The following is a 144,179-nucleotide window of genomic DNA, read 5'->3' as shown; positions in this document are numbered from 1 at the left end:
CCATAGTTGGCCCATTCACGAAATTCGCTTATGCGCCATTGCACAGCCGACCAAAGCCCGACTTTTAACGAACCTTGGTTCGAGGTTGGCCCTATGTTTTTTAGGTCGGCCGTATACAATGGCCCGACATCGGGTGAACGAAGTTGGGCCGGGTAAGGCCATTGTCAATCGCCAGGCTTGGCCCAACCATTTTCGTGTAGGTTGGGCCAGCTATTTTTAGGTCGGAAGCTGACGTTGGCCCGATTCCACACCGACGTTGTTTTCCCCCTTGGGATGGGCACCGCGAAGGGGTGCAATGGGGGCCATTGCCCCTCCTCCTCCCGCTGGCCGGGTTGACTTTTGTGCTAGAGTCACTGTACCCGGGGGAAGAGCCGCTTCGCTCATTCGCCGAGGCGCGTCACGTGGTCCCCTTTCCTCCTCTTTGTTTCCAACTTCCCGGCGGGTCTACGGGGAACGCAATAGCTGTGACGCATGTGCGTGTACGCTCGTGTGACGCTCTTGCGTTTTTGTACGTGAAATGGATCCAAGAGAGCTGAGGAACTACGAACAACCATGCCTGAATGTTGTGCAGCAACGGGACAGAGAAACGGGCAAGCCTTTTTCTGCATTCCGACGGGTAAAAGTGACGGGATGCGTCGAACGGCACAGAATCGGCCGGAAAACGCCTTTGCACACTGTATTGAATAACAGTTAAACTGTGCGAAGAACAGCCTGGCGTATCAAAGTAGTGCTTCTCGGATCTTCCCATTGCGTTCTCTGTTCTGCGGTGCTCACAAAACGCCACTCTCAGGACCACTTCACACGCGACGACTTCGAGGACAAGGAGAATCGATAGGAAGAAGCTGAAGTGGACGGCAGTCCGTAGCATTTTTGCATACCGGACACCTATCAGGCTGAGGAAAGCTCCTATCCCCCGTTCTTCGCACGCAGAGTTCTCCTAGGAGTCACCAAAAGACTTGCACACTGAAGTTGATGACACCCTAGTATAGGATCAAGGGGAAGTGGAGGAAGGTAATGCGTCGAAATACATGTAGATATTCACCTTATCAGGTACTCTTATGAAAACTATGTATTCAGAAATATTGAGCTGTAATTATGAGTGAATCAACTTTGCCGAGGAAGACAACACCGTCACAAATTTCTGTGAACAGAGCATCGAGGATATATGTACAGGACAAACCTGCAGACAAGCCATGAGATGGTTCCTTCGACAAGATCGTATTCTTAAAAGGAACGAGCAAAGGCTGAGACGGAATGTAGTGACCTGAAGCTCTCGATCTACTCCTCATGGAAGATCAACTGCTTGCATTGGAGAGGGGGACTGGAAGAACAATCCACAGCACTTTAAATGCGCATGAAAAAGCGTTGGCATGCGCATAGCCATTGAACGTGGGAAATAGAAATTTAATTGCGAAAAGATGATAATAAAACTGGTGGAGGTTATTTATGTCAATCTAAAGCTGCACAGGCGAGCACTATAGTTTTATTTCCACAAAACAAGTGAACTAAAAGGGGGAACAAAATGCTCTACGTAGCACAAACGAGACTGGACGATGCCTTACAACGGCGAACACGCGCCAAATAATTCGTCTCTTAGCTACATAATACAATAAATGATACTGTAGAGACGCTTGTGCCCTCTTCATTAAGTATTAGCCGAGTCCCACCACAGGAAGTCACAAAAGTTCTGGTGCACAGCCGCGAAATCAACGCCATGTAACACTGAACTACAGCTATCCTCTCCGCGGCGGCTTGGAAGCAATATGGCTGCCGGAGCAGACGACGCGGAGCGATTGCGGTACTCTTCCCCCGGTACAGTGACTCTATTTTGTGCATGACAACTATGCCCTCTGTCAAAATTCCCTCTGAGGGTACAGCGCGTGTGCAACCATGTATATGTACACATATTGCGGGCTTTCACGGCTTGTTCTAGTCAAAATGTGATCGAAGTAGATCTATTGTTTGTGATAAATTTGTTACGGTTAGACTTTTTTGTCTTCAAATAAAAAGTGGAACCTTTTTAGGATGTGGTTTCGACTGTAGTCTAAACCACTGATCTCTATAGTAATAGGCTGGATAGCGGATTGAGGGTGCAACCGTACGGTCACCGGCCGCCATCTTGGGAAGCTCAAAACATTGCCATTCGCGACTACACCTGCATATTCTGCATGCGCCTTTGCGTAACATTTTTATCGTGTCATGCCCGCCTGCTGTGGCTATGGATGTACTGCCCGTACTGGCAAGGCACCGGGAACGACATTTCACAAGTAAGTGACGTAGTTCTATAAATATATGTGATTTATTAGTCCACGAGCGGGGCGACAAAACGTAGCCGTTGAGCATGTGCGCGGAACTTTGTGACTCGTACTTCAAGATCTAAACGTTAAACTTTAAGGAGTACTTTATCTGGATAGAGTCATTGTGATAGTACAGACTTCATGCAGTTCTCTGCATGGTCTCAGCACGCAGCAGGTGTTGAAGCGCACTTGTCAGGTGTGGGATCTACCATTGAGTTTGGCGATGACGGTATCGCCCAATTGCTTGCCTGGATCAGCCTTGTCATCCCTGCCGCAATTCATGGCATAAATGGTTTAACGCAGGTTCCCTCACAGCCGCCCGGACCTTTTAAAAAAGTGGGTGGTAAACGTCAGGCGAAATGACTGGACGCCGTCGAAGACATCAGTGGTCTGCAGCAAACATTTTGAAGACAGCTGCTTCGACAGAACGGGGCAGATCGTTCGTTTGAGGCCTGACGCTGTGCCCACCAAGTTCGACTTCCCAGAGCACCTCCAAAAAGTAATAATGCATGCATCATATGTAGAGGCTGGATTTATATGCACTAAAAGCTGGTTGAACAGGCATGAAAAATTCATTACACTTGCTCGATATATGCACCTCTAGCAATGCACTTGCATGCATTTAAAACATTTAACAAATTTGGTGGGGCAACAGTATCTTACATTAAGTAGTGTACAAAAAGCATGCATGGTTGAAAGTATGTATTTGCATGAAAATCTGGCCTCTATGAATCATGCTCCCTAGTTAAGAGTTTCAAGCGATGGTTGCTGACTAGAATCAGTATTGCATGAAGGGTACCTTATGCAGCAGCTAGTCCAATATACAAATACACTCCTGAATTATGCATTCACATGCAGTTAAAAGCCACTTCATATTGCATAGGACAATACTAAGATGCATGAAAATTTGTATTGCAAATTTGCATTTGAAAAAGGTACTGCATGAAAATTTTGCCCAACATAACTCATTTGTGAGATATACTAGCACACCAGCCACACATCTTTTTGGTACGTTCCAGAATGTTTACTCAGACAATAAATAATTTTTCAACCTCAAACGTCTACTCTTTATTCTCCCTGCTTAGGATAACTGACGAACACAAACATTTTGCAATATCTGCCCTTACATTTTCACACAGACCGTGCAACCAAGGAGGGTCTTCCCAATTATATGCAATGTGGAGTCGGAGGAAGTCAACGAGGTTGCACAGCCAGGGACGTCATCACAACCGGCTACACGACCACATGACCCTGCCGCAGACCACAGCTATGTGGTACGAGACAGTCCACGCACACTCAAGCGAAAGGCCAACGTAACACTTGAGGCTCTAGAAAGAGTGAAGAAAAAGTTAAAGTGCACACGTGAAAAAGCTACAAGATTGCAAAAGAAGGTGCTCACTGTGGAAGGCATAATGGGTGACCTTCGGGACGAATCTCTTGTGTCAGCACAGTGCAGTGACATGCTCCGTTGCTCGCTCTCCGATGTACAGCTTGATCTCGTGCTGCGTACAATGAAAAATAAGGGAGGTAAAGTAAGCAGGGAAAAGTACCCAGAGACACTTCGCCGCTTTGCACTCACCCTGCAGTTCTATTCAGCCAAGGCATATGAGTATGTCAGGCGTACTTTGAACATGGCACTACCTCATCAATCAACAATGAGGACATGGTACAGCTCCATCCATGGTGAACCAGGATTTACGCAGGAGGCATTTGATGCTCTTCAAGCAAAGGTAGATGAGCAGCAGAAGCTTTCGAAGCGTGTCCTGTGTTCCCTCATGCTTGATGAGATGAGTATCAAGAAGCAGATACAGTTTACAGGACATTCATTCCAAGGCTTTGTAGACCTTGGCACAGGAGTCAACGACGACAGCCAGGAGCCAGCGACGCAAGCTCTTGTGTTCATCGTGGTTGCAATGGATGGCAGTTGGAAAGTGCCATGTGCATACTTTCTTATCAGCAGCCTTAGTGGAGAGGAAAAGGCTAACCTAGTCAGCCTCTGCCTTCAGAAGTTGCACGACACTGGTGCCCTCATAGCAACGATTGTCAGTGACGGTTTAGGCTCTAACCTCACGATGTTTCAGGAGCTTGGCGCCAACATGAGAATCCCTAATATCAGACCGTGGTTCCAGCACCCTTCTGATGCTTCATGGAGGGTCCATGTCATCCTGGACGCTTGCCATATGCTGAAACTCATCCGAAACGCATTGGCTACCATGGACACGTTACAGGATGGCGATGGGAAGATGATCAAGTGGAGCTACCTTGTGTGCCTACACAAGCAGCAGAAATCCGAGGGTCTTCGTGCAGGCAACAAGCTCAAGGCAGCGCACATTGACTGGACAAGTCAAAAAATGAAAGTCAACCTTGCAGCTCAGACAATAAGTTCGAGTGTCGCCGACGCCTTGGAATTCTGTGATAAGGACCTGCACATTCCGATGTTTAAAGAGTGCGAGGCAACGGTGACATTCTTGAGAAAGTTTGACCGCCTCTTTGACATAATGAACTCCCGCAACCCATTGGCTAAGAACTTCAAGGCTCCATTACGGCACGCAACCAGACACCTCTGGATGACATTTTTTTGCTGAGATGCGTGGGTACATCGCTGGTCTGAAAGACTGCAGTGGGAGGCCACTCCTAGAGTCCCCACGCAAAACAGGATTCTTGGGCTTTCTTGTGAACATGTCAAGCCTCGAGAGCCTTTGTGAATGCCTACTGTCAGGTGACACTCCTCTCCTGAAATACCTACTCACATACAAGCTCTCGCAAGACCACCTCGAGCTGTTTTTCTGTGCATTCCGTGGCCGAGGTGGGTGGTCAAACAATCCAACAGCAGGGCACTTCATATCATCAACATCACTGCTGCCCACCATCTTCCCCGGTTTGCAACAACATATGTTCGAATGCAGCCCAAATGATTACCCAGCCCAAACCATGTGATCCGTCTTATCAAAGAAGTTTCCCAGTGCTACAGCAGGATCAGACCGTACCACCTTGCCAAGGAATATACAGAGAAGGTGACAGCCAGGCCTCATCTGCGAAAGAAATTGTCAAGGTTGATCGTATTCAACAACCAGTAATGCACACTACTCACTTACCTGATTGACTGCTCCAAACTTACTTTTGCAACTGGACTTGTGATACTTCAATGTTGGAGCTTTCACCACAAGACCTTGCTACTTAGCCTTTTTATGACTAATTCACTCTACCTCTAGTCATTTTGAACTGTCTTTACCGTCATTTCCCTCCCCAGTGCACATATTTCTAGTCAATATGTTTTTACCGTCATACAGCCTTTATATCACATACTTAATCTCATTCTAGTCCTTTGGAAGTGCTTTAGTGCCGTTCGACATTTTGTGTGATGACTAGTAATATCTAAACTTCATGTGCAAAGCATATTAGGTGGTTTCATAAACAAACGTTCCAAACATTGCTGAATGCCAAGAGTCAATTCTGAGAATACTGCTCCCTGGCATTCCACACCCCGGAGCAGAAAGGAAATGGGAGAAACACGAGAAGCAACATGCTGCACACGCTGACGGACGACAAAGGAAACGTAACACAACAAATAAAACACCACACAAAACCAGCAAATCACATAATCGTAGTTCAAAGTGCAAGATTGGAACGACGCGCGCTCACACGAGTACAAAATAGACAGGAAATAACAGGTATGTGACGGGATTTCACACAAAAAACGTAAGGAACCCAATCACGAGGGATTTCTGCAGCGATCCCCGGCAAAATTTTAGCGAAGCAGCAAGGGAAGCGCTCACAAGCAGCAAAACTAGTCACAGCTTACATGCATTCCTATGGGCTGTAATCGCTCTTTTGAGCACCGCAATATGGCGGCCGGTTGTCGTACCCTTTCCCGCGATACCCTCACCCATCCGCTATCCAGCCTTTATACATAGAGATCAGTGGTCTAAACAGTATACACCTCGCAGGCCACCAGTGCTTGCGTACGCTTGTGGACGGCTCACGTGTTTACGCCCTCGCGCCGCTCACGCCGCCGGTGGGAAAACCGGGAGACTGTTTTCCACAAGCGTTTACCGGGAGGAATGCACCTCCACCCGATTGGACATTGTGTATGACGTCATGTTCAAACCTCATTGGAGAAAATCGCCGGCAGCGTCGTCTGCTGCATGGTCCGCTGTCTGTCTAGCTCCACGTCCCGCTTGTTTGTGTGATTGGTGTATGAACCACGTTGTTTCAGGATTGTGTCGAAGTTTTCCAGTGTAGGAGCGGGGAAAAGGGTGCTCAAGTCGCAAAAGTCATGCAGGATAGGGAGTCACTGCTTCGCTTCGATGGATGACCACGAGAGGAAGGAACCACTGGCGCACGAGTGAAGATGCGGGAACAGCACACAAGACATAGTGTTGACCCACACCGTTTTCAGCTGTCACCCAACGAAAAAGCAAGGACTGCAGGTTGGTGTGCTGCAGTGATAGAGTGTATTTCATATTATAAAACAACACGTAGGGTCTGACTCTGACCATTCAGCCGATGCCACCCTGTCCATCAACAATTAATTCCTGCGAATAACGATAATTTATTGTGAGACGGTGGAGAATAACGTGTGCTTATTCCTGTACCCTTTTTGAGTGCACACTGTTTAGTCGCATGTGTAAACACATGTGATGTAAACTTCATATCAAAGAAATAGTAAGGTGTGGGAGGCTGAAGAATACTTTATAATAGATTTACACTTTTGATTGCAAGCAACCTGCTGGACAAAGGCCAATGATGGCTGGACAAAATTACCAACGATGCCCAAACGTGTCAGTAGCGTCCCATTTCACCCCGAATTGTGGGTTCAAAGATAGCACCCAATCCTTGTCCCCCAAATGCTGGAAAGTTTTAAATTTCCTGAGGAAAGCTTTAAAGGAGTACAGAGGGCCATCCCAAAAATTTTCAGATTAAGACGTCTGATGAAAGTGTGTATGTCATTATACCGAATAGCGCGAAAGGTTTTGATGTGTGCAATTTGTTTCCCAGAGAAAAACTCACATAAACATAGCTCCGCGCGTTCACCCTTAAGTCGCCACTCCAGCTATAACGAGGATGAGGAGGTATGATGCCACGTCACCGATGACGGTATAATGAGAACTCATTCTGGTTCGCCGGTCAGTGGGGATCAGCGCCTTGCCCCTTTGCCGCCGTAAACCTGTTTTGCCAGTTCTCGCAGAGAAATGGGGATAGAAGGAGCGGCCGAAGCATTACCGAGCAAGGAGAAAGGCTTTATTCAGAACCCCGAACAGCCGAGTAGCAGACGACAGCGGAGTAGAAGACAACATTTCTCTAGGCCAATCAGCGAGCGTTCTCCTTATAGCGTCAGCGCGAGGTTCCAGGCAGATCACAGGCTGGTACTGCTCTTCACCGCCGTTGCGCACGGTCGCATTTTGCGGCGTATTTTAAATTAAATTTCTGCGATAATTATGACTCCGTGGTGTAAATTACTTCGCATGGTGCATCTTACTTGCCTACTTAACAATTTTATAGGAAGAAAACTGGTTGTTAAAAATGACTTCTGTGCTACTTTAACACCAAATCTTTCCAAAGCATTCAAAAAGGGTACAGGAATAAACACACGTCATTGTCCATCGTCTCAGAATAAATTATCGTTATTCGCACGAATTAATTGTTGATGGACAGGGTGGCATCGGGTATAACCTAAATGGTTAGACCATTTTATAATATGAAATACAATCACTCATACAATCAATCAATCTGTCACTGTAGCACACCGTACCTGCAATCCTTGCATTTTCGTTGGATGACAGCTGAAAACAGTGTGGGTCAACACTATGTCTTGTGTGCTGTTCCTGCACCTTCACTCGTGCTTCCTTCCTCTCGTGTTACACCCATCGAAGCGAAGCAGTGACTGACCCTATCCTGCATGACTTTTGCAACTCGAGCATCATTTTCCCCGTTCCCTTCCCCTGACTGTAAGCGGTTCTCTTACAAAGGGCTGCTCCAGTCAGGGAAAACAAAATTAGAAAAATTGGCCTAAGTCTTTTCGATCAAACTTGATAAAAAGATATGCGCAAAGACGAGAGCACTGGCCGTCACGGTGCCGACATGGATCAAAGGCTACCGAAAGGAGACTGCCATACCATGTACCTGGTCCAGTAATTTGATGTAACTTCAATTTTCCTAATAAACTTTCTTCCTGATTTCCTAATAAACAGGCTGTCAGTAATGGCATGTGTATTCCGCTGCAGTGATTTATCCAGACTGCCCTACCCCCAAACGTTTGGAGACATCCCTTAACTTTTCCCCAGTTTAAATGCCAGGCAGAGTGACAGCTGAGCCTCAAGAGGACATTGAAATACCCTTGAATTTTTGTTCCCAAATTTCGTGGGAACCATGATAATTATGACTGCCCCCCCCCCCAAAAAAAAACACATTTTTTTTTGCAACATCCTCCATGCTCGGTATTCTTGATATAGCACTTCTGCGTTATCTGTTATCTGTTTATACACGTATTAAATATCTTACTATGTTGGTAATTATTGATGAAAGGCGCTCTATCTATTGCATAGCTATCTCAGGCACTTGAGGCCTTGGTATTTGTCCTTTCTATGTGTTCCAGCCTCAGTACATCAATTCTCATCTGGTAATTATGTTTTCGAATGAAAATAGGTGAATGTGATAACAACAGTTGTACAAGTTTACTTAATGGAAGGGATGACCGGCTCTACCGCCGCCGGTCAAAGTGGCATCAGCGCACAGGTCTACTCCGTGGCCGAATTTTATATTGTGATTATGGCGGCATTTCAACTATACTATACGTAAATCTAGGTCGGATTCCGCATTGTCTTGGTACACACCGCAATATGAGGTAAACAGCTTTGCAGCTTATTTTCGCTTCCGTCGTCCTTTCTCCTGCTGCCATGTCCCGTACTGCTAGAATCTCCCACTGCGAAAATCTTATCATTTCTTGTCGTTTCATTACTGCTGGTGTGAAACAGGTCCCGCGATGTGCCTTTGCCTGAGGCCCCGGACGCTCCTAGCACCGGCCCTGCTTATGCTGTATTTTCTCCCGGTGGGGAGGGGGGGGGGATATGTGTATTCAGAAAAAAAGGAAGGGAAGGTATTCTCCCGGATTTGTGAACAGAGTAACGACGACAATTCTTTTTTTCTTTTTGTTATGCGTTGACATGGGTTGGCTATTTTCTGAATATGTTTTCGCGGGAGACAAGTTTGTCATCTGGCAACCCTGCTTGTGAGGAGCATTTGCGCGGGCCGATATCGTTTAGCAGGTAAGCAGTTTTCGCTTTCCAGGAACGCACTTTTGGAAGTGGGGTTTCACTGGTATAGAGTTTCTACGACGATACTATAGGTTATTCTGACTGGGCAGCACAGTTACTGTGGCCGCACTATGTTACATCAGCTGAAATCTTGACAAGAAAAACACCGCGCTGTGAAGTGTGTGTGTCTCGAAAGCATCTATGTGTGTACCGAAAGCGAAACTTTTGAGGACATCTATGTCGCACACATCAAATACGCGAAAGCACCTGACACAAGGTAATTTGAGTCATTTTATATTTGTTTGGTTTTGTTTGCCTCTGATATGGAGTAATAGCGTAGAATACCGAAACTATGCGGATGCGTGAACCTGCGTTTGTAGCCAACTGTACGGTCATAATATGATTCTCTTTTTGCCACGCATTACATGCACGGAGATGCATCCATCTATTCAAGTGAGTATTTGATCGTAACAAAGCAAACGGGAAAACGTAGTGTGGACGTGAAACTTCCAGTGCTCTCCTTTAAAATTATGTTTGGGAACACAGCCTAGCAGATATTGCTCCCGGTAATCTGGTTGACGAGTCTCACAGTGAGAACGGAAGTTCTACGTTGTCCAAAAGGTTTTGTGTTCACGCACCGACCATTTCACAGCTGTCGTGGCGCAAGCCTACGGCGGTAGCCGAGGAGAAAACTCGTATAATTTCTTCTTTGAGAATCTATTTACCGTTATTGTATCTGAAGATACTGGAAAAACTGCAGTGCAAGTTCAGACAATAAGTTGTGACCTCACGTGTTTATTTGTATGGATAAAACGGACGCACGATATAGATTTCAGTGACGAAGCTATGTGTGTGCAAAGAGGACAAAAGGAATACAAGACTCCAGCCTCAGAACATCAGTTCTTTCAAATACAAGACTCAGTCAAACACATGATATTACAAATGTCTGGAGTCAGAGAAATACACGTATATAGCCTTCGCTAGCAAGTCCTTATTTTGTGAGGCGTCAAAAAACCATCCTCTCGACGTATCACAGGTGTTTTGACCGTACAGATGCGAGTGGCTGTTCTCCTTCCGCACTGTCAGATACATTATAAATACGGTGGTTGTGCAGTTTGTCTCCATTCTCCGCTCGCACCCCAGAAAGGTTCCACATTATTTGCACTTGGAAAATTAGCCCTTCTAATTACGGCGGTCGCTACGCAAGCTACGGTTCCACTTGAGCATGCATGAGTGCGGGCGGCGTGGTATCACGTCGGATACTTCCAAGACCGCCACTGGCGGCGCTGTCGCGGTGGAGCAGCGCCCCCCCTTTAGGTGTCGCACGGTCCCTATATACTGTCATTCTTATTATTATTTATGTGTTCATTCATTCGTGATAGCATTAGGTTGATTCCCATGGGCACCGCGAAGGGGTGCAATGAGGCCATTGCCCCTCCTCCTCCCGCTGGCCGGGTTGACTTTTGTGCATGACAACTATGCCCTCTGGAAAAATTCCCTCTGAGGGTACAGCGCGTGTGCAACCATGTTACTGTGCACAGATAACGGGCTTTCACGGCTTGTTCTAGTCAAAATGTGATCGAAGTAGATCTATTGTTTGTGATAAATAAATTGTTTGTGTGTCCTCAAAACCGAGCTTAACTCTGATCTTAGTTTTATATCGACTCCACTCTTGGGCTTAAAACTGATAGGTTGACGAGCGGCGGCACTATTTTCCAGAAAGCGAGGGGATGCCTGTGTAGCAGATACGCCAGCATATCCACAAGGCTTGCATCGCCCATGTCATCACAGGTTGATAGGTTCCGTATTGTGGCACAGGTACATCAACTATAAAATCCTAGTGCAAGGCAGACTTCCATTCTCGGTTGTTGGACAACCGTACTTCTAGGTGGATTATCACTATGTGAAACCCGAAGTTCAAGACAGATTGGATAGAAAAGGCAGAAGACGATGGAAGGCGAAAGCAGCCGTGGCGTCAGCTTCGTGTCTTCCCTGTATTGTTGGTTGCTGCATTCAACAATATGGCAGACACTGTCCTGGGAATTTCTTCAATCGGGGAAGAAGAGTTTGCAAAGTACGTTTCTATCTTTGTATTTATTGATGCCCTCAAGGCAAGCATTACAGAGGTGAGTGGCCCTGCTAGAAATGGTCTCATTGAAGATTTCGCAAAAAGCTCATTGAATTCAATTGCACGCCTTTCAGACAAACACAATTAAAAAATCCACTGAAATTCCAATTCCCAATAGACGATTTGGAACAAATATTATATTGGACACAACTGGTTTTTTAATTGGTCCAATTGGGGTCCAATTCGCGTCACATTGAATAGCACCCATGCACACTCATTGGAGGTCAGTCTTGCGTCACATTGAGCCAGTGTGCTGCAATAAGGAATTTCCCACTGAAATCACCCTGATATTCTCGCTGTCAATGCATATTTTTAATGTGTAGTAACATTCAATGCCGTTGCTCCTTGTGAAAGTTGCTTTGAAGAATGTTTTGAAGAAGAATGTTTTGTCTTTGAAGAATGAGTTTTGGCTGCAAAAAGGAAATACACTCGGTGTGCTTTCTTCGTGAAAATTTATTGTGAACATAACAATACAGTAGGTGTGAAAATATGACAAATAGCAAGACACAAAAACAAAGTTATTTCAAATGATTTGCACATGTGTGAGTATTCATGGAACTAAGGATTGCTCGCAAGAAACCACACAAAACAATAAATCGCAGAAACAAATACTCGATTCAGCACTTACGTGTCTTTGAAGGCGTTCCGTTCATCACCAGCACACACTACCGCAATCCATGGAGGTTTGTTCTCGCAACTTCCAAACAACGAACAGCGCACAATGCCAAGGGGAAAAAATTACTTGAAGCACTGAGCTCTTCGATGAACATGTTCTTCTGTGTCTTGTACGCCTGCTGCCTCTTGATTTACCATCTAGTCTGCCTTTCTTGAGCGAAAATTAACGCCATATCCAACTTAGGCGAGACTGCGTTCCCACGAGGTCGTGATAGTCACATCGCGACAAAGACTCCTTTGCCAGCCGCCCCGTACAAGCTCAACCTACACGAAATACCATTTCAGAAACACTTCACATAATATTTCAAATACCATTTCAAAAGATGTCGTTATAATGTCAGAAGGCACCAAAACATATTACATACCGTTTCACACAGCGCGGTTGGTAACAGTATCACTAAAACACTGCACTTCGTCTTGCTATCTTTCCGTCAGCGCTCATAATGCCTGCAGTGGTAACAGCGAACAAAGCACAGGAATGTCTTCCACTTCTACGTACCTTAAAACGGCAAAAATCGTAAAGACAAAGCGCGCATTGATGCAGATGCGCGACCGTCGTCCTCACACTTCGACGTTTCATAAGAGACTGACTATTCCTCTGGCGGCTGGGGGACGCTTCCACTTCTGTGCAGTGCAATATTTTATGAATTGCAAAACAATAGCTTCAAGTGGGAGGTGCAACAGTAGGTTATACCACGGCGCCTGTACCTTTGAGGACATATTCAAAAACATTTGAAATCACGCGAACTATTTTGGAGCGTGAATGGCGAAACATGTGCTATGGTGCCGAAAAGGTATCATCTCATTCCTTCAGTTGGGAATGATCGTGTCTCATTCGTTCACATTGGGTCAATTCATTCAATTGGCTTCGTATTCCTTGTATTCGTGGAGTAGCTCATTAAATCAATTGGAAGTCATTTTTCTCATTGATACTCATTAGACCAATTCCTTTAATTGGTCCCTTATTTCCTGTGTGCGGCCTTCGCCACACAACGTGGTGGAACACGTTGTCGCGAAGGTCGCTCCCCTGCAAAACTCCCAATTCCCTCAATGCGAAATACTCCTCTTATGCACATTGAATGAATTGGCCGTCTGATTTCACATTGAATCTCATTGTAACTGCGGGAGAATTCATTGAGATCAAGCCTTTTACTTCCAGCAGCGGGTGATAATGTTTAAAAAATTGCCAGGGTTAATAATGTAGAAGCGACGATGGTAAGTGGTTCCACTCCCTACTTGTTTTTGTCAAATGAATGGACAATTTCAGGAAATCCCAGCGCTCCTTGCACAGGTGTTGCATTGTGGGAGATTACTTTCATGAGGAGTAGTAATAATAATAATATTCTATTTTGTCAACATAAGTTTACAATACAGCATAGATTGAGAAGTTACCCGTCAAAAAGAACTCGTTACGAGTTAAGTTACCGTGTGAAAAATGTAACTAAGTTAATAACGAAGTTCTTCAGCCTGAAATGTAACTCGCAGTTACTGAGTTACTTAAAAAAAGAATGAGTTACTTCCAAGTTACTTCGGACACAAAATAGCATTACGCAGGTGCAACGCGCGTGAGCAGTTGAGTTAGACCTTGAGCCGCCTGAGGAGGAGTGCAAAACCCTTGGATCGTTTTCATTTATGTCCAACAATAGACCTCTCCCTGTCATAGCGTGCGACAGAGCCACAAATTTGGTACAGTTCAACTACGCTCGAAGCTAGAGGTGAACAAGGTCGCGCCGTAACGGCCGAAAGCCATGGTCTTGAGGGGATTACGATGGTCCCTGAAAGGGGTCCTACTTTTCTTTCAATGGGTGGCAGCGAACAAGTGCCCGTTCATGGAACCCAGCCCTCTCCTTCCGATTTGTGTTGGTTTCAGTCTGCCTACCAACGTCATGATGACGTTTCTCTGGTAGAGGTCTACTCGAACGCTTTGCATCTTACTCCCTGTGGACGCACAATCATTCAGCTTCGTTTCAATGGCTACGGTTGATAGTTTCTGAATAAAATACTGTCATTGATTGCCATGAAGGAACCGGAGAGAAAGTAAGAAACTATGTGGACGTGAGTGAAAAGAGAATTAAAAGTAACTTGGAACTTAAGTTACTTTGGCAAAGTTACCTGAAAAAGAAGTGAATTCCTGTGAATGTTCCTCTCACAAAAGTACCGAGTTAAGTTACAAGTTACCAAAAAAAAGGAACTTAGTTGCAGTAACGAGTTACCTCGAACTCTGCAATACAGTACCACCTGCTTAGGGTAGCACAGAGGTCATTTTTAACAGCCAGTTTTCTTTCTGTAAAACTGTTAAGTAGGCCAGTAAAATACACCATGAGAAGTAATTCAACTCCCGAAGTCATAATAATTGCAGAAATTCCATTAAAAGTGTACTGCAGAAAGCAATCGTGTGCAACGGTGGTGGAGAGCAGTACTATCCTGTGACGTTGCGGTGACACTACACCGTCTACACTAGCTCTGTGGTTCAGAGCATCATCTGCTAGTCTGCCGTTCCGGGCTCTGAAGAAGCATTGCGGACAGGGAGACTCCCACAGGACGATGAAATTCTCCATGCCCACGGTCACTCTCTCAATTCCCGATATCCCTTTTCCTGCCGATACTAAATTCAATTCTGATCCTAAATGCAGTTGAAAAGTGTATTGTATTTTGTATTCATATAAACTGCTAAACTTAATATTCCTTCTCTCTCTCTCTCACTAATATATATATATATACGGGGTGTTTGCTCTAACGTGTCCCAAAAATTTTATTTAAAGCGAACTATAAAGGAGAAACGAGCACTACTTTTCACCTACTTGACTAAAAAACTAGGGCTGTGCGTGTAGCAAAATTTTCAAGTTTGAGTCGAGCACTACCGAATCACAGTTTTGAGTATCGAATCGAGTTCGAGTAGTTGGCGTTCCATTAAATGATAGGTAATGTGTAGAAGCAGGAAGATAGATATAAAATTTCAAGCTGCTTTAGCGCTGCTTTTTGGCCCACTTCCCCTTAAAAATGTTCTTTTGTGCAACAGTTCACAACAAAAAATGAAATGAATGAAGATTATAAGAGCTTTATAAAAACAATGTGCCACCTAAGGACAACATTGCTGATAAAAGAGAGAGGACGCTGACAAGCTGGTGCATACTTGAAGAAGGAGGAACCAGAGACACGGAGGAGATTGGGACGGACACAACAATTCTCAAAATCGTTGTGAGAGAATTATTGTGTCCGTCCCAGTCTCCTCCGTGTGTCTGGTTCCTCCTTCTTCAAGACAACATTGCTACAGGAATATTGCACCCTAAAAGATTTACAACTTATGGGTAGGAAAACTGGTCTTTCTACAAGGTGTGATTTAACACTCTCCTTACAGCCGCAAAAAGGGCCATTTTTGGGTGGTTTGACAAATATATTTTTTTGTGGGTCACAGTATCACTTCAAAATATGTTGCTATATAGGAAAATGTAGCCAAATCAATGCCCCCATCGAATGATGTAAGTTACATAAACAAAGCTATCCAAGTACTTCCAAAATTGATTTTGGGACACCCGAAAATTGGTGCAAACAGCAGAAACCCTCATGAATATACGCCTGTATCTTGAAGAAAAATATAAATCTAAAATATACAAAATGTGGCAATCTTTGTCAGAAATAATATCAGAAAATACTAACCCTCTGGATGAAGTATTTCATGCATTGTAGAAAATAACGTGAACACCGCATGTTGTTCATGTAACCGTGTGACAGAGTTCATTGAAGGAGTAACACGGATATTAACATCCTAATTTCCACTGAAAACATTAGTTTCAGTCTCAACTTTCCTGTTGTACCACATATTGCTATTTCACCACTCTTCCATTCCTCCCGGTTAGTTTTAAGACAGGAAGAATAGCAATAGTGTAAGCTATACATGCCCACACATGCAGGACAAAAAAATAAATAAAAAAAGTGATTGTCTAACACCTTCAGAGTTGTTATTTGCATTGTAATGAACGAAATGGAATCAAAATATGCTTAAAACGGGAGTATTGCGCATATGCGAAAGAGGTCTGCCGCGGGAACGCGCCGCCGCAGCCAAGATGGAATCTCCACACTGCCTCCTTGGCGGAGGGTCAACTTTGTAAATTGCTGCCACAAAGAAAAGATAAAAGTGAAAATGGAACTCATTATGTAGTGTTTACAGTGTCCAACAAATGTGACCACTTGTCCAAATCTACTTTCGGGACCGAGTAGCGCCACTCATAAAACGTCGATCACTGGTGATCGACTCTCTATGGGCGTGGTAAGGAAGCATTCATACTGGAAATATTCGTAACATAGTCCTACACATGGCTTCCAGCCCTATTCGGTTGTGTGCAGATGCACATTCTTCACTCTTGTCAGACATCTCTGAGTTTTATGAGCTAGTAGAACCGGTACAGACTCTCCCGCCAAAGAAACAAAACTACGAAATGCATCCTCCCATGTCTGATACTCTTCCGCTCGGGCGACGCCTCCATGGCCAGCAGTAGCCAGTTGAAGCCGGTTTGCCATTCATACTCATTCATACACTACTCAGTCTGTAGCCAAGTCAAGGTTAGCCGAAGCTAATAGTGAAAACAGGATGGCGGAATTGTGACTGCGCCAAATGCGTGTTTCCAAATGGTGGACTCGTTGTGACAGGTAATATCTTACATGTGATGGATTTTAATGTGGAACTAACACGAGCTCGAAACGATATTGAGTACTCGAAAGTAGACGAGTCATCATTTGTCGAGTCGAGTATGAGATCGACTCAACTCGAACTGGAAATTTTGAGTACTCGCACAGCCCTATAAAAAACAGGTTCTACTAGTGAAGCAGTACCTGCGTCTTACTCAAGTAGCAGAAAAGTACCACTTGCTTTTCTTTTATTACTGGCTTTAAATATAATTTCTGGACACGTATACACAGCATGTTTTTTTATTGATGGTTGTTTATCTATCACATCGAGTTGAATCGTACCAGCAGCGGCTATTTGTTGTTTCCGACCATGGTCTCGATCACGTAAGAGCAGAAGGGTGAAAACCACTGCAGGTGCAGTATCCCGACCGTGTTTTCTTGAATTTGACATTCGCAGAGTGTACTCAAACCGTCGAAACTCGTTGAACAAAAATAATGTCATGAATGGAGTTGAAGCTATGCTCCAACATGCCCATGGATTTACCAAGACGGGGCTTGCCAGTAACAACAAGAAGAGATCGAAAGTGACCATGTTGCTCCGAAAATTACTCCAAATTATTTGTTGAGTGTGGCATCACTGCTTAGCGTAACATTATATTTTCTTATTTATCAGTACCAAAATTTCTCTGGCCCTGTCTTTGATCTACTCTATTATACTAAATAGACCTCTCCCTGTTTGTAAACAAATGACGTCATAGAGTTCGACAGTGCCACCAATTTGGTAGAGTTGAACTACTCTTGAAGCTAGGGGGCAAAGAAGGCCCCGCCCGAAAGCCACAGTCTTGAGGGGATTACGATGGTTCCTGAATGGGATGCGACCTTGAGTCCTATTTTTCTTTTAATAGGAGGCAGCGAACAAGTGCCCATTCGTAGAACCCAGCCATCCACTTCTGATTTGTTTCGGTTTCTGTCTGTCTACCAATGTCATGATGTTTCTCTGGTAGAGGTTTATAGGTTCAAAATCCCATTACTCTGTATAGCCACTTCATTGTTGAGGAAGGAAGAATAGTCCATGTTTCGTTTTTCACTTACTTTGAGACCTTGTGGACAATGGGTTGAGCTAGGAGAATCAGAAACAGTTTGGAGACCATAAACACAGTTCAAAGCAGAGCTAAGCACCCTGGGATTTTCTGAAGTCGTTTATTCAAGAATGCATCTGTCCTGCAATGTGGAATGCCTAGTTTGTGTCGATGGTCAATACGAGGTATGTCCTATGATGTCATCAGAAGACTGTCTTAATGTTGAATTGTGAAAGTTATAGACTGGAAAATAGTTTGCATGGTGCCTTCTGTTAGGTCGTCGTTAGTCGAACGTCATCTCGAAAACGATTTATTAACAGATTAAACTAGATTACAATAGATGAAAGTTTCATGCATGCTGCCTCCCATCTTCCTGGCGATGATGATCATGACGATGTCTTCGTCGATGGCGCTTCTCCTCCTCGCCTCCCGACCCGCACCTAGCGCCGGTTAACACGTCCCACCGTGCGAGATTGCGTCCTCGCGATCATCGACAAAATAGTCTGCCATCCAGCGTGGGGGTCGCCGGGGACGTCTCGGTCGTGCTGTGTTAAGAATTTCCTCGGTGTCGGTGCCAACGTCCAGGATTGGTTGGTCTGAATATGACTTCAGTTGTGTAGATATCGCCAGTGTCTTTTGCTTTGCACCCTCCGGCGGCGTCTTTTCTATTTCGTACGCGCCGTGGTTGATTTTGGTTATCTTGTAGGGTCCGTCAAAGGCAGGCGAAAGTTTGCCTTCGCGAATATGCGTACGGTACAAAACATTGTCACCAAGTGCAATAGTTGGCTCACGGTGCCTTCGGTCGATAGTTTTCTTCATTTGGGCTAGGTACTCTGTGAGGCTTGCGCGTGCCGCTTCTCTCCTCTCTGTGATATTTTCATCGCGGGCTTCTGCATCGGTTTCGAGCTCGTTGTCGATGGGGTATCTAGGAGAAAAATTGAAGAGAATTTCAAATGGAGTGATCTGGAGGCCTGCGTGTAGTAGGTTGTTCACTTGGAACGTTGTTCTTCGCAGGTAGTCGCTCCAATTGTGGATGTCTCCATTGACGTTCTTTCGTAGAATGTGCAAAATTTTGCTATTGGCACGTTCCACGAGCCCATTGGTTTCTGGTGCATACGGGACTGTCAGTACTCGTCTGATGTGTCGGTCTTCAAAATATTCTTGCGCTGCTTGTGATGTTAGTACCTTGTCATTATCACTGATGATCACTTCTGGTGTTCCAAAAGTCTGCAGGATGTCGTCCTCGATGAATCGTAACAAGTGTTCTGTGGACTTGTCTCTGACGGCCCTTGTGATTATAAATCTCGTTGCCAGGTCTACTGCGGTGATGAAATACTTATTTTCATCATTGGAGTTGATTGGTCCCACGTGGTCTATTGCGATTGCCTGGAATGGTACGTCTGGTGGTTCCCTTGGTAGCAGTCTTCATGGCTGCACGCCAGTTGGTGTGTTGTATTGCTGGCATTGATCACAGCCCTTGACGTATGCAGTGACGTCACGTGACATTCCTGTCCAATAGTATCGTCTTTTGATTCTGGAGATAGTGCGCTGAGCGTCTCCATGACCGCCGTTGTCGTGGTAGCACTGTAACACTGCTTCTTTGAGAGATGATGGAATCACCATCTGTAGGACCTCTTTCCCATTGAGCGTGGTAACATACATTAAAGTTCCGTTTTTAAGCTTGTAGTCCTTGTGGCTCTCTTCGTCTCCTTCGAGCGCAGTCATGATCTGTTTCAGATCTTTGTCATTTCGCTGTGCTGTGTTGATGCGAGAGTCTTCAGCTCGTATCACACACACATGTTGGACTTTGGTGGGGATGCGTGAAAGACCGTCGGCCATTACATTATTCTTCCCAGGCATGTGTCGTAGTGTGAAGTTGTATGTCGAAAGGTCTAGCATTATGCGAGCGAATCGTCTGTTCGGATCCTTTTTGGACATTATGTGGCTGACTGCCCAGTTGTCTGTGAAGATGTCGAAAGTAGTCAGGCCTTGTAGATAGTGGTGGAACCGCTCTGTGATGGCCCAGTGAACTGCTATTGCTTCAAGTTCTGTTGAATGTTTATGCTGGTCGGCATGAGGTACCTTCTTACTTGCATACTCAACGACTCTTTCGTCAGATCCGTGGAGTTGAGTTAGGACTGCTCCAAATGCTGACTGCGATGCGTCCACGTACACCTTTGTTTGCAAGTCTGGGCTAAAGTTGGCTAGTATAGGTGCTTCCGTTAATTTTTCCTTAAGCGTGTCCATTGCTGTTTGGCGCTCGGGATTCCATGTCAGTGGTGTGTCATTTTTTGTCAAATCGGTTAGGGGTTTAGCGATCCTGGCGAATCCCTTGATGTACTTCCTGTAATGCGACACAAATCCAAGGAATGAGCGCAGGTCCTTCTTGGTTCGTGGTACATCATAGTTGTTTACGGCTGCTGTTCGTGCTGGGTCGATGGCAATACCATCTTGTGACAGAATCAGTCCCAAAAAGGGTATGCTCTTTGACATAAATATGCATTTGTTGATGTCGATGCGCAGTCCAATATTGAGGATGCTCTTGAGCGTGCGGTCAAGTAATTTGACATGGTCTCTGGTGTTGCTGGTGAAAATACACACGTCGTCCATATAGACAGCAACGTGTCCCGTTTCGACGAGTTCTCGTAGTCCCTCATTCATTATGTTTTGCATGGTGGCAGGTGCTGTTGTTAGCCCAAAAGGCATTCGTAGTGGTTCATAGTGTCCGCTTTCTGTCACGAATGCAGCTTTGTGAATGTCGGTCTCTTTGATAGGTACATTAAGAAATGCTTTTTTGATGTCAAGCTTGCTGAAGAACTGTGCTCCAGATGTCTTTCTCAGGATGGAGTCTATTCGCGGCATGGGGTATGCTCGTTGAACGGTCTTGGCATTCAGAAATCTGTAGTCGATACAGAGTCTCTTTGGTGTAGAGTCATGATGTGGGTGATCTACAACGATCACCGGTGAGGCGTAACTAGATGTTGAGTGACGGATGATTCCTCTGCGCAACCAGTCATTGATTTCCTTCTCGATGAATTGTCTGTTGGTTTCCGTTGCGCTGTATGGTTGCATTCGTACTGGCTTGTCGTCGTTTAGCTCAATTTCGTGTTGAACCGTGGTGCACTGACCCAAATCGTCGTCAGGTTTCGTGAAGACTGATGAGTTTCTTCTGAGCACGTCTTTCATAGCTTCAAACTGCTCAGTTGTAGCGTTGGAGGCATTTTTGAGGTGCGTCACGAGGTGTTCAGCCTCATTTGGTGTCGGAAGTTGTCGAGAGTCTTGCTTGAGTTTGATGCTGCCGGGTGACATGGATACTGTTCCGCATGACATATACATATGGGGCAGAGTCTCATCGTTTGTTGTGGGTACTCCTGGTGGTCTTTTGAGGTCTTCTATCAGATTTGTATGTACAACTGCCGGTGCCACTGACTCTTTTTTCGTGAAGTCTGCCTTTGGTATCCACTCAACACTGAAGCTGTTCTCATTGCAGCGTTCAACATAGTCGAAGGGGATTGCCTTTCTCCAATCGAGTCCGATGATTACAGAGTGCGGTATTTCCCGGCTCACACAAGCTTGGACAGTGGCTGTAGCGCATCCTATTGAAATGAGCGCTTGAGTGACTCCTAGGGGCTGGCTCGTGTTTCCAAATGGTCCTCGCAGCACAGTTTCGTTATCCGGGACGATGTGGAAGCTGTGGCAAGAGGCGAAGTCTTCGGATAGGAGAGTTGTAGCAGAGCCTGTGTCCCACATCACTTCTGTTGCAATGCCGTTGACTGTTGCTGGCAGGACAATGACATACTGTCTACTGCTTGGGTGTGCAGTCACAACCTTGTTAACATGCTTCTCTGAGGTGATATGTTTCGGGGGTTTGGTGCGATCGGTGCGTTGTTGCCATCGTCTTGTTGCCGCGGCCTTTTGTTCTGGCGTTCGTGTGTCTGGCTGGTCACACTGTCGGGCTCGGTGTCCAGTCTTGAGACATCTTGCGCATGTGTCTGACAGTGATGGCCAGTAGTTAACTACATGTAGTTAAACTACTAGTTAAACTACCTAATTGTAGTTAAAAAGTAGTTATCAACTACTTGCAGAAATGTAGTGGCAACTACTAGTTAAACTACTATTTTAAGTAGTTAACTACAGTAGTTAGGTTACTGAAGGCGCCAACTACTTCCGATTTTGCCGTAACGTTTACGGCACGATTGTGCTTCCGACTTTTACCTCGAGCTACTTGTTTGATGAGAACGGAGGTGCAGAGCAGTTGTGTCGTTCACTTTTAATGCTTTAAAACAGGTTGCTTGAAAAACAATGTTTAAAACTCTGTTCGAAATATCAGCAGCTTCTGTCCTGAGGCAACTCCCTTCCTAATGTTTAAAACAAGTTGTTGAACGTACACCATAGCTGATCTGTTCTGTTTCCCACCACTGTCCTACCGCACATGCTTTATCTGTTTCTTTTTTTGTTTTTGTTTTTTTGTAATGTCCGCAGTTTGATTCCAAAGCGTAAGGATTTGTGTAGTTTGTTGCAATCCTGTGAATGTGACCCTGTTGCACTTACTGAAAATTGGTTATCGCCAGATATAAGAGACAGTGAGCTGTTACCAGAGTGTCCTGGCTTTACCTTCTATCGCTGTGATCGCTAAATAGACGAGGAGGTGGTGTTTGACTCGTCGTTAAAAACTGTTTTAAATCATATGCTGTTCATTATACATTTCCTATCGAAGTAACGTGGGTATTGATTGACTGCGTCACGTGTAGATTAGTAGTTGGTGCGACTTCAACTACCCCTAAATTAATTGGAGATCCACCTCAGCCTCTGGCAGTGAAGAACGTTCTTTCATTTGGTGTCATGTGTTCATCAGGTGGTTCATGAACCCACCCGTGTAACTCCCACCTCGTCAAACATCCTAGACCTAATCCTCACTAACGACTCAGATATAGTAGGTTATGTATTTTCTCCATGCGCCTTGAGTGATCACAAGGTACTACACTTTACAATATCTGTCCCCAGCGTGCCCCGTCGTTCCTCATGCAAACGCATAAGATTATACGATAAGGGTAACTACGACCAAATAAATTCTGAATTATCCAATTACTTGGCTAACTTTCTCGCTAATTTTGAAGTACGGACAGTCGAGGAAAACTGGTATTTATACAAATCCAAGATTAATGCACTTATTGAAGCCTATATACCCTCCATTATCATCAAGACACATTGTCATGCCCCATGGTACAATCATGAAATCAAACTGCTCGAACGTAAAAAGAAACGTCTGTACAGGCTTGCTAAGCGCTGTAAGTCTGCATCATCACTGCTAAATTATCAAGAGTGCGCCCGGAAATAAAAATCATTGATGACTTCTTCAAAACGCATGTTCTATAGCGAGGGCCTCGTTAACCTCTTGAAGCACAACCCCAAAGCATTCTACAAAGCTATAAACCCAAAATCTCCATCGGCAAACATCCAAGTGAAAGATATTGATGGTAATTTTGTTAGAGATAACCAATGTTCTCTTATCTTCAATAACGCATTTGCAAGCGTGTTCACCAACGACGACACAACTCCCCCTGCCGCGCCTCCCACATCCATCTTCAATAGCATGTCACCGATAGCGATATCTCCTGCTGGCATTGAAAAGATTATCTCTTCCATCAAGGTTTCCTCCTCTGCTGGTTTCGATGGAATAAACAGCAAAATTCTTAAAAACACAAAGGCTTACTCGAGCAGATTTCTTGCTGCAATATTCCAACAATCACTTAATAGTTCATAGATTGGTAGAAATCCAGCGAACCGGTACAGATGTAGGAAGGGAGTTGCCTCAGGACAGAAGCCGCCGATATTCCGAACAGAGACTGTTCTTCTTCAGGGCACCGTCCTCATCATTGGCATGGTTTAAAGGGACAATTCGCATGAACCTTTAAACACGTCACACCTAACCCTTTATATACCATGCCAATGATGAGGACGGTGTCCAGAAAAAGAACAGTCTCTGTTCGAAATATCGGCGGCTTCTCTCCTGAGGCAACTCCCTTCCTACTTAATAGTTCTGCCAGAAGACTGGCGTCGGGGAATGATAATACCAGTGCATAAAAGTGGTGTCACTCATTCACCGTTGAACTATAGACCAATCTCCGTTACCAGCGTCCCCTGCAAAATCATGGAACACATTATATATTCGCAGGTAATCAACTTCCCAGAGTCAAATGCTTACTTTTCCCCTGCCAGCATGGCTTCCATAAACATTTCTCAAAACTAGCTGGTTTTATCCACGACCTCCACTCAAATATGGACAGTTCTACTCAAACAGATGCCGTGTTCCTGGACTTTGCTAAAGCCTTTGATTCTGTACCACAAGCTAGATTAATGGTTAAACTCTCACAACTAGGCCTTGATGCACATGTTCTCTCCTCGAGTCATATGTTCTTAACTGACCGCCTCCAGTCCACTTTCGTGAACAACCATTCCTCGTCCTTTTGTCACGTATCATCTGGTGTCCCCCAGGGTATGGCCTTTGGGGTATGTGAATAAATAAATAAATAATGCTTGTCTAGTGAAGCCTCATTTGCTGTGAAATAATTCTGCAATTTAGTTTATCGCGTAGGCACAAAGGGAATTTCGCCGCAAGCTTTATATTTGACGATCGTAGCAATGGCTTGAGCCAAAGTTTATCATTGCTTGTGATTCATATTTAGGTGTCCAAGAACACTACAAGGGATTGGTGTTGATGGACAACGTTATGTAGTTATAGATGTAGTTAAACTACATTGCAGTAGTTAAAGAAGTAGTTTTAACTACTCCCCTGAAAAGTAGTTGAACTACTAGTTAAACTACTCAATCGCAAAGTAGTTAGTAGTTATAGTTAAACTACTGTAGAAGTAGTTAGTGGCCATCACTGGTGTCTGATGGTATTTTCCCAAGTTTAAGTTGTCTCGGGAACTTGCGGTGCTTGTGGGCTTTTGTGGCTCGGTACCGTATTTGGCGTTTGTTGTTGGAATCGGGGTGCCCCGTTTTGCACGGCAGTGCTCTTGTTGTGACCTCGGTTGTACTGCCCTTGTCTCTCGATCTGGCTTGCATACTGCAGGAACTCACTTAAAGTTCCTTGGCGTAGATCGTAGTAAGCGGCAAGAATCGGTTTCTCTGCTACATTTGACACACCTTGTATTAGCCAGTCGACGATGTCTTCGTTGGACAGATCGTAGTGCCCTCTTCGGATAAGTTCCAAACGAGAGTACATGTAGTCCACTATTGATTCATTCTGCTGCTGTCTTCTATTGTTAACTTGTGCAATCCATTGACAGAATAGGAGAGGCCTGTCAAATTCGTTCTCCAGGGCTGCCACCCATTCGTCCCACTTTTTGTGAGCAATGCCGTCTGTCTTCTGCCACTCCATTGCGCGTCCTCGCAGTCGTGTAATTGCAGCACTCAATGTTGCGGCCTCACTCCATGATGATAAGTCGCGCATGGATTCCACCGCCGCAATCCACTCTTGTAGGTTGTTGTCCGTTCCGTCATACGTGGGTAATGTCGACGTCAAGTCGGGTCCTGTCGTCACGTGGACGGGCCCAGCCTGTCTTTCGAGAACGTGCGCTATCATTGACATTGTGGTGGCTAACATACTGGCAATGTCGGAGTCTGTGTACATTCCTTGTTGAGGTGATGGTGAAGCTGCGGCCTGGGACATAATCGTTTGGGGCTTGGTCTCGCCTTCATTGTCATTCGTGCCGTGTCGTGGGCTTTCAGGCTCCTCTTGCTTCGTGTCGCTTGATATGTCCATTTTCCTTTGTCTTTTTCTCGTGATGCCCGATGACTATAGGACGAGCACGTTTGTCTTGACGAACTGGCTCATACGTGCACCTCGTGGTGATGGCTCTCGGGGTGTCCTCTCATTTTGGTGGTTTTCGATGCTCTATTTGATGACGTGATTGCTTCGTGGTCGTTTTCCTCGTCGCCATGTTAGGTCGTCGTTAGTCGAACGTCATCTCGAAAACGATTTATTAACAGATTAAACTAGATTACAATAGATGAACGTTTCATGCATGCTGCCTCCCATCTTCCTGGCGATGATGATCATGACGATGTCTTCGTCGATGGCGCTTCTCCTCCTCGCCTCCCGACCCGCACCTAGCGCCGGCTAACACTTCTCAACCCTAGAACCAGAGACTTCATATTTCAAGGCTGTATGAGCCCTTGAACTTGGAGCCATCCAAGAAAACCCTTGAATTTTGGGAGTATTTCTTCACTCTTTCATTTAGCGAACAAGACCACAGGTTAAACTGTCTCCTCCATCTGCTTCCTAAGCTAGGCATTCTGTGTAAATGTGTTCACCCACAAGACCAAATATTGCTCCCCTGTCTTGCAACACTGGGTTCTCCGTGCATACCTGGTTTCTTGTCAGTGTTGTCTGGCAACCATTCGCACAAACATCGTCTGCGTCCACGTGTTCACCATGCGCTTTTTGTTTCGTGCTACTGCACCTTGTTGAGAGCTGTCACATTGCCGTAAAGTGTGCGTATGAAAGTTAAAGTGCATGTTAAAAGTAAGCTAAGAAAAACCAGCTTAAAAAAACTGCTAAGATGGATAGAAAGCGTTGTAACAGTTACTTGGCTTTTATATTTTGTGCTAATTATTTCTAGAATAATGTTATCTGCGTAGCTGTAGCAGTAGAGTGCACACAACACAGTTCTGCGCCAAGTGATGCTTCTCTAAAAAATGCCCGTAGGTCCTTGAAAACCATTGGGAAATTTCCCAAATGTCTGTATGAACCCTGTGTCCTGCCGATCTTATGACATATAGAGAATGGCTCCAATGATAATGTAGATTTCATTAATGTGACACATGTGGTTCAGCTGTAGTTGGATAATATGAAGGGAGTGGCAAGGTTTTCAAGTTTGTTGATTAGCACTGAAATGTCTGGGCCCCAGTCAGACGAACCACAATTTTATTTTGAGATGATGGATGGCGGGTTTTATCCCCAGGGACAGACAGACAGATCATGTATGCTCTAGTCTTGGCCAGAATAGTGCTTTGTGAAGTGGATGGGGGCCATGTAAAAATCTCTTTTAATGTGTTCATGTGTTCAGTTGACGTTGTTAATGATGTGCTGAATGTGCATTTTCCAGGTAAAGTCAGGTGTTAGTGATGCACCTAAGTAGCTTTATGTGGTAACAGTTTTAAGACATGTATTGTTCGTCGAGTATGAGTATAGAGTGATGGGTCTGTGAGATTTCCACAAATGTTTGCATGTGTTAAGGTCCACTTCCGTGCTCCATTGCTGACATGAAATACTAGCAGAGCTGTGCAAGTTACTCATGAAACATAATTTGGTTACAGGTACAGTTTGATGACTCTGAAAGTAACTAAGCTACTGGGAAACTTACTGTAAGTGAAATATAATTGAGTTACGTACTTCAACTCTACAAGTGATCAGACCACATGTAAAGCTTGTTCACAGACGGTTACACGTAATGCATTTATTGAGAAACTTTTCTGAAGCAGTTCAGCTAAGAAATAGCTTCATTGTTAATGACTTACCATGAGGTGTTTCACAGATTTGCTGTGCTCTGCATGGACATTCTCGAACCTTTTGTCTTCAGTAAACAGAGCTTACTGTTCACTTCGATGTTCCTTCCTGATCTTTGAGCTGGCTTAAAAAAAACTGTCTAATATGTCACTGCAGCAATATAGGACGTTCTTGATTCTTGTGATGATGCAGAGGCCTTTATGGCATTAGACCACACATTCGTAAAACCGTTCGTGAAAGTGTGTTTGCAAAACACCGGGACACATGTGATCATCTCCATGGCGTCTGAGACACAGTCTGACTATTGATGGCTTGGCTTAGAAATAAACAGTATCTCTGTTCTATGTTGCCAGCATGCCTAACAGAATGTTCCGTCTCACAATGTTCTGTCTCACAATGTTATATTTTGCACAGAATGAAGCTTTTGCATTCTAGGGAAGATAGTGTAACTGGAAAAGTAACTGTTCTTTGAGTACGTTCTTGAATACGTGTTGTGTCTAATCCATGAGACGGTGCGTAGCAGCAGAACATACTTTTATTCTGCTCATACCGAGAGCTCGACCCGGCAGCAGCATGAGTGAGGCACAGCCAACCAAAAGACACGCACACAGCAAAGCAGGCAGCTTATCTACCTTCTGCGCGGGGGCGTGGCCCATAACATACCGGTGCTAACCTTGACGACATATTGGCGACGAGCTGGACGTACGACCCACCATCTCCGGAAAGAATTCTCAGGGCAGTACAGTAACAACTTCGAGGGATATGGCAACACGCATTGCTCAAGTAGGTTTCCTAGAGTCTTTTGATGAGTCTACTAGTGACTGGACAGCGTATGAAGAAAGACTTCAGTCCTATTTGAATGTCAACCGCATTGAGGATGACCACAAGGTAGACGCCGTCGTTAGTATTATCGGGCCAAAAACATACGCACTTTTGAAGTCTCTCACAAGCCCGGACGTTCCTACAAAAAAGACTTTTAAAGAGATACTGCAGTTACTGCAGGAACACTACGCCCCGAAGCCTTCTATCATTGGTGAGCGAGCGAAATTCCACCGACGTACTCAGCTAGACGGCGAAAGCATTAAGGATTTTGCTGCAGCGTTACGGAAGCTTGCTGAAACTTGTAATTTCGGCGCACTTTTGGACGAGTCCCTGAGGGACAGGTTTGTTTGCGGGCTACAGCGTGTGGAAATTCAAAGGGTCTTATTTACGGAAGACAAGAACCTAACATTTCAGAAGGCAATTGATAAGGCGCAAGCATTAGAAAGCGCGGCCCGTAATGCCACAGCTACGCATGCCAAAGAAGATAGTACGGAAGGACTGCTTAAGATGAAAGAATTTAATCAACCGGGAAAACTGTGTTTAAGGTGCGCATCCACCAAACACGCATCGCAAGCGTGCCCGTTCTTATCGGCAGTCTGTTTCCATTGTAAGAAGAAAGGCCATATCTCACGAGCTTGTAGGTTGAGAACGAGTACCCACGGCAGAGGCACAGGGAAGCGCACAACAAGGTCGATGCAAACGTTATCGGTGCGACTGCAGGAAGTCAAGGTCGGCGGACGCACGCCGTTGTTTGTTGAAGTGCAAATTAATGGGATACCCCTACGAATGGAGTTGGATACCGGCGCAGCGGTGTCTGTTGTTTCATGCAAAGATTTTCAAGACCTGTTTCCTGCGCAGGCTCTCAGATCTACAGTTCTCAAGCTTAGGACATACACGGGACAGCTGATGATCCCGAAGGGCGTCGTGGATGCCCAAGTAAAGTACAACAAGCAAGTAGCAACAGTTCCTCTCTACGTGGTCAACCAGCATGGACCGCCTCTTCTGGGAAGAGAGTGGTTGCAGCACCTCCTACTAGATTGACCAGCGATTTGTGGCATCAAAGAACTCCGCAACTGTGGAACTCTCGAGTGCACGGACCGTCAGCTGGACCTCGGTACTCTCCTGGAGAAGTACAAGGCCATTTTTAACGACGAGCTCGGAACCATTAGAGGTGAGAAAGCACGCCTGTTCTTGAAAGAAGGTAGTCGCCCGCGGTTTGTGAAGGCTCGTAGTGTACCCGTTGCGTTGCTGCCAGCTGTTGAAAATGAGTTGACGAAGCTGGAAGAATTGGGAATCATCGCCGCGACAACCACTAGTGAGTTCGCTACCCCGTTAGTGCCAGTGGTGAAGAAAAATGGAACAATTAGACTGTGCGGTGATTACAAGACAACGATTAATCCGCAGCTCGACATTGACCGTTACCCCCTACCCAGGGTAGACGAATTGCTCGTAACGATGGCTGGAGGACAGAAGTTTTCAAAAATCGATCTCCGTAGGGCGTATCAGCAGGTGGAAGTGTGCGAGGATTCCAAGAAATATTTAACGCTCAGTACGCACAAGGGTCTCTATCAAATGAACCGTCTTCCGTTCGGCATAGCGTCGGCACCGGGAATTTTTCAGCGCATTATGGACAACATATTGAAGGACTTGCCGAAGGTGTCGTGTTTTCTTGATGACATTTTGGTCACGGGCGCCTCATCAGATGAACATCTGGCTAATCTTGAAGCAGTGTTAAAAAGACTGAACGAACACGGTGTACGCGTGAAGCGTGAGAAGTGTGAATTTTTCAAAGACAGTCTGCAATATCTGGGTCATGTGATAAGTGCAGAAGGAGTACACACATCGCCGCTGAAAGTCAAAGCAATTGTGGACGCCCCGGAACCGAAGGATAAGCATCAGCTACGATCCCTTCTAGGACTCGTAAACTACTACGTAAAGTTCGTTCCGAAACTGGCGACCATTGCTTTTCCATTAAACAGACTTTTGTGCGACGACGTTAGCTGGCGCTGGGATAAAGCATGTGAGAACGCCTTCACGAAGATTAAGGAGCTCATCACACAGGCACCGGTCCTAGTGCATTATGACCCGCGATTACCCTTGCAACTGGCGGCTGACGCGTCTGCTTATGGAGTGGGTGCGGTTCTTTCGCACACGTTAACGGACGGAACAGTGCGCCCTATAGCCTACGCATCACGAACTCTTACGCAGGCGGAACAAGGATATCCGCAACTTGAGCGCGAAGCGCTTGCGCTCATTTTCGCCGTGAAGAGATTTCACTATTATCTCTACGGGAGAGAGTTCACGCAAATAACAGACCACAAACCCTTGCAAACAATACAGTAGAATCTCGATGATACGAATCTCACGGGGTCGCGGAAAAAATTCGTATCATCCGAAATTCGTATCAAACGAACTAAACCAAAATAAAAACTGAGGCAAGAAGATAGATAGTGACTGTTCATTTTCCGTTACTGTCAATGAAAGAGGTCGGTTGTAACGCTTTTGCGTCTCCGTTTTTGGCCAATGCTGCCCAAATACGCGAGATGATTCAAAAGACGTAGCACGTTCTTTTCACCCACGAGTCGCGCGGCAGTGTTCTAAAGCGAGCTTCTCCTAAAGCACGCAGGCGTTAGGTGAAGCCGACTTGCGGAATGGTGACGCGTAATGTTGCCATAAGTTGTCCTGATATGTTCCCTCCACGTGTTCTGGTGTTCTGGTCGCTGTTTTCTGTCAGAGCGATGTCACACAGCTTCGCGGTTTATTGCGAGGGGGATAAAAAGGTCAAAACATAAGAGATAAGGTGATAAGGTTCCGGGCCGTTCAATCCCTTTGATCTTATCTCCACCACCACCACCAAAAGGAAAGTCATTGCATGATGTAAGGGAGTTCGTGGTGAGGATCGCCTTCCTTTTTCGAAAGACGCAGCAGCATGACTCGCGCGCTCTCGCGTCACGGGGGGGAACGACCTCTGTCGCATCCTCGGCTGATTCGTATCATCCGTAAAGGCAAGATAACGCGTTCGTATCATCCGAACTCTAATACATGGGAAGAATAGGCATTCCGGCCGGGACCGGAGAAGAATTCGTATCATCCCGAAATTCGTATCATCCGTGATCGTATCATCGAGATTCTACTGTACTTGGACCGAAGACTGGCATTCCAGCTATTGCAGCAGCGAGGTTACAACGATGGGCAGTTTTTCTTTCCGCATATACATACGTGTTACAGTACAAGCAAGGAAGAAGTAACGTAGAAGCGGATTTCTTGTCAAGATTGCCGTTAAACTGCGATGAGCCAGCAGAAGAAGCGGATGTTGAAATGTTTTACGCATTGCGTCTTGAAACGATGCCCATCAGAAGCAGAGATGTGGCTAGGGAAACGGACCGCGACCCGACGTTGTGTCGCGTCCGTGAGCTAATTCTCCTGGGATGGCCAGCCTGTGTTACAGACCCAGTTTTAAAGCCTTACTTTAACAGAAGAAATGAACTGACTGTGCACGAGGGCTGCATCATGTATGGGATGAGGGTGGTGATACCGCCGAAGTTGCAAGCGTCCATCTTCGACGAGCTACATGACGGCCATCAGGGGATAGTCAGAACCAAAGAGCTAGCCCGAAGTTACGCGTGGTGGCCTACCATAGACTCTGACATAGCGTTAAAAGTGTCCGCATGTCTTGAGTGTCAACAAGTGCAACACACTCCGCCGAGAGCCCCGCTTCACCCGTGGTCTTGGCCAACAGCCCCATGGCGAAGACTTCACGCGGACTTCGCAGGACCCTTTAGAGGGCGCATGTTTTTCGTTATTGTAGACGCCCATTCGAAGTGGCCTGAGGTTTTTGTTATGCAGAAAACAACTGCTGAGTGTACCATTGACAAGTTGCATAACCTGTTCTGCAGATTCGGCATTCCGGATTCGTTTGTTACTGATAATGGTCAACCCTTTGTTTCTCGGGAATTTAAAGACTTTTTGCAACAAATGGGAGTGAGATCGGTAACCACAGCCCCTTATCATCCGAGCAGTAACGGTTTGGCCGAAAGGTTTGTGCAATCGCTTAAGTCAGCGCTTCGAAAGTGTGAAAATACATCACGACTGAATATCGCCTTGGACCGTTTCCTTCTTCAGTATCGGAATACGCCGCACGCAACGACAGGAGAAACGCCAGCTAGACTGTTGTTCGGACGGAACTTACGTTCTCGTCTAGATCTTGTAAAACCTTGTGTTGAACGTTCAGTGCAACATAAACAATTTGTGCGGTCTCCACATCGGCGTACTCCGAAACGAACCCTAAACGTTGGTGACATTGTGATGGCGCGTAATTTTCGGGGAGGGCAAAGGTGGTTACGTGGTGTGATCCTTAATCAGACTGGACCAGTTTCTTACAGAGTGCAGGTTAGCACACCGTACGGAACTTTACTGTGGCGGCGACATTTGGACCAACTACGAAGAGTTCCTGTTGCAAGTGGACACGCTTGGTTCGACGGCCCCGCCACCGATGATTCAACGGAAGTCTCCTCGGAGGCAGTCGTCCAGGGTTCCCCTCGACGGCACAACGAAGCCCCAGTTGTTCTCGACTGTCAAGGAACGCCTTCGCAAGGAACTTCTCAGCAAAGTGCCTCAGATGGAAGCGAACTTCCTAGACGATACCCCCTACGAGAACGACGCCCACCAGATCGTTTCCAGCCTTAGCTTTGCATTAGAGAGGGAAAAGTGTTGTGTGATAACAGTCAAGGTTAGCACCGGTATGTTATGGGCCACGCCCCCGCGCAGAAGGTAGATAAGCTGCCTGCTTTGCTGTGTGCGTGTCTTTTGGTTGGCTGTGCCTCACTCATGCTGCTGCCGGGTCGAGCGCTCGGTATGAGCAGAATAAAAGTATGTTCTGCTGCGACACACCGTCTCATGGATTAGACACAACAATACGTCTTTGAGTATAAGTTACTTGAAAAAGTAATTAAGTTACAGTTACTTGGTACTTGGGTACAGTAATTAATTACTCAGAAAGTAATTAGATACAGTAGCGTAATTACTTGTAATTGGTTACTTCAGAGCTCTGAATGCTAGCACTAGGTTAGATTGAAGGTTAGTCATGTCAGTACTATCCACAACTTCGCAAGTCAGTCGTTGTCAGCAGGTAACTGTACTGAAAAAGAGACAGAGCTAGGGGGATCGTTGACATCAATAAGAAATTAAAGTGGATCTAAAACAGGGCCTGTGGTGCACCTGATTTGACATTAACACAGTCTCGACATCTTCCAGCTTCGATTGCCTGAAGGGCCCCACACTGATCAAATCAGTGTTTCTCAAACATAACATCTTCCCCAAGTAATGCTTTGGTGATAAGACAGCATAAACATGGGCCAGCAGGTGGAAGAGGTTCATGAAGAAGCTAGATTGAGCTGTTGTATGTGTCATCCTTCGTGAGAGTGTTGCCCAAGATCAGGCTTATATTTCTTCATTGATCGGCTGAACGGTGTTTCAGCATTTGTAAAATCATCACGGGGAAGACAAGGGGGAGCCTTTCAGATGAGAGCTTAGAAAATGTTCTACTACTTTTGATTACTGCTGAGATTGCTGCCCTTTGACCAAGCGGACATGACTGCTTGGGATCTGGCCAAAAAAATGTTGCCACAAAATGATCACCCTAATTCACCGTAACTTTCTGTGGGCGACACCAAATTGTATGTTGCTGTCTTCCTTTCTTTTTGCTGAAGCAGAAGGAGAGGCCCAGAAGCTTGTGGATGACCTGATGATTTTTCTAAAGAACATGTCCTGTAGCTCCTTCTCAATGACGCTTTGCTTCGCAGGTGAGGCTCTGCATATTTGTTGTCCAAATGGTTGAGTGGTGCCACTGTCGACGTGGTGCTCAATGCACTTGGCAACCCCCAAAGGCGACACCTTCAGATGGAGAAGTGAAGAATACTGTACCAGAATGTTGAGCAACTTCAACTGATGACCTTCATTCTGTAAGTTATAAATTGCCTCTTTTTTGTGACAACTGTCTTCTATGTCCAGTTAGAGAAGTGATGAAATATTCTCTATGTGCATGTTGAACAGTGAAGCCCGCGCACAACAATCCCTCGCGCAAAGACATACCCCGTAGAATGATCGTTTTTACTTTCACCGTCAAAATATTCATTGTCACTATGAAGAATGGAGCTGCACATAATGATAAAATTTGCCACTCTGAGTACTCCTGTAGTGATATCTGCTTCCCTCACGCTCACAGACCAACTTTGGCAGTGCCTTGTCTGGGGTTGCACCCTGCCACGAATTGTAGGGGACCACGGGAACGGGGCATCAGCAGGATGTACGATGTACCCTCACACTTTTTTGGTACGGAAGTCCCACTCTGGTGACCTGCTGATCACAACATTTCTGCTCCCGCTTCCTGCTTAGACGCATTATTGATACCTCTGTCAGTGGTGGCAGCAGTCAATGATGGAGATGTTAAGTTGGCGATCATCGAGGATCATAACCGTGGAACAAGGGTGGCAACCATTGTGTGAAAGTACAGCCTATCGCAGTCGGCAGTGCAGGTATGTAGCCCAAAACGACCCAAAAGTGCGCGTATGAAGAAGTTGAAGGTGCACGTGTAAGCACGCTTCATCCTGTCAACATTCTTAAGAATTTTATTATGGATGAAAGATGGAAGTCACAGAAAAGGTTAGCCAGCTGTAGGACTTGAACCCACATCTTCTGGGTCTCGAACCCACACCCACTTCCATCTTTCATCGTTAATTTCTAAGGCAATTTGAGGCTTTGTATGTGTTTGTCTTTTCTATGTTGTTCCAGCCTCAGAACATCAGTTCTCTCATGTTTATTATGGAGTGTGTGTGCCTGCTCATTCCATAGTGCAGCTGAACGTGTTTCGATAATTAATATAGTAATAGTCTAGATTTAATATTGATTAGATCTAGATTAATAATAATAGATAGATAATTAGTCTGCAGAGTCGGGATCTTGAGCAGATGCACCTTTTAAGACTCATCGCTGATTCCACCCACCGTCCCTGTCTTGGGCACCAAGAAGCCACTTCTTTATGACTGTACTGGCATCTCTTAGCGCCGCTTCTTATAGTGAGTGTTGAGGCAGCCTGCCAAAGTAGAAGAAACCATGTACACAGTATGACGCTAAGCAACTGGGTAACTGCACAGCAATTTGTATGTGCCTACTGATACAAACGTGCTATGGCGTCACTCCATTTGACCAGCTCAACTTAGTAGGGCACTGCATATTAGGCTATTACACACATGTCATTGTTTGCAATTCTTATGAGCATCAGTGTATACCAGAATGCAAAAATAACTCTCACCGCTTGGCATGCTCGTGCATAGGAGAGTATGGCGCCTCTGAGCCTCCCGCACGAGCAGTGGTTGCACATAGTTGCCTAAAGTGTTTTCGAAACCGAAAGTAAAAAAAAGACGTTATTATGCATTGCGAGTCGTGCGAACGTACTAAACAGCAGCAAAAATGGAAATAACCTCAGACAACCTTCATTCCAATCGACTGAATACAAAAAAAAGAAAATACACTCTAAAATATACACTGACACAGTAGATCTTAAACCTTATTTGATTTTTTTCAAGTCATATGTTGCAAAGTATTTGGACACTCATTAATAAAGAGCCTACAGAGCGGTTTAAATCTTGTGATATATTTTGCTATTACTGAAAAAAGAGCAGCTCTGCGTTCTTTACGGTGGTCATGGCGACCATCATGTCACATCCCAAACCGAACAAAACCTCCCGGGGTGTTCCTGTGGATATCCTTTCACGGAAATTCGGATCTCCCTGGGAGACAGAAATTTTTCCGACGGACGTCCCCCACATCTCCGAGTGGCCACGGTTCGGACTTCCCACATATATCCGTCGTTTGTCCTCATAGGATGTTACATGGAGATATGTGGACATTGCACGGACTTACTTATTTACGTGCACACGTTGTGTGGATATACAAACACCTGTAGAGGAGAAAGACATTGATCGAGTTGATTGATGAGTTTTCGTAGAAATCAGTATTTTTCTGCCTGCCATTTTGTTTAATCCCCGCCTCCGCAGATTTGAATTTCAATTGCTCCTCTTTCTTTCTCATACATGCCATGACGAAGAACGAACGCAGCGTTTTAATAAGAAAGCTATATATATGAAAGCTCCGAGAAGACCACCCATTCCCAGAAGCTCACTTCGAAAGGCAGTGCCATTTCCTTCCAAAGAGAAAACAGATACCATATACTGCTTGTCTCGCGAGCATCCCCATATTCCAGATACCTTCTCGCCTGTGAATCAAAATGATGGGTGAGTTGTCTAAGGTTAATTCGATTACGCACGCATACAACAACGAATTGAGAAATTGATCGGTGTATTAACTCGCTATCAAGGCAACATCTGTGTTTCTTACTGGTTTTGGTTAGAGACATTCAGCGGGTACATCGAAAGTCAAACTTCGCATTGCTACATCGCTCCCAGTTTCTCTCTCTCCCGCAATAAATGATCCATGTAGCATCCCGACAGGGATCTATCTCGGACAATTCTGGAAACAGCCGCGACCGGACATCCTATGGATACAGATCCTGGGACGTCCATGTATGAGGCTCCCAGTGATACCCGACGGATATAGATTTCCGGATATGGACCTTGGGATCTGTTTCGGACGTCCACAGGAGAAAGTGTTCTGTCTGGGATGACACATCGAAAACGTGTCAGGGATTGTTGTGGGGCCAGCGTCCGTTGGCCAACATACTCTGTTAGTGACATAGGCCCATTCTTGTTTCAGGCATTCTTTGCCGATGCAGTCGTTTGCCGACAGACTGCCGATGGTTGGCAAATTCCCATTGGGGCACATTGTCTATGACTAGTGCTTCACGGACGAAGTTTCTGTTTCGATACACTACTTCCAGTGTGTCCAGTCTCCACAGCATTGTCGCTGTCTGTCAGTGAACTTGTGCCTGGAGAAATCTCTCCATTTTTCGTGACTTTCGTGCTTACAAGGTTAACAGAAGTGCTACTATCAACAACTGCTTCAACTTCGTTACCATTCACCAGAAGGAATATGTCAAGCAAACCACTAGTATTAGTCAGAAATACAGTCACCACTTTTGTCATAGGGTGGTACTGCATAGCCTTCTTTATTCGTTTTTTTTTTATTCCTTTAGTTCGTAAATATCTTGTTTCAAATATTTCAGCCATGTCTACAGTCACCAACTGGGAAGTGTGAGATGGGTTATAAGTAGGGCCTGACTTTTTAGGGTTAAACCCGTATCCGCCCGATATTTACCCCCCAAACGAAATCTGTAAAATTCGGGTTTAACCCGAATCTACCCGAAAACATCCGTGTCGCGTGGCACACTCGTAAGCGTGCATTAAAATAAAGTTTGATAACATTGCTAAACATTAGTTCAAACATGTTAAATTTTTATTAAACAAAAAAAAAATCACCCGAATACACCCGAATTTCTGACGACAGAATATGCCGTAACGGGATTTAACCCGAATACACCCGAATTTTCAAATGAAAAATATCACCCGATATTTACCCCCGAATTTGGCCAAAAATAAAACCCGAAAAAGTCAGGCCCTAGTTATAAGCTGCTTTATTAGTTGACGGCTTACAATCATTCTTCTTTGATGAACTGGACTCGGCACCTGGTACACTGACACAAGGTCCCTTCTAGCATTGCTGGCATTGTTCTATCGCCTTCGGTGCTTTCACTTGTACCTGTTCTTGAGTATCTCTCGGAAGACCACGGACAATTAACACAGTGGTAGAAGCCTGTGACAGCTTGAGGTCATCCAGTTGTAGAAGCCTCTGTTTCTGATAAAAGTATTCAAGTAGGCTTCCTGAACAGAATCTATAAAAGATTGCTCGGTCCCTCCTGTCAACAAAATTCTTTCCAAGAGACTCCAGAAAACTTATCTTTCAGTCATCGCAGGAATAGTCTAAATGTTCCAGAACTCAGAATCCATACCACTTTTTAGCCACGCCCGTCAGGAAGAGATGAACGGTCTTTATACGATCCTCACCAGTTTTCCAGAAGTTTTTTTGCACAGGCATACTCGCAGAATTCCATCTATGTATCTGGGCAAGCTGTTTTCCCATTATACAGTTCAAGTTTGGTCAGTTTGAACCTAGGTTTTGTCTTCCAGCCTTGATGTCAACAGGTACGTTGTAAGGAGTTCCTGAGTCCGAGCAAGCGGTTGTATAACTGGTTGTGGTTGTCGCAGCGTTGGTTGGCAAAAACAACATCCTAGGTTTCAACAGGTGTTCTTAAAATCTGCTGCAGTCATGTTTACCCTGATGGCCTCCTTTTCCAGCAGTGCACTGGAATCCAAATCAGTCTTGTCCATGAAGTACCTTAGCAGTTCCGCTGTACCGGCCTGCTGGGGAGCATCTTGTTGGTCCCCTTCTTGAGTCGAATATTCTGTGACCTTGACTTTGTCAGAGTTCCGCCCACATTGCATATAGTTTGAATTCTGTTGACTATGCCAAATTGTAACGTTCCCTGGTCTAAAAATTGACAGCCCATTGGAATGCCGGTTTATTCTTCTTTGTCTCCCACGAGACTCCCCTTACTTCTACCTCCTCTCTTGCATCGTACATATAACTCTCGTAACTCTCTTATAATGATCGAATTGGACTGTACTCATATTAAGAGGTAGGCGAAGGAGTTGGGAAATTGCATTACGTGAATTCCATTTCCATTAATGTTTCAGGTAAAGGTAACGAAAATATTTTTGTTTCTGTTTCTATATTTGTTTCCTGCGGAATTTGTGTATTTAATGTTTCTTGTTTCTGTTAACCGGTTCTGATTTTAACTGTGCAGAAATTTTTAAGCTGGAATTTGCTTATGTAATGTAGAGTACATAGTGTATGTGCACGTAGTTTTCCACAGTGTCATTTCTGGCCTGTTTCAAATGCCTGGTATGACACATTCATGCACATTGTTTTCATGCTGTTCTGCAGCGATTTCAAACACGATCATGATGCAAGTTCCCGAGTTGGCACACAGTATACTATAGCCATGGACCTCTTTTTTTCTTCTTTCACTCTTACTCTTCTTCTTCTTTTTTTTTTTAAGATTGGGAACTAGTAATTATGCCCACAGTTTTGCTTTGTAACATCGTAAGGTAGTGTATGCTAGTCTTATGTGCATAGTTCGTATCCGTGTCTGTAGTTTGCTGTGAATTACTCCAGCTACCACAACATGAATTGACAATGTTTACTGCATTTTCAAACATGATAATCCATTTGTTGCAGTGCACTTTCCCTTGTACTGTGGTGCACCAGAGCCCGTGAAGGCTTGGGTACTGATGCCAGCACACACTCCGCAGTTGCTCTGTCCTGTACAGTGCAATCATCTGGATATATGCACTGTTGATTGACGAACCGGCACTGGACGCAAGGTAAGTCGCAGTCCTCATCTTCTCCTGACATCAACAATCGACAGAAATACCAAGAAACTGCTGGTACTCATGCCTGTGAATGCCAGCAGTGGGACTCAATCCCAAACCCGCTTGATGACATGTCCGAAATGCTACTAGCTGCACTATGCAAGCAACGTTTTTGTCAACGAAACAAGTCTGACTGGGCTACACAAAATGTTGCTGGACAATGTCTCCCACTGTTAAAACAATGAGGTCGAAGAAAAATGAACGGACACAACAAAATTACAAATGCAGCTGCAGCTTCATTGAAACGTGTATAAGAGGACGAATGGAAGGGCAGGAATGCTTTCACTTGCACGGCCTAAGTGGCATTTTTTTAGTCGTCCAGCTCTTTCCTAAGAATGGTAACTAAAGCCTCTAATTGGATGCAATCGTTACAATCCAGATGATGTTCACAATTTCAGAATGGGAACCAGACTTTTCACATAACTGACATTTTCTCCAAGGCCATCATTTATGCAACACGAAGTTTGTTCCACATATCCAAACTCGCACGCCATTAAGATGCCATGCGATACATTTCTCTAATAAGTAAGGAATGACACTTTGTGCTTTTTACAATTGGGCTGCTCTCCCTTGATGGGTGTCAAAGGGTCTGGTCTGAACTCACTTGAGAAAACTAACTGTTCATTGTGGGTTTGCAAATATCAAAGTTTGAACTGCGAATAGTTTTTTAATAGCTGGAACTCACTGCAAGTCAATTATGAATGCTGAGGCTAGAAAAATAACAAATTTCGAATACTCTTTGTGTAGTGCTGAACAATACGTGAACATTTCTTACACACTGCTGGAACATGTGTTTAGCAGTACTCTCAGTATTTGTATGTTATACAGCCTAAGAACATGCATGCAGTTTGAAATGGCAGGTGTACCCACTGGTATGTGAGTATGTACATATTAGCAGATGTTGCATTCATGGTTTGTCATGGAGGAACATGAGTTGTCCAATAATGCTGTGAGGTCCCCATCAACAATGACCTATCCCATCTATATGTCGGAAGTGAAAGTCATTGCCTCAGTTCTTTTTTGTAGAGCAACTTCCAGTTCTGCTTGAACTGTACTCCTTGTGTCACAGAACAATTTGGGGGCATGTAGAATATGGCCTTCGAAGGAGAGTAATTGGGCACTATTTGAACTGAGACCTCAGAACCAGTGATCCTCCACTATACTCCACTTCCTTCCAAGCATGTAGTAGTCGCCTCTTTCAAGCTAAATTATCAATTCTCTGCTGTTTGACCTTTGTGGCTCGTGCTGCTTTTGGAACTCCACACAAAGCAAGACATGCTGTTCGAGATTATTCACAAGAACGGTAGGAGTTGCTGTAGAAGACTAGACACACTGCCACCACTGATTGCACCTTGCCGAAATGATCTAATCTTGCTGTGTACAGTCCTAGAAGTGGAGTGTTATCGCTCAGGATTTGCGATGTCTGTTACTCTTCTGTTGCGTCACACAGAATAAATCCGTCAGCAGGGCGACACACTACAAGGCACACTACTTCTGGAGCACGAAATCACGATCACAAGTTCCGGTCATAACAGTTACGTATGGTTGTGCCACACAACCTCAGGTTTATTCCGCAATGACTGCCATCTTTAACCAAGTCACGTGCACTGCCTTTACAAATGATGTTGAAAGAAAATTGATGAAAAATTGGCGTTAGTACCTTCTCCGTCCATAAGCTGCTGTGCATTCATGTCAGCATAACATATTGTGAACATCTTTTTCATGTCGGACTTAAACATAATCAGAAGAACCCCAGCCTCTGGTTTCTAAGTTATGGACTAAAGGGGGTACGGGGGGTCAACTAGCGAAAAATAGGAAAAAAAACAGATTTTGTGGAAATAACATTTTTAGTGACAAAATCTGTCTTCTATATGATCCCAAAGTATTTTTGCTCAAATGTGCCTCGAAGTGCCCCGAAACTTTTTTTTTTTTTATTTTTTCTGAAGCATGGTACAGTGAAACCTCGTTAATGCGTACCTGGCGGGGACGCGAAAAAAACTACGTACTAAGCGGTAGTACGGCTTAACCAAAAACTCAAAAAACAAGTCCACGTACCTGTCTAATGGAAGAAAAATGGAACACGTTCGACAAAATTATGATAGGTAGCGCCGTTTATTCACTTTGCAACGAGATAGTCCGTTATTTTCGCTTCGTACCGAGGCGGCCTTGCAGCAATGATCGCGGCGTCATTTCCACCAACATTACTGGCGAGCTGTTCAAAAAGTCCCCGTTTTCTGGCAAACTGTTCGATGGTATGGGTGATGTCCAGTTTCTCCTTGGTGTTCAAGAAACGGTGGCCTGGCCGCATGGCGCTGTCCCACACGCCAACACAAGTGACAAAGAAGCACGTGCAAAGAAGTGAGAAAGGAAACTATAGGAGGGGGAGGAGGTTCAGAGATGGCTTGCCCTCTCCACTCTGCGGGAGAATGACCTCTCCTCCTCACAGGAGTGAGGTATTGGCGTCGCCGTGTCTCTGGAGGAGCCACGTGCTTCCAAATCTTTGTTTATGGTAGGGGAGGAGCTAGTTTTTTTGTTCTGCACGGTCTGTTTCAGGACGAAAAGTACGCATTAACCGATATTGAGGCTGCGAGCAGCTACGGCTTAAAGGGGTAGCAAATACATTGGTTTCAATGGGAGTCGCAACGGGGATTCAGCGCAACTACTGCTTAAGCGGAATTACGGCTTAAGCGGGTACGTATTAACGAGGTTTCACTGTAGCAGGCAATATCGCGAAAATGATGAAAAATCGTCACTTTTCAAACAGCCGTGTCTTGGGAACAACATCACCGAATGACGCCATCTTTGCTCCAATCAACAGTACCGTATTTTCTCGAATCTAAGACGCCCTCGAATCTAAGACGACCCACCACTTCAGGACATGCAAATTTGGAAAAAAATAAAAAGCAGTACAAGAGGGATAAAAATACGCAACACGTGACCAGCAAGTTGACAGTACAATGATAACTGTTTATTCATCATCGTCAGACTCACGGCAGCTGTTTTCCTTGTCACTGTCGCCCCAGAGGAATTCATCCTCTGATCCATCCAGTGCGTTGGATATTGCGCACTTCTTGAACGCACGCACAACGATGTCGTCCGGCACATCCCTCCAAGCGTCCATCACCCACTGGGCCAAAAGGCTAAGGGGTGCACGTTTCAGCCGTCCGGTAGGCGTGAGTTCATGATCCCCCTCGGCCATCCATTCCATGTACGCCTTTCGTATCCTGTCCTTCACAGGCTTGTTGATGCAAACGTCGAGGGGTTGCAGCTGGGATGTCATCCCTCCCGGGATAACAACAAGGTCGGAGTTGTTGGCGACAAGCAGTGCCTTGCTGGTGTCAGTTGTGTGGCCCCTGAATGAGTCCACAACGAGCATAGAGCGGGGGCTTAGCAGCGCACCGGGTCGCCGAAACCACACTAGTCGGAGCCACTCTTTGAACATGTCCGCAGTCATCCAGCCTTTGTCATTACAGCGAACGATCATCCCCGCTGGAAAACGCTCGTTCTTCGGTAGAGTCTTTCTGTTGAAAACGACATACGGGGGAAGCCGTTTGCCGTCCGCTGTGCACGCCAACATCACTGTGATTCTCTGTTTCTCGTTGCCCGTCGTCCGCACCTTCACCTCCTTCGCACCGACAGAGTCAACTGTGGTGCTCATGGGCATGTCGAAGTAGACGGGCGTCTGGTCTGCGTTACCTATTTGATCGAGCACGTACCCGTGCTGCTGACGAAGCTTAATCACGTAGCGTTGAAAGGCAACCAGCTTCTCCTCGAAGTCGGCAGGCAGCCGCTGGCAAACCGACGTTCGGCGACGCAGTGAAAACCCAGCCCTCTTCATAAAACGCTCGGCCCAACCTCTGCTTGCCTTGAAGTCCAAGTGGGGTATCCCACGCCGTCTTGCGACTTCTCTAGCTTTCGCTTGTATCGTTTCACACGTTACGGCGATGCACCTTCTTCGCTGCTCTTTGACGAACTCTTCAACTTCTGCTTCCACCTCCGGATGGCGACCACGTTTCGGACCCGTAAATGCTCTCCTCATGGCCCTGCATTCTGCAATGCTGTCCCGTTGTTTCAGCCATCTTCTGACGTTCACTTCGGACACTTTGAATTTCCTGGCAGCTGCGGTGTTGTTGCTGGTTTCAAGTGCAAATGCTATCACTTGACACTTAAACGCAGCAGTGTAATGCGCATGCGTCGACGTCATGGCGAAACGTAGAGTGACAACCACACGGTTTCGTTTCGTCTCAGCACAGCATGGTACAGGTTGCTCCGCCCACGTGATGTCGTGGCCGTACCACCATTGGCGTCTTCCAGAAATGCCCGGCCCCTCGCACGCTTTCTGCTTCCTTCTCTCTCACTCGTGGCGCCAATTTCGAATCTAAGACGACCCCCGAGATTGAACTTGCCGATTTTGGAAAAAAACCTCGTCTTAGATTCGAGAAAATACGGTACTTTTAGTCCTCTTCAAAGTTCCCATGCATCCGAACCTCTCCAGTGAGTAGCGCTCAGACGAAAAGGGAAAGTTCCAAGGCCACGAAGCGAGAAATCCGTGCCACGTAATCTGTGTGCGCGTTAAGATTGACCGCTCCACGGTTGCCCTTGACAACTGGCTCCTATGCTCCCGAACCGTCTGTTCTCTCTCATGAGGGGATTGTGATCGCAACTTTTAGTTCCTATTTTTTGCTGTGTTTTCGAACGTGGACGATTCTGACGATGAACGAACGAGTTTTGAAATGAAAATATGGCACCGTCCAGCATTTCGGAAGCCGCAAGCGGAAGCTCTCGACAACAAAGAAGAAAAAGGCTTTTGCGCCGGAATTCGAAAGCAAGCGCTTTGTTGATGTGTTTAGCGGTAGTAACAAATGAGTTTTGAAATGAAAATATGGCACCGTCGAGCATTTCGGAAGTCGCAAGTGGAAGCTCTTGACAACAAAGAAGAAAAAGGCTTCTAGGCCGGAATTCGAAAGCAAGCGCTTTGTTGATGTGTTTAGCGGTAGAGATGTCGTCGAAACACGACCAAATACTTCTTTTGATGTTATTGTCGAAGCACTGTCCAGTAGTTCTTCCCACAATCCTCTGGAGGTTGTGCCATTCACGAGCACGGGTCGCACAGTCCAAGTTTATTTGGAGTCATCGTTGGTGTTGCTGGTGGTGCGCCGCGGGAGTACAAGCATCATTGACTTCCGTGTCTGGCACTGAGCCAGAACTTAGGCTAATTCGTGAGGATCTCGACCATTGGCATTCCCAGGATTTTCTCCAAGGGGTTTGCCTAAGTAGCGCCGAGGTGGTTGGGGGGGGGGGGCAGCAAAGCTTGCAGCCCACCCTCTCCCGCACACGGTACGGCCATGATCTCAACCCTGCGGAATGGCAGAACCCCTACGAGCATCTGTTTTGCGAAGCTAACAAGAGCTAACAAAAGCATTGGACAAGGGTTTACTGCCTTGTCAGACTTTTGATCAAAGGCAAAAGCAGCCAAAGTGCATCAAACAAAGTGCCAGGATGGCAAGGGAACCTGTCCACAAAAGGACACAAAAGACTAGACTGCTGGAGCCTTCTAATACAGTAGTAAAATTTTTTACCCCTTTATAGTAAAGTGGTCGGGACTAAGCCATAGATTTACTATATCAGGAGTTTTACTATATCAGGAGCAACTTAAAGATCCCTTAAACTAGTGCAAATAGGCATTTAAATTAAACAAAAGCTTTATTTTGCATTTATAAGGCATTAAAATAACTGGTTATTGATGTTTGGGATGTAGCACATGTGTACTTCACAAAAAAGTTCTCTAAGCTTGCCAGGTGGGCATAGTGTTGATTACTTGCGTCTGTCACATTTAGTGCTCCCCTAAGCGTGTCCAATGCTGACATGACTGCCTGTCGTGAAGGGGGGGGGGGGGTTCAGGCTCCCTTTCATCAGGTTCATCAGTTTCATCTTCCACTGGGGCCTCTTGTCTCGCTTGGATGTCATCACAGATCTCCTGCTCTGTGAGCTCACCAGGTGTGGCAACATCATCATCCCATTCCAAGAGCTCTTCAAAACTTGCACCTAGGATTTTTAAACTTGCCAATGACAAGGGGTGTCCGTTTTTCTGTCCCATCCGTGTTGCAACAAAGCAGGGCAGTGACCCGTTCCTTACTTGATTTCCCACCCACGCACTTTGTTGCCTTGAAATTGTAGGTGCGATTGGGAAGCATCTTGTAAAATATCGCAGTCTTGTCGCAGTTGAAGATGTCTTGTGGTTCATAACCAGATGAAACAATGGGGAGCATTTCTTCGGTCCACTCTTCAACGGTAGCATCTGAAACCGCGCCTCCGTCGCCAGTCTTCCTATGAAAGGCTATGCAGTTCCGCACCTTGAAGTGCTCAAACCATCCATTTGATGCCTTGAACTCGTCGGCTCCAAGCTTAAGGGCCACATCAAGGGCTTTTTCTCTCATCACAGGCCCACTGACGGGCACATTAGCTGCACGCGCTTGGCGAAACCACTCCAGCAACGCCGCTTCAACATCCTCGTTTCCCCTTGGCTTTTTCCTTTTTCCACTTGTGCCATCGGATATCGCGTCCTGTTCTTCACAAGCACAGACACTGTAGCCGGTGACACACCAAACTCGTTCGCAATCTCTTTCCGCGTTCTCTGGTTGTCATCCACCATTTTCAACAGACTTGCTTTCTGGACGAGGGTTAAAGCAGTCCGCTTTCGATGAGGGCTCTTGTCGCTCATGACGCCAATGACACGATGTCGGACGTCTTCTTTGTATGGGATGAGAAGGATGGCAGCACGGTATAACGATGGATGGCAATGGTGGCAGTGGTGCCCGTATGCCGCAGCGGATATGGCTGATATCCGCTATCGCAGCCCCATGCGCCATCGCGCCGTCAAAACAATTATACACAAGCGGCAAGCAACATCCCCAGCGTCATCGACATGACAAGTTGACGTCCGACCACGGGATCCGATGTATGGAAACACACATTTTAAGTGTCCGTTCTTTACTATAACCGGTATCCTGGAATTTTTCTGTTTGCTATATCAGAAAATGATACCATTGGGTCTATAGGAATTCAGTCGGGACCGCAGTTTTCTTTTACTATAAGCGGAGTTTTACTACACGCGGAGTTACTCTAACGAGGTTCTACTGTAGCAGTAAAAATAGTGTGAAACTTTGTGCTTCATTTTCTCAAAACAACTTTTCTCTCTACCTGCTTCGCTTGTGAAACTGATATCTCTGTAACGACTCGGTCTATATACTCTATGTAAGTTGAACTTCTGCGCAAGAGAGGGGAAATGGGCGGAGAAATCGCGTGGGCAGTGTTCCTCCACTCACCGGTTGGAGCGGAACTCGAAGGGACAAGTTTAATCTGTTCCATTTATCAGGAGTTCCATTTACTGAGAGAATGTGTTTTTGTGGTACTAGGTGGTTCCTCTAACTGCTGCTAGATGTATAAAAGCTGCAAACATTGTTAGAGTACTGTGCAGCAAGAAATCTTATGTGGAAAGTAGGAAAAATATTGACAAAAAACAAGCTACTGTCTCAAGACATCTATGTACAATATTTATTGGAACAGAGCCTAACTAGCAGGAAAGAACATGTCCAAGCTGGCTTGTGACATCTGTTGAAAATGCTTTTTCTGAATGACCCTGTCCATGGGTGAAAGGTCGCACAGAAAATCTGAGCCCTGTTGTTGACTAAAAAAAAAACTCTGCATAGTTTGCAGAGCCACTTCTGCTTGTTGCAGGGTGACGCCTTGTTGAGGTGTCTCATTCTCAGGCAGCTCCGTTTCTTCGGCACTGTCTTCGTTGATCACCTCAGCAACGATGTTTTCGATGGTGTTCTCAGGATACGTTGCAACGTTTGCATCGACGCTGAGATATTCATCCAAGCCGAAGTTCACACCCCTTGATGAAAGCCCTTGAACCAGTTCCTGGTCCTGGATGTCGTCATCCTCCTGAACGTCATTCTCGCACACTGGGTCTGATGTAGCCGGGGTGAACCCTGCATGCCTGAAGCAGTTTGCAATAGTTGCGGGTGCTACCTGTCTCCAGGCATCATCGAGAAGGTAGATGGCACGCAGAATGTCCACCTCGTATTCCTTTTCCCGGTCCATGCAGAGGAGCATTCTCTGAAGCAGGTTCTTCCGAAACCTGGCCTTCAGCGCTTGGATGACGCCCTGGTCCATGGGCTGAAGTAGGGCCGTTGTGTTGGGGGGACAGGAATTCTAGCTTGATGGCATTTAAGCCCTCCACAACACCACGGCCAGGGCAGTTGTCCACCAGGAAGAAGACCTTCCTTTTCATCTGGGAGAACCGTGCGTCTTCCCCATGCAACCACTCGGTGAATATGGCCTGCGTCATCCACGCCTTAGTGTTGGCTTTGTACAGCATGGGCAATGTTTTGATGTTCTTGAAGCACCGTGGCTATTTTGACTTTCCGATAACCAACAGCTTTAACTTGTCCGTGCCAGTCATGTTTGCGCCTACCAGAACAGTCAGTTGATCCTTGCTCAGTTTGCTGCCGGTGCACTTCTCACCCTTGAAGGAGATGGTCCTAGTTGGGAGGAGTTTAAAAAATAGGGCAGTTTCATCTACGTTGTAAATGTCATCTGGATGGCACTGCCCTAAGATCTCCGGAAGTCTTCGCTCCTGCCAATCCTTGCACCCGGCAGAGTCAGCAACGGCATCTTCTCCAGAGACCGCACAAAAAACAAGTCCGTTGCGGTCCTTGAACCTCGAAAGCCATCCTTCACTGCATGAAAACTTCTCGACGCCCAACTCTTCCGCCTAGGCTCGAATGAGCGGCCCGCTCAGGGGAAGATTTTCACTTCGGGCTCTCCGAATCCACAGCACAAGACACTTTTCCATTTCTTCATTGTTGGCCAGTCGTAACCTCTTTCACTGCGGTGCAAATCTTGAGCTGCTAAATGTGTCGCGCAGCTTTTGCTTGTCGTTGATGATCAGAGTTAGCGTACTCTTAGGGATCGCATATTTTGTTGCCAATGCAGTCTTTGTATATCCACCACTGTCGAAATCACTGATGGTGTCGACCTTCTTCGCCAGTGACAGAGAGTTGTGGGCGCGCTTGGGTGTCACCACTACGAATGCAAGCGAACCCTACCAACCATGCGGGCATTCGGATTGGAACCGGAAGCTGATAATGTGCATGGCGATTGCGCTGGAAAGGTTGGAGAGTACTCGGAAGGTCGTCTAGTTTATTCAATTTTTCAGATCCGTTTACCCGGAGTCCCACGAATTTTTGTTCCGATTAACGGGAAAATTTTTACATTGCATAAATAGGAAAACAACCAACTCAGACACTTTTGTTCCGTTTAAGGGGTAATTCCGTTTAGCCAATTTCCGTTTATCAAGATTCCACTGTACTTCATTGTTTCCTTCCCATATGAACCGACCCACGTTAGCTCTCCGCGTCGAGTTTGTTGTGCTGGGGGGGGGGCGACCAATCATGTGCCGCGTGTGGTTACGTCAGGCTGAGGGAAAGGAGGGAACTGAGGAAATGCGCGGAAGCGTGACCTACTCGCATAGCGTATTGATGAGGTCTGTTTTCTTACAATCACTGAACGTTCCTATAGGTCGTGGCATTCTTATTTTTTCAGGTAAATCATAATTTATAATTATCATTATAATTTATGCCATTGTCATATGTTTCTATGCTAGATGCGTCAGTTGCGACCACATGCAGAAAAATGAAAACCAAATATTGTCATCGTGGAAATTGGAAAAACTAAGAATGTCACGACCTCAACCATACAGTTGGGAATACACTCCAAGTTCAAGCTGTCTTCTATCACATTTTTCATACTTTGCAGGTCTTTCACAAAATGCAAAGATTTTGTAATTTGTAAAGGTTTGAAATAAAATAAGTTTTAGAGATATCATAATATTTTTTTTTGTGGTTAATTCGTTTGGAGGGCATTATCAACGATGGTGCAAATCTTCATCATAATCTATTAAGAAACAAAAAAGTATGTGTTGATCCCCACGTCCCCCTTAAAGATGCCATTGAAACGTACATATAGGGGCTTGAGGTCACCTGTGCAGCCTGTAGTATAAAATCGTACACAATACTGTTCTACTGAAGCTTCTGCTCTCTACAGCTATCCTGCTGTACTGTGCTGAAAATGTGGTGCAAAACAGCAAGCATGCTGCATTTTGCTGTAAGTCTGCTGTGCATTATTAACACAACTGCGCTGTCACGGTAGACATAATATAGCACCACAGTTATTGTTGTACATTTAACATGTAGAAATACTACAGTGACTTCTTTTTACAAACGTTCTGAATTTTATCGCAAACTATTCTGTTAAACACTGTTGCTGGCCGGAGGGGCCTTTACATCCCGTCTCCCATTAGCCTTCCAGATGTATTCACGGTATGCACCTGGAAAGCATACTTATCTAATACCAAGCAACGGATATGCTTAGGAAATGCTTAGGAATCATCAATTCAATACACAGCTTCATAATTCAATGCATGTTCTAGCAGTACATAGGGATATGAAAGTGGAATTATGTGAAACAAAGTACATACCACGTGCAGCTGCCAGCTTCTGTCGTGTAAGTGGTGGTTTTGCATGTTCGTCTTGTTTTGTGTTGCACTTGAGGCCCTTTACACTCCCTTCACGGAGGACATCGTCACCCCATACAGCGAAACACATATTTCTTATGAACTTGCTGTCTGCTATGGAGGTCGGAAGGGGCAGGGGTCGGAAGGGGCCCAAGTTTGCGCAGGGATCGTGAACCCATTGCCAATCTGAACCTGCATTGCATGGATCTACTGCAGATTTTGCAGATTTTAAGCGGATTTTAAAGACAACAAAGTTTCTTAGTTCGCCAGTCAGTGCAATGTGTCTGTGTTTGTTATTTTAGCTACCCAGCACTGGGGTTTTAGCGCTTTTAATCATAATCATTATCCTAGACCTGTTCCCTATATTCCCGACAGCATGAGGGACCTTTTGGAGATGTTTGACATTGCGGCCATGAGGTCCTCCAGTTTCTCTGTTTCTGCAATATGCTTTCACAGACTTCCTGAGCTCGCTGTCAGCTCTCGAACTCCAACTCCAACTCGAAATTTCGAGTACACGCACAGCCCTATGAAATGCCTTTTGTCCCATTATTTACAGATACACTTCTTGACAAAAGGGCCATACAAAATCTTCTGTGCGAGATAAATGAAAACTAATAGCTTTGTCGAACTACACAATGTGTCGGGATGGTGAAGCTCGCAATGATGAGAATTGGATGCAAATGAAGAGCGGGGAAAGCCAGCTCCAAAGTTTTATTTGCTCTATTTGTCACAAATCGCTACCCCTGGATCAGAACCCACCTGGAATGTAGTTTTTCGAGTCGGGCAGCGTTTTCAGAATTCTGGCTGCAACTTTCCATCCATGACTGGAATTTATATTCCGCCTTCCTTACTCGCCCTGCATCTTTTCTACTGCACGACGATGGGAGCATGCACCCGGGCTGGACCAGAGTTGGGATGTAATGTCTAGAACTGTCCAACTGTGTAGAACGGGCCCAACAACCACCATTGAACCTACACACAGCCTCAGCAACTGCGGACTAGACACTCCTGAGGGACGCAAACTGGGTTTTTGACTGGATTACATTGTTCAGACTTTCAGTAGTGTCCTGCGTCTTTCCATCTTTGCATTTTTCAAGATGCACCCTCGCTGAGAGTCTCCTGTAGGTAGGGAAAAGAACTTCCTGGACATGATGCAGCAAATTGTACTGAAGTGGTGGGGCTGTTCTTCTCTTGCCAGGACTCTGTTGAATGTGCACCAGGAGTCTTGTGCTGTGTGAGTTTTTGTCAGTTGAGGTTACATGAGGAAATGTAGCCATGATGGCCCTTTCTATTCCTTCTACATCACCAGCATTGCGCTTGATAGCCAAGCCGTAATAATTTGCGAGCTTCTTGATCAATCCCTGAGTTCTCCACAGCCCTTTTGTTCTTGTGGACAAGTTTGCGCAGCGCCGTCCCCATCCTTTTTCTTTTTTGCATGGTTTACACGTTCCTGCTTCTTTATGAGGATGGACCCATATATCCCTTAAATGCACGGTACTTAACCGGTAAAAGTTTTTTGGGAAATGTACCTTTATCTGATTCTATAGCACACCCGCAAAACATCAAAGTAACGTTTAACGCCTTCCTTGAAGGTATTGGGCCAATTTGACGTAGTGGGAAAATATTTCCCACCACGCCTTTCAAGCTAAGAAATATCGGAGCCTTCATGGGAAGTATTTTCCCACCCCATGAATGAACGATATTGGACAATGAAACACAACGATATTGGACAATGAAACACTTTATTTGATGACATCACAGAAAAATGAGTTCACTTGGCATGGAACAACGCAAAGCAAGGCGCTGCACACAAGGGAACTTTGCACGTCGTGCACCCAATCTTCGATCGCTTGTCATGTGCCTTAGTTGAACAGAAGCGGCATCTGCGAAATGTATTGAGCGCTTCAGGCATGTGCCTGCCGACATCAGTGAACCTCACTTCGTCTGGCACTCCAAGTGTGTTCAAGCTGGTCCTCCTCCGCTTGTGAAGATAGGCAGTTGAAGCGGGCCCCTTCTTCTTCCTGCTCGTGAATGAACCCACTAGCTCCCTCGAAAGCTTCAGCAGGAACTGAAAATGGGTGTAGGGCTCAACGCCAACCTCTTTCCTTGAAAGCTTGTGCAATATGTATGCATCTACCAGTGCGCTATCGAGCAAAAAGTAGAAAAGGCGGTGCCACCACTTCATTGCCCTTCTGCTCACAGAGTACTGCTCCCGCAGCTGGTCGAACATGTCGACGCCCCTCATGTACTTCGTGTACTCAACAACCGCCTCGGGACAGGATATTGTCGCTTTTGTGCCATCCTTCTGAGTTCTGTTGACGGAGGTTGTTTGACGTGGGTCCTTCGAGGTGGTTAGCATGTTCACATGCTTTGTGTCACGCCACTGAATCGCTGCGCAGTTTCCTTTCACAAACCAGATGTGTTCCCCTTTTTCCAGTTTATTCTTGGCCTTCAGTTCTGCAGGTAACCCTTTGCGGTTAGTGCGTACCGTCCCGCATGCAATGATTCCATCTTCATACAGGTCATCCATGAGCTTCGCCGTCGTGAAAAAGTTGTAAAAAACTACGAGCTTATTTTGGTGCTTGAGTGTCGCTGACAAGTCCTTCACCACTCGAGGGCCCAGGCCGTCTGTCACAGCATCACTCGCAGGTTGTGCCTTCCCACAGTACACCTCGAACTGGCACAGGTAACCACATGGGGCGTCAGCACGGGCCCACACTTTGTAGCCTCTTTTCGTCGGCTTCATAGGCATGTACTGCTTGAGACTCGAGCGTCCTTTGAAAAGCACCATACATTCGTCAACAGATTGAAACGAGGAAGGAGACAGCTCTCGTAGGAACGCAGCACCCAGCTCATCGATAAGCGGACGAATCCTGTAGAGCTTGTCATGATTTGGGTCAGTTCGTGGCAAGTTCTTTGTGTTGTCGTTCAGGTGAAACGCTTGGAGTAACTTCTGAAATCTTCTCAGTGTCATCACGGCGCTCACAGATGGTACACCCAGTTCTGGGTCAGATGACCAATAAAGACGATAACTGGTTCGTGGAATAAGGGCCATCTTGATCAACACTCCAAGGAATGCCCTCAGCTCTTCTTCTGTAGTTGCCGTCCAGTCCGTAACCTTTGTTTGTGAAGCGTAAAGGTTCGTCTGTTCGACCATATGCTCGAACACAGCATCCGAAAAATATCTTGAGAAAAAGTCAATGACCTCCGTTTCAGGGTCGTAATCTTCCGTTGGTCTCGCTACATCCGCAAATGCATGGTTCCATACCTGGGATGTGACTGATTGAACCCAACCCGACACAGGCTCGTCGCAATCGCTTTCGTCATCGGAGCGGTTCGGCACTTGTCGTTTCTTCGACGTTGAATGATGCACCTGACGCGGGCCACGTTTTGCAGGTGGTCTATCTTCATCTGAAGAAGATGAATCACAGTTGTCCACAAGTGAGACCGCGGACACAGAAGCGTTGTTGTTCTTCCCGTCCGTCCAATCTGGGTCGTCGTCGGAATCGGCATCCTGGTCGGAATCGCTGACATCAGGCAGCGAAAAAAGGAGTTCCAGGGCCTCTTCCTGCGACAAAGTCGATCTTGTCCTCAACGGTCTTGAATGACTTCCTGCCATTGCACACAGGAGGCAGCGAGCTGAAGAAAAAGAGAACGAAGCTTGTTAGTCGTGGACGGCACAGTGGGAAGTATATCGCCACAGCAGCCTGATACTTTCTCTCGCACCGCGGCGTCAGCCAAATACGCCGCAGGAAGTAACAAACTGCTCCACAAAACCATACACGACTCAACCGAGGCTAAAAAGGCAGCGCGACATCTAAAAATATAGCTTGTTCGCTTACCATTTGCCGGCGCAAACACGAAGAGAACGAAGAATGGCGTCCACTGGTCACTCAACCGCATAAACATGCGTAGTAGACGAACCAGTGTTGCCTGAGCAGCTAGAAATGAAATTACATGTGTTTGGAAGTCCCTCTCCGAGATGGCAGCACGAGTTACATGTGGGAAAATGCTACCCAGTGTGTTTTCTTTGCAGAAGTTTCAAGTGGGAAGCATATACCCCACCGTGCATGTAAGGGATATTTACATACTCCAAAGGCCCTTACAGAGCATTACATGGGGGGTGGCACGTAGAGGCTTGTGAAGATCATGTCTTAAATAATCCTGTTGTGATGACACAGTTGCGTGTAGATGGAAATAGGCACTTGTAGAAGTGCATTGTTGACACTGCTATCTCGTCCCGCTGGTAAGGAACCGGTGCTGTCTCCAAACGCGAAGACAGGGTCCTTGTACGGGAACGGAAGGTGTGCCGGCATCCAGTCATTGTCAAACACGAGCGCATGTGTACACCAAGGTAGAGAAGGCACATCAGCTGTAATGCAACCAAGAAACGATAAAACATCATGTCAGCTCTGCTGCTGCCTTTCCCATTCCATTTTGAGGGTGTTATCAACGTCGGTGCAAGTTTTCATCATAATCTATTAAGAAACAAAAAAGTTTGCCCTGATCCCCACGTCCCCCCTTATGTGGGATGTAAGATAGGCTAGCAGGGAAGTGGGTGCTCGCTATGGTGACTCAAAATCCCTCAGCTGTAGAACTGCTTAGGAATCCTCCAACACTTTTCGCATGCTCTTCCCACTGGATCAGGTACATTTAGCTCCTCAACATCTTGTGAGTTGGTCGCAGGGCTTCAGATGGGAAACGGGACATCATGTTGGAGATGACTCGGTTGATTTTCCTATGAAGGAAAAATAAAATCGTCTTGTAACTGTAGTGACATATGGGTCTTCTGGGGAGCCCCCTTTCACCAAACAATTAAGAAGTGTAGCTCACTCTCAATTTCAAAAGAGTTAGGCTGCAAGTGGGTCAGAGTAAGGCCTGGCCTATCCTTCAGAATGATACTGGCCTGGTCCATCTTGAAAGCTACCGTATATTGCCGCGTATAGGTCAACTCCGCATATAAGTCGACCCCCTAAATCCGACAATGCGAATCGAAAATAATGCCACCGCGCCTTCATCGAAAATAACATCTTTATTGCAAACGAGCACTTATTCGTCGTCATCACTGGACACGTCTTCCACGATAATGTCTTCTTCCTCCGCACTGTTCTCCCATAATTCGTCGTCTTCAGCGCCGTCGAGAGCATTGGAGATGCCGCACTTCAAGAACGACTTCCGCACCATCTCTTGGGGCAGCAGCTGCCATGCGTCGCTCACCCACTGCGCAATGGTGCCGAGGGACGCCCGCCTCACGCGACCGGATGGAGTCATTGGAAGGTCTTCGCGACTCATCCATTCCTTATAGGACTCTGCCAAGCGGTCCTTAAACGGCTTGTTTAAGACGACGTCCAAGGGTTGGACGATTGGCGTGAGTCCACCTGGAATGACAACCAAGTCACAGCCGGCGTCAGGCATTGCCTTCTTCACCCTCTCGCTGATGTGTCCGCGAAAAGAGTTCAACACCAGCACGTTGTTCGGCCGAAGCAGCGCCCCTGGACGCCTCCACCAAACCAAACTGAGTCACTCCAGAACGGTGTCTTCGTTGAAAAAGCCCTTCTCGTTGGCTCGCACGATCACGTTCAGAGGAAATTTCTCGTCTTTTGGAAGTGTCTTCCTCCGAAAAACAATGAAGGGCGGCAGCTTGTGGCCATCGGCAGTGCATGCCAGCATCACTGTCAATCGCGTCTTTTCGTTCCCTGTGCTGATGACGCTCACTTGCCGATCGCCCATTTTCGCAACGATCTGCCGTGATGGCATATCGAACCAAATAGGGGTTTGGTCCGCGTTGCCAATCTGGCCGAGCAGGAATTCCTTCTCCTTGCGGAGACTGATCACGTAACGTTGAAATGCCAGCAGTTTTTCTTTGTATGCTTCAGGCAGCTTTTGACTGATTGTTGTTCTCCGTCGTAGCGAAAGTCCGTTCCGCTTCATAAAGTTCGCTACCCACTTCTTCGAAGCTTTAAACACGTCACGCGGAATTCCCAGACTGTTCGCCACGGCTTTAGCTTTCGTGGCTATGTCTTCGTAGTTGACTGCCAGTCTCCGGTCACGCTGCTGATCGACCCAGTCGGCAACTTCTGTTTCGACTTCCACGTGGTTGCCCCGCTTCGGACCCCGGAAGGAGCGCCGCGTGTTGGAACAAGCAAAAAGCTGCTCGCGCTGTGCACGCCATCCCCGTATGCACTTCTCAGACACACCAAACTTCCTCTCCGCAGCGACGTTGTTCATTTCTTTGGCGTAGAGGATGGCCTGCCGTTTGAATGCGCTCGTGTACTGCCTTCTTGGAGCCATCACGACGACGAAACACACAGAGCGTCCACGGTTGGGGGGCCGGCACAGTGAGTATGACGCACGTGATGACCACGTGGGGTATCGGGTCTCAAGGTTGCCAGACTGCTCCGCGTATAAGATGACCCCCGATTTTAGCGACCACGTTTCTAGAAAAAAAGGTTGACTTATACGCGGCAATATACGGTACTTTGGTGTACTCCACGGTGTCCTGAATGTTAATTCAGCACATTTAGTTACTGGAGCCTCAAAACAAGTAATCCATATTACAGCAAGAAAAAACTAAAAGGGCATGACAAACACAATACGGGCCAATGGAAACTTACGTGTCCACTTGGAGTATTGAATCCAGTTTTGAGCATGGCGTTGCGCAGGCACTTTACAAGGTGTGGGCAATCTGAGGTAAAATAGAGATTGGGGTTTGGCTCAGTGGGGTGTTTAACTCAGCACCAAACAGCACCAAATTTCCTTGGAGTTCCCTTGTATGCCGAGGACTTTCAACATTTTCTATTCCAGCTGGCGCCGTCACAAGTGACGAAGCTTACAAAAAGATCACTCTGCTCGGCGAGAAGGAGCCGATTCTATGAGGACCTTTGCCAGTAGTTCCCCTTTCATGTTTCCCTTCGTAACAAATGTACCAATAATCTGGCTCCAATTTCTGGAAAATGGCTTATATACATCACAACCATTTCATGGTCAGAAGGAACACCGTTTTCTCCAACGTCGAAAGTCCCCAAGTGAACAAATCCTTCAATGCGTCCTGATCCTTAAACTAACAGCATACCTGCCAACTCTCCCGGATTATCCAGGAGACTCCTGAATTTCATTCAGTCTCCCGATTGTACGAATGCATCTTCCAATCCACTGGGAAATTGGGGCTTCGAGCTATGTTTCTCTGGTGTTCCTTTAAAAGGTCTGCAAACGTATTCCTGAAGAATCAGACAGCCCGTCCCACATCTTCCGTTGCATGACAATCCACGGCTGGTGGTTGCAGCACATCGCGTGTGTCATTGTGTCCGTGTTTCTCGAGAAGACACGCTATTGTCCTATCAGCAAGGTCATTCCATGCGAAAACATCCAGAGGCGCTGCTCGACCCCTGCATTTTTTTCTGAAAAAATTCTGGTGTGCTTCTGGGTTCGTATAATGCTTCACTCCGAGTTATTTATGCTATGCAGTGAAGCGAGGCGCCACTGAAAAGCGCATGCTTCGTGAAAGCCACCATATGCTCAGAGAACAACTGGCGCTCAATGAATCCACGTGAGTCGTTGTGGTTTTTTAATTGGCTGCAGGGCTGTTGCTTCTATGTCTGTACGGGGCCACGTACGTTTCACCGTATTTTGCGCGTGTACATGAGCACAGTTTTCAGACAAAAAGCACAGTTTTCTAGCAAATTCATGAATTTTTTTCATAAAGATGGATTAGTTTAAATTCATCGAAAAAAAATTGATATGTAGTACTGGTGGGTGGCTTTCTTGAAAACTCCAATGCAGTATCGTCCGGTGCGGTTACCCCGAGTCGCACGTTTCTGTTTCTCTCTATTCTTCGGTTACTGGGCTACAATATTATTTATTTATTTATTTAACCTTTACATTTCCGACGGTTGTGCCTTTAGATAGAAAATGGCATATAATCAGAGCTTTAGTGTATCGACATCAAGCTTGTTCTGTCTATATGTTTAGTGGTGTTTGAATTAACACAATGATGCCAGCAAAGCAGTGATGAAATTCAACACACTGGTACATATTTATTACTTTGATATGTGTACACATATATTCGGGTCACTATGGGCAAAAATAATTTAACGACAGCAAACCACAAAGGTAGGAAAAAACATCCACACTGTCATGACTACCAGCGCATTACACAACTGGCACAGGGCTATTCGTTAATCACACAAAATTTCTTCAGATTATTATTAATAGAAAACGATGTCTGTGCTGCTAGCACCTTACAGCGGCTCGCAGGTTTGAATGAGTGGTACTTCCTCGTCCCTGGAAGCGCGACAGCATGCATGTAGCGGTTGGCAAGCTTTTTACGCTCCTCTTCGACGTCGTCTTTTGACGCCCATATGGTATTCAGAGATTTGATATTATCTTGAACCCAAGAAAAGAGGTTCTTTGGTGTCAAGATGTGCTTGTCGTTTGGCCTCTGCGAACTGGTCTTTGACGCGAGTCGCTTTACCTTCCCACCTATCCCATCGTATGGACCTTTTCCATGGCGAAGCGTGGCGAAGAAATTCCAGGTCGCCGCTACACTGAAGTCATATTTGTGTAAGCAAAGGTTCGCGAAATTTTTTTTATTCTTATACTGTGACGCCACTCCATCACTGAAATAGTGAACAGTTTTGATATGTGGAAGGCGGTCTTTGATATATGACATGAGGTAGCGCTGGAACAAATGAACGGTGGCGTTGTCGTGGACGAGAGAATCAGAAATCACGACGAATGCGATGTGCTGCAGCTCAGCACTGCCATGAGGTGTTGTACTTCCATTATCAGGTGGAGCGCTTTTGTAGTAGAGGACCACAGGATGTACTGTCGCTTGGCTCTCATCCCAGTAGAAGGACTGGGGCCAATTCTGGACGACAAGGCTGTAATTCTCTGAGAAATTCATTATGACGATTCCCTCGCTGATAGGCAGACGAATTTTCAGCTCACGCAGGTACTGTCCTTGTTCCTTGAAAACAAAGTGGTGCGGATTTAAATTTTCTACCTACGTAGTTAATCTGTGGAGAAAATCATCTATCGTCAGCGTGAATGTCGCTAGAGTAGTGCGCTTTCCCGGAACCCACTGTTTAGAGGAAACATGGTCGGTGTATTGAAACTGTTCTCCGTTTATGATTTCGAGGTGCTCTCGTAGCTTCTGGACCCCTGGGCAGCTCTTGCAGTCACCGTTCGTACATTGGGCATTTCTAGCGTCGCAAACGGTCATAGCGAGAAGCAATGTGTAGTCCTCTTTGATGCCGATCGCGTCCAGCATTAACTTGATATTTTGGTGATACGTGCGCACACACACTGCATGTGTTCCTGGCGCGCCTGCGAACACACCAGGTTGTTGTAGAGACGCAAACATTGAAAATCCTACTTTCAAGTTGTTGTTTTCTTGCTTCCAAAGTGTGTATGCCTCTCGGAGATTGAGCAACATAAGTCTCTTTTGGTGGCCCTCTTTTACATCCTTTTTCCCTGGCATGCAATGAGACACAGTATCGTCCTCATAGAATTGCTTGATTGAACTTCTGACGTCTTCGGAGATCACACGGCCAGCTCATCGTCTGGGTTGAGTCAGGACACTGTGTTCCTCTCACAGTTGTCTTGCTTTCCGAACTGCATCTTCGGATGCGCCAAAGAACTTCGCAGTCTTCTCACGTAACCAGGAGAGAGGAGCAAGCGTTAGAATTGATGTCTTGTTGAGATGAGATGTCTCTGACTGGAACCTAGTCTTCATTCCCTGCTAGAAATGGTCCCATTGAAGATTTTCCGAAAAACTCATTGAATTCAATTGGACGTCTTTCAGACAAACACCATTAAAAAATCAACTGAAATTCCAATTCCCAATAGATGATTTGGAACAAATATTATATTGGACACAACTGGTGTTTTAATTGGTCTCAATGAAAATCCTCTGTAGAAGTCAATGGGGCCCAATTCGAGACACATTGAATAGCATCCATACAAATTCATTCGAGGTCAGCCTTGCGTCCCATTGAGCCAACGTGCTGCTCTATGGAATTTCCCACTGAAGTCACCCTGATATTCTCCCTGCCAATGCACTTTTTTAATGAGTAGTAGTATTCAAAACCGTTGCTCCTAATGAAAGTTACGTTGAAGAATGAAAGAAGTTGTGGCTGCAAAAAGAAATACACTTGGTGTGGTTTCTTTGTGAAAATTTATTGTTCACATAACAATACAGTAGGTGTGAAACTGTGACAAATAGCAAGACACAAAAACGAAAAGTTATTTCAGACTTGCACATGTGTGAGTATTCATGGAACTGAGAAATACAACACGAAACAATAAATAGCACGAACAAATACTCAATTCAGCACTTACGCGTCTTTGAAGGCGTACCTACGTTCATCACCAACACACGCTACCGTAATCCATGGAGGCTCGTTCTCGCAACGTCCAAACAACGAACAGCGCACAACGCAGGGGGGAAATTTTCTTCAATCACTGAGTTTTTCGACGACCATGTTCTTCACTGTCTTGTGCACCTGCCGCCTCACGATTTACGATCTAGCCTGCCGTTCTTGAGCGAAAATTAACGCATATCCAACTTAGGCGAGACTGCGTTCCCACGACGTCGTGATAGTCACATCGTGACAAAGACTCCCTTGCCTGCCGCCTTGTACAGGCTCAACCTGCACGAAATAGCATTTCAGATATACTTCATATAATATTTCAAATACAGTTTCAAATGACGTCGCTATAATGTCAGAAGGCAAAAAAGCATATTACGTACCGTTTCACACAGCGCGGTTGGTAACAGTCACTAAAACACTCCACTTCATCTTGCTATCTTTCCGTCAGCCCTCATAATACCTGCAGGGGTAAAGGCATACAAAGAACAGGAACGCCTTACACGTCAACTACGTACCTTAAAACGGCAAAAATCATAAAGATAAAGGGCGAATTGATGCAGATGCGCAACCGCCATCCTCACACTTCGACGATTCATAAGAGACTGACTATTCCGCTGGCGACTGGCGGACGCTTCCACTTCTGTGCAGTGCAATACAGTCGCCGTCCGATTTTTCGGACTCGGCGGGGATCGCGCAAAAGTCCGAATAATCGAGCAGTCCGAAAAAACGAATTTCGCATCAAAATAAACTTTACTAAGCCCTAGTATGCTGGAAAAATGTGTCGATGCTTTCCTAACGCACTTCCAGCTCTGCCTGATAACGTCAGCTTCTATTTCCCGAAGCGACATTTCGTCACTGTAAGTACACTGACAGAAGCACCGCCGGCATCAAGTCTGCAAGTCGGCTTCACCTAACGCATGCGTGCTTTAGGTGAAGCTCGCTTTACAGCGATGTCGCGCGACTCGCGGGCGGACAGCACGTGCAGGGCCGTTGGCTGAAAGAAGACGAAGACTCAAAAGCGCTACGACGGACCTCTTCTACTGTGAGGAATGGAAAATCAACAACAATCATCACTGCCTATTTTTTGCCTCAATATTTTACTTGGTTGATTTCTTTTGATACGAATTTCGGATGATACCAATGTTTTCCGTCACCCCATGAGAGAAATTCGCGGGTTGGGCAAACAGAGTCCGAAATATCGAGCGACGGAGCTGCACGGCGTCCGAAATTTTGGACATTCTTATACATCACCTCTATGGGACCCGCGGCCGTTCCGCGAACGAGTCCGAATAATCGAGCATGTCCGAAAAATCGGGGCCCGAAAAATGGGTCGGCGACTGTATTGCATGAATTGCAACACAATAGCTTCAAGTGGGAGGCGCAACAGTAGGTTATACCACGGCTCCTGTACCTTTGAGGAAATATTCAAAAACATTTGAAATCACGCGAACTATTTTGGAGCGCAGATGGGGAAACGTGCTACGGCGCCGAAAAGGTAGCATCTCATTCCTTCAGTTGGGAATGATCCTGTCTCATTCGTTCACATTGGGCCAATTCATTCAATTGGCTTCGCATTCCTTGTATTGGTGGAGTATCTCATTAAATCAATTGGAAGTCAGCGTTTCTCATTGATACTCATTAGACCAATTCCTTGAATTGGTTCTTTATTCCCTGTGCGCAGCCTTCGCCACACAACATGGTGGAACACGTTGTCGCAAAGGCCACTTCCCTGCAAAACTCCCAATTCCCTCAATGAGAAATACTCCTCTTATGCACATTGAATGAATTGGTCGTCCGATTTCACATTGAATCTCATTGGAACTGCGGGAGAATTCATTGAGATCATGCCCTTCATTTCCAGCAGGGTTGGTGAAATGGCTGTGGTCACGCAAAATGTTGGAGAGCCTGAAACGACGTGTCTTCGTAATTACGATTGGCGGAAGCAACTACAGTATAGTGCGTCGCAACTCCACCTGAAAGTGGCTATACATGCGACATAGAGGAATCCGATTATAGATGTTGGCAATGCTATTCTGAATGTACATAATTAATGTGCAGCGTGTACCCCCACTTTGCACTGCGGGTGATCTCCCAAATTTTGACTTCGTCAGTGTGGCAGGTATGTAACAGGTGAACATGAGAGAACTGGTGTTCTGAGGCTGGAACAGCACAGAAAAAAAAAATATATACAAAGCCTCAATTCCATCTTTTGTCATGTAACAGGTGTTCAGATAACTTCAACTCGTCAACCAGGAGGCCACCATGTCCTTTGGAGATATCCATGCTGCAGGTCTTTTTCTGTCAGCTTTTGGAGAACTTCTACATTGAGGCCAAACCCAGCTCTGTAAGATCTCAGAAATCAGGGTGGTCTTGCTTGGAAGAGGAAGGATCTTATTTTTCTGGATGTGATCATACAGTTTCACACTCATCTTCATCTTCATCAGCAAACACTTCAAGATCCATTCCTTGCTGTAGCGTACACGTTTCATAACAACAACAACAACTTTATTTTCGACCTTGAGAAGTGGGGAGTTTCATCGCCACAGGCGATACTCTACCCCATTGCTGGATGGAATGGGGGAATAAAATAACGAGCCCCTTCACAATAACGATCGAAGTCCGATGGTGTCCAGAAATGTCAGAAGAGCTTTGAGCGCAGAGCGTTGCTGGGCTGGATTGGGCCAGGGACCAAGCAATTTCGATAGGGAGAAAGGGCGAGAGTCCAGCTGACGAAGAGACTCTGACGTTTCATGACAGCATGACTTTCTGACAGCTGACATTTCATGTTTCTCTTTTTGCTCCTGCAAAACATTGTTTCACACATTCTTGCTGTTTTAGAGTGAGGTTCACAATGCTTTCTTGTAGAAAATTTTCGTTGGATGTTTGCGACCCCAGACTGTAGCTTTCCGATTACATGGCTCTGTTTCAACACTTGGGATCTAAGCCTTCTTTTCTGTTGCATTGTGCACCTGAGCTTCTGTGTGATTGTCATCATGGCTTTCTTTATTCTCTGTTGCAGTCTTGATCTTCTTTTCAGTAGTGCTGCTCATAGATAATTGCAGGACGGACACGAGAGGCCTGCAAGACAAGTCATTGTAAGGTGCCACATCTATGAAGATGCTCAACCAAAAATCCTTCTACAGAATTATGCTACTCACGATCTCCTCCAACTTGTGCTATGCAGTTTTAGTATGTGTCACATCCTGCCGTAGTTTGGTTCAGCAGGGCTTGTGTCAGGAGTCCCTTGTCTATCTCACCCACTTCCATATGGCACCCTTACACACATGGAGACACTCTACCCTTCTGATATCACATTCTCTCATTTCTCAGCTTCGTATTTTTGTCGACGCAAGTTTCTTCTACAGCATGATTCCTCAAGAACACCTTGCAGTTGACACTGCCGTTAAGCTCCCGAGAGAAAACAATGGTTTTCCTTGACGAGGCGTACATTGTCGATTCTTGCGAAGTCAAGTAGACAACAGCAGCAAAACCTGTGAACTCATGCATCGTCCAGAACTTTGAAGGCACCTGCAGGTGCTGCAGAAAATCTTCCTAGTTGTGGACTGCTAGGTGATCAATTGATGTACTGTCCACGTTGTATTCATCAGCGATCGTATCAAGAGTGCAGCTCCTTTTGACTGGTGATGGCGATCCTTTTCCTTGTGCTCTTTTTGGCCGGAACACGTTTCGACACGTAGTTTGGAAGATTAGGCAAAATGGTTGGCACCGCATCTTGGGAAAGCACCAGCTTACCGCGCTTAATTCGCACCTTCTTGCCATCAATGATGTGTACATATAGTCTCGAATGATGTAGTGCTCCTCAAAATGTAGTTCACGCGCTTTAAAAGCAATAAAAACCCCCGTGCCGGGATACAAACAGAAGGACAACACAACACACAGCACAGACGGACGAACAATACTTTTTATTGACAAAGCCTGCTTCTTGTTCGTTGCTTGCTCGGGATATTTAAGAAGCAGGTTTTGTTAATAAAAAGTCTTGTTCGTCACTCCGTGCTTTGCGTTATGTCGTCCTTCTGTTTGTATCCCGGCACGAGGGCTTTTATCGCTTTTAAAGTATGAAATACTAGGCCTGTGCGGATAGTGATTTTTCAGTTCGAATCGAGTAGTAAAGCGCACCGAGTCGAATACGAATAAATATCGAATCGAATCGAATACACGACAAATAACGCAGGGGAACCAAAACACGACGTACTTTAATACAGTAAATAGAGCGGCCTATTTGTGGAGCGGCCTGTAGCCTGTATAACCTGGAGCGGCCTATTTGTCCTGGGCTTCGGTTCGCTTAGAACACCGGGTGTCTGCTTCAGGGGTCTGGCTTGTCGCACGAGCCTTTCTGGGGCTCCAAAAAATGCTGTGGTGCTATCAAGCGACCATGAATTCGGCGCAAGTGTAAGAATTTTCTGCCTTTTTCGAACGGCTGCTCTCCGTTCTGAACTTTCACTTTAAATCGTCCATCAGCGCCTTGTAATCCTCCTCCAAGAATGATCGGCTGCCAGTTATATTGCCTGTTGCACCATCAGATGAATCTGAGGAATCCTGCTCTCCTGAGGTTAGCGGCCCTTGCAATTCAGCTTTTTCCTTTGCTGTGCACGTGTGACGCCGCTTGGCGTTCTGTTGTCTGTTTACAGGACTATCGCCAACTGCACCGGGGCATGTGCTTGGGCCGGCCTCATTGTCACCTTGCCAGGCACTCAACACTTCGATATTCGATTCTCGCAACAATTCTTCTTTGCCATTTTGCCTTTCGCCTTATAACACTGCATGTAGCACAGGGTACAAAGCTTGTTCCCAGGCACCAGCTTCAGGTAAGGCAGCTTTCGCGCAAGCTGCAACGAGATCACCTTTGTTCCTTTTCCACGAGATTCATGTTGAGAAAATGGGTTCATGCATGTCTTGGGTGCAAATACCGTCGCATACTTCCTAGCGTAGACCTCGTAATGATGACCACATATCAATCGCGGAGCAACACCAGCCTTCGCTCGAAGTATTACCAGTTCCCTTTCTACTTCTGGAAGATCCTCAACGTTATGCAACGTGATTTCAGAGTAGACACATGGCGATGGCACATTCCTGGCCCAAAAGAACACGGCGGGAGACACGTAGCTTCTGCAAAGTGGGAACATTTACAATGTTAATCTCGCACATGAACTTTGGAAGTGACAGTTAAACTCGAGATAAACGGATAGGCCAAACTGAAATTACATTTCTGACTTTCGTGATATATAGCTATAGTTTGACAGGCACCGTGCTAAATTTGTGCGAGGCAGAAATATTATGTGGAGCCCCGTCTGTTTTTAGTTGCGCTTGTGACAGTACCATGTGCTCTAAGCTCGATAAAAGGATCGTAAACACCGCGAAAAGTGGCTACAAGGAAAATATCTGTGCCAAAGAGATGTTAAAACTTGCCATCCCAGTGGTCATTTGCTGCAAGAGGAACTTCTGGGGACGAAACTTCTCTGAAAGCATCCATAGCTGCTGAAACTGCATTACGAAGCCCACTTTCGTGTAGCAGATGACTGAAGTGTTGATGCGCCGTAGATTGGCTGCATCGCCGGAGCTCTCCGTGACGTTCGTTCGACGGCACAGGCTGCTCCACATGCCAACCTTCCAATATTATTTTTTCGGAAACAAAAAATACCTTTTTGAAACTTTCTCAGACCGCTCAATGCACCTGATACTATCTCAGTGAACTTCCTTCATGTTTTTCCACGGCCCACCATTTACCGTTTTTCTGAAAAAATGACAATTTAACGTATTTTTTTCGCCAACTTATCCTCCGTTTTTCTGGACGGCAATTTTTAATGTTGTACTTCCCCACAATATCTTGCCTGTAAATTATTTCCAAAGCTCTTGTGTTCAGCATGTGCGTGAAATAAAATGGCAAAGTTTGCAATTTTGGCAGTGTTTTGCATACCATTGAAATTGCACAGAACATGTCCACAGTGCGTTTCGAGACTTCAGGTGCTAGCGTCATTATCTCAGCTGCCATCCCGTCCAAAAATATGCCCAATTTCATTCTCCATTACGCAGCGCGATTAGTTTTTGGAAGGTGCGGTTCTGCGCAATTCTGTAAATTTCATATTCAAATTTCAAGGCGAAAAAATTTTTTAACGCGCAGAGAGTTGATCAGTAATGTTTCCATATCATAACAACACCGCCTGATTTTTTAAAACAATATCTGCGATGGTCAAATTTTTTACTCGGACGTTTGGCGTGGAATGACCCCGATCTGTGTCATTGCCAAATTGCCCTGTCTCCCGTCATTCTTGTCATTGCATCGAGCAGGTGCGATTGGCACTCGATAGTGATGCGGCAACTTCTACAAAGGCCTATCCGCGTGGCACAGTGCATACACCCATACACCCATGCATACACCCAGCGATCCAGGCTTACAAGGAACTGGAATCACGGCACGCTTGCATTCGCGCGGGATTCGTATGTGAAGGCTGAACAACTGTCTCCAATTGCAGCTGCGAACTTAACACTTCGCGAGGCAATGCAGTCTAATAGCGTAAGAAACCCCGTGTACATAAGTTGCCTCAGCGTCCTGGGTAAAATTTCTTGCATATTTCGTTCTCGTATTTTTCTGTCATTGGTTCGAATATTTCGCGGGACTTTAAATTCGCGAAAAAAAGGGCGGTCACGAATTTCGCGGAAAATAGGTGCTCGCGAAAATTACTACTTATACTGTATTACATTTTGTGGGAAGGTAAGGAAATGGATGTACAAATGCGCAGGAACATTTTTATTCACGTCCATTTTTTTATACGTCCAAAATATCGAAATGTTTCCCAGGCATCCCTGAAAATGGGAACCGGGGAGGCGCAGGTGGCGGGTCGTCTTTGTTTACGGATCACTACTGGTGACTGCTTTTTAAATCAGGTGCACCGTCGTCATCCTCTTCGCATGAAGAGCTCAGAGATTCCAAACCACTCTTGTCTTCTTCACTTCCTGAGCACACATAACTTGAGTCACTGTGAGAGTCCTCAGAAACCTCGTGATAACTTCTTTTTCGTGATAACCGCAACGCCCGAGACATAGACAACAGTCCTCCGGACGCCATGTTGAAAAACCTGTGTTGCCACCTCATCCCGATTGTTTAGCTTCAAACTGCGACATGAAGCTCGCTCCGGGACATGCTGTGCTGCCCTCTACCCGTACAGAACCAAAACATGTGGACGAGTCAGAGTCGTCCAAAGCAATCCCAAAAGAAGCTTCTTTTTAAGGAAAACGAGTCACACTCGTCCAAAGCACTTAAAGGGTTGGACTTCAAGGACGACTCCGGCTCGTCTGAAGCATGCAAGAGATTGAGGAACTGCTTTCATCACGCGGGATTCCGTCTTAATGCCGAAGCCGAGATGAGCGATGCATAGGAAGTGGGAGACGATGTCATAAGACGGAGATGGAAGGCCAAGAAAGGATAGACACATTTTTTAGGCCTAGTAGTGTTTAATACAGTTGACTTTTGAAGTGAAGTTCGTTTTTTCAGACTGCTCGATTATTTGGACTTTTCCACGATCCCAGCCGAGTCCGATAAATCAGATGGAGACTGTAGTTGCGGCATGTCTTCAGCGCCTCCAATTCCATCGCAGGCGTTTTTGCTGGGACCCGTAGCCGAAAAAATCGGTTTCTTTGCAGCCAAGTTGCGCTTCATCTCGAAGTGCATGAACCTATTCTTGAAATGAGCCATGATTTTATGAGGGACATGCACAGCACTGCCAAAGTTCAAAGTGTGACACTTATGCACTTTCCAGATGAAGATTATAAATTAGAGGAGTGGGAGATATTAATACACTGTTTCACAATCCACTTGGCCAAGTTTCTCTTCCAAGAAGAGCTTAGTTATTAAATAAATCAGTTTTAAAGATTTACACTCCCTCCACAGCTAAGGCAGAATGACGTCAGCTGGGCACACAAATGGGAGTGCAGCACAGGTGACTGTCCCCGAGGTTGTTTCCTTCGCGTTCGCACCACAATAGACTAAGTGATAAGACCACAGTAAATATGCAGACTTACACTTACCAGTGTGAGTGTTGACGTGACCATGTTCCGTGGAACACAGTGTTGCACTCTGGGCTGTATAAACCTGTATGATGCTAAGCAGAAACAGCATTCCACGAGCCGGTCTCTGACTTCTCTGCGACTTACAGACACCATCACTCCTTCCTGGTGATCGGACGCCAAAGTCTCTGCTGCTTCCTGATTGCCCTTGTCTGCACCAAAGGGTGCTCACAGATTGGCGTTGTCTGAGTGACATTTACAGAGAGGGAATTCCGTAATGCTCTCAACAACCGTCATCTGCTCTTGCCATGCATTATATCAAATTCCACAAAAACAACTCAACTAATTCGCGGCGGGTTTTTCGTTTTAAGGTCAGAGATGAAGGAGGAGTAAAATGGCACTGTAGTTTCGGAATTGACTGCGACAGATGCGATAGTACCTGTAAAGGAATCAAGGACGTCCGTACATGATGATGTACGTTTAATGGAACGACAGTCCAAGGGGCAAGAATGTGGATGATGCGCAAAGCGAGATCACGTGATGTTCACCACCGAGACATGTCTTCCTTAACACTTGGCCCCTGCAGAGGATGGAGGACTACGCAGTTTCGTATTCCAGCCTACAGAGAAGCTGGACGGGCCTGGTCGACATATTCGCATCGGCTATCCTGATGCGACAAGAGCGAACGCTATCGTCCGTGCTGGTGTGCACATCTGTCACTCGTCCTAAAGGCCACAAAACTTGTGGAGCGTTCTCCCTGTAAACGAGGACAATGTCCCCAACCTTGAGACTGTTTGAGGCTCGTGATGGGCAGATGTTAGCTGAACATAGCCACAGTATATATTGCTTCATCCACTTCTTCCAAAGAAGGGTAGCCATTTGCTCACGATAGACCCAGTGCCTGTACTAGTAATGAGAAGTTGATGTGCTGTCGGACAGAGTGCTGGTCGAAGGAGGTTCTGTAGGCCTCTCTCCTATTAAAAAGTGAGAAGGGGACAAGATCTCCATATCATTCGGATCTTCCGATAAAGAAGTAAGATGTTGCAAGTTTATTACCGCTTCCGCTTCTCTGATGACAGTGACAAGTTCCTCATAGTCCAGAGCACTTATACCCAACACCGTGCGGAGGCATGACTTGACGCCGCGTACCAGCCTCTCCCAGAAGGCTCCCCACGAGGCTGCACACTCTGCGATGAATTTTCATGGTATCCGATTAACGGCAAGAAGGCCAGCTACTTGACCTTGTGATAATGTCTCGAGAGTGAGGTCACGTTGTGTGTGCTTGAATGTGCGGAAGTTGTCCGAGTATATAATACAGTAAACCCCCGATGAAGTCGTAAAATCCGGAAAAAATTTCGAGATAAGCGGGGTTTCAAGTTAAGCGAACAGCGAAAATTACGTGGCCACGATGTTACCACAATGCGCTATGTTATGAAACGTAAAAAAAAAAAGCGTTCCTACAGTAATAGGGCTTGTAAACAATTCCGAAGCCATTTATTTTTCAACATCATCTGAGACTGAATAACTCCGTAATAGCAATCTGCTTGGCATTTACGTCTGTGAACAAGAAAGCATCTTCAAGCGCTTCAATGCAACGCATGAGACGCTCCTCCCGGCACGTCACTACCGCGGCCACTCTCGACGATTTCTGTATCACTCAGTTCACCGCTACTGGAACATCGCCGCTGTAAAGCGCATAGTCCTCGATGTTGAAGTCCGAAGTCACTCTCCCCAAAACATGCGAGGCGCATCACGTCGTTGCACAATTCATCACAGCCACTGAAGTGGTCTGCTGGCTCCGGTACGGCGGTGGAAGACCAGAAACCCGCATGAATGAAACAGTTCATGCTACTGGCTTGATGAACTTGCTACCAGGCCTTTGATAAGTGCCACCTTCCGCTCCAAAGTCAGGGACTTTCATGTGCGTTGTTCATCCATCATGGTGCCGCGAAGAACAAAACGAGAGATACTCGGACGAATGCAAAGGAGGAGGAGGAGTGACGTTGGGTGGAAAGGGGAGTGCTGTCTGCCTGCCACAGCTAGCGGCGCGTGAGGCGTGAGTCACTAGGACTGAAAGGCTTTGACCTTGACTTAGCCTGGGGGAACCGAAGAATGCACGTTATCAGCCGTAGGTACGCAGACCTACCGGTGATGGGATTTCGAGATATCCGTACTCGGGCAAAAAAAAGCTTCGACTTAAAAGGGCCCAAATATATAGAAAGCATTGGGACATGGATCGGGGCGCAAAAAATATTCGAGATAACCGATATTTCGAGATAGGCGAGTTCGAGTTAACGAGGGTTTACTGTACGTGGAAGGCCTTGTCTGGACAAAAACCTCGTGTAGGCCATCACGAAATCCTCAGCGGACATGGGTTTAGTGAGCTGCAGGTGAATAGCCCTCGTAGCTGCACAGTTGAATGTGAGAAGATAACATTTCGCAGGCTGTTCCATCTTGAGACGACTTGCAATAAAGTGGTCCTGAGTAGTCTGTCCCCAGTACTTCGAACGGAGGCGATGGAGATATGCGGTCACGTGGCAATGGAGCTATAGCCTTAGTGCAGGGCTGAATCTTCACTCGTCGGCAAACGCGACAGTGATGAAGAATCCTTTTGAGCCTGGCAACTTCTAAGTAGCCAATGCTCTTTTGTCAGCTCTAGGAGAGTACCCTGGACGCCTGCGTGCAAAAGCGACGTGTGGGCGTGCGTTATCAAGAGGTCAGTAAATGGATGATCCAGAAGGATGATGATTGGATGCTTCAAAGTGTCTGAGAATTCCCCATGCTGCAGACAGCCTTCAATTCATTAGTGATGCAAGTGACCGTCGAGCGGCTTGTCGTCTGTATTTTCTCCAGGCGGTCAAAATTATCCATACCGGCGTACTTCAGCAAGCCTTGACTCAATCAGCAAACCGGGTTCCTGGGTTTCTGTACCAATGTAAAGGAATCAAGGATGTCCTTGATTCCATTACAGTTCTCTTAAAAAGGTCCAAGTATAGTTCGAGAAGTGGGCCATGGTTACAGATAGTCTTATCACTTTGTTTGTGCCACGATTCTAAGAATTTTCATGGGCCCCACCTGCCCACCGTGTTAGGGTCACAATGTTGTCAAAATCAAAACTGTGACCGGTTCTCCAACAATGCTCAACAAGTTCAGTCTTAGATTTAGTCGTGTTCGTTGCTCTTTCTACATCTCGCCTATGTTCCTCGAGTCCGGTGCTTCTCTTTCGACCGATCTGGCTAATGTATGAGATGCTGTAGTTACAACAGTTCAACTTATATGTGACAACACTTTGGAAATCATGCTTAACCGCCTGTTTTGGCTTTGAAATGAGATTGCGGAGTCTGGTGTGAGGTTTAAAGTAGAACAGAAGTCATTTCTAACACCCTGTTATCTTCCTGCAAAACTGGTCAGTAAAATGCACCATGAGAAGTAATTCACAGCACACAGTCAAATTATTGCAGAAGAAATTGAATTTAAAGTACGCCACAAAAAGCGACCGTGTGCAACGGCGGTGGAGAGCAGTACCAGCCTGTGATCTGCCTGGGACCTCGTGCTGACGCTACAGGGGCCACGCTCGCTGATTGGTCAAGAGGAATGTTGTCTGCTACTCAGCTGTCATCTACCTACTCGGTTGTTCGGGGTTCTGAAAAAGCATTGCTCCTGGCTCGGTCATTATTCGGCCACTTCTTCTGTCCCCAATTCTCTGGGAGAACCGGCAAAACTGGCGACAGGGTGCTGACCCCCACTGACCAGCGAACCAGAACGAGTTGCCCCTGTAACGTCATCAGTGACGTGGCACCATACCTTCTCCTCCTCATTATACCCGGAGTGGCGAGTTAAGGGTGAACACGCAAAGCCATGATTGTGTGAGTTTTTTTCTGGAAACCAACCAAATCCGAGACTTTTGTTCCATTTAAACGGAAATTCCGTTTAAATGGAGAGAAGTTTAATCCGAGAGCGAATTCGTCCCCTATCAGCCCCGCAACAGCACCAGTACCAACTCGTACAGATCTGCGGCGATAAACAGATTCTACAACACTTGCACCAATTTCGTGATAGCCATGGAGAACGAAGGAGAACTCATCGGACCCGACATTGCGTGTAGCTACGGAGGCTACCCGAGTCTCGTGTGGGCTCCGGCGCGCCAAGACGAAACGCAACTGAGGCCGGTGCCCGGCGCCGTGGGCGACAAGACTCAACCAGATACCGCCGCCTCCCACAGCCACGGACAGCGGGATGCAAGCACAGGCAGACGACCCAGCCGCTGCCATGGCGTCGTTGAACGAAGCCGAGCAGGCAAGAGAGGAAGCGGAGCGCCAGAGGGTCGTTGCGGAAGAGGTGAGAGCAGCAGCCGAGCGAACAAGAGCGGCCCAGGTACAAAAGCTGTGGGAAGAAGCAGACTTGGCCCGACGCGACCACGACTACATACTGCAACAGTTGAGAGACGGAGAACAAGCAAGTCGCGGTGGCAGCAGCAGAGGAGGAAGAGGCAGACCTCCGAGAGAATTATCAATACCCTTCGACCCTTTGAGCGAACAATAAAATCTTTATTAAATCTTAAAATCGTCCAAGCCTTTCAAATCACAAACAGCATTCCAGGCGTCAACCAAAATTCCCGCCAAAAGATGCACATCTTCGGGATCTAGTTCACGCTCTAAGATCTCATTTACGCCAAATAGACCCTGAGACGGTAAACGTATAGCGTACTGACCGGGCACGCCTACCAGCAGCATCATATTCAAAAAGATTATACAATCTTAATGCGTATGCAATTTCTCGAATGGCTTCCCGGACGTCAGCAGAGTAGGCAATGCGAGTGCGTTCCAGTTCCAAGCGTTCCACAGTATCTTCGAAAATTTCCCTCGGAACCAGACTTGACCATCTCCTCGAAGCTCGTTGAAGAAACTGTCGACGGCGTAAGTGATGGCTAAATGCCAAGGGTCAATAAGAATATCTCCTCCATCAACAGCAACTGGCAAGTCGGGTTCCTACAAGAACATTGACGCCAAGGTGTAGACGACCACCCCTTACATATAAAAAAAGAATATATAATCTTTTTCAAAGCTATGGTAGTCAACACCAGCAAGTCAGCATAGCAACAAACTTACCCGGACACCAGCTTCCGCTCCTTCTCGAGGCACGTCAGCTCCTGTCGTCATCCTGAAGCATACTGAAGGAACTGACAGGATGGGTGTCTACATATACACTCCAAAGGGGAAGTCTTGCTCTCAAAAACAGGATGTCAAAGTCTAGAATAGCAGCATGCAGACTTCCTGTGCACTTCCTTTCAGAGTCTGACAAACATCCTATCACAGGAAGTCTCCGTCGAGCAAAACAGGATGTGCAGTTCCTTTCAGAGACTCGCAAACATGCTTTCACAGGAGATGCGCACATCCTCTTAAGAATTTGCTTTTACAATAACACGATGTCTGGGCACTATATAAAGAGAAGCCCGCCACACCTTTTAAAACAGTAGCAACAGCAGCAGCCCTTTTAAGCATCGTGTCGACTCCCATGTGGCTCACGGACCCCGGCCTGAGGTTCATCAGGAGGGACGACAAGAGACTGCTGAGAGCGATCCAAGTATTCAACGACGAACTCTCTCACTGGTCGGTACTGGACTTTGTGCAAATGTACGAAGGCACGATAAAGCCCTTCTTCGAGTCTCCCGCCGGAGACGTGAGCAGTTACTACATGACGCGCCAGGAGTCGCTAGAAGCCGTCATGAAACTCCTAAACTTTCAATTCGAAGAGAACCTCCAAGAAATCGCCCAATTCGTGAAAAACTTATACAACCTGCTGGAAAAGAAGATACCTAAAAAGAACTGCATGAAAGTCGTCTCTCCACCGAGCGCTGGTAAAAACCTCTTCTTTGACGCGGTGGTCTCCTTCATGCTGAACCGGGGCACCATACGCAACTTCAACAGGTACGTCAACTTCCCCCTGCAGGACTGCGCAGCACGCAGGGTGCTCGTCTGGAACGAACCAAACTGCGAGAGCGCGGCACTGGACACGATCAAGAAGATATGCGGAGGCGATCCGGACATGGTGGCCGTAAAGTATTCCCACACGACGCCTTCAACCACAGGATGTTCCGCTACAGGTGGAAGACGTGCCCTTTGCTGAAAGAGTACGACAAGAGAGTATACCCACTGGTCCTCATCAATCTCTTTGACGCTTTCCTCGATGACGAAGAATACCTTCTACAACGTCGTTCCTCTGAATAAAATCTTTGCCAGCTGAGTACTTGCCCATTTTTCGTTTCGAAAAATCTCCACCATCATCAAGACTCCACAGCAACATGGGTTGGGTTGGGACGGGACGGGAATTCCGTTTAAGCGATTTCCGTTTAGCGAGATTCCATTGTACATGCAAGATGACATAGTCTGCATACATGTAATTTGGAATGCTCTGAGGAAGCACCACAGATCCTGCATACAATAGCATCATTCGAAACTCAGTGGCCTTCCACCTATCCAGGTATTCCATACCTCAGGGTTTCCTGTTTATGTGCTGGTTCAGGGCAATGTTCTTCTGACAAAAGCTCTCCATGTTTTTCGCTGCTTATTCTGAATGTTGATACAGCGTTACACCACAAAAGTACCAACTTTTGCATGGCACCCAAGCATACAAGGTGCATATATTGATCTCGCACCTTCTGCACAAGTTGAATAGGAAGCTATATTGTTAGGCTGAAGATGAGAGGAAAGACGGATGTGTAGAGACTTTAATGTCTGGGCACGGAATTCGAGCGGGATTTTATAGGATCCTTTTCTTTTGCATCTTGTGCCACAGTAAGCAGAACAAGATTTCCAGGTGAAAGCCCTTGCAGGTGGAGCGAACACGAAAGCTTTAAATAGAGACATGCACAGTTGATGAGAACTTCATCATGAAGCAATTGCTTTACTTCAGAACAAAGGCCACACATATTCATTTACGTTCGCTGGTTTGCTGTTTCCACAATTAACACCAGTAGCGAATGGCTGACTTCTTTTGAAACTTATGACATGGTACAAAAGTAGCCAAAACTGCTCCACTGTGCTTTTTGTTTAGGGCCAAACCACCTATAGCAACGTTCAGCACGCGCACTTCCTCAGGCATTTCTGTGTTCCGTAACACAAACTGTAGACCTGAGGCAAGTACAAATGGTGATATCAGCCTGCTGCAGGTCTCATAGACACCATAGTATAGGATATTTCATACAACACTGGGCACACAACCAATCAGAATGCAGCGATTGCTGCCTCAATCCTCCAATCAGAAGCCTTGACTTCCAGCTCGCTGCTTGGCTTGGCCGGTCCTGGCTACAACTGACTTTTAGGTCACTTATCTACACAAAAGGTATGCACATAGGTGTCTGCCCATTTGAACAAACGCCGTTTGATCGGACGCCACTTGGTTGAAAGCCGTTTCATCGACACCGTTTGTTCGAAAGACATTCGTTGGAAGGGAGTTTAAAGCTCAGTGGAGTGCGTCACACATGCCTGTTTTTCTATAACTTTTGACTCTGAGCATACGGAGCAGGCAATCAATGTCCTCGGAATTTTTATTTATTTTTGGGCATTTTTCAGCCGAAGAAGGGAGAACGACTGGTTATTTTCACACCTTTGTCATTTACGAACAACACAGCTGAGCAGAATAGTGGGGAAGAACATCTGCAACATCAATATTCACACGAAGCACCCACTTGTCACTTTTTGCTTATACTTGAGAGCGGCAAACCTTGAAACACAGTTGTTATACACAAAAGGTGTGCAGTTATTACTCTGCTCTGCATAACTTATTTATCTCTAAACAAAATTTGTTTACGAGGCCATGTCTAGTTGGAAGTCCCAAAAGCTGATTGGCACGGCATATTAGAAATGATCGGTATTTGTCTAATTGGACACAATTGGAATTTCCAACTGGGCCCAGTCAAAAACTCCAATTGTGTACAGTTGGACAATTTCCAATTATTTCCAATCTGCCATACCAACCAGCATTTCGGACTTCCAGTTGGACACAATGCAATTGCATCCTATTGGAATTCTAATTGAGCCCTAATCGGAATTCTAATTGGATATCAAATTGAAGCTCCAACTGGTCTCCCATTGGTACTCGAATTGGATACCAACTAAAGTTCCAATTGGGGTTCTAATTGAGTCCCTAATTGGAACAGTCCTTGTTCTGGCTTCATGGCGCATTAGCTTAAAAACCGCTATGAAAAATGTCCATGAAAAATGTGGTGCAAAACTGATGATGTACTTAAATATCAATTTATTAGTCAAGTGAATAAGCTCGTCTTCAGTGGTCATCTGTTCCTTTCCTGTGGAAATGGAACATGCCAAAGTCAACCACTGAAGTATTTTGCTCAGAAACGTGTAATTTCGTATACATGCCTCTTGTCTGCTTTATCCAGCTCAGCAGTCTTGCTGCTGACAAGGCGGTTTAATCCTTCTAGTGCTGACAGAAGCAGATGCTGTGGCATTCTACTCTTTGTTAGCCTTTCCTTGTAGCAGTTTGAAAGAGAGAGCATTTTGTTTTTCAACGTGCCCCTTAAAAAATTTGTGAACCTAAAAATATTAAAAGGAATATAAGCAGTGTCATACCTCTCACCACCTGCAACTTCTCTGGTGTGAGGGGCTCCTTGCGGGGCTTTGTAGGGTCTCTTGGAAAGTGCTTTCTTGAAAAAGCACAAAAAAAGACAATGACATCTTGGAGCAAGCTAGGAGCAGCTTAAGTTTACCAGTAAGGTGGACAGTAGGGAAGCTGGTAATAGTTCATATTGTAACTGCAGCACAAAGACGAGACGAGTTAGATCAGAACACACACACAAACACCTGCACACTCTCAACGAGCGGAAAGTTGATTGAATAACTGTTCTGTATACATAGTAAACATTATTATCAAAACCACCCACTTAATCAGGTTAACAAATGTACAGAGCTATTGAGAATGCCACGTTGTTGTTGACAATCTTGACTCAGATACTCATCTTTTCCTACTTCCTCAGTTTGCATCACAGGGATCGTGCCTGCATGCCTTGATTTGGAAAGCACGGCAGAGTTGGGTTGAAATGTGAATAATTAAGACTGTATGTGAAACAATGGATAACAAGGGGAAAGCAATGCATCAGTGCATTGTCCTTGGCTTTGACTAAGCAAGAAAAAGTATCTGAGCCTGGACTGTCAACAACATGATGTCACCAATAACTCTGTACACTTGATAACCAGATTGTGATGATCATGATGACACTGTTTCTCGTGTATGAAAAGGTTCCGTCAATAAACCTGTCTCTTCTGATTCAGCTCGTTCCCCTTTTGTGGTTCAGCTACAATGTGAGCACCTTGAGTTGGAGATACATAGAATGCAGGTAAAATCACAGAGTATAAACAGCACGCTTCAATAAGGTCAAATCTAGTCTTAGACCTTCAATTGACCTGCCTTTCAGCTTTGCAGGGCAACACACAGCTAGCAAAAGATCCCTTACAAACTGAGTGTCTTATGGTTGAGCTTGTATGTTCCTCCATGTGTCAGATCTTATGAGCACCCGAGCTCCAATGTTCACCTGTTCATCAAAATTTGTAATAGATAAACGTGGTATCAAAAAAACTGTGGTACCACAGGAACATTCAGTTTGTCTGATTCCACATCTAGCTGCAAAAACAAATGCTTACCTCATTTTCCTTGTCTCCATTTGTGTATTCATGGCTATTCGTGGGGTATTCATGGCTTTGTCTGTGGCACCCAGCAGCTCTGTGGCTGACGTCATGCTGTGATCTCCTTGACCTGGCACCTCTAACTTCATGGTTTGTCTTTGTGTGGTAGCTGTGTATCTAAAATGGAACAGTGTCACCACATGTGTCTCAACACTATATGTGTGTTGCATAATTACCTGAAGAATACAAATTAAGCAGCAAAGCTGCCTGCAGGTCCCTGTTAAGCCTCTAATAGGTAGAGAGCTCCTCTTCTTTGTCGATTAACTTCTTTGTCAACTTCACTACCTCTGCCTTCAGGTGTGATTTCTCACTTGCTACATCCCTAGCAGGTCCAACAGCCCTGTCTTGGACTTGCAAGTGCTGCTTCTGCTGTAGGTTTAGCTTCCTCTGCTTCTCTTGAAGCATTCCCAAGAGGCTTGCAGAAGTAGAGGGAGCTGCTTGTTTTCTTTTTGTTGCCTAAGTTGGAGAGACCAAGACCTCAAAGCACACAATAACATGCATAACACAACAGCACAGCACACAACGATGCATGTTTCAGGAGTCTCTATCCATTAGACTTTTACTACGTTCTTTCCTAAACGTGATGACTGTGTCAAAGTTGAATGTTTACTCAAAAAGTTTTGAAAATTAAGCGTTTGGAGGGAGCCAGTTAAAATGTATAGAAATGGTAGAGGGTAGTTTAAATAAAATGTATCAAAGCTACTTTTTTCACAAGCGATAGAAATTATATTTTTTTTTGCATTCGACATGTAACAGACATCCTATTGGCACACACATTTTGTTAGCACACTTCCAGGAGAAGTCTTTGACAGTAGGTAACAACAAATAGTGAAAGTGGAGACAATCACTCATCAGTAACTGCATAATTAAATTTTGATCAGGTGTTGAAATTAAGAACATAGTTGCAGAGCATGTAATTTCCACAATACGCACAAGTTAGGTGACCGATACGTTGACAGCAATTTCATGTGAAAACTGAGAGAAGTCGTGTTGGTTTAGAATTTAGTTGATCACTAACGTACTAATGAAGTGCTGCACGTACGCGAAGGCGTCCGACACCAAAAGTGATTTCAATGCGAGCAACATGCACGGGTCGCGCGATGCGTACTTAACCCGCATGCTCGATTTCGAACTTGACGCGGTATCCACCTGCGAATGTGTTTGTTGCGGAAATATCTTCGGTGTCAGACGCCTTCGCGTAAATTTAAAAGGACCTCTCGCTAAACGTGGTCAATGCAAGCACACTGTGTATAAACGCAGCTGCTCTTGCTAAGGACGATAACACTATCGTGCAGGTCTCACCGTCATATTAAGGAATCTCAGTCGTCTTCTACCCTTTCTTGTAGGGTTATAACAAACTAGGGTTATAACAAACTAGGAGCTGGGTTAAAATGTAGAGCTTGTCCTCTAATCGTCGTTCTTTTCTGAATCCATTTTGCATTCCTCCAAATATTTTTTGATCTTCCACCTGTTTCTCTGACCTCTCAGTTATTATTTTTGACAATACTCTATATGCTGTCAAAGTCACCGTTATGGGTCTGTAGGTACTGAAGTCATGTTGAGTGCCACTCCCTTTATATATCATGGTGATCCGAGCTTCCATCCATTGTTCTAGGAGTTCTTTAGTGGTGCATGACATGGTTAAGCATTTTTCTGAACCATTCTCTTGCTTTTGGGCCCAGTTCTCTCAAGACTCTTGGAGGTACTCCATCTGCTCCAGCCCTGCTTGAGGGATCCAGTCTATGGAGTGCTCTGTCCATTTTTGCTGCGAAATCCTGTTGTCCGATACGCTGTGTTTGTTGATCGAGGCTATTTTATCTGTTTCTTCAGATGAAACTTACGCTTCTGTCATCTGTTGGGTCAGCCACTGTTGTAGTGTCTCGATCTCTTTTGCCAGGCATGAAGTTTGTTGAGGGGGTCCTGTCTGTTGTCTTCTCGTAAGCAAATTCACATACCTCCAGAATTTTGTGGGGGATTTCCTTCTAGCCAATCCCAATGATTGAATAAACTTCATGTCGACCTGTCTGATCTTTTGTTGTACCATATCTGAAGTCTCTTGTTCGTATAGTCTATACTCTTCCCATAATGCCTTCACTACTATTTCTGGTTCTCGTTCTGCTGCTGCTTTCCGATGTTTGGTTAATGCTTTCCTTCCTTTCTGTATGCTGTCCTTGACTTCGCTGTCCCACCAACTTTTTGGTCTTTTGTTACTAGGTAGTTGTGTGCCCATCTTTTTCTGTAGCTGGGTTGTCAGGTGAGTTGTCCACTCATCATATGTTGTAGGAGGAAGAAGGACAATAAAGACGGCGATGTGGTTGGACTAGGTTTGCGCTAAACATGCTAAACGAATTACAAGGGACCCCACTTTGAATATTCACACACCTCTAACTAAAATGGTATCCTCAGTTCTTTTATTAGGGTCATAAGAGAAAAAGGATGAGAGGGTTTTCTGTTTTTTTTTTCTTTCTGTCGAGTAGTGAACAATGGAGGAGTGCTTGCAGAATATTGACACGTGTTGCCACTTTCAGAGTGGACTATGGGACTCTGCAGAGATGCAGAATGATGAGCCGCCATATGGTGATATGCCTTACATGCCAGTGGGTGCAAACTTAACCAGCATTGTCTGTCACCATGTGGTAACAAAACAAAAGGCACCGGGGACAGCTCGTATGAGACCAAACAACTGGCGTGTTTTTGTCTTCCATGTTTGTAGCCTGCATCAGCTAAGTCTCGTTGCTTAGCATGTGGATTGGTAAGTTGACCATTGGTGGTTTAATGTGTCACAAGTGATTGTGTTACTGTGAATCAATCACTTTCATGAGTGATTTTGTGAGTAATCTGTTAGTTTTCCGGGCAAGTAATTTTTCAATTTTTCGATTACAAGTAATCTATTACCCAGTTACCTTTTTCAAGTAACGTGTACAAGTCTGGTCTTATGACATTAATTGGCTCTGTTGGTCTTTTTACCAGTCAAAGAATGCTCAATGGTTGATGTTTGGTCAACCTCTGGTGCCACGACATGCTGGCAGTGTCATTGTGACAGATTTCACTGGATCATGTCTGACAATGTATCAGCAAGTACTCGCTTCCGGCTGAATGACTAACAAAGTTGCTAATTGAAGCAATCGGCGAATTAGTAACCACAGCGATGCCGCAATCATTTGAAGCGTGAACTGAAGTAATACTTTCAGTTCACGCTTCAAAATAGTCGCCACTGTGTTTACACTCATTAGTGAGTTTCAGTGCATCGTATGCTGTTGCCTTGCAACGTAAGGAAAAGCGTGGTCGTTCTGCCCACTGCGCTATGCTCTCTATGTTTTGTGCATGAGGACCACCTAGGCTTTCCCTTACGTACGCAAAGGCAATAGCGTATGATGTACTAAAACTCTCTATTGCTGCCACACAACAAAACAGCAGTAACAATCATCACCGTAAGGAACACAATAGAAAACAGAGACACGGACAGAACAACGTTCAACTGGGGCAACTGAAGTTTATTTTCGCAATCGACCTACTCCGGAAGGTCGCGCGAAACAAAATCGAGCTCGAGCGGGGACAGGTTGACCGATTTTTGGCTAACGTTATTCGGGGACTTCTCAATGAGGGTTGCCTCCACAATCTCTCGGCCTAACCTTGAACGGTGCCCTGAGTGGTGTCTGTGTCTCGAACACTTTCGATTGTAGGTGTTTTGTTACACAGGAAAACTCTGTTCTGTACAGTGTCTGTTCGTTAAGTACTACAGTTTTAACCGTCATTTGTATTGGAGTCCAAATGCATACAATAAATTGAACCATTCCTTGATGAAGTAGCCTGTAATATTGGATGCCAGAATACGTTGACAATTTGGATAGTTTGGTGAAACTAAAGTAAATCATAATCTTTGGATGGGAAAAAAAAGCATGGCAAAGGTCGGCATCTGCGGGAACTTAATGTAGCTGACACTTTGACTTAGAAGCATTCGTGCGTTATTCATGTACACTATGTTTGACATACAGCTAACATACGTGGCAAAAGGGTTGCCAGAGTACCACTGGCTAATGTTGCCTTGGCCCTGGAGCCAAACGTTCTTCTGTGCTACCCTTAGAGCCACATAAGAGGCAAGTCCTCGTAAGAACGTATATTTTAGTTTATTCGTTTGTGTAGCAAATGGTCAATGTTCTATTTCTGGCATTGCATAATGTGAGATAGAATTGTTATTGTCGCCATCGTTATCATTCCAGAGTTGGTCACACACACCTCTTTTAAACTACACATTCCTTTCACCCTCTGTCTCTCACGCTCCCTGAAAATCCACTGGAGGCTAGCATTTGATGGCCTATTTTGTCTAACACTGAAAGCACTACACAATGACCAGTTTTACTGCACAGTAAAACTATACGTATACAGTAGCTTCGATGCATGTGTGCAACATACACCAAAAAACCCACATGCCCACGTGCTGCAACATCAACAATTGAGTGAGCATGTCACCCTCCCAACCTAGAAACTGCCTGCAATGCTGCTATTCTCGAGTAGAGGCTGCCGACTGTTCTTGGGTTTGCTGACCAAGAGCGAGGGAGGCTCCACCTCCTAATAGCCAAGCCTAATAAGCCAATAGGAGAATGCGGAAGGCGGAGCACTGCAGCCTGTGCTCTTGCTTAACAGATGGCGTGCCGCTAGCGCTCGGCTCGGGATATGTGACCCAGCACTTGTCCGCTTCTTCCGGTAGCGCTACGACCTTGAGGCTGACCCGCAGCCTCTGCTCTCACGTGTGGTGCAACATTGATTGGTAGGTAGGGTTGCCACCTTTCGTAGAGAAAAATACCGGCGGCGGGAGAAGAGGTGGAATAGAGGGGAAGGGAAAGTGGGTGAGGGGTGGAGGAGCACAGAGAGAGAGAGAGAAAGAGCGTGCTCGCTCAAGATAATACAAGGAAACATAAGTTGGATCGTTGGCTGGATCATTGATGTTGGAAATTGCTCTAAACAGGTATGAACGGTACAGTGGATCGCATTGGAGCAACCGGATTGGACTGTCATTTACTTTGAAAAATGCATCGGTGCACACAAACACCTCTTTGCAGGAGGAGATCTCATGATGGTTGTATATGGCCTAAGTTCTACCTGGCACGACACAACCGCCAATAGCTTTCCACAACCACTGATCTTCTCCCCTCCGAACATAAGACTTCGTGAATAACAAATACAATAATGATAATGAATAATTAAGAAAACGACTTCTGACTGTGGAGTCGGGTCTATACCCCAGATTTATTCATGCTGTAATGGAATGCTAAGGCGAAAACCTCGCAAAAGCCACTATGAAAGGTCTTCAGCCACAGATACCGGCAAAAGGCTGCCGGTGTCACCTTCCTACTGGCACCCGGCCTGGTGGCAACACTGTTGGTAGGTAAGGCATGTGTGACTGCAGTAACGTGTGTTCTCCATAATGGCGAATAGCAGCAAGAAGACAAGGACAAAGGTAGAAGTAGTAAACAGGACAACTGCAGAACTTCTATCTTTCTTCCTTCTACTTTTTACTTCTATCGTTGTCCTTGTCTTCTTACTGCTATTCGCCATCATGAACCTATACCAACTACCCTGGATAGTTCCTATTGTGGTCTCCATAGCCTTGACCTTGAGACCGACCGGTAACCTAAATTCCGATGATGCGGTGACAGCGAACCACTACTGCATACTTTAGATGATTATGCTTTATATGTGTTATTCCCAAATTTTTGTGAATTCACTCCACTCTTATGTGTGAACATTGCATCAGCTCATGAAAAAAGGAAAGAAATGTTGCTGCTTGTTCTAGTCCTTGCACTGAAATAAATTATTTAAAATAATTGTACTGTTTGTATTTTTGTTTTTGTAAGTAGTTACGAAAGTGTGTAAAAAGGAAAGGGATCCAGACATTTAGGTGCAAAATGTTGCTGAGGGGTCCCGGAAAAATGGTCCTAGAAATGGCTGTCACAACATCGACATATCATAATAAAACATAGGGAACAGGGCGGTTAGCATTGGAAGTAGTGTTGTCAAGAAATTTGGTTTACGTACAGAAGAACATGCTTTATTTATTTTTTGTGCACTATTATAGATTTAAGACCTGATTTGCATGTGTTTGTGGTCTGTCGTGGCTTTTAAACTTTTGAGGCATTTTCTTTTTTAATATTTTATGCACCATGTTCTGGTCGGTACTGTACACATATTCATTTTTTTTGTTTGTTTCTTTGTTCAAGAGTAGATCGTTTTCTTTCCACCCTTATGCGTGAACACTGCCTCAGCACACTGCTAGAAGTACGCAAAAAAATTTCATTTGGCAAGATGCTCCGCAACCCGGGACCATTTTTTCCTACGCCGAGAAAAAAAATCATACAGCAGCGGCGGGCTCCGGAAAAAATGGTCTCGCGTCTGTAGTTTCTCTAGCTTGCGACATAAGCAGCAGAAAGAGAGGCTCTCATTGGTCACTCAGCCCTTAAAACAACAACTGAAATAGCTAAATGGTACTTGATCATGTATTTTTGCTTGAATTTATTACTTAAGTACTGTAAGGACTAAGCCCTTCAACTGAGACAATAGTCAGTGCTGCAGGCTAGTCTGCACAGGGTTTCAGAAAAAATGATCCCGAGTTACATAGAAGAAATAATGGTCTGGCGCGGTTCCGTGATAGCCCAAAATTGCAGGAGCAGCGTTGTAGATAGATGATAAAACGGATCACACAGACAACATGACAAGATTAAGAAGAAATCCTCCAAGGTCCTGCTACCTTTTGCATATTTCCGGCAGATAGGTAGGAAAAATGTGGCGAACAAAATGTCTCACGTTAACGTGGGCGTAGGAAAAAATGGTCCCGGTTTGCGGAGCATTTTGCCAAATGAAATTTTTCTGCGTACTTTTAGCAGTACGCTGAGTCAGTGTTCACACATACGAGTGGAGCTAAACGTCTAACTTTACTTCCAAAACTCATACACACACAGTTTCAGCACTTAATGGAAATAAATACAGTCGAACCTTGTTACAACACGTACTATGTACGAATTTTCGCTTATTAGGAAGTTATATCTCCGTTTGGTTGGCGTAGCTTTTTTTGTATGGTAATTTTTTTTTACAACAAACCTAGCTTCCCAAGGCTCCCCGGAATCTTTGGTTAGAACGAAGTGACTTCGCATCCCGACCCGAAGAATTCAGTGTGCAATAAGCAGTGAACAAAGCCACTTCTTCCAAAGCTCTTCATGGGATTTGGGCCCCCAGCCAAGTACGGCTGTTTTTTCCTACTTGGGACTTGTCAGCCTGTCACAGGGAGTGACAGCCTTTTGCTAGTTATACCAGGACTGGACAGCTGTTTCGGGCTGCTTGGGCCATCATCGGCAGTGGGCAACGTTTGAGCAGGTGGCGTCAGAAGGCAAAGTGATGTGCTCCCGTCAGGTTGAAAGACTCACTACTGCAAGCCCAGTGCAAAGCCGGTGACGAATTTAAGGAAGAAAAGTAGCCGAGGCTCTTCGGCTGCACGTAGAATATGTGTTTATAAGTGCGACAATGATCAAGCAAGATTAATAAAACTTTGTGTACTTTCCACATGTGGTCACAGTATTTTCACTTTAGGGTAAGTCTTTCGTTGATCATGTATCTGATTGTCTTTGATGACTGGTTCTTGTATCCGCCGCACCTGTCTGAATGAAAACAGCAACAGCCGCAGCATGTTTGCATCTGCCACCAATGCCGCCCTTGTACTCACAAGGTGCGTTTGCGATATGTCTTTTCCCTATCGATCTACAAGAAAGGGATTTTCATGTTATACCCTAAGGATGTGTAGCAGAAAGGACGACACTTTCAGCAAAAAGCGATGGTGTGGACCGTTGATTCATATCTGCGGTATGCATTCCCATTGCACATCACTTGTGAAGATGTCCAAAACTGTATAGGAACCCTCCCTTGCGAATATTCTGGCCACAGAAATACTCTTTTATATCAATCAATGGCTTAGCCAGTCAATACGTGCAACACTCTATCACTCGCAATCACTACTACAGCAGTGATCCCCACACGGAAAGAAAAACTGATCGAGAAGTGACCGTGGCGACGCCAAACAAGTGCATGGGGCATATATTAGAACTTGTGTACATCACCTCAAGGTGAAGTAACGTGGGTGAGATTTTGGTGGCTGCCATGTTCGTTGTCCCCTTGTTTCCAACGTTCTTTTTCCTTGTCGTTCTGTTGTTAGTAGTTCATAAGGTGGCATCTGAGTGTGCTTAAATGTGCCATTATTGTCTCTCTGTCCTTGACAGACGCTTGCTTAGGCACCGAAAAGTCCCTGAGCACTGCTTATGGGAAATAATCTTCCCTGCTCAACCAAGTTTGAAATTTATTATAGAAGCCTCTTGCCTGGTCCACAGAAGAGAGAACATTACTTTCTATTCTTTGCATATTGCTGCTCAAGTGATCATTGATCATAGATAGAATGTCGTAGATGCAGGCTAGGTGGTGGATACACTCCATGATAGGTAAGCCTGAGCAATCTTCGAACATGCCACACAGATATAAGCAAGCTTTACACACACACACAAAAAAGGGGATGGTTGTCCTCTGCAGGAAAAGCATTCCGTACCTCTTGGATCTCGTACACGTGACCAAGCATATTCCTGCATAGCAGGCAACACACCTACATGTGCAGGTGTTGGTAAAGCCCATATACTTCGTAAAGGTAGTGCATACGTTTGAGGATCGCCGCTTTCCTCCTCCCTCATGCGGTCTATTGTGTCTCGCCTCTTTCATTGGCCTTTCTCTATCACGTTGTGCTGAGTCTTTTTCAGGTCTGCCATTCCTGCTGCAGAATGCAGAAAGGCGTAGGGAGCACCAATGTCAAACTATCCAACTGCGCTTGTTTCTGAGTCTCCCTGCCAGTGTTTTATGCAAAAATTAGTTTCTGTGCCTTTGGGTGCCATTCCTGATATGGCGGATGGCAAGAACTTTTTGTGTTGCCTTTCATTGCAAGAGTATTTATAAGGGAATGCCACCATCTCAGCTGTGCAAGGGAAAGTCTTTGCAGTCCCCTCAGTTTTGTCAAGCACTTATTGCTTTTATCTTAGCTTACCCTTGCTGTCGCCGTGTAAAGCTTTTATCATCACCATTTAGCCACATTTTGCATCTGGTTGCGCTGCTGTAGTGAATTTTTGTTTGTGTTCAGGACCATTTCACGGATGGGTAACGCTTACGCGGTCAGTGAACATTGCAAGCGTATACTTGAAAACGTATGGAAGAGTACGAACTTACAAGGAGTGCGGAGTACTTGACCGTATAGTATACCTAAGGCCCTCTGCTTTCTGCTGCGGCAAATTCAAAATTTCGCGGCACTGACTCGTAAATTCCGCGATTTTCCGCGGTGAGCAGTCAACAGCTGCATGAAATGGGAGACACTTTACTTTGTTCGATAATGTGGGAACAAAAAAATATGTTATAAAATTAGTTTCAAAGCACAGTTGTGGCTCAGCATTACATTCATGATATCTTGTGTTCTCATCTGATGCAGTCTGTCGCCTAAAATCATTTTATACCTGCTGAAAGATCTTTCTGCATCTACAGAGTTCATAGGAACTTTCTAGGAAGGAGTTTACAATACATGCCCTGGGGAAGTTACACTTTTAGCACCCCTTTTTGTTCTTGGACTGTAGCCATTATTTCAGTCTTAACTTCTTGAAGGCAACCTCCCAGATATCAAATCAAAATCCCCCACTGCTACCGCTAAAGTGCATACGGGAAGGACGCCGCACCTTCCTCATATGAAGTATACACAACAAACTTGGGCGAATGTTATCCTAAGCTAAACTACAATCTGTCTGTTTTGTCCTGCAGCATAAACAATTTCGTAAAGCAGGCTTCAATTTTGTAGGGGCGGCTTCACCTCATGCAGGGAAGCGTCAGGTGAAGCCCACTTTCGGGAGGTGTCGTTTGTATTCGGTGAATACTCAAATTATCCGAAAACCCGAATATTGGGTATTTCGATTCGCGAATCGGATACTTTGAGTGATTGATATTCGATTCGAATTTGATAACTCCCCTTAAAAATAAAGGATCCCGTGAAACTCTGTGCCAAACGAAAGATTGCGCGATTAATTCCGAATTCCGCGAAATTTCGCGCAATCACGGAATTGCGGAAAACGAAGGGCCTTAAGTATGCCGTTCTCCTGTTTCTAATTCAACGTACCTTGCAGAACAGTGTCGTTTGTTGAAATTCCTGTTGACGTATGATGCCATTTTGACAGTTACTTTTTTGTCCCGAACCACTTCGCTTTATTGAACCAAGTTAAACCAACTCGTTTGAGCCAAGCAAGGGTGCTGTGTGGATCGAGCGGCTTTTCAATACTTTAAAAACATGGCAGGCCGTACTAAATTTCGTGATAGTTCGAATTAACTCAAAGTATGGCTTATCGGAGCTTCAATAAAGCACAACCTAACTTACTTAAGCAACGTCCTACGACAGCTACTCCTACATCTATTCTTATGCTATCGATAGGTCTCTACTATGGGAAAAAGACGTTTTAGGTTTCAGAGTATATGCTATCTGCTCATTGCCACAAACAAGTGAGCACTTTCTTTCATGCGTTCGATTAATTATTGTTCCCTTGACACTTCAGTTTTCATAGAGGGACTAAATTTCACGAGGTCATTCGGTGAAAACATATCCAGAATGCGCAAACAAAGCAAAGAGTAATGTTCTGCTTACCTGAACACGGCTATAACACAGCTGTCGTCTGCGACGGTGCAGCAATCCAGGCGGCGCCACTGTCGAGGTGAAGGGAGAGAAGCGTGTGTGGGGGGAGAAGGAAGGAGGAGTTGTCGCTACTTCTAGTATCCAGGGACTTTAGGTGTTGCTGGTTCGAACCCATTTCCTTCCAAACGACTTTGAACACGTGACTGGGCTTAGGCTTTGCAGTAGTTCTGTTCGCAACTTTGACGACATGTTGTATTATGCTCACTGGCTCTTGTCTCAGCTCCTTTGATGCCAAAGCTTCTTTATGAAGCACGCATTGTGAAACACTATTGCACTGTTCTGTTTTTTAATGACACCCCAGTCCCCATCAGTCTTCGAATTATTGCATGAGCATATTAGTACGCACACCACGCACATGTTCCAACGCAGTCCATGCGTAACAAAAAATTGTTGATAGGTTCAAGGATGTCTTGCCCTCTAGAGCTCTTAGGCAATGGTAGAGCCACTCACAAAACACACAAGTTGTGGTCTGCTAGATACATCTACGGCAACTTCACAAGAGACTTGATCTTTTAGATTCCCTTATCCTGCATGTCAGATGCCATCTCCTTGATTTTGCATGCTACTGACTTTGTCATTTGAGAACAGCATTTTCTCGATTTTTTTTTACGTGCACCTATGATCGCACTGTGTGACCTTTAGTATCGCCTGCCTGCACTTGTCGACACAGTGGATACTAGTTATATCAGCAGAATGCCTTACCACTAATTGATTTTGTGATGTACATCGGTAATATTACAGATACTACCCAAAACTGTTCTCGCACGAAGCGCAACGGTAAAGGAAAAAAAAAAGTGTGATGAAAGTAGGGTAGTTGTCAACATGTCGTCTGCCATTTTACCTGTGTGCACGTTTAGTGTGGGGTTACGAAGGACTTTTTCCTCAGGGACAACGGACAACACAAATTCACGCACTATGCGCAAACTTTGCAGGCTATCCCTGTGAACAAGTTACTCCATGTTAGTCTCTCCACTGATGCAATTTTGACACAACACAAACAACAGTCTTTTTTGACAAATTAAACACACAACAATCAACAACAACAACAAAATACCACGCTGAAGTTGCATAACTGGAAGTCACACAAACCTATTAAACTGTGGGGATTCAAGTTCTTTATCTGGTTGGTTTTAACACATCGTTTTTGCAGAAGTGACTGTTTTTAGCTACCACGCAGATATTACAAATATATCGTACAAAACATGTTACGGCAATGTTTTTTTTTAAAACAAGTACTGCATTTTCTTTCTACAACAGCAACACTTTTTTTTTTCCTTTACCACCCAAACACATTCATTCATCCCGAGTAACACATTCCAAAAAGGGTACCTCATCAACAGTGTTATCGTCTTTGTCCATGATGCCCTTGTTGGCAGCTTCATATTTGTCATACTTGCTCGTAGTAATGTGCTGTGTACAGTGTTTTGTACAACATTTGCCGTGCCTGTTTTAATCTGTAAATTACCTTCTGCTGCTACAGTTCCAGTACTGTTTGTCATGAGCTGTTATAATTTCAGTGCCGAACAAGGAACCTAGAGTGAGGTCAAAGCGCTTGGCAGTGTGGTCCTTGGAGCAGGTGTATACACAGCCCTTGTAAAGCCGTAGCAGAAAGCATGGTTTCCGTGCTGACACTTGGGGCCACAAAACTTACGCGTGTGAGGGCAACAATACATAAAGTCTGACAGATAACTTCATCACATACTTTCTTCAATGTTTTGGAAGGCTTCTTAGGAAACAAAACTTTCTGTCAATTCGCCACTGCATGTCATGTCCAATTACCTTAGCAGGAGAGCCATCCGTCCATGTTCTCAAATGTACGTGCAGAATATTTGAGTTGTCCTGAGACCTCCATAGAATCCATGAAATGCAGCAGTAAATGTGCATTAAATTCCATATGTTCTTTTCTATCTAGAGTTCATTATACTCAAAAATAAATACATGACCTATACAAAATAGAAAAGGCCATATGGTGAATAACTGGCTATGGCGACCACGAAGCACACGGACACGAAACGGAGACAGGCCACACTTTCAACCTTTACTTGACATAAGAAAACAGAATACTTGTAATCATCATCACACACCATTTCCTTGTGAGCTTCATTTGAGCTAATTCTTATATGTCTTAGATGCTGCCACAATCTCAAAATCTTCATTCTGCAATGTAATCGTGGTTACGTGGGACTGTAAACAAGGGGAGTTCAACTAATGTATTGTGAAACTAAGGGACCACTTACCTTATTTTGTCTCTACCACAGATCAAATACCAGTCTTGTTGGCAGCTTCATATTTGTCATACTTGCTCGTACTCATGTGCTGTGTACTGTGTTTTGTACAACATCTGCCGTGCCTGTTTTAAGCCATAAATTACTTTCTGCTGTTACAGTTCGAGTACTGTTCCTCGTGAGCTGTTATAATTTTAGTGCCGAACGAGGAACCTAGAGCGAGGTCAAAGCACTTGGCAGTGTGGTCCGTCGAGCAGGTGTATAACCAGCCCTTGTAAAGCCGTAGCAGAAAGCATGGTTTCCGTGCTGACACTTGGGGCCACAAAACTTATGCGTGTGAGGGCAACAATGCATAAAGTCTGACAGATAACTTCATCACATTCTTTCTTCAATGTTTTTGGAATGCTTCTTAAGAAGCAAAACTTTTTATCAATTTGCCCCTGCATGTCATGTCCAATTACCTTAGCAGGAGAACCATCCATCCATGTTCTTGAATGCATGTGCAGAATATTTGAGTGCACCTCAGACTTCCATAGAATCCATGAAATACAACCATACATGTGCATTAAATTTCATGTTATTTCTTCATACAGTTCTTTGTGCTCAAAAACAAATACATCACCCTATACAAAATAAATGAGGCCGTTTGGTACATAACTGACCGCGGAGCACACACACACAAAATGCAGACAGGCCACACTTTCAACCTTTACTTGACATAAGAAAACAAAATACTACTTATAATCATCAGCACACACCAAGGCCTTGTGAGCCTCATTTGAGCTAATTCTTATATGTCTTAGATGCCGCCACAATCTCAAAATCTTCATTCTGCAATGTAATCATGGTTACGTGGGACTGTAGACAAGGGGAGTTCAACTAATGTATTGTGAAACTAAAGGACCACTTACCTTATTTTGTCTCTACCACAGATCAAATATCACTCTTGTTGGCAGCTTCATATTTGTCATACTTGCTCGTACTCATGTGCTGTGTACTGTGTTTTGTACAACATCTGCCGTGCCTGTTTTAAGCCATAAATTACCTTCTGCTGTTACAGTTCGAGTACTGTTCCTCGTGAGCTGTTATAATTTTAGTGCCGAACGAGGAACCTAGAGCGAGGTCAAAGCACTTGGCAGTGTGGTCAGTCGAGCAGGTGTATAACCAGCCCTTGTAAAGCCGTAGCAGAAAGCATGGTTTCCGTGCTGACACTTGGGGCCACAAAACTTACGCGTGTGAGGGCAACAATGCATAAAGTCTGACAGATAACTTCATCACATTCTTTCTTCAATGTTTTTGGAATGCTTCTTAGGAAGCAAAACTTTTTATCAATTTGCCACTGCATGTCATGTCCAATTACCTTAGCAGGAGAACCATCCATCCATGTTCTTGAATGCATGTGCAGAATATTTGAGTGCACCTCAGACTTCCATAGAATCCATGAAATACAACAATACATGTGCATTAAATTTCATATGTTATTTCTTCATACAGTTCTTTGTGCTCAAAAACAAATGCATCACCCTATACAAAATAAATGAGGCCGTTTGGTACATAACTGACCGCGAAGCACACACACACAAAATGCAGACAGGCCACACTTTCAACCTTTACTTGACATAAGAAAACAGAATACTTATAAGCATCAGAACACACCAAGGCCTTGTGAGCCTTATTTGAGCTAATTCTTATATGTCTTAGATGCCGCCACAATCTCAAAATCTTCATTCTGCAATGTAATCGTGGTTACGTGGGACTGTAGACAAGGGGAGTTCAACTAATGTATTGTGAAACTAAAGGACCACTTACCTTATTTTGTCTGTACCACAGATCAAATATCACTCTTGTTGGCAGCTTCATATTTGTCATACTTGCTCGTAGTGATGTGCTGTGTACTGTGTTTTGTACCCCTGTCAAAAATATAAGCTCTAAGTCTGCTGCATTTTTGCTGTGTTTTGCTCCTTGTGCTGCATTTTAGCCACATTTTTGCTGCAAAGCACTGAAAACAGCAGAATACCTCAAAATTCAGCAGAATTTCTTGCTGAAATTATTGTGGCAGAAATACACCTTCCTACTGTATTTCTGCACTAAAACTGCAATACAGTAAAAATTCTGCTGTTTTTCTGCTGCTTTCCTAATGTAGAGCAGAGAAACAGCAGAATACAGCAAATTTCCATTCACAGCAGATCTGCTGCAGTCCAGCTGCAAAATGCAGCAAAATGCATTTACAGCAACAGCAGTAGGAAAACAGCAGGATTTTCGCAGATTTACATTCACAGCAAACCTGCTGTAGTCCTATGCCAGACTACAGTAAAATGTACAGCTGCAGCAGGAGAAAATCAGCGGGATTTCAGCAGATTTACATTCACAGCAAACCTGCTGCACTCCCACCCAAACTGCAGTAAATGCATTTACAGCTTCAGCAGGAGAAAATCAGCAGGATTTTGGCGGATTTACATTCAAAGCAAACCTGCTGCACTCCTACACCAAACTGCAGTAAATGCATTTACAGCTGCAGCAGGAGAAAATCAGCAGGATTTTAGCAGATTTGCAATCATAGCCAACATTGCACTTCTGTGCCAACCTGCAGTGCATTTACTGCTGCAGCATCATAAAAACAGCACAATTTCAGCATATTTTCATTCAAAAAAGCTTTATACACCGACTGTGCTAGAAAACATTTACTCGTAAGGTAGGGGAAAACTGTGTTTATACCTTTTCTATATCTCCACAAAAGGGAAATAAACATCGTCTTTCACTCCCAGCTAATCCCTAAGATGTTATGTTACTCGCAATAACACAATATGTACACACAAAAAGGACTAATATCGAGACACACTCAGATGTAAAACAAAAGGTTAAAAATGGGAAACAGATGAACGATGGCTCAAAAGTAGACTACAGGGTGACATTTGTAAATTCGTTGATCTTTAGTGAATTGCTGACAAATTTTCATTCACCACTATTTTAAGCACACTCTTCATCTCACCAATCAGCTTTTCTCACACTCGTTTGAAAGCCTTGCAATGTATTGCCTCGAGCCAACATCAATATACATACATTTTGACACTACCCCAGTTATATCAACATAGATAATGTTCTTTGTCTTAATAATTTGTTTCAGATGTTCCGCATTCATAACACCTCTTACGGAGAAAAGTTGCACACAAAACATACAAGTAGCAGACTCGTGGCTGACATATATACGCTGTATAGTGCCATACTCCCCAGATGACAGATACACCTTGCTGTTGTCACATTTTTTTTTATAACCATTCAGTGCTAGTGAAGTCAAGCCTTTGTATATAACCCTACGGGCTTTCCTGATATTGTTGCGGTAAATAGGCGAAATGTTGTTGACGCATTCGACAAGAGATGTCAATTCCAAGGCAGGGACAGGCAAGGTCTTTCCCAGCACAGTGAAGATGTTAGTGGAAAAGCAGTTTTTCAGGTTTCGGTAATGTGTTAGCTTTGAAGCGTAGTCAGATGCAGATTCAGATGTCGGGGTAGTCAGGCTCATCGTTCTTAATGCTGATGAGAGTAGGTAGCCTCTTGCCACCTGAAGTGCAAGACCTTTCGGAGCCATCGCAAATTTTTGAACGATGTGGTTCATGCCATCAAATGCGAAGGCAGAATGTGCCCACAGAGGTCCCCAGTTTTGAACGCTGTCTACAGTGTGCAGTAGAAGGTGCACATTAAATGTCATTTCCTGTTTCCCATAAAGTTCCTCCATGCTGCAAACAAATTCGTGCAAAAGTGTACGGGCCCTGTTCAGTTCTACAGAAGAGACACTGTCCTGCAGCAAAATGTATATGCTTGAGACAAGTTTCAACCAGTGGTTCATATGGCTTGACGAAAGAAGTCCTTTAAGACAGGGAACACTATAATACAACAACCAGTTTTTCCACTCCATCGCTTTCCATATCTTATACATCTCAAGACTGCGTGGCAGACGACAAACTTCACTGGGCGGGCTGATGTTGCGCAATGTGCTGTTCAAAGTGTTCCGTGCGCTTGGCCCAAGGTGATATGGACTTTGTGGTCCACTATACCAGAGCAAGGTGACTTGACACACTACCCCGAGGCATACTGAGTGCATGTAGTCAGGCACAAACCCTGTCACAATTCGGAAGAGTGGAAGATTAAGAAGTAGCGATGGGCCCTTCATGCCTTTGCATATCTCTCCTGTATTCAGTGAAACTTCCATATGACGTAACATATTTTCATCTGTTCTTCTCTTGGACTCTGGTCTTTGAACAGTGTATTTTAGTGTACGATCTACAATTTCACCCGGATGGAGGCAGAAGGGACATCCAAATTTGCCATTGAAACGTTTCATGTTTTGTAAAAGTGGTCGTGCTACTGAATCCACACAACAGCAAACAGCTGTGAACTTGCTGGTGATATCTTGTCCACATCTGTTCCACACTACTCCCTCATGGAAGAGACGTTTGGCTTGATGTACAAACTTATCTAAGAAGATGTGCATTATTGGGTCTTTTCTTCCAACCCATACTCCTGCAAGAATGATATTCTTCAATCTTTGAATTGGACTTAGCTCATTCAACATTATGTACATTGGCCAGAGAGAAAGTCCGAAAGACTTGAATGAAGGGCAGCCGTCAGTGTTGAATGTGTACGTGAAGTTGTCCACGTTTTTCAAGAATCCTTGTGTATATAGGTGCCGATACAGGAATCCGACTTGGACATCTCTTCCCCAACAACACAGAACGGTCCTGGGATCGTCCCCAGAATGTCAACCGCGGACGACGATGACATCCTCAGGAAGTTATCAACTGGTCCTCCCAGTATCACTTGCGTGTTAAAGTGGGACTCCCGGTCATATCACCTGCATATCCTCAGGGTGTCAACCTGGAACACTCGCAGGACCTTGTGAGGACGACTTCACGTGCACCTCATTTTTCTGCGTATAATTTATACGAAACCGGAGGCAGTCAACTTCTCTTTTTCCATACATATTGATTAACTTCCGCAATACGATCTCGCTGTTTGTTTCTAGTACAATTCATAACGGACAACCAGCGCAGCGGTGTAAAGAGAAAGTAGAGAGAAATATAAAAGACGCAAAAAAAAATCTTGTCAGGGACACGAAGTCCGAGAAGCCCACTCCGAAAGGTACTAGAATTCTCTTCCGAAGCCAAAACAGACACTGTTTATTCTTATAACGCGATCCTCCGTACATTCGAGAGTCCTGCTCGCCTGTGACACAAAACGAAGGGTGAGCTATCCATGTTTCTTTCGATTATGCAAAGAAAGAATACTCAAATTGAGGAATTGATTGAAGTATTAGGTCCACATCAATGCAAAGTCTATGTTTCTTACTCCTTTTGGTTTGAGACGTTCAGGTAGGAGCTTTGACAGTCAAAAGCAGTTGGACAGAATCGCGCGTTTCTCTCCATTCCACGAGTAATGCGCTCCATTTATCATAGACAGTCATCCTTTTTAGATGCAGAGAATTTTACCCTGGACCACCCTTTATTTCAGAAAAATGTCAATCAGGTCCCAGGATCGGCCCAAAAAGAAAACAAATGTGTTTAGAAAGTCTGAACAGGTAAACTAAACAAAGTAATATTTCTCGTCCCGCTAGCTACCCACAGGTACGGGCACAGGACGTACCTGAATGACACTTCACGGACAGTCCGAGAGTGTTATCATCAGGACGTCCTGAGGATAACCTTCAAGGAGAAGGACACGATGACACTGTGGGGACGTCCTGAGGACCGCGTGTGTTCTTTGGGTTATTGTTGAAGAATGTGTGTTTCTTGTCTTGAAAGGAGAGGCCCCGTCTGCTGAAGAATCCTTCTGATTTCATGAGTCACGTCGATAGTCAGAAAATAGGATTTTTTTGATTGGGTGCGTTTGCATGTCTTGCACTTCATCTCGTTGTCAAGATACGTACCACCCTGCGTAACATCGTTGCAAAAGTCACAAAAATAGTGACGCTGGTATGAGCCCACACGCTTACAAACTGCCTTTTCAAAAAAATGCATAGATCGTGGGACAACATCTGTTCCAAATATTCGGTTGACAAGCTCAAGAAGCTCCCTTGTTGCAGCCTTTGAGAGTGAGTGTCTCACAATAAACGCTAGTATGTACGGCAAATGTTGTACAACATTTGCCGTGCCTGTTTTAATCCATAAATTACCTTCTGCTGCTACAGTTCCAGTACTGTTTGTCATGAGCTGTTATAATTTCAGTGCCGAACAAGGAACCGAGAGCGAGGTCAAAACGCTTGGCAGTGTGGTCCGTTGAGCAGGTGTATAACCAGCCCTTGTAAAGCCGTAGCAGAAAGCATCGTTTCCGTGCTGACACTTGGGGCCACAAAACTTGCGCATGTGAGGGCAACAATGCATAAAGTCTGACAGATAACTTGATCACATACTTTCTTCAATGTCTTTGGAAGGGTTCTAAGGAAGCAAAACTTTTTGTCAATTTGCCACTGCATGTCATGTCCAATTACCTTAGCAGGAGAACCATCCATCCATGTTCTTCAATGCATGTGCAGAATATTTGAGTGCACCTCAGACTTCCACAGAATCCATGAAACACAACAATAGATGTGCATTAAATTTCATGTTATTTCTTCATACACTTCTTTGTGCTCAAAAACAAATACATCACCCTATACAAAATAAACGAGGCCGTATGGTACATAACTGACCGCGGAGCACACACGCTCAAAATGCAGACAGGCCACACTTTCAACCTTTACTTGACATAAGAAAACAAAGAATACTTGTAATCATCAGCACACACCATGGCCTTGTGAGCTTCATTTGAGCTAATTCTTGTATATCTTAGGTGCCCCCACAATCTCAAAATCTTCATTCTGCATTGTAATCGTGGTTACGTGGGACTGTAGACAAGAAGATTTCAACTAATTTATTGTGAGACTAAGGGACCACTTACCTTACTTTGTCTGTACCCCAGATCAAATATCACTCTTGTTCGCAGCTTCATATTTGTCATACTTGCTCGTTGTGATGTGCTGTGTACTGTGTTTTGTACAACATTTGCCGTGCCTGTTTTAATCCATAAATTACCTTCTGCTGCTACAGTTCCAGTACTCTTTATCATGAGCTGTTATAATTTCAGTGCCAAACAAGGAACTTAGAGTGAGGTCGAAGTGCTTGGCAGTGTGGTCTGTTGAACAGGTGTATAACCAGCCCTTGTAAAGCCGTAGCAGAAAGCATGGTTTCCGTACTGACACTTGGGGCTGCAAAACTTACGCGTGTGAAGGCAACAATACATAAAGTCTGACAGATAACTTCATCACATACTTTCTTCAATGTTTTTGGAAGGCTTCTTAGGAAGCAAAACTTTCTGTCAATTCGCCACTGCATGTCATGTCCAATTACCTTAGCACGAGAGCCATCCGTCCATGTTCTCAAATGTATGTGCAGAATATTTGAGTTGTCCTGAGACCTCCATAGAATCCATGAAATGCAGCAGTAAATGTGGATTAAATTCCTTATGTTCTTTTCTATCTAGAGTTCATTATACTCAAAAATAAATACATGACCTATACAAAATAGACAAGGCCATATGGTGAATAACTGGCTATGGCGACAACGAAGCACACGGACAGAAAACGGAGACAGGCCATACTTTCAAAATTTATTTAACATAACAAAACAGAATACTTGTAATCATCAGCACACACCAAGGCCTTGTGAGCTTCATTTGAGCTAATTCTTACATGTCTTAGATGCCGCCACAATCTCAAAATCTTCATTCTGCAATGTAATCGTGGTTACGTGGGACTGTAGACAAGGGGATTTCAACTAATGTATTGTGAGACTAAGGGACCACTTACCTTACTTTGTCTGTACCCCAGATCAAATATCACTCTTGTTGGCAGCTTCATATTTGTCATACTTGCTCATAATGTGCTGTGTGCTGTGTTTTGTACAACATTTGCCGTGCCTGGTTTAAGCCATAAATTACCTTCTGCTGTTACAGTTCGAGTACTGTTCCTCAATAGCTGTTATAATTTTAGTGCCGAACAAGGAACCTATAGAGCAAGGTCAAAGCGCTTGGCAGTGTGGTCCGTTGAGCAGGTGTATAACCAGCCCTTGTAAATCCATAGCAGAAAGCATGTTTTCCGTGCTGACGCTTGGGGCCACAAAACTTACGCGTGTGAGGGCAACAATGCATAAAGTCTGACAGATAACTTCATCACATACTTTCTTCAATGTCCTTGGAAGGCTTCTTAGGAAGCAAAACTTTTTGTCAGTGTGCCACTGCATGTCATGTCCAATTACCTTAGCAGGAGAGCCATCCGTCCATGTTCCCAAATGTATGTGCAGAATATTTGAGTGCACCTCAGACTTCGATAGAATCCATGAAATACAACAATAGATGTGCATTAAATTTCATGTTATTTCTTCATACACTTCTTTGTGCTCAAAAACAAATACATCACCCTATACAAAATAAACGAGGCCGTTTGGTACATAACTGACCGCGGAGCACACATACACAAAATGCAGACAGGCCACACTTTCAACCTTTACTTGACATAAGAAAACAGAATACTTGTGATCATCAGCACACACCAAGGCCTTGTGAGCCTCATTTGAGCTAATTCTTTTAGATGCCGCCACAACCTCAAAATCTTCATTCTGCAATGTAATCGTGGTTACGTGGGACTGTAGACAAGGGGAGTTCAACTAATGTATTGTGAGACTATGGGACAACTTACCTTACTTTGTCTGTACCCCAGATCAAATATCACTCTTGTTGGCAGCTTCATATTTATTATACTTGCTCGTAGTGATGTGCTGCACTGTGTTTTGTACAACATTTGCCGTGCCTGTTTTAATCCATAAATTACCTTCTGCTGCTACAGTTCCAGTACTGTTTATCATAAGCTGTTATAATTTCAGTGCCGAACAAGGAACCTAGAGCGAGGTCGAAGTGCTTGGTAGTGTGGTCCGTTGAGCAGGTGTATAGCCAGCCCTTGTAAAGCCGTAGCAGAAAGCATGGTTCCCGTGCTGACACTTGGGGCCACAGAACTTGAACGTGTGAGGGCAACAATGCATAAAGTCTGACAGATAACTTCATCACATACTTTCTTCAATGTTTTTGGAAGGCTTCTTAGGAAGCAAAGTTTTTTGTCAATTTGCCACTGCATGTCATGTCCAATTACCTTAGCAGGAGAGCCATCCATCATTGTTCTTGAATGCATGTGCAGAATATTTGAGTGCACCTCAGACTTCCAAAGAATCGATAAAATACAACAATAGATGTGCATTAAGTTTCATGTTGTTTCTTCATACGCTTCTTTGTGTTCAAAAACAAATACATCACCCTATACAAAATAAACGAGGCCGTTTGGTACATAACTGACGGCGGAGCACACACGCTCAAAATGCAGACAGGCCACACTTTCAACCTTTACTTGACATAAGAAAACAAAGAATATTGTAATCATCAGCACACACCATGGCCTTGTGAGCTTCATTTGAGCTAATTCTTGTATATCTTAGATGCTGCCACAACCTCAAAATCTTCATTCTGCATTGTAATCGTGGTTTCGTGGGACTGTAAACAGGGGGAGTTCAACTAATTTATTGTGAAACTAAGGGACCACTTAGCGTACTTTGTCTGTACCCCAGATCAAATATCACTCTTGTTGGCAGCTTCATATTTGTCATACTTGCTCGTACTGATGTGCTATGTATGTGTTTTGTTCAACATTCTTCGTGCCTGTTTTAATCCATAAATTACCTTCTGCTGTTAGTTTGAGTGCTGTTCTTCATGAGCTGTTATAATTTCAGTGGCGAACAAGGAACCTACAGTATGGTCCAAACCAGGATGTCAAAACGAACCCGAACCTGAAACAAAATTTTTTTGACACCGTTGAACCCGAATCGAGAGAACCGAAAAAAATAATAGTGGTAACCTGTTCGCAACGAAATGGTTCGGACATGAAAGTCACGATAAGAGTTCGTCTCTCAACCCCCGAACGAGTACACACTATTCTCTATTCCATGGATTTTGCAAAGTTTTGCCTAGCAGTCAAACGTGGACGTATAGTAAATATGCTTTGAGCATCGCTTTTAAGGCTACTGTTATGATTGAGAGGCTGGATAGCCCGACGTCGCACGAAGTTGTCGTACCCACATTGTCAACATGGGAAGCGAGAAACGCCCCCCATCCCGGCGCTATCGCATAGATAGGAAACACATGTCTTCTTCGAGGCTCGGGCAAGAACGAAAGAGAGAGCGCACGGCCTCCGTTTATTTTTATACTCTGTATGAGCCGCTAGCAATAAGTGGCGCTACCTTCTGTACACATTAACCACAATGCAGCGCTGCATGTAAGTAACACCATCAAGAATATAACAGTCCTCCCCCCTCAGACAATACTTAATCAGAAAAAAATGGATACAACCAACAGTTACAAGATATTAACGAAACACGTCCATACTAAGCGTCAGCAAACAATGCATCGGACGCACTTCACTGCGGAGAGTACCTTTGCACAGGCTTCACAGTTCTTTTGCTATGCCGCAGTGGGGTTTTGCCCTCAACCGAACTGTCCACGGTACCGTTACCTCCTGCGGGGCGATCTAACTGCTGGGCAAAAGACTGACCCACATCCGCTGCTGTGGTTCCCTCGTTGACAGGTGTCTCTGCTACAACAGCTGGCTGAGGCTCAACTCGTGGTGGTACAACCTCTCCCATAGCAGGAACCCTCGGCCTTAGATGGCCATTGTGTCGATGCCACGTGGAGCCATCTTCAACAGTGACAGCCGCTGAAGAATTGCTCAAGGTTCCGACAACACGAGCAGGAACCGATGCTGCTCCCCAACGGAAATCCCTGGCAAACACGTCGTCACTAGCTTCAAAGGTGGACCACGACGGCAACCCTCATCGGCGTGCAGCTTCTGCTTTAGTTGCTTGAAGTGTACTGAAGAATGAAGACTTGGCCGCAGCACATCCAATGGAGTCTTAAACATTCTACCAGTGAGCAACTCACACGGTGCCCTCCCTGTAACTTCATGTGGTGTTGTTCTATATTGAAACAGAAACCTGGCGATTTGAGTCTTGAAACACCCTGGTGCACTTTTCTTCAATTTGTTTTTAACAGTTTGCACTACACGCTCAGCAGCACCATTTGATGCTGGGTGATAGGGGGGTACTAACATTCTACGAATGCCGTTACGTGTTAAAAAGTCTAAATACTGCGTACTAGCGAACGCAGGTCCATTGTCAGACACAATCAAATCCGGGAGTCCGTGCTGTGCAAAAACCAACCGTAAGACATCAATGGTGGATTCTGCAGATGTAGACTTGACGGGGAACACCTCGACCCACTTTGAGTATGCATCAACAATGACTAAAAACGTATGACCCAAAAACGATCCACCAAAATCGACATGGAGCCTTGACCAAGGCCTTTGAGGGAATGGCCATGGTGTCTGCTGAGCAGGTCTTGGTGTCCTTTGCAGAGATTGACAAATAGAACAAGCCTTGACATTACCCATGATGTCATTGTCGATCCCTGGCCACCAAACATGGCTCCTGGCGATCTTCTTGCTCTTCTCAATGCCTGGATGTCCGGCATGCAGCATCTTGAGCACTCTGGACTGCAATGCCTTAGGAATAACTGCTCTTGCTCCCCAAAGCACACAACCTTCATGAAGACTCAACTCAGCACTTCTTGCACTGTAGGGATACCCCTCAGGTCCCAGTGAAATAACTTCACCTCTTGAGAGAGCAAGGAAGACTTGACTAAGCACAGGATCATTCTTCGTGGCCCGAGCTACAATGGTTGGCGTCAGAAGGTCTGAATAGGCTTGCTCAAGCATGAAGACTTCAGCTGGAACAGTTGACTGTTCCTGACAAGCAGGAAGTGGCAGTCTACTCAATGCGTCAGCATGAAGAAGATCCCTTCCAGGTTTATACAAAAGTTCGTACTGATATGTGGAAAGTTTGAGTGCCCACCTCACGAGCCGAGGAGATGCTTGAACTGGTATCGTCTTGTTGGCACCTAACAATCCCAAAAGTGGCTTATGATCAGTATATGCTCTAAAGAACATTCCCCACAGGTACTGGTGAAAACGTTCTGTACCGAACACCAAGGCTAGTGCCTCCTTATCAAGCTGACTGTATCATTGCTCTGCCTCAGACAAGCTTCGGGAGGCAAAAGCGATAGGACGCTCTCTGCCATCAGCTTCTTTTTGAGATATGACAGCCCCAACACCATAAGGAGATGCGTCACAGCTAAGGTACAGCGGCTTGGCAGGATCAAAATGCGCAAGGATGGGCGCAGATAACATGAGACGCTTGCTTTCAATGAAGGCATCTTCTTGGGCTCTGCCCCACTGCCATCTTTTCCCAGCTGTGAGGAGCAGATACAATGGGCGAAGGCAAGACGACAAGTTGGGCAAAAATCTTCTATAGAAGTTTATCAGGCCCAGATAACTTCTAAGCTCTTTAACATCACGCGGAGCTGGTGCCTTGGAAATGGCTTCCACCTTGCTCTTATCTGGAGACAGTCCCTCTTTGCTGATGATATGCCCTAGATAATTCACCTCTGGCACAAAAAAATGACACTTGTCGAATTTCAACTTTAGTCCAACATCCCGAAGTCGAGCAAGAACACAATGCAGATTCCTCATGTGCTCAGTGTCATTGCGTCCCGTAACAAGTATGTCATCAAAGTACACAGCTACATGTGGAAGACCACGAAACAAGTTCTCCATTTCACGTTGAAATATTGCTGGCGCAGAGGAAACTCCGAAAGGTAATCTGGTGTATTGGAACAAACCAATATGCGTCGAAATGGTAACATACCTCCTGGACTCCTCGGCAAGGATCACTTGTTGGTATGCATCCCTTAAGTCCAACTTGGTAAACTTCTCACCTCCTGAAAGTGTATTCCACAGGTCTTCAATCCGTGGAATTGGATACTTCTCAAGTTGTGTCACTGGATTCACGGTAACTTTAAAGTCTCCACACACTCTCACGCGACCATCCTTCTTTGGTACAGGGACAATAGGAGCCGCCCACTCTGATGACTTCACAGGGACCAGCACTCCATCCCGCTGCAATCTTTGAAGTTCTTGGGTGACTCCCTCCTTCAAGGCGAATGGCAATGGTCGTGGTTTAAAGAACTTTGGCAACGAGCCCTCAAGAACATGAATTGTGGCTGCTGGACCTTTATACTGCCCCAGACCATTACTGAATACCTCAGAATATTTGTGGATGAGACTCTTCACATCAGAAAGCGAACACTTGTTCACTTGGACATCTGCGATGCCAATTCCCAGCTGCTGAATCCAATTGCGTCCCAGCAATGTAGGAGAACGATCCCTGGTGAGAAATAAAGGAAGAACTGCTGATTTGTCACAGAACTGTACACAAACATTGGCTTGTCCTTGCACCTGGCTTAGCTCGCCAGTGTAACTTCGCAACAAAACTTTCGACGGATTGACAGTTACATCCGGTAAAAGTTCCTGGAAGGTGTTCTTGGACATCACGGACACACTCGCTCCCGTGTCCACTTCCATAGGCAGTGGCTTGTCACAGACGTTGACCACAACGGTGAACGGCGGTGGTGGCGACAACGCGTCGTCAGACAGATGCCACATGTCAAACACTTCCGACGATGTCTCAACATCCTCATCTTCCCCAACTGCGTTCACGGGAAACGGGCGTTGACCAAAGGTCTTAACCTTTTTCACACGTAGACCCTTCGGAGATGATCTTCGGCCTGCTGGCTCTTGGAAATGCTTGTGGGCAGAAGTGTTCTTCTTATGCTTTGAATGACACACCCGCGCCAGATGCCCCCGTTTGCGACAGAAATTGCAAATGCTACTAGCGTATTTGCACTGATTTGCCAGGTGTCCATCACCACAACGAAAACAGGTGACTTCACCAACGGACACGACACGATGCGTCGGAAACGAACTACTTGTACTCGCTTTGACAAATTTCTCCGGCGTCACTCTTCGCCGCTTCCATGGCCAAAGCAGTCTGCACTGCACTTTTGAACGTGAGGCTGGGTTGCTCCAAGAGCCTAGCCTGAATTTCTTGATTATCAATTCCGCAAACAACACGGTCTCTCAACATATTCTCAAGTTCGCTGCCGAAACTGCAATGTTCGGAAAGGCTCTTCAATGCCGCAACAAAGTCACTAACGGACTCGCCTTTCGTTCGAACTCGTGAATTGAAGCGAAACCTCTGGACAACCTCGGATGGCTTCGGACAATAGTGTTTCCCAAGAACTTCCAGTACCTCGTCCAGCGACTTGTCCTGTGGCGCTGCCGGCTTGAGTAGGTCGCGAAGCAATGAATAAGTTTTCTGACCACAGCTGCTGAAGAAAATTGCCCTTTTCTTATCATTTCCAACGTCGTTTGCCTCGAAAAACGCCTGCAGTCGTTCAACGTAGGACGGCCACTCGTCTCCCCCTCCTTCGAAGGGCTCGATTCTTCCAAACGTAGGCATGCTCACCAGAGCTCCCGCAATTGAATTCGAAGATTTGGAAGGTGAACTTGAAGACTGAAGACTAGAAGTTGCTGTAGTTTTCTCCTCGTCGCCAATATGTTATGATTGAGAGGCTGGATAGCCCGACGTCGCACGAAGTTGTCGTACCCACATTGTCAACATGGGAAGCGAGAAACGCCCCCCATCCCGGCGCTATCGCATAGATAGGAAACACATGTCTTCTTCGAGGCTCGGGCAAGAACGAAAGAGAGAGCGCACGGCCTCCGTTTATTTTTATACTCTGTATGAGCCGCTAGCAATAAGTGGCGCTACCTTCTGTACACATTAACCACAATGCAGCGCTGCATGTAAGTAACACCATCAAGAATATAACAGCTACGGTCTTACTTTCTCCCTTCCCTATAGCGTCGACTACGCGGCGCCACCATCCTTATCTAGTCGGTTGGTGTCCAGCAGCAGCTTGGCTTTCTCTAAACAGGTTCCCTACAAAGTCTGTACTCCCGAAATAACCCTTCAGACTTGGGCTACCCAGGAGCCTATTATCCCTTCCCAAAGGCACGAGTCAAAGGTGTTGGCAGATGGAAGGAACGTTTTACCATGGTTTTACGGAAGTGTTTCGAGATCGTGCATTGCGAAAGACCAGAATACTTCACACTGAGGCTGTCTCACAGCATGTGCCTCATGTAATTTGATGAATTTCTACAAAAAAAAAAAAAAAAAAAAAACATTCATCCTGAATTGCTATCTCCTGTTCTCTCTCTTTCCTTTGTTTTTCATATCGCCATAAAAAAGGATTTGTCAAACATACTCCAATATCAGAAAGCGCGACGGTATATTTAGAAAAAAAGAAGAGAGAGAGACAAATGCGTTATTCGTCGAAGCCTGAAAACAATTGACCTGCCCTCTTGATGTTTCTTTTTCTTTTTTTTCTCACTGATGTTTCAGATACCTGTTGTTTTGCTTGTTACCATGCTTGCTTCAGCATTGAGATAATAGTGAGTCTTCCTGATGCGGCTGCTTGATATAATTTGAAGGCGAACGACAGTTTTCATGCCCCTCTCCATATCTTTTTTTTTTTTTAAATCCATAACCATACAAGCGAGAAATGTACTTTGTAATGGCGCGTGGAAAACCCTACACGCACTTTCTATTTGTGACAGAAGCAAAAGAACATGTTGACTCGTCAAGTTTAGAAGTTCATATATTGAAGTCAAATTTCCCTATGATATTCCCTACAGACGAATGTCGTTGACCACACATTTTCTATGACGTGCTTTTTCTGTTATTTTCTTTTACCATTTTGACATCGTTAGTGAATCACTCTTTGTGAGTAGTGCACAACGCATAAAACATTTGAATAGCACGCTGCATATTTGCCCTGGCTCTTTCGCAGACTTGATGGCTGTACATAATTGTCAGCATTTATTTGGCTGTCCCACCACATTTTTCCTTGCCTTGAGGTGCAGCAAGCCAGGACACTGTGTAAGTGCCCCTGTCCCACATTTTACCCTCAGTGTCTGTCTCTCTTCCATTTTCTCAAACATGACAACGGTTTGGAAAGCCATTGAACTCAGCTGGACAATGTGCGCGGAACTACCTTCCAGAGAGCTCGATCTCTGTCAGGATGGCTGAAGGAGGCCGCAAGCTGAAGGATGCTTGCAATACAGTAGCATTTTAGTAGTTCCACGGTCCTTTAGTACTCTTTCTGGTCTGGAAACTCTGCTCGAATACAATAGACTGGGTCACTTCGGGAGAATTGCTCCCGCTTGGGGCAATCACGTCGTTCGTGGGGGAGACACCCTCGTGGAGCAGACGATGTTTTCGCAGCACTGCGTGTTTTCGGGGAACATTTGATGAGCTACTTTTGAAAGTTCATTTCATGTTCATAGCAGAAATAATTCATTCTCGAAATGATTCATGATATGAGCCGGCACATTTCAGTTCAGTGAACGTAAATTTACAGATTTGCTGGGTATATTGCAACTTTCGTTGTTGTCTTTCTTTGACACGGAAAATTTTACTTTTACTCTCACTCGGGGCTCTCAATGGTGGTCGAGAAACATATTATTGCATTTTGTTGTACAATCACTCAATCCAGTGATACGTAAGCTAATGACGCTTTCCGTAGTTATTGTGTGAGTGCAAAGCTTTTCAAACGCACGATTTTCTTGTTTTCCTCGTAGCAGTTTGTTGTAACTTGAACAGAGATAAAATGATGAGGTGATTCTATTTCAGTGCAGACAGATAAGACTTCGCAAGAAGTACGTATAGAAATCCTGTATTTTAATCGTCTAAAACGATCTCGGGCAGTATGAGAGCCGAGGGATACACATGCTATAAATTGTATGGATCAATCGTTTTCGGCGAGGAAATCTCTTTCTGGTCTTGTGTATCCCATAAGTTTCTGTCCTAACTCAGCATTATTTGTGAGGTAGCTCCGAACAGCTAGCACAGAAACCATTTAATAAATAACTGTGACATAGTTTTATGCGTATGATTAAAAAAAAAAGGTTAAAACATTGACCTTAGCTCTTGGTACATTTTGTTTGACACACAGAACCGCATGCAGTGAGAAATATAATATAACAAAGGATGAGTGGAATCCACATACTGGAATGTATGCACGTTCTGTAGTTTTCTTCCCTGCTAAGCACGCTGGTGCAGAGAACAAGAGAAGTTCAAAGAAGTGTTCCACCAAGTCATTTTCAGTCATTTTGAAGAGATTTGAAAAGCTCAAATGTCCAGAAATTGATCGTTCCAAGCACGTTTTCGAGCATGATAACCACAGCGAAAGCACCAACTCAGTCGGTGCATCCCCACCAAAGGCAGTTCACGGAGTAGCCGCATGGTGGCGACGCTGTCCGATCTCAAGGCGAATAGGAGCGGGAAGGCAGATTTTGCGAAAATGTGCAGTTCATCACGTGTGGTGGTGGTGGTGGTGACTCGCTCCACACTTTCTTCGCTTTCTTTTTCTATTTTTACAGCACTCCAAAAACTCGAGAGTGGGGATCGGTTGTAGTCGACTTTTTTTGCCAAAGCACTATTGGGAAGTTGGTCAGTTTCATAAGTGTCTGTACTACAGTCGAGACACGGAAACAGTGACCCAACCTCTTCCTGTTTCCTTTCTACCATTGTTTCAGGTAATTTTTGCTTTGTGCCAAACTTTGCTTGTTTTACCACTGCAAACCATACCAAATTGCCATGGTTTCGGCATGCTTGTAATTGTAAAACAAGCAAAAAACAAAAGAGGGGGGATTGAGAACCATGCAGGGTTGTTGTCCCCCCCCCCCCCACACACACACACACACACACATTGTTTCATCTGTAGACTAGTACGATCGTAGCACAGGAACAAATTTTTTAATGGAATGGGACAAATGCAACATGGCAGAAAACGTTACGCTGGCTTCGCAAATTTCGGAGTTCAATACCAAAAATGAAATTTATTTTGCAGGTACATGCGGTCAATCACATATTATCCGTAGCGTGCCTTCTCCAGCAAAATATGATTATTGAAACGCCTTGTGTGTGTGGCACACATTTGTTCCAACGCCAGGGTCCCTCACTCTGGGTCAGTGTCATGCCATATACCGCAAGTAACTTTATCAGTTTCTAATGTTTTGATTTCTTGTTCTTGTTCTAATAAATTTGATTTCTTGACATCACCACACATTCTTCTCTCTAGTTTCTTCTTTTTTTCTCCTCTTTTTGTCAGTAGCAAAAAGCACTTCTCCGTCAGGGTCCGTCCTAAGTGTGACTCTTTCCATTGTAAAGATGAACTCCATAGGAAGTGCCATTCCCCCTTCAGTCAGGTATTCACTATATGTTGATGACGTTCAAATTTCTTGTTCCTCTCCCAGCATTCCTAGGTGCGAACATCAACTCCAACCCACAATAAACAAGTTGGTCAAATGGTCGCACGAAAATGGTTTTAAGTTTTCCCCGGAAAAGACAGTCTGTGTGTCCTTCTCTAGGGTACGGGGAGTGTTTCCCGAACCAACACTTAAAATGGGCAACCACAACATTAATGTAAAGCCTGAGCATAAATTTCTTGGGCTTATATTTGACCGGAAACTGACGTTCCTTCCGCATCTCAAACACCTCAAGGCAAAAACTATTAAACCTCTAAATCTTCTAAAGGTACTTTCTCACCAGTCCTGGGGAGCAGATCTTGACACACTAAAGAAAATCTACGTCTCCACTGTTCTTTCAAAACTGGATTATGGATGTGTTGTGTATGGTTCAGCACGGCCATCTACACTCAAAATCCTCGACCCAGTACACCACCAAGGACTGCGTTTAGTTCTCGGAGCTTTCAGAACTTCTCCGATACAAAGTCTGTGTTGTCTTGGCGCATTATGGCCTTCGTTGCTTATGTGCCAAGAAAACCTGAATCATCATCATCATCATCATCATCACAAAGTCTGTACATAGAATCGAATCAGTGGTCCTTAGAGAGACGCAGGTTTTACCTTGCTACTTCATATGCATTAAGAATCCGAGGTCACCTCGAGAACCCAGCATATCAATGTGTGAAAGATACACATTTCAGACAGCTCTTCTTGAACAGACCTTCAGCTGTGCCTTCTTTTAGCATTAGAATGTCACAAGCAGTCGAACACTATGACTTTCCAGAGTACAACTCTCTGATCCTTGAGACAACTAAAAAAATCCCCCCATGGCAGCCCCCTCCAAAATACAACATGTCCCTTTCCAGATACAACAAACGTGGAACTGCTAGCGCCGTGCTGCAACAGGAATTTGAGGTGCTAAAGGATAGCTTTGGCAGCCACGTACAGTTGTACACTGATGGCTCAAAGACAGTTTCCGGGGTATCGTGTGCTATGGTCACTGGCACAGTTACAAGGTCACATCGTTTGCAAGTCACCATGTCTGCTTTCACAGCGGAAGTGTACGCCATAATTTTAGCCCTCAACTGTATCTTACAAAATCGTATCAAATCATTGGTCATATACACAGATTCTTTGAGTTCCTTACAGACTATCTGTAGCATTCATTGCACAAAAGACCCCATTGTCAATCGTGCAAGGCGCCTAGCAAGCACCATAGCTAACAGGGCTTATCGGTTACTGTTCTGCTGGGTACCCAGCCATGTTGGGATACCCGGAAATGAAAAGGCCGATCGAGCAGCTGCTGAACGACATTATGACTTTCGACATTCCATCAAAAGATCTCAGGCAATGTTTAAAAAGCAGCATTAACAGACACTGGCAAAGCTCTTGGGACCAACAGACAAGCAACAAATTACACACTACAACACCAAAGATAGGCCCTTCTCCATCTGCATCCAATAGACTGCATGAGGTGGTATCTTGTCGGCTCCGCTTGGGACACACATATTTAACACATGGATATCTCTTACGGGAACAAGACCCTCCTGAATGCAGTCACTGTGGGGAATAGCTCTCAATCCTTCATATCCTCGTTGTATGCACAGCATATCAGCGTCTTCGTGAATGTCATTTTGTTTTATTCTATAGAAACTTCTTACCACTCCACCCGGCACTTTTGCTGGGCGATGAAAGTTTCATACCGTTTGAAAAGATCTATATGTTTTTTAGAGATACCGGGTTTTTAAAGGATCTGTGATTTTAATTACTAACCCGACACTCAACACTGTTTTAGTAAATAGACAAATTTTACCCAGATAAAACTTACACTAGTATTTGGCGCATTATGGCCTTAGTAGCTAATGCGCGAGAAAAACCCAAATCAAACAAGTTATCGTGTTTCGTAAACTTTTGTCGTAATGTGTAGTAATTATTCTTGTTACTGCAGTATTACATTCATATAACACGGCTGCATTTGAATTGTGTGAGGTAAAGCATCACAATGGACAGAGTGTGTGACATCACATGCTTTTAATAAACATGTGTCGTGTTGTACGACATGTTCGTCATCCCCTAGAATATCTATGACCGCCTGAGTGATTAGAGATGGCGGCTGCACATCACCTCCTCGCCCTGTAAATAGGATCAGCCTTCACTGTGTTGAAGGTGCAAGTGACACAAATATTCTTCTGAAAGCTGTGAGTGGCCTCACGTTTGTGGACTAATAGCAAAGTAGTGCCTGATTAAACAGATTTTCATTTCCAATGACATTTTTGCTCAGATGAATTTTGCAAGTGGTTCCTGACTGAACATGTGAAAGTTTTAGTTTTTACATCCGTGTGCTCACTGTATGTGCAACTTTCCTTCATTTCTGCTTATTGTTCATTTACTCCTCACAGTTATAAACAACATGTACATAGTAAAGGAGTGTTTCTCACAAACCTGTCTGCGCATTGTCTTGGCGCACAATGGCCCTCGTCGCTAATGCGCCAAAAAAACCTTAATCATCGTCAACCTGTCTGCGCAGACTCCCTCCTGTATGCAGCAAACAGGGTGCAGTGTTTGGCGAGGAGGTTGTCCCATTGTTTTTTCAACTCTGGGACCGTTCTCAGCACAGTGGGGTTGCGTGCGTTCATTGCGTGTGAAATGGCTTCCCACGCTTCTTTTTTGGCCTGCTTCGTCACACAGGCGCTGAACCTGCCGCGAATAGTACCGTGCCCCTGCATTATTTCCTGCAATAATTCCATGCGTTCCTCGTCGCTCCACTGTGCACACCGAGGTCTCTTCGGAATGCTCGCCATGGTGGAGTTTCGAGGAAAGGCGCGGGAATATTATTGTGTCGTCTGCTTACAAAAAGCGCGCGCGTCGCAATACCTGACATATAGCATCCCAGAACTTCACAAGTACACACATTCCCCGAAATACTAAAAACATTTCATTTTTTTTATCGTGTGGGTACTGTACGTTTTGTGGTTTTCGTTAGCAACATCACTCAAAGTGATCGAAACGCGAGGTGCCTGTCACCGGCACTGCCGCCGGAGGTAATTTCTCCATCATCAAGAGATACAACACATACTTTGGGCCACAAGCTTTATTTTATTCCACGAAAGTACGCAACAAGTGATCTAATGCGTTGCTGCAGCTACAATTGTATTACAATTCTTTATTTTGGTTCTACAAACTGTTGTCTGTGCGCCTTAGTTGTCTGTGCGCCATAAAAACCGGAATCATCATCATCATCATCATCATCAAACTGTTACGTGCGACGGCAGAAGCAGACGACATCTCACAATCCGTGGTTGGTCCAAACATGCAGTGACGCACGACTTCCTGGGATGAACTCCCGGAAGTTCTCTTTCTACCAATGAGAGCCCTCCGAAAACTGCTACTGCTCGTAGCCACGATCCACTTTAGAACGCTTGACTTAGGGTGGTCGTCGAAGTGTTCATGCAAGCCACTTAACTGTAACCCTAAACTTAGTGCACTAACGCGTTAGTGCAACACTTGCCAAGTGTTACACTTAGGATTGTTTCGTGCAAGCGGGCCCTGGAAGTGACAAGAGATGACAACTTTCTTGCAGAGGTGGTTGGAAAGTTGGAGCATTTTTATTTAATGTACCTCTTGCCAGAGCTTAGCCAACAATAGTTGTTTGAAAGGTATTAACCTTTTATCTCAAAAGACAACTTGACATTGAAGTAACTAGGAAAAGGGTGCACAAACAAACAAGCTACACTGAGCAAAAAACAGTAAGCTGCATGTACACCTTTGCCTTACCCAAAAATTATTCATAGTTAATCATCCATAATATAGAGTCTGAACTGGTAGGTGCACTAAGGGGATAAGTGGACTTTTTAGTAGTTTGTGTTGCTATGACATCTATGTACCAGTACGTACATGCCAAAGAAAAATAGGAATGATTGCAGTTTATTGACCCACCACAGGAGGGTAAGAAATGGAAAATGCATGCATCAATGGGATGGACAGCCAGATCAAGCCCCTCTTCTACGCATATATACAAATGGTGTAGCTTAAATTTTGCTACGAAGAGGTCAGCTTAAACTCTAAAAACGCGTTCTTCCTACCTCACGTGACCGTGTCAGACTGTGCCAATAAATCGTATTGTGCTGCTCATCTTAGAACAGCACTTGCCTGATCACACACAATGAGCCTGATCATGGCTGCTCCACTACACACAGGTCATTTCATCCTACTACCAAGGGCTGATTCGTTAGAACGTTTTTTCCTCTTTTTTCTGCACCGAAACTCTGTGCATGCAGTGTTATATTAGAAAAGGGGGTATAAGTTATGTTCCCGGATTTTGTTCAGTTGCTGGAAAATCATACACCCCAAAATGTTGTTACAGACATGTCACACATTTTGCATTTGCATTATTCCAGAAAACTCAGCTGCAGTTTCTGTACCAAAGTATTCATTTGAAGTTTTTTCAGTTTGGAATATCTCAACTTATCCCCTTGTTGCATCTCCGGGTTCAATAGCTGAACAATGTTTGTTTCGTCCACAGAAAACAATGTCCGTAATGAAGTCATACATATTAACGAGGCATGGCTGTGATACAGATGGGTAGTGGGAGATGTCAAATTTGGCACAGCCCGTTGCAGTACTCTATCCAGAGTGGAGTGGAAATCCTTGAGTGTGGGTTTAGGTTCCACTCTCTAGAATCTTTCAGATTGCTGATTTTTTTTTTCTTTTTTGATGGTTTAGCTGTACAAAAGTGCCTATGATTTGATGATTGGAGTTTGCATATTCACAATTGCAGAACATACCTTCATTACCTTACTCATATGTGGAATCAGTGACAGTGGTACACAGTTTGTTAGCACATTATACAGCTTTAGCCTTTGAATTACGCACTCCACGTGCATCCTTACTTGGGCTATTATCAGTGTGCTGCTCATGTCTTCCTCAGAAAGTTGGCTGCGCCAGTATTAAATGGTGGCATTACAAGAATGGCGCCCTGTTCTTCCATGGTTGTTTTAATTGCTGGAAATCCTTTATCACTCATGATGACATGACTGGGAAGAACATGTGACAAGAATCCAGAGTACCTTGTAATAAGAGAATCAGAGTGCCTTCCCCCATATGTGTCTGAAATGAAAGCAATCATGCCATTTGGAATGATGCCGACGAGCCATTTGAGAGTATATCCCCCCTTGTAGTGAGAGTACAAGTAATGCTGTTGCTCTGGGTCTGTCGGCATCTCAGTCCTGACCTCCGTGCAATCTATAATAAATGTGCAGTCTGGATAATGTGTGGTGAAGCATTTAGGCATGGTGTCCTTAATAGTAATCCGAGGAGGCACAACGTTCCACTTCTCTAACTTAACACTGAGGTGGTCCAATGTCACATGAAAAATGTGTGCAGCTGTGGACTTCGTGACCCCGAAGAGCGCCCCAAGAGCAGTCAAGCTAACCCCTAATTTTAACTTCATTAAGAAAAGGACAAGCTTGTCCTCTCTGGTTACATCAATCTAGAGAAGGCATACAATACAGCATGGCGATATGGTATCCTTCGAGACTTGCATGCGCTTGGTATACGTGGCAGAATGTTCCAATGTATTACCAATTTCCTACAGGGGAGATCTTTCAGGGTACAAGTTGGGACAACACTATCTCGTCCATTCATCCAGGAAAATGGTGTCCCGCAGGGGTCCGTACTTAGCGTGACCCTTTTCATCGTAAAAATGAACTCTATAGCAAGTGTTATCCCTACATCAATCAAGTATTCATTGTACGTCGACGATATTCAGATTTCTTATTGCTCCTCTAACTTATCGGTGTGCGAACGTCAGCTACAGCTAACAATAAATAAGCTGGTTAGATGGTCTCAGGAAAATGGCTTCAAATTCTCTCCCGACAAGACAGTTTGTGTTCGTTTCTCGAAGGTTCGGGGAATGTTCCCAGAGCCCACCCTTTCTATGTGCAACCAAAGTATAAGCGTGAAACCTGAACACAAATTCCTCGGTCTCATTTTCGACGAAAAACTGTCTTTCTCAGCCCACCTGAAAACTCTCAAGAAAAAATGCAGTAAGTCTTTGAACATTTTAAAGGTACTCTCACACCGATCATGGGGCGCAGATCGCGATACATTACACCGGATTTATGTCTCCACTGTCCTTTCAAAACTTGATTACGGTTGTGTGGTGTATGGGTCAGCACGACCTTCTACTCTGAAAATGTTGGACCCTGTACATCACCTGGGACTGCGCCTGGTCCTTGGAGCGTTCCGGACCTCGCCAGTCGAGAGCCTTTATGTAGAAGCCAATGAATGGTCTCTCGAAAGACGGCGGTTCTACCTGAGTACGTCGTATGCATTAAGGATTAGAGGCTACCCACAGAACCCGGCGATCCCTGCTATAAAAGACACACAATATAAACAGCTCTTTTTGAACAGACCTTCAGCGGTATTGCCATTTAGTATGCGCATGTCGCAGGAAATTGAGCACTATGGCTTTTCAGAATATAACTCAATGATCCTTGAGTGCAGCAAAAAAATCTCACCATGGCAACCTTATCCAAAATGTGATAAATCACTGACCAGATTCGACAAACGTGATACGCCAAGCATTGTATTGAAACAGGAATTTGAGCACCTAAAGGAAACCTTTGGCAGCCATATTGAATTCTACACTGATGGATCAAAAACAAATACCAGGGTTTCATGTGCTATGGTTACTGGAATAGTTACACGTTCACACCGTCTAAAGAGCACCATGTCTATTTTTACTGCTGAAGTGTATGGAATAATTTTAGCCCTCAACTACATCCTACAAAATCACATAAGATCATCAGTAATATACACAGATTCTCTCAGTTCTCTGCAGGCTATTTGTAACATACACCCCACTGAAAACCTGGTAGTTGCTCGTGCAAGGAGCCTGGCAAGCACTATAGCTAATAGGGCCTATCAGCTACTCTTCTGCTGGGTACCCAGTCATGTTGGGATACCTGGCAATGAGCGAGCTGATCATGCTGCTACGGCTGCGCTAACTAGTGACATAACCCCTTTCGAAATTCCATATCAAGACCTCAAACTATGTCTAAAAAGATGCATCAATAACGACTGGCAGACATCTTGGGACCGGCAAACCAATAATAAATTACACAGTATCAAGCCCTATGTAGGCTCTAGTTCACCTGGTATGTCCAGTCGACTATATGAAGTGCTATCCTCTCGCCTTCGTTTGGGACACACATACTTGACGCATGGGTATCTTCTACGAGGAGAAGACCCACCGGAGTGCAACCACTGTGGGGAACAGCTTTCGATCATTCACATCCTGATCACGTGTCTAGTGTACCAACATCTTCGTCAACATCATTTTGCTCCCTTTTATAGAACCTTCTTGCCCCTCCACCCAATGCTTCTGCTGGGTGATGACAGCTTTGTTCCTTTTGAGAACATGTATAGGTTTTTTAAAGATACTGGGTTTTTAACGCATCTGTGATTTTAAATACTAATGCACAGTTACTCATTTTAGTCCTACACATGTACCTTTTAACTAACTAGTCTTCTGTGGTATTTGGCGCATTATGGCCGTTGTAGCTGATGCGCCAATAAAACCCGAATCAAACAAAATCTGGTTACATCAGATGACCTATAGCGCTGGCTGGGTAGGAGGGTGAGCAGCAGTAAAAAGATAGCCATGCTGACTCCACAAAGGTCGTGGAGCGCCTGCTCCGATGTCTTGAGTGTGGCAAAGCCTTGGAAGCCGCATTCTCGCCGCCAGGATGTAGACTTTCAAGGTTCCTAAATGTATAGTTTGATTGACAATCTGAATAAGTTCACAAGCAATTCACTCAGGCATCAGGCATCTGAGTACCAAAAGCTACGCAAACCCCTGCATTTCCTCTGTACATTGTTTTCCAAGTGCAATCACTACATTGCACATGTCGCGTACACTGTGACCAAGTAAGTTAGGTTACACACATTCAGGGGCAGATCCACGGAGGGTAGTTTGGGATGTCCTGACCTCCTCAATTGCTTCACTTTATCTTCACATTGTGTTTGATTTTGCTAGATCATATATCTACATTGCTGGCAAGGGATATGGACCCCATCCCAGAAAAATACTGGATTGCCCCGGCACATGAGTGATTTTTGCCTTAAGATTGATGCAATGATGGCACCAAGAGAGTACAGTACCTGACAAGGCTCATCGGCATGGCTAACTTGGGTACACCCATTAAAACTGTCCATGGCTGACAAAAGCAGTTTTAGGCTGCCAGTGCTTGTCGGCCCATCTGTCCGCGTTCCCTGTACCACATGCAAACAGTGCTTTAATAATAGCTAACACAAGCTTGGCACACGAGGTAGCAAAGACCATGTGAAACATTGCTGAAAAGAAAAAGTTTCAGAATGTTTGGTACCATGTCTGTGTAAGACACGAATGCTGATGCCTGTGATGCCACATCAGCAAGTAAGCTTGGATCATTTAACAGTTTTTAGAGCATCTATTTTATGACGTGCTAAACAGTATTTTTATTAATCCATCCATACTCATTAATTCACCTTGAGCTCACATTAGTCATTGATTTGGCGCTTTTTGGCCTTAGTTGCCCTCGCGCCACTAAACTTCCAACTACACACACACACACACATCAGCAAGTATCTCCAGGCCACCCTCAGTTACAGTTGGTATTCCTTGAGCACCAGTCCACTCTGGTCCGTCCACATCTAAATCCACCACCTCGCAGACATCCACACACTCTGGAGGGCCCTCGTCAACACGGGGCTCCACTTCGACCGACGTGCTTTCTGCTGTGCTGGCTCTCTCCTCAGCACGCCTCTTCCACCTGTGTGTTAACCAAGGCAGATAATTCAAATAATGTGATGATAGAAATACAGCACAGAAGATATGTGTGTTTTCGTCATTTCTGCTCACAAGGCGGTGATAGAGAAAAATCAATAAAATTTATGTACCTCCTGTGTCACTGACCGTCAACATTTTGCTTTCTGTACACGGGTCGGAAGATTGTTGGTACATATGACTGGTATGTCTCTACGTTGCTCACGACGTTGCTCACGACGTTGCCGACGAAATGGCGACTACAGATGAGTGACCTTGGCTGTGGCTGCCATGGAGTTCCGTCCACACTAAACAGTTATTTGTGTGCTAGAGTGGTCTGATATTGCAGGGGTGCCTAAACATCTGATGACTTACTTTTGTCGGCGTACACCAGTTATCCATGCATGCCGCCATTTCTTTTCGTACCACCTTCCGGGGAAACGGTGAAAGACTACTGGGGGAGACGCACCCGTCGTGTTATGTGTACTGTTATGACAGTTAACTACATAGCAGTATGCACGCCCAGACTTCTTCTTGCTCCAGTCCCCACAAGAGGTTATGAAAAGGGTCTCTTTCAAAAGCCTTCTGTGAGGGTCCACTTTGGATGCCTTTACAATTGTTTCATCCCATAGAGGGAAGCAATCTGAGCATTCTTCCAAATGTTTGGCAATATCAGAGTTTGAAGCTTTATTTTTTACTTTTAATGGATGCTCTCTCAAGCGATCATTTAAGCAACGTTTTGTCTGGCCAGTATAACAGAAAATAGAGCTTCAAACTCTGAAATTGCCAAACATTTGGAAGCATTTCGTAGGTTGCGTCCTCGGTTCTGACAAGCCAGCCGCAATCTACTGCTTTGATGCGGTCACTTTCAACGTTGCGTCCCCTTTAATGTGCTTGAAAAGTATGTGTCTGCTCTTTTGTTATCTTTCCTTTTGTAGCTTTACGTAGCTGATCAAAATTCTTCGAGGATGACACTGCCAGAAGAGTGTGTACCAACTTGTCCAACCTCCTGTTTACTCTGCCATCAAGGAAAAAGTACTTCAGCACACGGTGAAATGACTCCACCTTCATATTTGTGTTCACATCAGACCCTGTACGGAAGGCATGTGCCCATTCTTCTGACCTCTTAGAGTAAGTTGCTCCAAAGTAGTCAGCAAACTTTTTAGTTCTCTTGACTTCCTTGAGGTCAGTGAGGAACTTTTGCATGAGCTTGTTGTGCATTTGTAGATCAGGCCTATTGTGCAAAGCAAGCAGTTGCTTTTCCACACCCTCTTTATATTTCTTTTCCACGCAGCTAAGCTTTGTGTTCCAGGCTCTTTTGACGTGCCATTCACATAACAGCTTGTGGGGTTTGGGGCTGTCAATAAACGTTTCGATCCAGGCCTTCTAAAAGTGTCCTGCATCATCAGACATGAAAAACTTTGGGGATAGATTCCCCAGATTGTTCTTAACAGCTTTATAAAAGTTGAGCAGGATTTGACGCTTCCTATCAAGTTCAAGACTGCTGGAGCCGGATCGGTTGCAGTGCTAATTTATGGTCCTGTAAGCTCTATCTGTGCAAGACTTGACTCGCGAGAATTTTGACTTTTTGGAAACTGATATCTTGTCTAGCCAATCCTTGAATTGGGCCATTGAGTCAAAGTGTTTATCTACCATCTCCATGGAGATTGCATGTACTTGAGACAGGTGACTTCTCAAAGAATCTTTCCTGTTGGTAGTGAAAGAACAGGCTCCTTCAGCACACTTCAGTTCGTTAGTACTATGGCATGGTTGAGAAGCAAGCTTGTGAACTGTCTTTCTGTGCCTTGCCAGGTTCGACTTGCTTGCGAAAGATTTGCCACAACACGGGCAACAAAGTGTTTCTTGCACCGGTTGCATTGTGCACACTTAGGTTTGCACACTTATCAAGCCTTTCTGCCTTTCTTATCAAGCCACACTTTCTGCCTCACTTGCTTGGGTGAGCAATGTACACGCCACTTCTGGTCGGTCCGAAGTTGAAACATGAAACTTCGCATTTGGCGCGCACGAAACCGAAACTGATGCTCAATGATCGAATGCGCGAAGAAATTTATGTTTGTGGAATTGTTGAAGCAACTCATGCCAACATTGCTGGCTTTGTTGCAATTACGTTTTTATTAGGTAGAGTGGGCAATAAAAGACTGTGAAAATTAGAACTTCCCAACTGCGTAGAGGCGGACAGTGACATTCGGATCGTGTTTCCGTTTCCATCTCAATCCCATAGACCGGTTGAAATGATTCGGCTGCTCTGAATGCTTCCCAAGTTTTCCAAAGTGTTAAGTTGTTGATCGTTTTCTCTGGGATTGTAGTTTGGGAGGCTTATGTCCCATCGTGTTTTGCTGTAACGAACGACTGACAATGACAAACAAATGTTGTGGCAATGTGTGTCCAAGTCGTGTGTACGTTATGCAGTCGGTTGTATCGCACAGGTTGAAGAGCTCAGTAGTTACTCATTACACAACGTTTGGGAGTTTTGTGTATCAGATCTTTCGCTATATTTCGCTACAGTGGTACAAATTCAAGAACGGTGCCTCTATCCTCTATTACGATGTGCACTTCACGAATACGTAGATTTTTCTCTGTTATCGCAATTACTTCTGTCATTGTTGAATGAGAAGTGTATATCAGTCTCAGATGAGATTGAAACTATGGCTAAACAAAAAATGGTTTAATGCATGGTCCTTGATATATCGCCTTCCATACCGAGACTGCGGGAGGTGGCACTGGGTTGTCCTGTAGACTTTCCAGACGAATATGTTGGCACAGCTTCACCTGAAGTCTGCCCAGGGCATATACTAGCCCCCCCCCCCCCCCCTTCTTCATCTGTCATCTCTGTGTATGCCGCTAATAGCCATGGTTGCTTCATGGCGCTAACACAGAATTAAAAAAAAAAGGGAAACTGCCACAACCAGTACCATTGTGATAAAACCTGCAGTGTAATGAAGTTTGATGCCATGACAGTGAAAATGACATGTTATCACAGCTATGACAGCAAATAAACTTGCCCTACCACTAGTAAACTACTGACAACTACTTCAGGTATATTTTGAAATACATTTCTGCAGTTCATTCCTGCTCACTAACTTACAAACTGCAAAAACAAAATTCTATGCATGACAGCAACATAACCAGAAAAATATTTCAAGTGTTGTTGTACAGGTACTTCACATGGAGAGAGTTTTACTCTGTGCTCTTCTCCCAGATGCACTACCAAGGGTATGATTTCTTGGGAGGTTTGAATTCCCGCACCTACACACTTCTGGCTACGCCACTGCTGCACGACGAGTGCCTATATTAACTCCTTTCTCAGTCATTGCAATTACCAAATGCTGTACAGCACACTAACAAACTTGACAGCAAGGTGTTGCTTGTAATACGCTTTTCTAAACCCGGCGTCGGGAACATGGCGCCCCCACCGCCCGGCAGCAGCCGCAGTAGCCCCCTCCTGCACTGACGGTTGGGTCGCCGCAGGAGGGAGACCCCCACGTATAGCTGTGCGTGGCTTTCCCGTGTCTGGGGAAACGGGGATCCTGGCGGTTGAGTGGACTCGGAGGTTGGTTTGGACCCTTCGGGGCCCCTCCGGGAAAACAACACACCGCTTTGGCCCCTGCTTCCCATAGTCGGGTGGTCCTGGAAGGCCCGGCCAGGATTATTCAGCTAGTCGCCATCTCCCTTTTCATCACTTTCTCTTCCTTGGTCTCCTTCTTTCTCTCCTTTTCCCCTTTTCACCTTCTTTGGCGGCAAGGGTCAACCTTGGGCAGTCTTTCACTCTCCAGAAGCTGCACTTGGGTATAGTGTAGGCGTACCTGCTACTGCGTCAAACGCGGTCCCCTGGTTGGGCTCCGTGGTGGGCGGCAGGACCCTTGCATCGAATTGTATTGTCACCTTTATGGCTTCCTCTTCCTTAAAACCCCGAGATCGGAATCGGAAACGGTTCCGCACCGAGTACCAGCAAATTGATCTAAATACCTCAACACCCGAACCATGGTTTGCAAAGTTTCTGGTTGTCCACTCTAATGATGACACAAAACCACTGTCAAAGGTATCTCCTTTTGTAATAGCGAAATCACTTGAACAGCTGATAGGTAAAGAATACAATGCCAGGAAACTGGGCTCTGGAGATATCCAGGTCCACGTTGAAAAGCGAGAGCAAAGCAGTGCGCTTCTTTCACTGACAAACATCAATGGGATATCTGTCACAGTAAGTTCACACCGGAGTCTCAACATTGTTAAAGGAGTAATTTCTGAGAGCGACCTTCTTGACTGTTCGGAATCGGAACTCCAAGAAGGCCTACAACAGCACGGTGTGGTAGCTGTAAAGCGAATAGTCATGCGTAGGGATGGGAAAGAAATCCCAACAAAGCACATAATCCTTTCTTTCAAGCTCCACAAGCTGCCAGACACAATCAAGGCCGGTTACCTCAGTTGCAATGTGAGGGCTTACATCCCAAATCCGAGTCGCTGTTACAAGTGCCAGCGGTTTGGCCACGGTTCTCAGGTATGCCGTGGGCAGCCCGTCTGTGCTAAGTGCTCCGGCAAAGACCATTCGTCAGAGTCGTGCAGCAATGATTTTCAGTGTGCCAATTGCAAGGGTAACCACCCTGTTTACTCCAGATCATGTCCTTGTTGGAAGGAGGAGAAACAGATCCTCAAGCTGAAAACTGAGCAAAATATTACATACAGTGCAGCAAAGGCACAATTGGTGTTCCAGAAGAAAGGAACCTTCTCTGATGTGGTGCGCAGGGGAGTGGCACCACTCAGAGTATCGGTGGAGACCCAGACCTCTGGGGCTCCCCTCCACACTCCCCAACACAAAGAGAGGGACACTGAGGGTTCTCCTCCAGTGGCCTCTCAGACGAACAGCCAGGGAGATGCAATATTAACCTCAGAGGAGGTTGTTGCATCCCCTTCCGTTTGGGACGGGATTGCCATGGGCCTGTCCCAAAACACGAGTCAGAGCATGGATCTCGATGACGACGACTGCTGCTCTCAGAAGTCGTCTTCGAGTCTACCAAGTCTTTCCATGGGCAAGGAACAGAGAGGGAAAAAAGCTGGCCGAGGACGAGGAGGAAAAGCCAAGGAACAACAACAAAGGGTTCCTCCACCGAGAATACAAGCTCCTTAAGCCCTCCGCATTCATGGACAGTTGTTCCACAAGGTCTTTATGCCTTAGAGTAGTCGTTCAGTCCATATTCTTTTTCCTCTTCTGTGCATTTCTTATGGGTTCCCAGAGCATTATTCAGTGGAACTGCCGGGGTTTGCTGAAAAATCTTGATGATGTCCATGATTTGGCAGACAAACATCATGCTGTCTGTTTCTGTCTCCAAGAAACAAATTTGATTCCAGACACCCCTTTCCACCTCCGACGGTGGAACGTTTACCGTAAGGACCGAACAGACACGGCACGTGCTTCCGGAGGTGTGGCCATTCTCACGGCCAGAACACTTCCCACGAGAGACGTTCTACTTTCCACAAATCTTGAGGCCATTGCTGTACAGATCTGCACTGACCGTGTAGTGACGGTATGCTCTTTATACCTACCGCCATCAGTCAGGGTCGAACAGAGACAGCTTGAGGATCTTATTAATCAGCTCCCGTCGCCTTTTCTACTACTGGGAGATTTCAATGCGCATCATTTGCTCTGGGGTTGTTCCAGAGTTGACACCCGAGGCAAAATGTTTGAAAAATTATTAGCATCCTTGCCAATCTGCCTGCTCAATGCAGGAAACGCTACTCATGTTAATGCCGCTTCGCAGTCCTTTTCAGCCATAGATATTTCGCTGTGCAGTCCATCTGTATTTCAGGACATTTCATGGACAGTGGACGAAAACCCCTATGGTAGCGATCACTTCCCTGTCCTTTTAGAGATCAATCGACCATCAGGTGCTATTAGAACCCGCCCACCTCGTTGGAAGATACAGTTAGCAGACTGGAACCTTTTTAAACAAGAAGCCACACTTTCTATAGAGTCCCTCCTTGGGCTGAACATTAATGACGCAAATAACTATGTAACAGACACTCTAGTAAATGCAGCAACCAAGTCCATTCCACAGTCATCAGGTCAACTGCCCAGGCGTTGCAAGCCTTGGTGGTCAGAGGACTGTGGAAATACACGAAAAGAGCAGAACCGTGCTTGGGGCAAGTTCCGGCGGTATCCAACCCCAGCAAATCTACTGGCGTTTAAGAGAGCTCGAGCAAAAGCGAGGTGGACACGCCGACAAGCAAAGAGTGAATCGTGGAAGGGTTTTGTCTCCTCCTTGAATAGCAATACCCCAACTAAGGTTGTGTGGGATCGATTAAAGAAAATAAAGGGCAGTTACACAAGCTTCTCTATTCCTCTCTTGGAGAGGAATGGTACGGTGTGCCAAACTTTAGAAGAACAAGCAGATGTGTTGGGAGAACACTTCCAGAGTGTTTCTTCCTCCTCTCACTACACTAGGGATTTCTTAAAAGTCAAAGATGATGCTGAGAAATTCAAAATTACATATGGCACCAATGACAGACATGCTTTTAATAAACCATTTTGTTTGATGGAGCTGCTGCGTGCTCTGTCGTCTCCAAAACAAACAGCACCAGGGCCAGATCGAATCACGTACAGTATGTTGCAGCACTTATCAAAAGCATCACTAGAAGGTCTTCTGCACTTTTTCAATTCAGTTTGGAATCAGGGTGAAGTCCCATCTCGTTGGAAAGTGGCGACAGTCGTTCCACTTTTGAAGCCAGGGAAAGATCCTTCCAACGCATGTAGCTACAGGCCTATAGCCCTTACAAGCTGTTTAGGCAAAACCTTCGAGCGCATGGTTAACTACCGCCTGATGTACTTCCTCGAAGAAAATGGATGTCTCGACAGGTATCAGTGCGGATTTAGACCCGCCCACTCAACCACTGATCATCTGCTGCGGCTGGAAACTGTCATCAGGGAAGCGTTTGTCAGAAAACAGCATTGTATTTCCATATTTTTCGATATTCAAAAAGCGTACGATACAGCATGGCGATATGGTATCGTTCGCGACTTGTACAATTTCGGTGTACGCGGCCGTATGCTCCGCTGCATCGCAAATTTTCTACAGGACAGAACTTTTAGGGTCCAGTTGGGCACTTCACTCTCACGTTCTTTTATTCAGGAGAACGGTGTCCCACAGGGTTCCGTTCTGAGTGTCACACTCTTCATAGTCAAAATGAACTCTATTGTGCACGCTATTCCGCCATCCGTCATGTACTCACTATACGTTGACGATGTTCAGATATCTTGTTCGTCTACAAGCATTTCAAGATGTGAGAGACAACTCCAGCTCTGTGTGAACAAATTAGCAAAATGGTCATCTGAGAATGGATTTAATTTCTCACCTGAGAAAACTGTTTGCGTACCCTTCTCAAGAGTAAGGGGTATGTTTCCTGAGCCAGAACTTAAAATGAATGGCCAAGATATTACGGTCAAATCTGAGCATAAATTCCTGGGTATACTTTTTGACCGCAAGCTCACTTTCAACCCTCACATAAGGAACCTAAAAAGTAAATGTGGGAAATCGCTGAACATTCTCAAAATCTTGTCACATAGATCCTGGGGTGCAGACCGTGAGGTTCTGCGTCGCATCTACACATCTTGCATCCGTTCCAAGCTTGACTATGGATATGTCGTGTACGGCTCTGCACGAAAGTCCGTCTTGAGAGCTCTAGACCCTGTCCACCACCAGGGACTGCGACTGGTCTTGGGAGCGTTTCGCACATCGCCGGTCGAGAGTCTCTATGTGGAGTGCAACGAGTGGTCATTAGAAAGGCGGAGATTTTACCTTGCCTCCACATATGCACTAAAAGTACGAAGTTATCCACAGCACCCAGCTTTCTCTTGTGTTACTCAGACACGCTGCAAACAGTTATTTCTTAACAAACCGTCATGTACACCTCCTTTCAGCTTGCGAATCCTGCAGGAAATTGAAACACACGGTTTTTCAGAGTACGATTCTACGCCTGTAGGAACTAGTGGGATGATTGCTCCGTGGCAACCACCGCCCAAACACAATACATCTTTATTGCAGTACAAGAAACACGAAACTCCCACAGCCGTACTCCTGCAAGAGTTTCTGTCTATAGAAGAAGGTTTTGGGGACCATGTCGCATTTTACACAGATGGTTCCAGAACGGACACCGGTGTCTCATGTGCAATGGTTACAGAAACATCTTGTAGATCGCATCGATTGCCAAACACAACTTCCATTTTTACAGCAGAAGTGTATGGCGTAATCTTGGCACTAAATCATATACTACGAGTTTCCATCAGGTCATCAGTTGTGTATACTGATTCACTTAGTTGCCTGCAGGCTATATGTAGCCTGCAACCACCAAAAAACCTCCTTGTTCTGCGAGCAAAACACCTGTCTAGCCGCATAATAAACACAGGTCTTTCCTTGACACTTTGCTGGGTGCCCAGCCACGTCGGGATACCCGGTAACGAGTTCGCGGACACAGCGGCTACCAACGCACTCTCAGGTGACATAACCCCCTTTGACGTACCAGCACAGGATCTGAGGTCTGCCTTGCGTAGAGCAATTAACTTAAAATGGCAACATGACTGGGACACACAGACAAATAATAAATTACATTTGATCAAGTGCAATGTAGGTAAGCCTGCAGGAGTTTTCAAAGAGAGGCTTTATGAAGTAGTCATGTCTCGTCTGCGTATCGGCCACACATTTCTCACACATGGATTTTTAATTCTCCAGAGGGACCCACCTCAGTGTGTGCACTGTGCTGAGCAGTTGTCTATTCTTCACATTCTCATCAGCTGCCCTCTCCAGGAACATCATCGCCAAATTCATTTTTCTGAGTTCTACCAGTATAGAATTCCTCTTCACCCAGCCCTTTTGCTGGGCGATGAGCCGCTTGTAAGTTTTAGCAGAGTTTACAAGTTTTTTAGGGACACTGGATACCTAAGAGATATCTGAATTCACATATATTTTTTATGTTTATATCAGTTTTAAATTCATCGTTATCTTTTAACTGGTAAAGAGATCATATATCACAGTATTGGCGCATTATAGCCTTAGTTGCTCATGCGCCATAAAAACCCGAATCATCATCATCATCATCAGCTTTTCTAAAATCATTAGTCAGCAGTTCAGCTTCAGCACAGTGTTTGTCTTCTGCCCTGTTAGTCCTCACTGCAGTGCTAGTTTACTACGATGGTGTACCATTATTATGTTTGAGGGTGGATCATGTGCCACACCGTTAGACAAGGGTCGTTCAAGGTTGACTGAGACTTTTATTTCCAGACATTGAAGGGAAAGCACCAAACTACATCAGCTTTTGAAGGTATACCTAATGTACGTCCATTTCTATCAGTGTGCAGGCTCCCTGATGCATTTCGGGTAAAAAGAGCTGAACCGCCCTGCAGGGCATCTTCACAGAGTGCTTCACTGGTCTTGGACTCTCCTGCTTCTTTCAACAACTGATAGTCACCTGTGACTAAGGCTGAATGATAAGGTGTTTTCCCCAGTCTCAGGGTTTCTTATGAAGATCAATTACCACCAGCTCGGCTGCTTTCTCGCCGCTCTTTACAATAAGGTGTATAAGCTTTAAACTTTCAGCAGACTTCAGCCAAAGTTACTATGTCATATTGGCAGTGTGGGAACGGGCACTGTGATGGAAAAAAGTAATTTTTCTGGGAAACATCTCTGACCTTTATTGCAGGAAGTGCGTACAGGCTTACCTTCATCAGTCTGCAGTAATGCTGGACATTAATCAGAACTCTCTCTTACAAAAATCTCCGCAGGGGGCATCAGCTTACGCTGATGTTTGGTGAGTGGCGCCACCACGGACCCCAGCCCCCAGTCCCAAGGTGTTAACCGTACCGTGCCGAGGGGATGCAAGGTGAAGGGTCAGAAACCTTGAACAGTGGCGGTCGGGGTCTTGGTCAAGCCCCGGCCGATGGGTTTTCCTTAAAACTCCGGGACCTTCTCACGCGTATGGACGTGAAACGTGAGCGACTCGTAGGAGCGTCCATTTCTTAAAACCGTACATGGTAAAAAATTCTTCCTCCTCTACGATCGGGGGCGGCAAACGTCCCCGGACCGAAGTATTCGAAACAATGTCTACGAACTTTACAGCAAAGTACGTCGTTCTTTCAGCGACAGGAAATGACAAAGAAAAGGTAGTCCCGTTGGGTAAAATGTCGCCGTTCTTCATTGAGAAGGCGGTGGCATCTCTGTCTAAGCATATACCTGAGATCAAGCGCATGCGATCAGGCGACTTGTTAATAAAGTGCACATCTGAAGCAGACTGTGAGACCATTCTGAACACACATGAAATGTTGGGAAAAAGAATATCAGCTTCCTTACACAAAACACTGAACACCAGTCGAGGCGTCATTGCCGTATCTGAACTCATCGACGTGCCCGTTGAGGAAATTCTTCTAAACCTGAAAGACCAGGACGTCATAGATGTACGAAAAATAAAAATAAGAAAGAACAATGAATACATTACAACCCGTAATATTATTCTTACCTTTGATCGCCCGACTCTGCCTCAAAAGCTAAAAGTAGGGTATCTGTCAGCTGAAGTTCGCCCATACATCCCAAACCCGTTGCGCTGCTTCCGTTATAACAGATTTGGTCATGCTGCCGACTCCTGCCGTGGCTCTGCCTGTTGCGCACGGTGTGGGAAGTCTGACCATGAAACAAAAGAATGCAAAGGCCCAGACTGTTGTGTCAACTGCTCTTCTAACCACCCATCCTACTCGAGATCCTGTGCAAAATGGAAATACGAAAAAGAAGTCCTACATGTTAAAGTCACGCATAACCTCAGTTACCCAGAAGCCAGGAAAAAAGTAGCTCCCATTTTTTTCGAGAAATCTTTCGCCACAGCTGTAAAACAGAAAGTAAAACTAGTCACACAGTACACCCAGACCGAGCAGTCAATATTCACCGAGACCAACGCAAGTCAGATCCAAGGAGGTGCAGATCCACCTCCAACTCCCGAAATTCCTGTGGCGTCGCTAACACCGGCGCCACTCCTGTCCTCACAGTCCACGGAGGTGACATCCATGGATTGTAAGGACGAGACGAGCTCTGAGCGCTCCTTTGCGAGCACGAGCTCCCAAGCCCCCAAAAAGAATAGATCTAGTCTGTCGGGGAGCGGGTCACTCCCTGACATATCTGACAAGGAGCTTGCGGCTGCACGAAAGAAAACCACAAGGCCGCGGGTCACACCCCCAACAAAAAAATAGGCAATGGAAGCTCTTCCTAGTCGGCAGAAGTTCTTGACAGACGTCTTTCTTCTTACTGCAATCATTATGCAACACACGATCCTCCAATGGAATTGCCGAGGATTACTCTCTAATCTAGATGACATCAACGATCTTTTCGAGAAGTATAACACATCATGCTTTTGTCTTCAAGAAACATATCTGAATACACAAACACAAAATCCACTGCGAAGACACAATATCTTTCGAAAAGATCGAACTGACGCCACCCGAGCATCTGGTGGTGTTGCGATCGTCACACGAGGATCTCTCCCAACCAAAGCAGTACACCTAGTTACAGACTTGGAAGCTGTAGCCGTGCAGATGTGTCTAGACAGAATTGTCACCATCTGCTCAATCTATCTGCCACCGTCAGACACTACTACACAAAAAGAATTAGAAGATTTATGCAGCCAACTTCCCAAGTCCTTTTATACTTCTAGGTGACTTTAATGCTCACAATCCACTTTGGGGCAGTACGAGAACTGACACTCGATGGAAAATGTTAGAGAATTTTTTATTATCAACATCCACCTGCCTTTTAAACACAGGGGCACCTACATACATACATTCTTCAAGTCAGTCTCTCTCAACCTTAGACCTGTCTTTCTGCAGTCCATCCTTGTTTCAGGAGATAGAATGGACTGTAAAACAAAATCCGCTTGGGAGTGATCACTTCCCAGTGGTGTTAAAATATCTTACGCCAGTGAACACTCTGACAACACGCCCTCCTAGATGGAAACTCCAACTGGCCGACTGGAGGCAGTTTTCAGAAAGAAGTGACCTACAGTAGAACCCCTTTATAGTGAAGTCGTCCGGACCGTGAAAAATCTTCACTATATCAGGATCTTCACTATATCAGTAGTTGATTTTTTTCTGGCATGTATGACCCACAGAATGCCTGTAAGCAGCAGATATTGATTGTAATGGAATACGCACACTTTATTTACATGAAGACACATGATAACAAGTACATTTGGAACTGGTGCTATCTGAAGTGTTGCAGGAAGGAGGTCTGCACAAGATTTTACCCTCATGGCCGTTTCCGCTTACGAAGCTCGAAATGCACTGCAATACACGGCGCGTTTGACAACACCAAACAAAACAAAATGGCGAGCCTGGATGTCTGGCTGGTTGGTCATGACTCATGACCACGCCTTTTATCCTACGTCATTGATGACGCCCAACTTCCGGAACACGGCATGAGTTCTGTTTTTGACCGCGATGGCGGAACGAGTCATTTTTTCGGGGAAATTTAGAAGTTTCGGCCGACTTTTCTTCACTATATCCGGTTCTCGGACAGAAAGTCTTCACTATAAACGGGTTGCCAATACATGGGCGTCTATGGGCATTCAATTGGGACCGTGATTTCCCTTCGCTACATCAGTTTCTTCACTACATGCGGGTTCACTATAGCGAGGTTCTACGTATCTTTAATTCCTATTGATAGTGTAACAATAGAAGAAGCTAATTATCTTATCAGCAACATCATACTTGATGCAGCAACAGTATCCATTCCCCGGACATCTGGTCGCCTCCCAAAGCGACCTAAACCCTGGTGGAATAATGAATGCGAGGAAACTCGCAAACTTCAAAATCGTGCATGGGGTACATTTCGGAGATACCCCACCTCAGATAATCTTTTACTTTTCAAAAAGGCAAGAGCAAAGGCCAGGTGGGCACGAAAACAGGTTAAACGATCCTCTTGGCGAACTTTTGTATCTTCTCTATCTTGTAATACCCCATCCAAAATCGTATAGGACAGACTTCGTAAAATCAGAGGAGAGCATATCAGTCATTCAGTCCCTCTTTTAGAAGTTAACGGTCATGTATGCGAAAATTTAGAAGAACAGCCTAATGCACTTGGGGAACACTTCCAAAGCATTTCAAGTTCCTCCCATTATAGCTGTGAATTTCTAAAAATTAAACAAAGATCCGAAAAACAGAAGATTGCAGTAAATGGCGGAGACTGTTTGGGATATAACCAGGCTTTCACCATGGTGGAATTGTCACATTCCTTGTTGTCAGCAAAAGCGACTGCTCCTGGCCCAGACCGTGTTGCATACTCAATGCTACAGAACTTGTCTGACATATCAAAAAAATGTTTACTTCAGTTCTTCAACCTCGTTTGGATACAGGGGACACTACCTTCTGCATGGAAAATTGCCACCATAATCCCCGTCCTGAAACCCGGAAAGGAAGCCTCTTGTCCTGCCAGTTGTCGTCCCATCGCACTGACAAGCTGCATAGGAAAAACGTTTGAGCGAATGGTGAATAACCGACTGGTTTATTTTCTTGAAATGAATAAGTGGATATCAGAATTTCAGTGTGGGTTTCGAATGGGGTGCGCCACCATGGACCACCTCGTTTGTCTAGAAACAACCATCCGTGAAGCTTTTGTCAGGAGGCAACACTGCTTGTCAGTTTTCTTTGACTTGGAGAAAGCTTTCGACACTGCATGGCGATACGGCATCCTATAGGATCTCCATTCGTTCGGTATACGGGGTCGTCTCTTTAAATGTATTGCTGATTTCCTACAACACAGAACATTCAGAGTTCAGCTGGGAACTACCTTATCCCGTTTGTTCGTGCAAGAGAATGGTGTCCCGCAGGGCTCTGTTCTGAGCGTCACATTATTCCTTATCAAAATCAACTCTATAGCCAGTGTCATCCCACCCTCTATATCTTTTTCCTTGTATGTGGATGACATCCAGATATCTTGTTGTTCAGCGAGCTTACCCAGATGTGAACGACAGATGCAACTCTGTATAAATAAAATGGCAAAATGGTCCTCACATAATGGGTTTAAATTCTCTCCTGAAAAAACAATCTGCGTTCATTTTTCGAGAATCAGAGGAGTGTTTCCGTCTCCTTCGCTGCACCTTAATGAACAAGATATTCTCGTGAAATCAGAATGCAAATTTCTTGGCATTACGTTCGATTCAAAGCTCACTTTTAAGCCCCATATTCAAAACCTGAAGGCAAAATGTGTGAAGTCACTGAATCTACTGAAAATCCTCTCTCACAGATCTTGGGGTGCAGACGAGGAGACACTCCGCCGTGTATATAGTGCCTGCATTCGCTCTAAGATAGATTATGGGTCTCTCGTCTACGGCTCAGCCCGCCAATCTGCATTAAAAGCTCTAGATCCTGTTCATCACCAAGGGCTCAGGCTTATCCTTGGTGCGTTCCGAACGTCGCCAGTCGAAAGTCTGTATGTGGAATCACATGAATATTCCTTGACTAGAAGACGGTTTTATCTTGTGGTCTCCTATGCTCTAAGAATAAGGAGTTATGCACAACATCCTGCACTGACTTGTGTTAAAAGAACACGTTTCAAACAGCTGTTTATTAACAGGCCTTCAGTAGTCCCCCCTCTTTCAATGAGAATTGAACAGGATATTGAGGATCACAATTTTTCTTCCTATAATTGCCAAGTTGCAGAATATGGTAAGATGGTCCCACCTTGGGAACCACCTCCAAGGTATGATACCACTTTGACTAAATACAACAAAAACAACACCTCTACACAAGTACTACAGCAAGAATTTGAACACCTAAGGGAAAGTTTTGGGACTCGCACAGAAATTTACACGGACGGATCAAAGTCTAGTGCAGGTGTGACCCGTGCCATGATTTCTGGCACATGTATGAGGTCACATCGTCTAAACAATATAGCATCTATCCTTACCGCAGAGATTTATGCTATCATCCTTGCACTTACACACATTCTTCAAGGCTGCATCAAGTCTGCAGTTATATATACAGATTCTTTAAGTTCTGTAAATGCTATTTGCAGCACACGCAAACCAAAGAATTTTCTGATTCAGCGTGCACAGTCCTTAGTGAGTGTGGCACAAAAGAGGGGATATTCAGTTATTTTATGCTGGATGCCAAGCCACACAGGCATACAAGACAATGAGGTCGACCGCGCTGCTGCTGCGGCAGCTTCAAAGGACGTCAGTCCTTTCGAGATGCCCATGCAAGATATTAGGTCAGCATTTAAAAAATCACTGTACACAAAATGGCAGAGTTTCTGGAACACTCAGACACAAAACAAGTTACACTTGATTAAACAACGCATCCAAAGTTATGGAGACCTCCAGGAGAAACGTCTCTTGAGTGTTCTGAGAACAAGGTTGCGGATAGGCCACACCTTCCTCACGCACAAATTTTTACTCTGTGGAGAAGAGCCGCCACTGTGTGAGCACTGTTGCGAACTCCTCTCTGTCATCCACATTCTTATCACCTGCCCACACCACGAGATCCATCGTCAACATCATTTCACAGAGTTTTATACGTATTTTTTGCCTCTTCATCCAGCGCTCTTGCTTGGTGATGAGGCTCTTATCCCTTTCAGTACAATTTTTAATTTTTTAAGAGACATTGGAATCGTAAGTCTTGTGTAGAGTTAGTCTTGTATTTTAGATGTTACTTCTCCCCTTTTTAAGTATTGCACCTACTTTTTACTAGTCTAATTTTAATCATAGTGTTGGCGCATTATGACCTTTGTTGTCAATGCGCCATTAAAACTTCAATCATCATCATCATCATCTTACAAAAATCTGTGTGGATAACACTGACTGCATTGGAGGACAATACCTCCAGCCTCATCACCAGAGTGCACGAGGCAGGAGTGGCACCTTGCGTCACCTTGCGTCGCCTTGCTATGGAACTTCCTTTGATTTAAACGAATACTTATTCCTGTGACACTGTCCCACAGCAACGGATACTAGAGTCACTGTACCCGAGGGAAGAGTATCGCATTCGCTTTCCCCGTGCCGCCGCCTTGCTCATTCGCCGAGGCGCGTCACGTGGTGTGTTTTCCTCCTCTTTGCTTCCAACCTCCCGCCGGGTCTACGGGGAACGCAATAGCTGGGACGCATCTGCGCGTATGTTCGTGTGCCGTTCTTGGTTTTTTGTACGTGAAATGGATCTCAGAGAGCTGAGGAACTACAAACAACCATGTCTGGATGTTGGAAGGGAGTTGCCTCAGGACAGAAGCCGCCGATATTTCGAACAGAGACTGTTCTTCTTCTGGGCAGTCTCTGTTCGAAATATCGGCGGCTTCTGTCCTGAGGCAACTCCCTTCCTACATCACTACCGGTTCGCTGGATTTCTACCCATCTATGTCTGGATGTTGTGCTGCAACAGGACAGAGTCAGTCAAAGCATTTTTCTGCATTCCGACGGGCAAAAGTGACGAGACGCGTAGGTCGGCACAGAACCTGCCGGAAGAACTTCGCGCCTACGAATAACATACGTTTGAGCGAGGTAAATTTCGTGGCGTGTTTATTTTTCATTGCAGAACCTTTGCACACAGTATTGAATAACAGTTCAACTGTGCGAAGAACAGCCGGGCGTATCAAAGTAGTGCTTGTTGGATCTTCCCATTGCGTTCCCTGTCCTGCGGTGCTAACAAAACGCCACTATCAGGACCACTTCACACGCGACGACTTCGAGGACAAGGATATTCGAAAGAAGTTGAAGTGGACGGCAGTCCCAAGCAGTTTTGCATACCGGACACCTACGAGGCTGAGGAAGGCTCCTATCCCCCGTTCTTCGCACGCAGTTCTCCGAGGAGTCACCAAAAGCCTTGCACACTGAAGTTGATGACAACATAGCGTAAGATCAAGGGGCAGTGGAGGATGGTAATGCGTCGTGTAGATATGCACTATGAGAATGAGAACTATTGAAACTTATGAAAACCATTCCTAAATATTGAGTTATGAAAACTATTCCTAAATATTGAGCTGTAATTGTGAGTGAATCAACTTTGCAGAGGAAGACAACACCGTCACAAATTTCTGTGACCAGAGCATCGAGGAATATGCACAGGAAAAACCTGCAGACGAGTCATGTGATGGTCCCCTCGACGAGGTCGCAGTCTTAAAAGAAACAAGCAAAGCCTGACACGGAATGTAGTGACTTGAAGCTCACGGTCTACTCCTCATGGAAGATCAACTGCTTGCGTTGGAGCGGGGGATTGGAAGAACAACCCACAGCACTTTACATGCGCGTGAAAAAACGTTGGCATTCGCATAGCCATTCAACGTGTGAAATAGAAATTTAATTGCGAAGAGATGAGAATAAAACTGGTGGAGGTTATTTATGTCAATCTGAAGCTGCACACACGAGCACTATAGTTTTATATCCACAAAACAAGTGAACTAAAAGAAAAAAAATACTCATCTATAGAGCGCAAACGAGACTCGACGATGCCTTTTAGAGGCGAACACGCGCCAACGTAATTCGTCTGTTAGCTACAGAATAGAACAAACTATACTGTAGTGACGCTCGTGCCCTGTTTCATTAAGTATTAGCCGAGTCCCACCACTGGAAGTCACAAAATGTTTGGTGCACAGCCGCGAAATCAACGTGATGTAACACTGACTACAGCTATCCTAACACACGATCCGCGGCGGCTTGGAAGCAATATGGCTGCCGGAGCAGACGACGCGGAGCGGTTGCGGTACTCTTCCCCCGGTACAGTGACTCTAACGGATACCACTCGACACCATGACAGCTGCAAATGCTGCACGTGCACGAAGTAGACATCACAAACTCTAGAAGGACTGCATTATATTTGCCCAAAGTTTCATTGTGCAGCACTTATTTGCTTTTTTATGCACAGAAGCCTCAATCAACCTTGCGCTATTGTATCAACCTTGTACTATTTCGGGATACAAAATCCTGCAGCAGCTCTGGAGGTTTGAGATGGTATTGTTACAAGCTCGCAGGGAGGGTTCGAAGTCCGTTCTGGCCAAACCCGTCAGACCCAATTCTCCTTGCACCAGCGCACGTGTCCATGCCCGGCCCAATAGCCTCCTCTTTATCCACCGCAACAGTATAAATCAGGACTTGTCGATATCAGACAAGTTATGTCGCAAGTGGGACATTGTATGATGGGTGTGGTACCCTGTACTGTACCTAAATGCCACGGATTTGGGGCAGTAATATCCTCGGTACCATTTCAAGGCACTAGTCCTGCACAGAGTGGCACAGGAGAGGGATATAAATTTGTTGAAGCGGAAAGGACAGTGCGGCACAGCAGATAAGACGCAATGCCCCTACAGCTCAGTGCAGGAAGAAATTCTTTGCATGGAGGTGAATGACAAATTGTTCATTGGTCCAATTTTCCCGTTCCTCCTCTGAGAGTCAAATTTGGGATGACATTCCTGTGTACATTCGTTCCAACACTAATCATGTGCCATGAAGGCCATCAAACAATGCTTTATGACAGCCATGTAGAGTGATACGCCTTTTATTTGCAATCTGTTTCATTTATGTGCATGGTAAGTGCTATTTCTCTTCCACACAAGCTTCCAAGGTTTATTGCATTGATTACATATCATCTTGGTCTGCTCAACAGGGCATGTCTCAGAGGCCCGTTATAAATATGGCCGGGAAATATCGTGGACAGCAAAAGCTCTAGCACATTTTAACCTATCCTACAGGAGGCTGCATTTTGTTATTTCATCATGACAGGAGTTAAGAGTGTAGAATAAAACAATTCGCACTTTCACGACAAGTTCAAGCATAATAAACGTTCTTGGACAGGTTGCGCGATTCGTATTTTTGCTACCAGGTGACATGGTCTACAAGAGCATTGCACAATGCCTTTCTTCTTTAAATAGTGTCTTCACACTTTCATAAAAAGTGCACTTGTTACATTTACATGAGTACCATCACATATTTTGCACTCACAATCTCATGTCAGACGTGATTGGCAAGCACTGTTTAACTAGAAATAATTATCTGGGATAGTTGGACATGACATGCTGGTTCAGACATGTGACATGACATTTCAGTTCATTTATTCTACCGATAAAGATCTAAAAGCATTACACAGGGGAAACACAACATGTATAGAACACAATTCTACAAACATGAACATATATGTGGCACCCTATCAGGAAGAACATTTGAAGTATTTTATTGAGTTAGAAGTTGTTAGCAATCTGTTAAATGCTTGCTTCAGGTAGCACAGAAGACATTTTCAACACCCTGTTTCCTTTGTGTCAAACAGTTAAGTAGCCTAGCAAAATATACATTTCAAGTACTCTGCATGAAGCGACCCCAGTGGAGTGCAGAGCCAGCCACCTCATCATGACTCCTAAATAAAATACAGTGGCCTAGTTCACTATTGCTCCATCTCCATGTTTTTCGTGTGTCATTATTGTGCTTAGTGAGAAAATTAAGATGAGGCCATCTTACCCTTCACATTAGTTACATTGTTAGTTTACCAAAGTACATGTAAAGACCAGGTTGCTGTGTCTGTACTGTGTTGAGGTTCATGAACCACAGGAAGTGCTCACATGCATACATTCTGACTCACATGGACAGCGGCAGCAATATGCCGGGCAAGGGCAAAAAAGTTACTTGAAAATTTCAGTTTTGTTCTAAATTCTTCATTAATTTTTTGAGAGGCTAGCTTTCTTCTGTTTTGTGGTCAGGGGTTTAGAATAGGTGATTGTAGGCCATGGGGCCCACTGGCTGTGTGTTTGAGACCACTGGTTTAGAGAAACATAGTCTGCTACACAGCTTTTATTTGCTACTCAGCTGGGGCCTTATCATCAAAGTAGTCGACCTTGATTACTTTGTGTCTTCGCCTGTCATTGTTCATTATGTGAAAGCACCGTGACGACCAAGGACACACGAGACACAGAGTAATTGAGGCCGATTACTTTGACGAAAATATGGCCCCTGTTCCCTTCTATCAGAGCTGTACACGTTACAAAAAAAAAGAAAAGAACTAAACACGGAACTAAATACGTTACTCGTTGCTTCGAAAAAATAGTAACTAAACACGTTACCCGTTACTCACAAATAAAAGGAACGCGTTCTCGTTACTTGGAAGTAACGACTTACTTCTATACGTTACATTTGCATACCAGACCGCAAGAATACGAAAGCATCGCCCGTCTATATCGCCTACATATGTTGTCTTGTATGTTGTATTGTCTCATGTACACTGTCGACTCGTGCTTGCATCAAATAAGCCCAAGGCTAAGTGTACACCATACGGAGAACAGTGTTGAAGGCGGTGATCCGCAAGAGGGATTTTCGGGAAAAAAGCGGAGTTCATTCACAAGGAGGCCTTCACATGATCATTGACATGAGTTCCCGAGTAGAGAGACAAAGCACTAAACGCGCTGAGCGCTCTGAATACTTGAAAGAAGGAACACATTGAGCGGGATCCAGGACAATTGCTCACCACAGAACCGATGAAGCCGGACAATTGCTCACCGCCTCTGTCACCGCACTTATATGTAATTTTATTTTGCGGTTTTATGTGATGTGATTTTATTTATCGTTTATGGTGCTCATATACTTGACTTTTTATTTGTTAGCTGAACTTGAGTGTACCTCGAAATAAAGTGATCAAAATCCCCATTTCAAAACAAACTACCGTAAATAAATGTTATCTGGCTAAACAATGCACAGTTGCGCGCGGGAAACTGCCAACAGCGTACTTCGACTAACCTGGACATAGCGGTGCAAACACTGAACTTGGACCAACCTAATAATAAACTAACCACCGTACTGTTCAGTCGTCTCCGCCCTACTAAGCATAACGGGCGCTAAAATGTGGTTTTCGTTCGCTAAACCGACTTGGACAGATATAGAAAATTCGTTAATTTTAGTGGTTAAATAATGATGTGATTTTAAATCTCGTGTCTTGGAAGATCCTGGTGACGCAGGCATGAGCGTACCGAGAGGGGGACAAGGTCACTTTGTAAAATTGCGCACTCTTTATTCATAGGTCATGATTATTTTCTCAGAGTCATCATAATATGAACCTGTGAACACCCGCACAGTCCGCAGCGTCCGTCTCTAGGGAAGGAGGTGACGTGGTTGCACGCTTTGCCCCCTTGGAAGCACTTTGCTGCCCCCCCCCCCCCCCCCCCCTTGGTCAATAATCCTCTAGGAACGCCCCATGGACGCAGGTGCTGACAAAGATGCTTCAGGTGTGCCTTCAAGTGGACGACCTCTCGCCTCACCGTCTTCACTGGTGGATTCCTAGATCTATTTGAAGCAACTTACACAGCTAAAAAAGAAGTTCAGCTAACATAAAAAAGTCAAGCGCCAGAAACGCGAAATAAAATCACAATATAAGTGTGGTGAAAGAGGCGGTGAGCAATTGTCCGGCCTCAGCAGTTTTTGGTGAGCAATTGTCCGGTGAGCAGTTGTCCGGAGAGCAACTGTCCGGTGAGCAATTGTCTGCGCCCCCATTGAGTGTACTGAAACACTGTGGACACTATAGAGCAATGAGAAAGGCATTGCCCTCTGGTATCCTTTTCTTTCGCTGGGGATTTTTCCACATGCTTGAGCCTCGTGGAATACCGCCATGTGTGCGGGAAAGCCACAACTGGACTGGCGGTCGTGGTTGGTGACAGTGCGAGCAAAAAGAAAAAGTAACTTGCAGTAGTGCGTTACCGATTTTTGTAACGAAGTATGTTCCTAGTTATCTTTTTTTTTTAGAAAGTAACCAAGTCGTTACTTAGTAACAAAAAACACTTGCCTTCTATCCCAGATTATTCTGAGAAAACTGCATGGTTTACTAGCTACAGAAGGGGTCGCAGCCCAATCTGCTGAATCCCTTGTTGAACTCCACGAGCCGAGCTAAGGGAGGTTATTGCGCGTGGTGGTGATTGGGCACTATTTTTTTCCTGGCAAAAAGTTTGCATACACCGATACTCTCTGTGCTAGTCAGGAAGGTAGCGCACCGATCTTCAGCAGGTGTCTCAAACTGAAAATATTTTAGACGACCTTCGGTGCTCCTTTAAATAGTTCCCTGCTCTGTAATTCCTGCTTTATTTTTTGGGAGGTTATTAATCTTTATCTGGACTGTGCGATATATTGTGTACTATGGAAAAGTTGACTGAAACATATGCTGACAAGTATGAAGCTCTGTGTTAGAGTGCCCAATTCAAGAGTACAAGTGTTCGTTCCTTAAGATGGACACTCTAGTATTGCAACTGTGGATGCTCAGATGGGAGATGGTCGTAGAACAAAAGCAAAGCAAAATAAAAGGGCACAAGCAAGCTGGTGTACACAGTGGTGACATTTCCTCAAGGAAATGGTACCACCCTCTTAAGGAAGTAGGATGCGCCACCTTCAAATCTGAAGTCACGAAAATCATGACATTTACCTTTTGTGAAAGTGTAAAAGTGCTCTAAGTGTTTTTCCTGCATGTTATTTCCCTGCTTCAGAAATTTGTGCTATAAGTTACGTTTCTGCAAACAGAGAGATTCTGACAAGCAATCTGACAACACATTTTACTGCAAGGGCTTCCTGTTACAATGTTCACAGAGCATTTGTCTGATATACAAGGCTGACTCAAGGCATGTGCAGCTGTTGTGATTGCACCGGGCCCTATGCATCGGACAAACATCACTTTGTTCTGATAACTTAATTCATCTGTGTTCATAACCGTGTTTCGCGCATTATGACCTTTGTAGTCGCTGCGCCATAAAAACTCTAATCATCATCAGCGTCGGACAAACAACGCTGAATAAATAGGGTTCTTCGTTTTCGGGTTTTATGATTTTTCAAATTCGGGAGATCAAAATCGGGTGCTATTTACACACGACAATTCGGGGAGAAATCGGGCGCTACGATCTCTGTTTGATATGTCATCAGGGAATTTTCGGGTGAAACGAAAAGCATGTGAAACAAGCCGCTGCCGTGACAGACAAGAAACAATAATTTTTATATTTCCGCTTGGAACTGGGATAGTGAATGACCGCGGTATTCAAACACTTGCCCGAGCTCTACAAAAGTTCGCCTTTGACTCCTGCAGGAGGGGATTATAAACGGTGAACAAACAGCGGAAAAGGTTGTCGTAAAATAGCTCTCTTTACTGATATTATGATTCACGTTTCCAACGGTTTACCTAGAACAACAAGTTCAAGGACCGCAACGATTTCTGGTAGATATCGGGTTTTACTCGAATTCTTGAAAATTTGTTCGGGGGGCAACTATCGTGAAAAATCGGGTTTAACCCGAAAACGAAGAACCCTATGAATAAAGCGGAAAAGATACCACTCACAAAGCCCACCGCACTATCCACCACACCACAGATCAGACTTGCAGTGCTCTCATATTGAGAAAAAGTGGTGGCTGACGAGAATCGGTTGACTTATTAGATGTTACTTTGGAGTTGAGAAAATAAGGAAAGGGAAATAGCTTTGTCAGTTTGTAAATATGTACCTAATGCTAGCCAACAGTTTTGTACTCATATGAAAAAGTATAAAATGGGCCATTAAAACAGCTATGAACTGTACGAAGCGAGCCCGCAGACAGTGCCGGCTCCAAACGGCGATTTCAACGTGTTGTCTGTGGCACCTTTTGTATAGGTGAATTTGATAGGTGCGTATCCTCAGCACATAGCACGCTCTTAGCCAACCATCTTCCCGACTGACAACGTTCTCGCCCATGATTTGTTGATTACGAGAGGCAGAGCCTATTACGTATCTATTATGCGCGGCTACAAAATGGGCTACGCCTCCCGTTTTCAACAAATCAGAGACGAGAACGTTGCCATTCGGGATGATGGTTGGCCAGGGGCGTGCCATGTAGTGAAGTTCATCTTGAAGAGGGTAAAGCAGAACGTTATGTGTACCTCCGTGTTGGCGTCTGATTGGGTGCTACAATTCTTCAGATGACGTAATGATGGACAGAGGTATCTGGACGGCGGTGCGTCTACTCGCCCGAATATTAAACAGAGTGCGTTTTTGTATCAACGCTGCACAAGTTATGAAGGAGAAGAATTGAACAATAAATTGTAAGTAGAAGAACAATATTACAGCTATTAAACCCGTAATTAAATACATGCAGATAGGAGGTCTTACCTCCTTTAAGTAGAGTACACAGAAGTGTAGTAAAACAATGTAGTAAATATTTTGTGGTACTGCTAAGCATTTTGATATGGTGTTGCTGTTCTTCCACCTCACTAAGGGAGATTGGCCAAGGCTAAGCAACTCTGGCCATGATGCAGTTTTGTCATCTTTTGTTTTTGTGCTTCCATCGCTTTCATATCGAGGCCCAGCGCTTGCCTCGGGACAGCCCTGGTTTCACATTATCTGGGAGTGTTGTGACCCCTCAAAGGGGCACTTGCAATGCTGGTATCTGTTGAACAAACTATTCAATGTGTTGTTACCAGTGAGCCAGGCTTAGTTTTACTTCACAATGATTATTTATATATTCAATGTACAGGGTGGGTCCAGATAAAGTAGCCATATATTCAATGTACAGGGTGGGTCCAGATAAAGTAGCCCCACACTCATGCATGTATGGCGTTGTGGGGCTACTTTATCTGCACCCACCCTGTACATCTATTATGTGAAGATTTGCTCTTTTTTTCCACACGTCGTGCTGGCGTAATGCATATTCTTTCCTGACAAGGAAGCAATTATGTAGCTAACAGCCAAAGAGCAACACTATCTTTCAAATTCCGGGCGGTGAAATACGGAGTACACAACAAAATCAGTTTACCATGAAAGAAGAAGTCTAGGGATTCTTCTGGTCGAAGTTTATATTTTGCAACGTGCAGATGAAATGCAACCCACAAGTAAACGGGACAAACGCCAGAAGCGCCGATAGCACGACGCACAACTCATTACGGCGTTCTTTGACCAGCACGCCTGGGTGCAAGTTCACATGTTTATGTGGGCCACTGATTCTGAACTTGTACCGCTTGGCTGTGTTCTCTACGTTTACGCACGTCAACTCGCAACTACAGGAACTGTAACCTGTAACTGCTGCGTGCCACGTACCACACCTTCATCACAAGCACAACTCATCATATCGAGCACATTTTCTAAGGCGTAATTGGTCTGAGGCTTCAATATACGAACATAACACAAGCCTCAAGTTGCCCGGGGGACGGTGTACTGAAAATCCAATAAGATGGCTGGCTGGTCTCTGCAAGGAGGACGATACCCGAGACACACCACACAGGTTTGGTCCCCTTTTGCTGGTCAATAATAAATAAGCAAAACACACACGCACAATATTTCCCAAGCGATTTCTCAAACGCAGCAAAATTTAGTAGACATTCCATACTACGCCAGCCCAGCCCCAGCGTACTTTTCTATTTCTTTCCGCGCGGTGGTGAAATGGCTCAAATCTCGACCAATCGTTGTTACGGACTACATTACAGAGCTCAACTGTTGCATCTTTGTGTGTGACATGTCAGGAGCGTCCTTGGATCTAATGTCCTGTGTGAACCTAGGGACGCGCGTTCCTTGTAGGGAGCAACCTTGTAGGGATGAACGTTTTATGATGGCTTGATTCATTGCC

The 144,179-nt window shown here is 45.1% G+C and overlaps 1 protein-coding gene, 1 long non-coding RNA gene and 3 pseudogenes across 2 annotated transcripts; 2 read left to right on the top strand and 3 right to left on the bottom strand.

The window, feature by feature from the left end:
• Window positions 1-27,379: 27,379 nt before the first annotated feature.
• LOC135371481 (uncharacterized) lies at window positions 27,380-128,755 on the top strand. Its single transcript, XR_010415625.1, has 4 exons — window positions 27,380-27,430; window positions 34,196-34,354; window positions 39,645-39,790; window positions 127,974-128,755. It is a non-coding gene; the product is annotated as an uncharacterized LOC135371481 (long non-coding RNA).
• Window positions 52,189-54,309, bottom strand: LOC135371433 (piggyBac transposable element-derived protein 4-like). Its single transcript, XM_064605485.1, has 2 exons — window positions 54,260-54,309; window positions 52,189-54,056 (listed from the first exon to the last, which is right to left on the bottom strand). The coding sequence occupies exon 2, from the start codon at window positions 54,034-54,036 to the stop codon at window positions 52,189-52,191; it is 1,848 nt and encodes a 615-aa protein (XP_064461555.1). The 5' UTR covers window positions 54,037-54,056; window positions 54,260-54,309.
• LOC135371432 (uncharacterized) lies at window positions 72,871-75,055 on the top strand (annotated as a pseudogene).
• Window positions 113,376-116,241, bottom strand: LOC135371431 (uncharacterized; annotated as a pseudogene).
• Window positions 118,410-120,494, bottom strand: LOC135371407 (uncharacterized; annotated as a pseudogene).
• Window positions 128,756-144,179: the final 15,424 nt, after the last annotated feature.

This window comes from Ornithodoros turicata, unplaced genomic scaffold (assembly GCF_037126465.1).
Source record: "Ornithodoros turicata isolate Travis unplaced genomic scaffold, ASM3712646v1 Chromosome11, whole genome shotgun sequence".
In the NCBI taxonomy this organism is placed as follows: Eukaryota; Metazoa; Arthropoda; class Arachnida; order Ixodida; family Argasidae; genus Ornithodoros; species Ornithodoros turicata.
Note: the sequence above shows the minus strand (reverse complement) of the source record. Positions and strands in the feature narration are given on the sequence as shown.

What these genes read in the sequence shown, in the direction of transcription:
- LOC135371433 (XM_064605485.1), bottom strand. Translation starts at nt 54,036, where the DNA reads ATGGCAGGAAGTCATTCAAGACCGTTGAGGACAAGATCGACTTTGTCG.